The sequence below is a fragment of the Mercurialis annua genome, linkage group LG3 (genome assembly GCF_937616625.2).
Source record: "Mercurialis annua linkage group LG3, ddMerAnnu1.2, whole genome shotgun sequence".
Lineage (NCBI taxonomy): Eukaryota > Viridiplantae > Streptophyta > Magnoliopsida > Malpighiales > Euphorbiaceae > Mercurialis > Mercurialis annua.
In genome coordinates, this window is record NC_065572.1 from 58,201,707 (window position 1) to 58,345,885 (window position 144,179).

General features: G+C 34.2%; 8 protein-coding genes and 4 long non-coding RNA genes across 12 annotated transcripts; 5 read left to right on the top strand and 7 right to left on the bottom strand.

Annotated features, from left to right (window-relative positions):
* The first annotated feature begins 23,903 nt into the window (after window positions 1-23,903).
* Window positions 23,904-26,457, top strand: LOC130015208 (uncharacterized). Its single transcript, XR_008790270.1, has 3 exons — window positions 23,904-24,086; window positions 25,157-25,241; window positions 26,106-26,457. It is a non-coding gene; the product is annotated as an uncharacterized LOC130015208 (long non-coding RNA).
* Window positions 26,458-31,491: 5,034 nt separating this feature from the next.
* Window positions 31,492-34,044, top strand: LOC130014736 (uncharacterized). The gene is made up of 3 exons (XR_008790262.1): window positions 31,492-31,673; window positions 32,744-32,828; window positions 33,693-34,044. It is a non-coding gene; the product is annotated as an uncharacterized LOC130014736 (long non-coding RNA).
* A 5,034-nt stretch (window positions 34,045-39,078) lies between these two features.
* Window positions 39,079-41,631, top strand: LOC126673959 (uncharacterized). Its single transcript, XR_007639406.2, has 3 exons — window positions 39,079-39,260; window positions 40,331-40,415; window positions 41,280-41,631. It is a non-coding gene; the product is annotated as an uncharacterized LOC126673959 (long non-coding RNA).
* A 6,182-nt stretch (window positions 41,632-47,813) lies between these two features.
* On the top strand, window positions 47,814-49,218 carry LOC130015336 (uncharacterized). The gene is made up of 2 exons (XR_008790419.1): window positions 47,814-48,002; window positions 48,867-49,218. It is a non-coding gene; the product is annotated as an uncharacterized LOC130015336 (long non-coding RNA).
* Window positions 49,219-62,626: 13,408 nt separating this feature from the next.
* LOC126672737 (uncharacterized) lies at window positions 62,627-63,640 on the bottom strand. Its single transcript, XM_050366692.1, has one exon. The coding sequence runs from the start codon at window positions 63,638-63,640 to the stop codon at window positions 62,627-62,629; it is 1,014 nt and encodes a 337-aa protein (XP_050222649.1).
* A 5,943-nt stretch (window positions 63,641-69,583) lies between these two features.
* LOC126672739 (uncharacterized) lies at window positions 69,584-71,002 on the bottom strand. The gene has a single exon (XM_050366693.1). It carries the CDS (start codon window positions 71,000-71,002, stop codon window positions 69,584-69,586), a length of 1,419 nt encoding a protein of 472 aa, XP_050222650.1.
* A 1,660-nt stretch (window positions 71,003-72,662) lies between these two features.
* LOC126675543 (phenylacetaldehyde reductase) lies at window positions 72,663-75,771 on the bottom strand. The gene is made up of 6 exons (XM_050370199.2): window positions 75,606-75,771; window positions 75,329-75,504; window positions 75,064-75,249; window positions 74,222-74,384; window positions 73,369-73,555; window positions 72,663-72,959 (listed from the first exon to the last, which is right to left on the bottom strand). The coding sequence occupies exons 1-6, from the start codon at window positions 75,721-75,723 to the stop codon at window positions 72,815-72,817; spliced, it is 975 nt and encodes a 324-aa protein (XP_050226156.1). The 5' UTR covers window positions 75,724-75,771; the 3' UTR covers window positions 72,663-72,814.
* A 5,311-nt stretch (window positions 75,772-81,082) lies between these two features.
* Window positions 81,083-83,289, top strand: LOC126673976 (gamma-interferon-responsive lysosomal thiol protein). Its single transcript, XM_050368313.2, has 4 exons — window positions 81,083-81,443; window positions 81,522-81,662; window positions 82,572-82,664; window positions 82,820-83,289. The coding sequence occupies exons 1-4, from the start codon at window positions 81,099-81,101 to the stop codon at window positions 83,042-83,044; spliced, it is 804 nt and encodes a 267-aa protein (XP_050224270.1). The 5' UTR covers window positions 81,083-81,098; the 3' UTR covers window positions 83,045-83,289.
* A 1,276-nt stretch (window positions 83,290-84,565) lies between these two features.
* On the bottom strand, window positions 84,566-86,141 carry LOC126673975 (cytochrome P450 CYP94D108-like). Its single transcript, XM_050368312.2, has one exon. The coding sequence runs from the start codon at window positions 86,093-86,095 to the stop codon at window positions 84,575-84,577; it is 1,521 nt and encodes a 506-aa protein (XP_050224269.1). The 5' UTR covers window positions 86,096-86,141; the 3' UTR covers window positions 84,566-84,574.
* A 7,358-nt stretch (window positions 86,142-93,499) lies between these two features.
* Window positions 93,500-95,967, bottom strand: LOC126672740 (protein FAR1-RELATED SEQUENCE 5-like). Its single transcript, XM_050366694.2, has 4 exons — window positions 95,790-95,967; window positions 94,415-95,265; window positions 93,831-94,331; window positions 93,500-93,746 (listed from the first exon to the last, which is right to left on the bottom strand). The coding sequence occupies exons 1-4, from the start codon at window positions 95,862-95,864 to the stop codon at window positions 93,500-93,502; spliced, it is 1,674 nt and encodes a 557-aa protein (XP_050222651.1). The 5' UTR covers window positions 95,865-95,967.
* A 558-nt stretch (window positions 95,968-96,525) lies between these two features.
* On the bottom strand, window positions 96,526-98,241 carry LOC126673974 (cytochrome P450 CYP94D108-like). Its single transcript, XM_050368311.1, has one exon. It carries the CDS (start codon window positions 98,156-98,158, stop codon window positions 96,632-96,634), a length of 1,527 nt encoding a protein of 508 aa, XP_050224268.1. The 5' UTR covers window positions 98,159-98,241; the 3' UTR covers window positions 96,526-96,631.
* A 36,259-nt stretch (window positions 98,242-134,500) lies between these two features.
* LOC126671175 (protein LIGHT-DEPENDENT SHORT HYPOCOTYLS 6-like) lies at window positions 134,501-135,540 on the bottom strand. The gene has a single exon (XM_050364902.2). It carries the CDS (start codon window positions 135,294-135,296, stop codon window positions 134,658-134,660), a length of 639 nt encoding a protein of 212 aa, XP_050220859.1. The 5' UTR covers window positions 135,297-135,540; the 3' UTR covers window positions 134,501-134,657.
* Window positions 135,541-144,179: the final 8,639 nt, after the last annotated feature.

The following is a 144,179-nucleotide window of genomic DNA, read 5'->3' on the forward strand; positions in this document are numbered from 1 at the left end:
AAACCCAACCCAAAATAATCAGACCATGACACCGATTTTACTTCAAAACGATCGGAAAAGTTGCCGGGAAAACGCTAAAAATTTACTAAGATCTTAACAAAATTATTATCTTGTGTCAATATAATGCAGCCCTCATAAACAACCATGAACACTAATAATCCTTGGTCTATAGATTAGTTTCAAACTCATTTTACATTAACACCGATTCTAGCTTCGTAGTGTTACGTTTAAACTCAAATCAAATACGTTCTAACTTCGGGGGAAGGAAAGTTCAGCCTCTTATTCTTTCCACCATACCCTAAAACATACACAACTCTCATAACTCTTACAACTCACAATCAATCCATCACAACTCATAAATTTATCTCATAAATACCAATTTTAGCATTTGAATCAAGTATCATCATTAAAAATCAACAAAACAGCCCCTATGTTCTGTAAACCGTAACTGAGAGTTGAGTTTTTTACCTTCAGATGTTAGTCTAGATCAGTAGGAATTTCTTCCCTCGTTCCAACGCCGCAAAAATCGCCCAATTCCGATATCAAACGAAGAATCTACAAGCTTTCAAAGATTTTTGAATCAAAACTCCATTCTTAAAATTCTAAATCGTAAACAGCCCTATAACCGAAAACCCTAACCAAAAATTGAGCTTTTTACCTAAAATTGATGAGTTAGATCAGTAGAGAATCTCTCTCTCGTTCCGTTGCCGCAAGAATCACGCGAATCGGACGAGAAACGAAGCTTGTAGGTGGATTTGAATTTTTGACATGAAGTAGGAGGAAGGAGATGAAGATGAAGCCTATCTCTACTCAATTCTGGAAATATGAAGTTGTGGTGATGATATTCATATGTAATAGCTATATATAGCATGTCAAAAATATCTCCTTAGGTCCTTTAAGTTGCCACCTCCATTCGTTTCGCTTTATAACTTTTCTTTCGCTCAATTAAGTCCATTAATCCGTTAATCATTCGATCTCGAGAAATTTTTGTATTATTTATGTCCAAATAAATAATATCACCTTAGTATCTCATAATTCTATTTCTGTAAGTTTATTTTAGCAATTTCCGGCTAAAAACGCTCAAAATTCAATTTTGAGCTAAAACGCACTTTTTCCAACTTTTTTGTCCAAATCTCATTTTAGTACTTATCGATAATCAATTTATCGATATTATTTTTATAAATACTAATTCCCCTCAATTATTTATTTAATTTCTATTTTCCGGGAACTAAACGCTTATTTTCCAATTTTGAGCTAAAGTGGACTTTTAGCCACTTTTCTCACATTTATCCTTTTAACCCAGTTCCATTTTCCTTGTGGAATATTATTATTAAAATTCCAATGTCGACCTACTCGGGTCTTCTTTTATTTAATTATTTCTCAATAATTCCCTTTTTGGCCGCTTTAACTGTTTAAATTTGGACACGTTGCCTGCCTTAGCAACGTCAAACATACGGGGTATTACATTAAAAAAGGTGGGAACTAACAGGAATGCTCTATTTGGTGAGATTGAATGAGAGGGCTCTGTTGGTCCTCTCAATTATATAATATATAGATAGATTGTAATTATCACTTGATTTCTATTTGAATTTGTGTATGATTAATATACCTATTAATTAGTAGATAGCTATTAAAATAATTAAATTAAAATAAGTAGCTTGAAAAAGGTGGGAACTAACAGAAATGCTCTATTTGGTGAGATTGAATGAGAGGGTTCCGTTGGTCCTCTCAATTATATAATACTAGTCGTAAACCCGCGCATTTGCGCGAAATCTGTTTGTATATAATTTTAGAAAGAATAAAGGGTCAATTCACCCCCTCAACTTGGCATGAAATATCAAAAAAGTCATTTTGGACGTTTTTGGATCAAACAGACCCGCAACTTGCGTTTTTCGGTCAAAAAGCCCCTCCCCCACTCTCAGCTAAGCAAGTGTGTTACACTCTCCGGAAAAAAATGAAAAAAGTTTTAAAAAACCCTCATATTTTATTTATCTCTTAAATTAATACTTAATAATTTTTTATTTTCAATTATATTTTTATAATTTTAAAAATCTAATAATTTATTTATTTTTTAATAAAAGATAAAGGACCTTTTTTTTCTTTTTTACTTTCTTCCTCACCTTTCCTTCTTCTTCCTCCCTTTCCTGTTTTCTTCTTAAAATTCCCGACCACCATCCACCGCCACTCACCACCGTCCATCTCCACCCGCCACCCACCACGGAACCCCATCCACCGTCCACCTCCTCAGGCGAGGAGTTGCTGCTCCTCGCCTGAGGAGAAGCAGATCTGCTCTAAGCAGATCTGCTTTTTCAGGCGAGGAGCGGTGACGAGGCGAGGAGCACCGCTCCTCGCCTGAAGAGCATCCACGGGGAGCAGCTGCTGCTCCCAACAAGGAGCAGCTGCTGCTCCCAACGGAGGATCAGAATCTGCTCCTCAGGAGCAGATCTGTTCCTCCACAGATCTGCTCCTGAGGAGCAGATCTGTTCCTACTCAAGAGCAGATCTGTGGAGGAACAGATCTGCTCCTGAGGAGCAGATTGCTGCTCTTCAGGCGAGGAGCAGCTCCTCGCCTGAGGAGCGGTTTCCGACCATAAATTTCGTACCCGTGGCGGTTTCCGGCAGTTTAGATTTAGGTGTTTAAATAAAAAATTAGACTAATTAGGTTTAATTAGGATTCTAATTGTATTTAATTAAAGTTATAATTATGATTAATTAAAATTAATTAGTCTAATTAGCAGTTTCACTCTCTTTTTGAGGTGTTTTTGTGTCAGAGGGGCTGATTTGAACGAAAAACGCAAGTTGCGGGTCTGTTTGATCCAAAAACGTTCAAAATGACTCATTTGATATTTCGTTCCAAGTTGAGGGGGTGAATTGACCCTTTGTTCATTTTAGAAAAGCCATACAACTAATGTTAACAAATTAATATTTTATAATATGTAAACAAATAAAATAAATAATAATCTTTCTAATAATTCTAGTAATTTATTGTTTTAAAATATTAAATATTTATAGTATATTTTTTGTATTTTATATTTGTTAAGTTTTTTTGTTGGAACTGTATCTTTATCTCTCCAATGTCTTTTTTCCGTATCCCCACAAATTTTTCTGCAGTATTTCTTGTAATGAAATATGGATCGGGTACTATAATTTGCAATACTTCACAATATTCATCAACCGATAATATAATTGATGTTATTTTTCTATTATAAAATATGAGTTTGATAGGTGTAGAATTTTCATAATATACCAAACACAACTACTATATTTAATGCATACGTTTTTATTTTAATTTGTTTATTACTTAAAAATTGAAATAAGGTTAAGAAAGATAAGAAACAAACAAATTTTGTAGTTCTTGTTCTACTATATTATAGCAGGAAGTGGGAATTGGTTCATACTATTTTGCTCTGACTAAAGAGCAACAAAACTTTATATGATAATTTAAGAGATAATAAGACAATTACCAGCTGGTAAAAGCATATTCAAAAGATACATACAATATACTTAAGAATTTACGTTCAAAAAAAGAATTTAAAAATAAATTATAAGATGAAACAACATGCGTGTAATGTTCTTAATCCAAAAAAAAGGATTAGTAAAAGATTAAGAAACTTATCATAGGTGTACATGATATGATCAAATAGTTGATGAAGCACATGAATGAAATGATAAAAAATCAAAAAACTCAAGATCAGCAGCTACATAATCTCTCAATGACAATCATAAGTAAAATCTAACACACTTAAAAACATGCCTTGAACCACCTTCTCTGCGTGATACGTTTTCATACCACATCTCATGCATGTCTGTTGCATCTATAGCAAGAACAAATCAAATTATTAAAAATGAAATTTTTGTAAATGAATTAAAACAAAGAAGAAGAATCAATTAAATTGCATTTCAATAGTTTGGTTATATTTTATGGTATAAATGAATATTGCTAGTGATGAAATAATAATATCTCATACACTCAGTTCCCAAAGAGAAAACTACCACTGTCGATTGTAAATGAAAATAGAATATCAGATCATAAAAATAATTCATATGAAAAATTACAAAGATAATGCATTTACTCAACTGCTCAGATTGTATTAACACACAATAAATAGACGTTTGTGTCCTATATAAACTATGGTTAAGTAGTTGATTGAAAAACAAATACTTCCAACATAGTAATCTTAAACTAAAAAGGATAAAATTTAAATAAATATTAACTTTCAAGATTAGCTTTAATTAAGATAATTTAAAAAAATTGGAGACTTTATTTAGATTAAAAACTAATTAAATCAAGTAAAATAAAATAAGTAGTTTAAAAAATTTGGAGACTACCAGAATACTCTATTTGGTGAGAATCAATGAGAGGCCTCCGTTGGTCCTCTCAATTATATAATATAGGGCTTTTTATATAAAATACAGGATTTGGGCTAGACTTTACTTTTATACAGCCCAATGCATATCTTTACTTTTCACACCATCAATTTTATGAAACCTAATCTTTTTTTTGGATTTCTTTCTTTTTTACTGTTTTTTTATTTTCCTTCTCAATTGACGGTTTCTTCATTCTTCTCCGCCATTTTTGCTTCTCTTCTCCACGATTTTGTTGTGCGTTATCTCCATTACTGCACGACTCCTCTTGCTTCTCTCATTTTCATTTCTATTTCATCATTATCTCAATCGTTCTTGCTTATATAACAGTAAATTCTTTTGAGTTATGAAAAAAAATTCACGATTTCTACTCCTTCACTTCCGCCGTTCCGCCTCCGCTGTTGCGCCTCCGCCGTTTCGCCTCCATCGTTCTGCCTTTGTCTCGCCGCGCCATCTTTCTTTTATCTTTTTAATTTTAGATCTGAAATTTTTTGTTCATTTTTTTATTTTCAGATCTGTAATTTGTTTATCTTTTACTGTTGATTCACCATTAAACATGTATAAAGAGTATCTTTAAAGAATCTAATACTTATTTCATGTTATATATAATAATTTTGTGATTTTATATAATGCAATTCTGTTATTTCTGTTTTTTTTTGTGTTTTGTTGTATTTCTGCGTTTTTTTTATTCTGCAGAACGATTTGTTATTGATGATTGATTGTTGAATTATTGTAATGTTACAGTGTTGTTGATTTTATGTTGACTTTATGTTGATATTATGTTGATATCTACTGATTCTTTTTATTTTAACATTGACAAATAAGATAATATTGTTTGTGAAATAAACTTTCGTTGGATGAAATGAAACTGCATCATAGCCGTCTTTGTCGAAATTTAGTTAGGTATGAGAGGTGGAACGCAAAACAATTATACAAGTGATTTTGAAGAAACTGTGCAGCTGCAAAGAGAATTGAGGAAAAAAATATATTTTGAAATAGATTTCTTTAATTTGTGAACTGTTGTGTTGGTGTATATTAAATATATTTTTATTTTTATATGTAAGAATAATTTTATTTTTTCATTTGAATTATTGTTGTTGTTTTTTCATATTGTTTTGATTACTTACTCTGCTAACATCTTTATCTGATTCATTTATTTTAAACATTTTGTACCTTTATTGTTCTTTAGTAGAATTACTACTATCATATGAACAAGTTATCAACATAATATCAACATGATATCAACAATTAATGCTAATTTAGTCAAGATGTTTGTAAAATGAGAGCATCGATTGATTTAAGCTAAAAACAATCACCATATTATCAAAAACATGTCAACAGCTCATCAATACAGCAATTTAAGACTAACTTTACTTTTCTTTTAATGATTGACAAATCAACATGTTATCAACAGTATATCAACAACATGTCAACATAAAATTGAAAATCAAAAAAAGTTAAAATACTTATCAACATAATGTCAACAATAAATCAACAACGAATCAACAATTAATGTTAATTTAGTCAAGATGTTTGTAAAATGAGAACATTGATTGATTTAAATCAAAAACAATCAACATATTATCAAAAACATATCAATAGTTCATTAATACATCAATTTAAGACTAACTTTATTTTCTTTCAATGATTGAAAAATCAACATGTTATCAACAATATATCAACAACATGTCAACATAAAATTGAAAATCAAAAAAAGTTGAAATACATATCAACATAATGTCAACAATAAATCAACAACGAATCAACATAAGGAATAAAATAAAACATATTTTTTTGAAAAATTGTGACAATCGATAAAATATCAACAAGAAATCAACAACTTGTCAACATGATAATGCTAACATATTCTTATCTAATCTCATTTAAATTTTTTTTTTTTTCAGTTTATTTCACGCACAAAATTATCTAATTTGCTAATGTATTTTTTAGAATAAATTTTTTCAATGTTAAAATTAAGGAAATACCAACTGATTATCAACACAAAATCAACATAAAATCAACATCACTGTAATATTATAATATTTCAGCAATCAATCATCATCAACAAATCGAGCTGCAGAATAAAAAAACACAGAAATACAACCAAACACAAAAAAATGCAGTAATAACAATTTTTTTTTCCATATAACCATTAATTGATATTACATAACATGAAATTAGCATTATATTCTTGAAATATAATCTCTATACATGTTTAATGGTGAAAAACAGTAAAAAAGTATAGATATGAAAATAAAAAAGAAGAAGAAGAATGAATAAATTGTAGATCTGAAATCAAATAAATGACGACGACGAGTAGAGGAGATGATGGCGTTGGCGAAGATGACAACGAAGATGATGATGAGAACGATGACAGAGGAGCGAAGGACGGCGAAGCGGAAGACGACGGAACAGAAAAATAAAGAACGGTAGAGAAAAGAGAGGAACATGAGGTGAGAGGAAGAGAGAGAAATATGAGATGAGAAGAAGAGAGAATGAATGATGAGTAGAGAGAAAATAAATGAAATTGTAATATTATGGCTGAATATATAAGATCCGTATAAAAGTTATAATTAGCTCCGTTTGTGGTAGTTTAGTAAGTGGAAAGTATGTCATGTATAAAAGTAAATAATTAGCAAATGTAGGTTGTTTGTGTAAAAAGCCCTATAATATATAGATATATAGATAATACGATATTGATCAATTACAATGATAAGGTTTGGTACCATTTTAAAAATGGACCCATTTCAAACATAAGATTTGGACCCCTTTCAAATACTCGACCTTTCTTGAAAAACGTGAGTAGTTGGTTAAAATTTAAAAGAACTTTTAAAAAAATAATCATGGTGATATAATATATTTAGTTAATTTAGTGAGAGAAAATAGACATAAATAAATAAAACAACATTAAATATTTGATCATGACAAAAAAACATCATTATCTTGATTTTATGTATATAAAACAAAAACACAACAATCAATAATATTTTCTAATAAAAAATTCAAACAATATTTTCAAAGAAATTGATAGGCCATTCATCTAATAAATAAAATATAGAAGTGCACTGCTAAAAAATTAAATAATAAATAGGATATAATTAGCATAGTGCTTGAATAATCCGCAAATTAATAGTTGAAGGGAAATTTATTTATTTTAAGCACATTTTTAAGGGGAAATTCTTTACAACACAGTATTAAATATATAATTTTTATATATAATTTTTAAATATATTTACAGGTCATGCCTTTTTTTTTTTACCAATTCAAATTCTTTTTTTTACTTTTTACTGATTTATGCTCCTTTTTTGTATGTTTTTTCTAGTGTTTTTTATCGTTTTTTTAATGTAACTATGATGTTTTTATAATGTTGCTATTGTGTGTTTTTATTATAACTATTGTGTTTTTATAGTGTATCTATAGTTTATTTTTAGTATTTTTATAGTGTATACCATTAAAACACTGCAAATACACTATAAACTCTGCAAATACATCAAACGGACATAGATACACCAGAAAAACATTGGAAGTATACTAAAGATACACCGGAAATACACTATAACGTAAATACACCATTCAAGCGCTGCAAATACACAATAAATTAATTATTATTTTTTACTAAATCAGTAGCATCAAAATAAAAGGACAAATCTATGAACAAAAGAAAGAAAAAATAATTATATAAACAATATAATAATCGAATTTTATAAACAAAAAATAAAATAAAAGCTATACAATAATTTGTTTACAAAAATAAAAAAAATTACAAAAAATCTAAAAATGTGTCGAGAAATCTATTAGAAGAAACGCGGTGATGAAAAAATTAGATAGAAGTTTTGCGGCAATAAAAAATCCATCGGAAAAACGTGAAAGACGCGCGACAGTATGATAGAAGAAAGCGATGTGCGATGAAAGTAGACGAACGAAAGAGAAAATTGAAAAGAAAAAGAAGGAAGAGAAGAAGGATAGAAGAAAATTAGTGGAGAGAGAGAGAGAGACAGAGAGAAGTGCGGCACAAATAACCTATAATGAGTGTAAGCTTTCTATATATAATGGGGTATTTTTGTAAATAGGCTTATTAAAAAGATAGCAAGGGTAATATTGAAAAGATGGATTAAAGAAGTATAAATAAGTTTCAAAATCAGGTAGTTGAAAATAATCTCTAATTTTAAAGATATTACTATAATTTTGATATTAAATTATAATTAAATCTAGCACTTCTGTAAATAAATTATCGAAGGTGGTATTTTCTAACAATTTATAATATTTATTCATTATTAAAATAATTGAACCCAACATAAAGTTCTTAATGGGTTTATTCTCATAATATAAACTGCCAAAAATTAAAAACATCTGTAACATAGATTTTTAGAATATTAAACACTCTAAATCACTGAATTTATATATTATTACTGAAAGGGTACTAAATTTTATTTTGTTACAAAAAGATCACTGAGTTATACCTTTATTACAACGGGAGGTCACTACGGTGGATTCAGTCAAATTTTGTTACAAAAAGGTCACTAAACTTATCGTGAATTACAAAAAGGCCACTGAGTTATATTCCTATTTGTAATTCCGGCTTGCCACATAAGCAAAAATGGTTCGTTTTAGTGTAAAAACGGTGCGTTTTATATGAGTGACATCTCGTTGCAACAAAATGTATAGTTTAGTGACTTTTTTGTAACAAAATGAAGTTTAATACCTTTTCTATAATAACAAATAAGTTCAGTGACTTGAAGTGTTTAATATCCTAGATTTTTATATTAAACAAGATAGTAGTCAATAAATACAAATGTTCGTTCCATAAAAATTACCAATAAATGAATTTGTATTGAAGTTGTATTTAATTAATATATAAAAAATGATAATTTAATTTTTTAACAATATTGTTAATTTTTGGTAGTACATATAAACGAAAAGTAGAATATAAGTTATGGTCCAGTTAGAAAACTAAATAAGATTATTATTATGTGATCACTAATATTTTGTACTGTCTTTATCAATAGTGTTTTTCACTTTCTTTATGATTTTTATCTCAAAACTCTTATATATTTTTACTAAATAACAAATCTTTTTTTTATCAAAGATAGACGTATTTTAGGGTTAGTTGTTAGCGGGGTTAGCGGGAGTTAGTATACATTTTTTGGAGTGAAAACAGGCAAACCACTGCCAGAGCGAAAAGTCGGGGTTCGAACCTCCGACCACGCAGTGCACTTATAAGGACCTGATTTTGCTTAAATTCTTATTCATAATTCAGAAATAAATTAGTTTTTATTAATAGTAAAAAATAAATAAAAATAGTGGCTACATTAAATATAGATATAATCTTTTTTCGTAGAATTTTATAATATTAAATTTGTTTTTTAACCGTGTAATAATAATAAAATAGACAATTATATTAGGAAAGAGAGTTTTTTTTTTCATGTTTGGTATTTAATAGTGTTAGGTATTTATTTTAAGCTTAAATGCACCAAAAATCACCAACTTTCGCGTGTTTTTGGTATTTAACATAATCTTTTAATTTTGACATATTTAACATGAACTTTTTCATTTTTTGCAATTAAGACCACGTGTGTTTTCTTTTGAAAAATAGTGTTATTTTATCCAGTACGACGTCGTTTTAATATAAAACGGTGCAGTTTTACATCCAAAACGATGTTGGTGTTTGAATTGCAAAATTTTGAAAGTTCGTGTTTTTTTGCCAAAATTAAAAGATTATATTTAATACTAAAACACGCGAAAGTTGGTGATTTTTGGTGTATTTAAGTCTTTATTTTATTAAAAAATTCTATTATTATTATTTATTTTGAATCTAATGAATTGGTCACCGGTGGACAAATGTAATCTGCCAAACCATATTAATGTCATTAAATTCTCGTGTTTTTCCTGTTTAACATATATCTAGAGGTCTTTATTGAAGTGCTTTTCTAGTTATTTATTTAATATCTACGATTTGGACCCATTCCATATATAATACAATTTTGATCAATTCTATTAAAAATGTTTGGTACCATTTCAAAAGTTGGACCCATTTTAAACATAAGGTTTGGACCCCTTTCAAATACTCGTCCTAGTGAGTAGTTTGTTAAAATTAAATTATTTATTTAATTTAGTGAGAAAAAGTAGATATAAATAAATAAAACAACATTAAATATTTGATCATGACAAAAACATCATTATCTTTATTTTATGTATATAAAACAGAAACACAACAATCAATAATATTTTCTAATAAAAAATATAAATAATATTTTCAAAGACATTGGTAGGCCATTCATCTAATATAATATCCCGTGTTTTCAAACTTTTTTTCACTACTAAAAATCAGGCATTTTGCAACAAATTTTTCCATCACTAAATGCCTAAAATCCGCCGCTAATATCAATTAACGACGGATTAGTCCGTCGGTGGAGTTCTGGTTGCAAAAAATTTTACCGACAGAAAAAAAAATTAGCTACGGATTTAAAAAAAAATTAGTGACGGATTTAAATCTGTCGCTAATTTGTAAAATGAAAAAAAATACTTTTTAATTAAAATCGTAAAATAAAATATTATTTAATCGTAGCCCACCATAACCCACTCACCCGCGATAGAGCACACACTGTCACCCACCCGCAATTCTCGCAAACTTCCCAACTTCCCAGTAGGTCACCCATCATTGAATTGCTCTCATCCAAGCGCGCAGCTCCATCTTAACCAACTCAAACTCTTATTATATATGTATGTATATTATATTTAAATATAACTAAAAGGAACAAATATTTACTCTCGTAATTTACTCCCGCATTATAAAATAATTATTTTTTCATGCTAATTGTTGGTTTGGCTACGATAATTATGCTTTGTACCATAGAGGTAGATTCCCGTGATGTAACTTTGACACTAGTTGTATATGTCGGGTTAGTACGTACAAGGTACGGAAACGATAGGCCCGAGCAAGTTGTAATATGTTACTAGTGTATATAAGTGTATGTTTGTATAAATGCTTCCGTTTGTAAGGTCATTATGTGATTGATGTTTGCGAAATATTTATAATGATTTTAGGCTTGCTACGAATTTCAGAACTACAATTCCCATTTCCTAGAGCCGGTCTCGGCCCGCAATTTTGGGTCGTGACAAAGGTGGTATCAGAGCAGTTGGTACAGTTACCACTGCCAGTCTATGAAAAGTGTCTATTTGACCCTAAGTACCTATGAACTACTGCAGCGTATAGAGTCGAGCCTTATTAATTGTATGTGTTTGATTGAATTTGTTTGATGTGATGACCTGTCTATTGCCGAGTAGAACGTGTGTGTGAGATTGCTTAAGTGTTTAAGTGACTGTGATATGCTTAGATAGTTAGTCAAGCTTTAAGTTAGATAGTGCATATCATATATTAAATTATTGGATATTGTGGAAGAGTGGTTTAAATAGTATCACATTATTAAGAATTGTTCTTGTTCAGCATATCTGGACAAAAAGGGAGCTCAGCTACATTCTGTGTCAGAAGAGGAGGAAGCGCCTCCTATTTATCAAAATGGATTTCATGTAGATACTGACAAATTGTCAGAGATACGTCAGCACGAGTGCATATCGGACGTTGAAGGATCTTCTGTAGCTCGGGGTAGGACCATTTTCCCTGAGATGGAAGTTAGTGAGGAAGACCCATCTAAAAGAGAAGCATCAGAAGGGGTTAACCGTCGGTACATCAGGAGTTTAGGACCCGACTTTGTTGAACTATACAGCGATGCACCAAAGCATTTTGGACCATTAGCTGCTAGAGCTCATTAGATAACCAATGATCATGACTGGAATGACGATTCAATTCCACCTTCCTTCTTTCGACGTGAGAGACCGACATTCCCTTTTTGTAGGAGTATTGCTCCTAGTAATTGGCACAACCCCACAATTTTACACAGAGGTAGAGGCAGTGCTAGACACTCCAAAGGACGTGAATGTGGCATTGTGACCCAAGAAAGGGGCGAGTCCATTCAGACGCCCTCCCAAGTACAAAATAATTTCTATGTTTATGTGCCAAATGTGTTTATGTGATTGAAATGTTTGTATTGTTTTGTTTATTATGTGATTGATTGATATGGCATGCATTAATAAAATTGTGTATTGTTAGGATAATACCTATAGAGATAGATTGAGAAACCCGCACATATATGCTTTATCGTACACATAGTTGCTAGTATAGAAATTAAACAAAGAACACATAAAATACATAATGTATATATGACGTTTGACGTAATCTCCTATATTACGTTTTAATTACTATGAAAATGGTAAACGATATTAAAGAAGGGATACAATGAAAAATCGATCTGCGAGCCTAAGGGCTACGTGATGTAAGAATATGATTGAGATGGTGAAATATAAAGATAGATGAATATTGAAGACGGAGAAGCGAGATATAATGTAGCAATGCTAGAAGAGGATAGCATTGACTAGAAAACACTTAGATGAGTGTTAAAGGATAACGAAAATTCCAATAATAAAAAATCATAATAAACCCCAATAAATAATAATTAAAAGCCAATAATGTCACAGAGTTTGTAATCTGAAGGGGCTTACAATTGTTTTCCAGAAAAGAAAATCTTGTGATTTTAAATAGTGCAATTGTGCTCAGACCTTGCATATGATACATTATGATCACGTTAGCAATGCATACAAAAATGATTTTCAAAAATACAAATCATGCACCATATTTGTATAAACATCAAAGAAAATGTGATTTCATTGAGCAAGTCTTTAGTGATGAGAGATGTCATCACTCTGAGCTACAATTGTATTAATGTTTTCAAACAATTTAAAGCAAAAGTATTTGAATCAAAAGAAAAGATTGAAAGACTGACCAGTCAAAGATGTTTGAAAGGTGTTTTGTTTGTAAGAAACTCGGATGTAAAGCCCTGCGACAATAACAATAAAAAGATTTTTTATAAACAAGAATGAATGTCTGTGATAAAATACACCCCAATATAAGAATGAAGCCCTAACGATAAAAAAAATATTATTGAGATTTACCGATGTAAGAAATGTAAGATATCGATAAGGTACCTAAGAGTGGTGCTTACCCAAATATGATACGGGGTGAAAGTACAACGTATAAAGCAAAAATAGAAAGGATATATATCGAGAAAAATGCGGACCATGGAAAAGACCATGTAAGGGTAAGAACGATTAAATAATACGCGTACAATGCTTAAATACTCGATAAGAATAAACGAAAAAAGGAGTACATCGTAATAAGGTAGGCTAACAGAAACATGCATAATGTAAAGATTTAAGAGGTGGACTAAAAAATGGATTCGATATAACCGCAGGCAAGAAAAAGCCAAGTGGATGGCTTTGACATGAGTATGAGATCGACCTTACTGATAGATTAGATGTCAGTAACAGTCTGATATAAAGATATACGCACAATCAAGGGTCTAATACATCAACAGATTCGGGAGGGGAGTAGTTTTACCACCTATCGATGGTCGATATTGGAAATATCAAAACGAGAAGTGCAAAATGGTCGGGAAATACAAAAAGACTAAAATAAGAACTTCAACGGACGATGAAAGAAGGATCAACAATCCTATGTTCATAGGAACCAAGAAGTATCATGTACAACATGTACATCGGAATGAGATGGATAAAGTGATCGAGAAACATTTGAATAAGATCGATATAACATTTAAGAAATATAATCAGGAAAGGGAAAGGATTGTATCGGATGATGATAAAGATGTTACCAATCCAATATGGACGACTGAAGTTAAAGGATCGGGATATAAGAGTTACGCCATGAAAGATGGACGCGGCACTTGTTAAGGAATGTATAGAGGGCATTCAACTTCATGAGATTCAACACCAGAGGACCATGAAGTATGATGTTGGTATAAAAGGGAAGATTTCCAATATACCATCAGGCTTTGATTAGGATATTAAACGAACAATCGTCTAATTCTAACTATTGACTAAGTTAGTAAATAGTTAATCAGAGTATCGCAGCGAGAGCGTAAAAGAAAAAGATAAGTATATAGACATGATCAGATACAAGATAAATGAGAAATGTTAAGAAAAATGATCAGATTTGGATAAACTTAAAATTTTATATGATGCGAGATAGAGGTAGAGAAAATCAAGGATAGTACAACCTAACGAGAAAATGTTAGGATTAAGATTAACATTTCAGAAACGATTGAAAGGGAACCGATAGAATTATTATGGAATAATATTTCATCGTGAATCTCGAAGAACGTAAATGACTATCAGACAAGGAAAACGTTGTTTGGGAATAAGAAATATATGTTAATAATAACATATCGAGAATTGGACCGAGATTAAGAAGGAGAACCAAAAGAACGACGTTAGTTGCATATAAGATAAAAAAGTTACGCATTGTTTGGTCCAGACAAGCACGATAACCCGAATATCAAGGAATAAGGTGCGAGATAAGATAAAGGATCAACCTTATACTTAATATGAAAAGTATAAATGCACGTTAAGTAGAGATGTTAATAAGAATTTCCAAGGCAAGGTAAATTGAAATTAGCGACAATAGAACGGAGTTCCAAATTATCCCACGAGGCTATGTTTCGGGCAAAGTTCGGACCCAAAACCCGATGATATTTAATCAGAATCAATGGATATAAATAAAAGATATTTGCTATATTAAATTTGGATAATTTAATCATGGCATTATTCAATTGGATTAGTTATTTTTCAAGTTCAAAGACGAGCCAACTTCGAGGACGATTTTGAAGATCAAGGGGATGTCGAAACAAGTTCGACTCTTAACGAAAGTTGTAGATTGGATATCAAAATATAAAATACTAAATTTAATTCAGAATTAAGACGCTCTAGACACTTGGTTTATAGGCTTTAACAGAAGCCTATAAGAGCTATTAAGTGTAGCCCTAAAAATAAATCAGGAAGCAACTTCAGCGATAGTTTCAGGTATCATCGAGAACTATTTTGAATCCAATGTTCAAATAAAAGTTGGAGATGGAGTTGTGCAATACAAGAGTGTCAACTTTATTTGATAAACGAGCTACTCGACCTAAGCGATTTTAAGGACCGAAGTTGACAAGAATGGCAATTTTGGACAAGTTCAAAACAACTTAAAATATTAAGTTATTCAATTAAATTATTTTGAATTAATCAAATAAGATTTTGATTAATAACTAAATGTATATAAAAGGACGTCTTAAGGTTGTATCAAGTATGATACAATACAAATACGACTTGTATAGTATTAAGAAAAGAATGCGAATAAACGTTAAAGAATATTAACGCCAAAGAATAAGAAGCTACAAGAAGTTAACCGATGGTGGAAATAAATTCTCAAGTATAACAAGTAGGATCTGGCTATAACGGAAAATGTGTATAAAACAGATACGTAAGGAGGCAGAAGATGTGCCATAGTTGAAGCGACAATTCTACACTCCACCGAGCATAGTAAAACTGACAAAATATAGCATCATAAGAAAATGGTAAAATCTTTAATAGAATAAGATAATTAAGTAATAGGAAAATTTGAGAACGAATTTTTATAAGGGGGAAGAATGTAATACCTCGTATATCTGGCGTTGCCAAAGTAGGCAACATGTCTGAATTAAAATAGGTGAAGCGGAGGTAAGAAGCAATTATCGAAGAATTAAATAAAGAAGGACGGAAATAGGTTGATTTTTAAATTTAAATAAGAAATTTCAACATTTATAATGCCTAAAATAATTAGACGGGATTAAAGAAAATTGTTAAAGAAGTTAGAATTTAAAATAAGTTAAAGTCCCTAAGAAATTGGAAAATAGAATTTTATTGCCCGAAAAATATAATTTAAATAAATTATTGACGGCAGTTGGTAATTAAGATAATAATATCGATTACTTGGATATCGATATTTATAAAAGAAAAATAAGGACGAAAAAGTGACAGAAATAATCATTTTCGTTCAAATTAAAAATTGAGAGTTTTTAGTCGAAATTTATTGAAATAAATTATCGGAATATAAACTAATAAGATAGCGGAAGAGTATTATTTATTTAGATAGAAATAATACAAAATTTATCGAGTTCGAACGATTAAGCGATCGACGGACTAAATTGGACGAAAGAAAAGTTACGAATCAAAGTTTAAGGAGGTGGAAATATTAGGGACCAAATGTAACTTTCTCCATAAATATATTTGGCCATTTAATTGAGTTTAAACTCAGAATTTCACATTTAGCTCAGATCATCATCTTCACCATTTTTGGGGTTTACATGCAGAAAACTTCAAATTGTTATATCTCACTCGTTTCTTAACGGAATTAGACGATTCTTGCGGCCACGGAACGAGGAGGAGGAGCTCTACTGATCTATACATGTTAATCAAGGTAAAATTCACGAATTGTGGTTAGGGTTTACTGGCTGTAATTTCGGGGTTGTTAGATAAAGATGATGATGATGATGGTTTTGAAGCTAAAAATGATGATTTTGGCATGTAATGAATTGATATAGCTGAGTTTAATTGATTTTTGTGGTAAGATGTGAGAGTTGTGATTGATTTTTGGGTTGTGTGAGGTTTGATCAAAGGTGGCCGAAGGAGGCCCTAAGTGGCTGACCGCTGGACATGGCGGTGCAGCGGTTGAACCACCATGCTGACTGCACGGTGGAATTGAACCGCCACGGTTCTGATGCGAAGCATCAGAACCAAGCAGCCCTTCCCCTATCAAATTAGGAGAGGGTATAGAAATAGGGAAAGGGACGAAAGCCAACATTTTCCCATTGTCCAAACGATGATAAGTTTTAACACAAACGCTATGCTACGCAATAGTTGTAGTTTGAACTTGAAAACGGTTTTAAAATCGTTAAGTATGTTAAGAAAATAATTGAATAAAAATGAATGTGTTTGTGGTGAGGTATAAACATTGGTATTAAGGTATGCTAGCAATAGGTTTTCAATCTCAACGAGTCATACGTTATGAGTCAAGTCTGCGCGAAATAATTTGACGATATTGCAAAATATGTGCTGCAGAACAGACATATTGCGAGAAGCATTTCTCGAGTTATATAGCTCTGAATTAAGTTCTGTTTGTTGGTACAGAAACTTAGGAATGTTGTATATAAATGGATAGGTTTAAATTTTTGCTAGTTCGGCCTCAAAGTGGCTCAAATAAATAAGAACATTACATTGCGCATAACAGTTTTCTAAAATTAGAACAGCCCCAAGTTATTAATTTACGGGCCACATTCTGACACCTTCGAGTGCTAATCTCAGTCCGAGACCTAAAAGGCGACATTCTTAACTTTAATAATGTCAATTGTTTTTAGGAGTCTGACTGTTTTAGATGAACGGTTTTGATAGCCGAAGTTGGCTAGAAACCTAGTTTTGAATTAATTAATTATAGTTAGATTGTTATTGATTCGAGCTATTATCGAATTTGTGTAGACTTGACGAGACGACTACCAATGGAACTCGGAACGTATAGAACGCGACATCGCTTTGCTAGTATCGAAGTTTATGGTAGTATATTTTACTTACTCTTATTAACGTATTAAAAACTATTTTATAAATACTATATATATTATTATTAAATGCATCGCATAAATTATATAGTTTGATATTATTGAATTGCTCTTATTGGTTTGAATTTACCGGTGTTTCTGAGAGTCTAGATATTCGTACATATAAACGTTTCATATGAGCTTATTAAATGTTGATCATGTTTGTGATTATGAAATGGAATGAGGATTATGTTTGGCAGATACGAGGTTAACTCGGTGTAACTATCTCGGGACCCGTATCTGGTGAGTTAACTCAGTTGAACTATCTCTCTAATATCCCGTAAAATTTTAAATTATTTTTTTGTAATTTCCGACGTGGTTCCGGGTGTGTTTTTAGGAGTATTTTAAGTTTCGTGGATAGTTTGTGGTTCGATTCATTTTAGGTTCGGTTTTTTTTTTAAAAAAAAAAAGAAAAGATCCTTGATTTGTGGTTCAACCAAAAGGTTGAACCACAAGCGCGCAAATCAGGTCTCAATCGAGACCTGAACGGTTTCGAACGAGACCTCATGTCTCAAACGAGACCTCAGCCTCTTGGCTGAGTCTCGTTCGAGACATTAGCAACTCATGGTGAGCTTGGTGACTGCAACCCTTCCACCCCGTTTTTGACCTAGATCCATGTGGTATTTAAAAACATTTTCTTGATAGAAAATCTCCTCCACACTTCACTTAAACCCTAGCCGCCATCCTCTTGCTCGTTCGCTGAGAAACGAAACAGTTATCGTCCTCCAAAGGTTGCTGTTCCGGTAAGCCTTCTTATTCCTCTAATCTCAGTTTTGGCTTATGAGCGGCGTTCCGTATTTTTGACCGTTCTCTCTCGTTTCTAGATCGAAATTGATTCTGTTTGATCTCAGGCGTTCTAGACTCAATTCTCTACGTTTCTACTCTTTGATTTCGCAAGACGGTGCGCCGCCGATCTCGTTTCAATCGCTGCCGTTTCATCGCATTGGTACGCTTGAATTCTGTTTCTTGTTTGAGATTGGTTTCTGCGTTGCTGTTTCTTGGCTAGGGTCATTTCGTGTATGTGTTTACATGAGTCTCTCGGCATGCTTAGTGATTAATAGTTTAAAATTTTGGATTGATTTCGTTCCAGTCGTCGTATGGTTTCCGTTTTAGAAATGCTTTATCTGTTCTTGAGTTATATGTTACTGCCAATCATTTCTTCGTCTTGATTTTCATGATTTCGATTATTAAGGTATTAATAGTTAATCCTTGCTTTAACTTGGCACCATTTTGAACCACCGATTAATCAAATTCTGTTGTCTTCATGATAAACCGTAGTTCCAGTAATGTATTGATAGTTCTTGTTTTTAACAAATGGATTAATACGGTTTGAGGGTTGTGTGTGAATGATAGGAATCTTGATATGTGTTTAATGTTTAGCTTGATAATAAGGAATTGAATGAGATTTTAACTTTGATCTTGATTCATTCAAATTGAAATGGGCGGCAGTAGTATGAATCTGTTCTAATTTTGGAGAAGATGGTATAAAGACCACTTTGATCACCAATTGTTTTTGTTTAAAACAAATAAGTCTCTCAAGTTACTTTTGTTTGATAATAACTTGAATTTAGATTTGATTTGTAATTACTAAGTTGAAAACAATAGCTATTTATAAATTTAGCTAATATAATTACTCGGGTAAATTTATTTAAGTAAGAATATCAATTTGGCATAAAATTGGCTAAATTACAAATTAGCCCTTGAATACATTTTTAACTAAATTAAGTGGATTTTTGGTTGGTAACTTTATATGTTGTTTTAATTGGAACAAAAGTAATTAATTTGATTTCAAATATCAAATTGGCTAAAGTACAGTTTAGTCCCTAATTGGCTAAATTACAGTTTAGTCCCTAAACTTTTATAAACTTAAAATGGTTAGATTTTTGGGATGTAACTTGGGTTACTTGGAATTGAAGTTATTGAGTTCCGCTTTTAAAATGGATTATTATTTTATTGAATTATTTTATAAATATAAACTCGGGTTTATATTGATAAACGTTTTGAGTCGGGTTAGACTTGGGTCACCTGACAAGTGAGGTTAGCTTGGTAGTTAATGATAACTCGGCTAATCCACTATTTGGAATCAATTATTATTTAAAGATTATTAAATAATATTTATAAATTGGATTTTAAAGCGAGAACTCAATAGACTTATATTAATTGGACTTTATTACCTATTGGGTATTTTTGTGTGTTGCTTTGGGTTGTTTATTTCCGACGTGTTATTTGTACTAGTCCTATGTGGTGTCTAGTACTCTCCAGAGTTAGGGTCTGTTTTTAATAATTATTTTATTTGTCTAGACCCGTCTATTGTTCGTGCTCCAGAGGCGAACCAGGATTAGTTGCTTGCCGGTTTTCACGTGGATTAGCAAGCAGTGAGTTTGTACTTACTATTTACCGCTTTATTAAGTAAATTGTTATTTTAATATTAAATATATATACCGTACGTATATTTCGAACTGTTTTTATACTATGGCTCTTAGTTGGAACATGCTACCTAATGGGCATCATTAGGACTGCGTGCGCACCGGTAATGATCTGGGTAAGGTATACATGGAAATGAGGTAACTCGGTGTGAGCATAGCTCTCGGGACCAAATAGAGTAACTCGGTGTAGCACAGCTCTCGGGACTCTAGATATGGTAAAGGTGTGGTCAGTGGTAACTCGGTGTAGCTCAGCTCTCGAGACCAGGCCTAATGGATTAGGTTTATTATTTAGAATTGTGGATTAGAGTTCCAACTATTATTCGTAATATCCTTAATCGGTTTTAAAGGTTTTCCACTTAATAAATGTAGACAGTGGTATAAACTCATCTCAGTATATCTGGCCCCGTTGTTTTCCCAATTTTTCCCAGGGTTATGATCTGAGAGAGTCTGGTGATCTCCGCATTTACTTTTCTTCGGAGGTTCCATTTATTTTTGATAAACTGTAAAACTGTTTTATTCTTAGACCGCAGTAGTAACTAGACGTCTTTATTATTATTATAGTTTTTGTCGGATTGGTTCGACTAGTTATATTGCTTTGGCATATTACAATTATTTACATTGGTTTATGTTAAATCTATTTTAGACTCGGAATTGGATAAGCATGTTATATTAACTGTTGAATATTATAACTGCTAGATTTAGGCTGAAGTCTCGGTTGCCCCCGAGCATTGGTTTTATGCAGGTTTATGTATTTGTATGTTATTGAAAGGCTAGCTACGGGTTTTGGTACTACATTACCCATACCCTAGCGCCGGTCGCGATTCATGAAAATGGGTCGTGACAATCTCGGGACCCGCAACTTTGGATTAAGCGGTGGCATGAGTTAACTTGATTGAACTATCTCTGGACTATCCCACGTTGTCGCGGTTAACTCGGTCGAAATATCTCGGGACCGTACCACTTGGATTAAAATGATTTGATACGAATACAACACGGATTAGGAAATGTTAGGAGTTTAAGATTAAGGTTTCGATCAGAACAAATACTTGTCTTAAGTGAATTGTTTACAATCACTGTGATTTTATATGTTGGAATTGTTTGAAAATGCTATTGTATATATGTTTTAATTTTTTTTTAAATGCGATGCTTATTTTGATAATATGGTAAGTAAAATATAACTTACGCAACTTAATAGTTGACCCCCCAATAGTGTGTTTTCAGGTACCTCGATCTGGACTTGACTAGACGTCCACCTTTTGACCGGAAGTCAATTTTCCAATGTACAATCCCGACTTCCATGACTGCTTTTGTAGTATAATGTCTGACCAGTGTCATGGCCTGGTACAACAGTAAAAGTTTATGATGTTTATAGTTGTTGTTAGTGTGTAAATGTTGGTTTGGCTGCGATAATTATGCTTTGTACCACGGAGGTAGATTCCCGTGATGTAACTTTAACAGTAGTAGTATATGCCGGGTTAGTACGTACAAGGTACAGAAATAATAAGCCCGAGAAAGTTGTAATATTTTACTAGTGTACATAAGTGTATGTTTGTATAAATGCTTCCTTTTGTAAGGTCATTATGTGATTGATGTTTCCGAAAATTTATTGTGATTTTACGCTTGCTGCGGGTTATGGAACTACAATTCCCATTCCCTAGCGCCGGTCTTGCCCGGAAATTTGGGTCGTGACAGCAATGCCGGAGTAGGAAAACTGGAAAGTAACTGGGAAGGACCATACTGAGTAACCAAGACCACCAGAAGAGGAGCATACCGCTTAGAGGCAATAGAGGGACATGAAGTACCTAGATTCTGAAATATAGAACACCTGAAATTGTATCATGAATAGAATGAAAGAAAATGTTGATGGGAAGCTACAAAAGTGCCAAAAAAAAATGCAACAACAACAAAAGGGGAAACAATTACCTAAAGGCAACGACCACCACACTGCGAAACATTTCTCAGAGAAAATAATAATACCAAACAATAAAATAAAGAATATGGGAGACATCTCCTACAATAAACTCGAGGAACATTCCTCAGAGGCAAAAGTACAACAGCAACAGTAAAACAACATGAGAAGCGGTCACCAACAAAGTCATTCAACCAATATAAATCAACTGGTGAAAAAAACTTAAACTTAAGATAGATACAAGAAGCAAAATAGAAGTCCAATATTGCCATAAACTACTTCCTACCAAAAGAAAGCTACAAGGCCATTACAAGAAAAATTAACCACCGTTAGGCGTATTCAGAAACACAAAACTCTCAGAAAGGCTTACATGCTGGGATCTGGCAAAGCTAAAGAGTGAAATGCAAAAGGAAAGGGGAAACCCAACGACAACGGAGGAAGGCATGGATGATTAACAGGAGCAGAGGGAACAAAAATAGAGGTCGAAACAAGAGCAACAGCCTCAGGCACAACGTTAGCCCGCTTGTGGTCCGTCCGCAAGCGTTGAGCCTCTTCCTTTAGCAAACGAGCATCAACAACAAGAAAGGAAGTGTCACCACCCGGATGCAAAGCAAGAAAATTCCCACGAATAGCCTTCCGATGTAATCTTAGCAACCGAGAGACAAGAAAGGCAGAGTCTTCCAAACTTTCCTCCGCAGCAGCATGATCGGCTTTGAGACGAGCAAGCTTACCTCGCATATCAACGTTCTCACGCCTTAAGTGGTCTTTCTCAATCAACGCCTATTTCGCCCGGAGATTAGAAAATGAGCGACCTGCCTTCTCCGTTGCCAATTCATATTCCTTCGCAATAAAATGCTGCTGGGAAGTATGAACACCATCAACAGCGGTTAGCAGCGTCTGACAAACAAAATCAAAAAGATCTTCACCCTCCAACAGTTGATAAAAGGACGGAGGCTCCATCATCCCAATAAAATGACGGATCTGGAAAAAGACGCTCAGATCATGGCAGTTACACACAAAGGGAAGAATCAGATGAGATCCCCCATGAGGAATAAGAGGGGGAATAACGGCTTCCTTGTAATACCCCGTACGTCTGGCGTTGCCAAAGTAGGCCACGTGTCCGATTTGAAATAATAAAGCGACTAGAAAAGAAATTATCGGAAGGATTTAATAAGGAAATATTTAAAGAAGAAATTTTAATAATTATAATGCCTAAAATAGTTTGACGGGACTAAAGAAAATCGTAAGAAAAGTTGGAATTTAAAATAAGTTAAAGTCCCTAAGAAATTGGAAAATAGAATTTTATTGCCCAAAAAAATATAATTTAAATAAATTATTGACGGGAATTGGTATTTAAGATAATAATATCGATTATTTGGATATCGATATTTATCAAATGAAAATAAAGACGAAAAAGTGATGGAAATAGTCATTTTCGCTCAAATTGGAAATTGAGCGTTTTTGGCCAAAATTGCCAAAATAAAATATCGGAAAAACGGTATTATGAGATATGGACTAATATTATTTATTTGGATATAAATAATACATATATTATTGATTCTAAATAATTAAGTGATCGATTGGCAAAAATGAGCAAAAGAAAAGTTAGAAATTGATGCGGTTTGAATCAATAACTTAAAGGACCTAAAGAGAACCTTTGCCAATCTATATATATTCATTTCATAGGAAATACCATCAGCAAAACATGAATTCCCAGCAAAGGAATAGCAGAAAATTCGTCATCTTCATCACCTCTTTTAAAGAAAACTTCAAATGGCCATGGGTGATTCGTTTTTCATCCGAATTTCGTGATTCTTGCGGCAACGGAACGAGGAGGACGATATCTACTGATCTATGGCATCAAATCAAGGTGAGGGAATTCATTTTAAATTAGGGTTTTCAGAACATTAAAGGTTGTTTTGGTTGATTTTGGTGTTAATGGTTAGAGGTTGATTGTTTGAGTTAAAATTGATGTTTTATGCCATGAATTATTGAGTTATAAGCTAAGTTTGGTATGGTGAGTTGTGAGAGTTGATGCCTAGCTGGTTGTGTATGTTGATACATGTTGTAGGGGCTGTTTGGAAGGTGGAAGAGCCACCCTATCGCTGGTTTCACGACCAGCGAAGCTTGCGCCGTGCTAGGCGTAGCACGGCAGCGAGCAAGGCCTGAACAGGCCTGGTGTGACGCACCAGGGCTGTTCATGGCAGCCCCTCCCCTTGCTGAACAGGGGAGGGCACGGTGGTAAGTATAGTGGGCTGATTCCACCCTTCGTTGGTGTTCAAATAAGTTAAGTTTTACGTCATGCACGAAGTTATGGAATTAGTAAACGAGTGTGACGTGAAAACAGATTTTGGTATGAAAATAGAATGAAAATGTTAGTGATTTAGGTTGATGAAAATTTCATGATTAGAGGCTGAATTATATGGTGTAGGATTGAGTTTTAAGGTTGTTTTAATCGACCAAAACGTTAAAGAGATAACTTAATAAATTGGACGTTTTGCAAGAATTTGCGCTGCGAAACAGCCATGTTGCGAGGGCAATATCTTGAGCTATATAGCCCCAAATTAAGTTCCGTTTATTGGTACGGAAACTTAAGGATGTCGTCTATAAATGTCTAAGTTTAAGTTTTTGCTAGTTTGGCCTCGAAATGGCTCAAATAATTCAGAACATTATGTTGCGTATAGCAGCTCTGAAATTTGGACAGCCCCAAGTTATTAACTTTAGAGCCAAATTCCGAAACCTTCGGGTACTTATCTCAGTCCGAGACCTAAGTGAAAGTTGTAGACGACGTTCTGAATATTAAGAATGTCAATTTTATTTAGTGGTCAGACTGTTTTAAGTAAACGGTTTCAATAGCCGAAGTTGGCTAGAAATCTAGTTTTGGATTAATTAATTATAGTTAGATTGTAATTAATTCGAGTTATTATCGAAATTGTGTAGACTTGACGAGACGACTACCAATGGAACCCGAAACTTACGGAACGCGAGATCGCTAGGTATTATCGAAGATTATGGATAGCAAGCGGTGAGTATATTTTACTCACTCTTATTATCGTATTAAAAACTATTTTATATATACTATATATTATTATTATTAAATGCATCGCCTTAGTTATTTGAGTTGAATTGTTTGATTTGGATTGTTGGTATATGATTGAATTATATTCAATTTGTTTGTTTATGGAGTGAACTACATTGTATTGGATTGACTTGTTTGATATATGAATTGTATTACTTTGCTTATGACTTGTCAATTATTTGCCAATGTGAGTTTGTATATGATCCGAAGAAACGAGCTACCTATTGGGCGTCAATAGGCCGTGTGATCACCGGTGTTTATGAAAGTCTAGATATTCGTACATAGATACGTTGATATGAGCTCATTAAATGTTGATCATATTTATAATTATGAAATGGAATATGTTTGGGTATTGGAAAGGAGGATTATAATTGTGGCAGATACGAGGTAACTCGGTCGAACTATCTCGGGACCCGTATCTGTTGGGTAACTCGGTCGAACTATCTCGGGACCCACAACTTGGGATTAAGCAGTGGCATGAGTAACTCGGTCGAACTATCTCGGGACTATGCCACATGGTAGCGGTAACTCGGTCGAACTATCTCGGGACCGTACCACTTGGATTAAGATGATTTGATTCGAATATGTTACGGATTAGGAGAGGTTAAGGAGTTTAAGATTAAGGTTTCGTTCGGATCAAATACTTGTATTTAGTGAATTGTTTGCAATTGCTGTGATTGTATATGTTGGAATTGTTTAAAAATATGATTGTATAAATATTTTAAAAATGTTTTTAAAATGCGATGCTTATTTTGATAATATGGTAAGTAAAGTATAACTCACTCAGCTTAATAGCTGACCCCCCAATAGTGTGTTTTTCAGGTACCTAGATTCTATACGTGGCTAGAAGTCCTTCTTTGATCAGAGGTTCCTTTGGGCTATGTACAGTCCCGACTTTCGTAGTTGCTGCAGTAGTGTGAGTATGACCGGTGTCGTGGCCTAGCATATTAACATGTTTTTATGATGTCTATAGTTGTTGTCATTAAATATACGCTTTGTTGGCTACGATTATTGTATTTGTTCCACGGAGGTAGATACCCGTGAAGTGACTTTGACACTAGTAGTTTATGCCGGGCTAGTACGTACCTGATACGGAAACGATAAGCCCGAGCAAGTTGTAAGACTTTACTAGTGTATATAAATGTATCTTTGTTTTGTTAAATGCTTCCGTTTGTAAGGTCAAGGTTTATATGATGATTGCGAAAAAGTTTTAGTGAATTTCAGGCTTGCTACGGGTTTTGGAACTACAATTCCCATTCCCTAGCGCCGGTCGCGGCCTTCGATTTTGGGTCGTGACAAAGGTGGTATCAGAGCAGTTGGTCCAGTTACCACTGCCAGTCTTTGAAAAGTGTCTGTTTGACCCTAAGTACCTAGGTACTAATGCAGCGTATAGAGTCGAGCCTTATTAATTATATGTGTCTGATTGAATTTGCTTGATGTTATAGGCTGTCTATTACCGAGTGGAACGCGTGTGTGAGAGATTGCTTAAGTGTTTAAGTGAATATGGTATGCTTAGATAGTTAGTCAAGCTTTAAGTTAGATAGTGCATATCATATATTAAATTATTGGATATTGTCGAAAAGTGGTTTGGACAGTATCACATGATTAAGTATTGTTCTTGTTCAGCATATCTGAGCAAAATGGAGCTCAGCTACATGTTGTATCAGAAGAGGAGGAAGCGCCTCCTAGTTATCAAATGGATTTCATGTAGATACTGACAGACTATCGGAGATACGTCAGAATGAGTGCATATCAGATGTTCAAACTCGAGGTGGGACCATTGTCCCGGAGATGGAAATTAGTGAGGAAAGTTAGGAAGACCTATCCGAAGAGGAAGCATCAGAAGAGGTGAACCATCAGTACATTAGGGGTTTAGGACCCGACTTTGTTGAGTAATACAATAATGCACCTAAGCATTTTGGAATGTTATTCGCTAAAGCTCGTCAAATAGCCAGCGATCATGAGTGGAATGACGATTCCATTCCACCTTTCTTCTTTTGATGTGAGAGACCAACATTCCCTCTTCATAAGGGTACTGTTCCTAGTATTTGGCATAACCCCGCAATTTTGCACAGAGGTAGAGGTAGTGCTAGACGTGTTAGAGGACGCGGATGTGGCATTGTGACCCGAAAAAGGGGTGAGTCCAGTCAGACGCTTCAAGTACGAAATGCATTCTATGCTTATGTGCCAAACATGTTTATGTGATTGAAATGTTTGTATTGTTTTGTTTATTCTGTGATCGATTGATATGACATACATTGATAGAATTGTGTATTATTAGGATAATGCCTATTGAGATAGATTGAGAAACCTGCACATATAGGCTTTATCGTAAACATAGTTGCTTTACAATAATTGAAACTAAGAATGCATAAAATACATAACATACATAATATATATGGCGTGAAACGTAATTTCCTATATTACGTTTCCATTACCACAAGGATCGTAAATGATATCAAAGAAAGTATGCTGTGAAAGATTGACACGTGAGCCTAAGGGCTACGTGAGATAAGAGTACGATCGAGATGATGAACTATAGAGACGCATGAGTATTAAAAGACAAGGAACGGGATATTCATTTAGCAATGCTAGTAGAGGATAGCATTGCCTATAAAACACTTCGATAAGTGTTAATGGATAACAAAATTCCAATATCAAAATTATAATAAACCCCAATAAATTATAATGAAAAGCCATTAATGTCGCAAGGTGTGTAATCTGAAGGGACTTACGATTATTTTCAAGGAAAGAAAATTTTGTGATTTAATGGTACAATTGTGCTCAGTCATCATATGTGGCATGTCATAATCACGGTAGTAATGCATACGAGTATACATATATATATTTTCTGTATAAAATACATATTTTCAAAATGTAAATCATGCATCATACTCGTGTCAAAATTTTTAAAACGTGATTTTATCGAGCAACTCTTTAGTGATGAGAGGTGTCATCACTCTGAGCTACAATTGTACCAATGTTTTTAAATGATTTAAATGAAAAGAGTTTGAATCGAAAGAATAATTTGAAAGACTGGTGCACCAGCAATGTTTGAGATATATTTGTTTTGTAAGAAACTCAGATGTAAAGCCCTGCGACAACGATAATAAAAGATTCTTGATAAACAAGAATGAACGTGTGTGATAAAATACATCCCAATATAAGAATGAAGCCCTGATGATAATAAATATTATTGCAATTTATCGATGCGAGACGTTTAAGATATCGGTAAGGTACCTAAGATTGGTGCTTACCCAAGTGTGATACGGGGTGAAAGTACGCCATCTAAAGCGAGAAAAGAAAGGGTATAGATCCAAGGAAGATACGGACCATGGAAAAGACCATATAAGGGTAAGAACGATTAAAAATATACGCGTACAATACTTAAATACTGGATGAGAATGAATGAGAAGAGGAGTAGACCGTAATAAGGTAGGCTAACTGAAAGATGCAATACGTTGACAAATGCGAGCAGGTAGCAGGTTTACCTCTTATCGATAAACGGTATTGGAGATGTCAAAACAAGAAGTACAAGAAGATCGAAAAATACGATAAGACGAAGACAATAACTTCAACGGACGATGATAAAGAAATCAGTAGTCATATGTTTGTAAGAACCAAAACGTATCATGTACAACATGTACATTGGAATGAGACGGATAAAGTGATCGAAAAGTATTATAATAGGAATGATGAAATAACCGAGAAATATAATAGGGAAAGGAAAGGATTACATCGAACAATGGTAAAGGTATTACAAGTCAGATTTGGACGATTGAAGTGAAAAGGTCGAGAGATAAGAGTTGCGCCATGAAAGATGGACGCGGCATATGTTAAGGAATGTATAGCAAGCATTCAACTTCATGAGGTTCAACACTAGAGGACCATGAAGTATGATATTTGTATAAAAGGAAAGATTTCCTATATACCATCAGGTCTTGATAAGGATATCAGATATAAGATCGTACAAATTTAACTCTAAAGTCAATAGTTAATAAATGGTTAAGTCGGAGTATCACAGCGAAAGTGTAAAAGGAAAAAGATAAGTATATACACAATCAGATATGGGAAAGATACGAGGAACCTTAAGAAAAAAAAAATGACATCAGACTCCGATAAACTCAGAAGTCTATGTGATGTGAAACAAAGGTAGAGACTATTAAGAATAGTACAACCTAACGATCGAAAGGAAACCGATAGAATTATTATGGAATAATAATTCATCGTGAATATCAAAGAACGCAAACAACTAAAGGACAAGGAAAGACGTTATTTTGGAATAACAAGTGCATGGTAGTCATAACATATTGAGAAATAAATCGAGATTAAGAAGGAAAAGTAAAGGAACGGCGTTAATCGAGTATAACATAATAAATTACGCATTGTTTGGTTCAGACAAACATGGTAACCCGAATATCAAGGGATAAGGTTCGAAATAAGGTAAAGGATCAACCTTATACTTAATAAAAAAAAGTATAAGTACATGTTAAGTATAAACGTTAAAGGAATCTTTGAAATGAGATAAAGTTGGAATTTGTGATAACAAGGCGCAGTTCCATAATCAGCCTATGAGGCTATGATTCGGGCTAAGTTTGGACCCCGAGATCCGATTATTTTTAATCGGAGTGAAAGAATATAAATAGATGGTGTTGCATGGAGTAAATTTGGAGAGCTTAATCATGGAATCATTTGATTGGATTGATTGTTTTTCAAGCACAAAAGTGAGCGAAAAACATAAGTTAATCGAAGGGTAAAAATGTGGCTAGAAGCCAACTTCGAGGATGATTTCGAAGGTCAAAGAGATGTCGGAATGAATTCGACTCTTCACAAAAGTTGTAAAGGAGGTATTAAAATATAAGAATACTGAATTTAATTCAGAGTTAAACGTTTTTAAACGCTTGATTCATCGACTTGAGCAACGGCCTATAAGACCTGCAAGTGTAGTCTCAAAACTACCTTAAGGAGGCGATTTCAGCGCAAGTTTTCGACATCATCGAGAATTATTTTTGACTCGATGTTCAAATAAAAGTTGGAGATAACGTTGCGTACTATAAGTTTATTAATTTTGTTTGACAAACGAGCTACTCGATATAAGTGATTTTAAAGGTCAAAGTTGACCAGAAGAGCAATTTTGGATAAGTTTAAAATAACTTAAAATATTAAGTTATTCAATTAAATTATTCTAAATTAATCAAATTAAGATTTTGATTAATAATAAAAGGTATTTAAAGGACGTTTTAAGATAGTATCAAATATGATACGCTACAAATACGACTCGCAAGGAATTGCGAAGAAAACGACAAATAAATGTTGAAGAATATCAACGCTAAGAAATGAGAAGATGCGAAGAATTGCCCAACGAGAAAATGGAGATTCAAAGTACATTAAAAAGGATCCGATTATGGTGAAAAGACGTATAAAAAACAGCTACAAAAGGACGCGAAAGATGTGCGATAATTGAAGTGACAAGTTCACACGCCATCGTGATGATGAAATACACGATGTAAGGAAATGGTAAGTTCTTTACCAGAAAAAAAAATATAGGAAAATTCGAGGACGAATTTTTATAAGGGGGGAAGAATGTAATACCCCGTATGTCTGGCGTTGCCAAAGTAGGCCACGTGTCCGATTTGAAATAATAAAGCGACTAGAAAAGAAATTATCGGAAGGATTTAATAAGGAAATATTTAAAGAAGAAATTTTAATAATTATAATGCCTAAAATAGTTTGACGGGACTAAAGAAAATCGTAAGAAAAGTTGGAATTTAAAATAAGTTAAAGTCCCTAAGAAATTGGAAAATAGAATTTTATTGCCCAAAAAAATATAATTTAAATAAATTATTGACGGGAATTGGTATTTAAGATAATAATATCGATTATTTGGATATCGATATTTATCAAATGAAAATAAAGACGAAAAAGTGATGGAAATAGTCATTTTCGCTCAAATTGGAAATTGAGCGTTTTTGGCCAAAATTGCCAAAATAAAATATCGGAAAAACGGTATTATGAGATATGGACTAATATTATTTATTTGGATATAAATAATACATATATTATTGATTCTAAATAATTAAGTGATCGATTGGCAAAAATGAGCAAAAGAAAAGTTAGAAATTGATGCGGTTTGAATCAATAACTTAAAGGACCTAAAGAGAACCTTTGCCAATCTATATATATTCATTTCATAGGAAATACCATCAGCAAAACATGAATTCCCAGCAAAGGAATAGCAGAAAATTCGTCATCTTCATCACCTCTTTTAAAGAAAACTTCAAATGGCCATGGGTGATTCGTTTTTCATCCGAATTTCGTGATTCTTGCGGCAACGGAACGAGGAGGACGATATCTACTGATCTATGGCATCAAATCAAGGTGAGGGAATTCATTTTAAATTAGGGTTTTCAGAACATTAAAGGTTGTTTTGGTTGATTTTGGTGTTAATGGTTAGAGGTTGCTTGTTTGAGTTAAAATTGATGTTTTATGCCATGAATTATTGAGTTATAAGCTAAGTTTGGTATGGTGAGTTGTGAGAGTTGATGCCTAGCTGGTTGTGTATGTTGATACATGTTGTAGGGGCTGTTTGGAAGGTGGAAGAGCCACCCTATCGCTGGTTTCACGACCAGCGAAGCTTGCGCCGTGCTAGGCGTAGCACGGCAGCGAGCAAGGCCTGAACAGGCCTGGTGTGACGCACCAGGGCTGTTCATGGCAGCCCCTCCCCTTGATGAACAGGGGAGGGCACGGTGGTAAGTATAGTGGGCTGATTCCACCCTTCGTTGGTGTTCAAATAAGTTAAGTTTTACGTCATGCACGAAGTTATGGAATTAGTAAACGAGTGTGACGTGAAAACAGATTTTGGTATGAAAATAGAATGAAAATGTTAGTGATTTAGGTTGATGAAAATTTCATGATTAGAGGCTGAATTATATGGTGTAGGATTGAGTTTTAAGGTTGTTTTAATCGACCAAAACGTTAAAGAGATAACTTAATAAATTGGACGTTTTGCAAGAATTTGCGCTGCGAAACAGCCATGTTGCGAGGGCAATATCTTGAGCTATATAGCCCCAAATTAAGTTCCGTTTATTGGTACGGAAACTTAAGGATGTCGTCTATAAATGTCTAAGTTTAAGTTTCTACTAGTTTGGCCTCGAAATGGCTCAAATAATTCAGAACATTATGTTGCGTATAGCAGCTCTGAAATTTGGACAGCCCCAAGTTATTAACTTTAGAGCCAAATTCCGAAACCTTCGGGTACTTATCTCAGTCCGAGACCTAAATGAAAGTTGTAGACGACGTTCTGAATATTAAGAATGTCAATTTTATTTAGTGGTCAGACTGTTTTAAGTAAACGGTTTCAATAGCCGAAGTTGGCTAGAAATCTAGTTTTGGATTAATTAATTATAGTTAGATTGTAATTAATTCGAGTTATTATCGAAATTGTGTAGACTTGACGAGACGACTACCAATGGAACCCGAAACTTACGGAACGCGAGATCGCTAGGTATTATCGAAGATTATGGATAGCAAGCGGTGAGTATATTTTACTCACTCTTATTATCGTATTAAAAACTATTTTATATATACTATATATTATTATTATTAAATGCATCGCCTTAGTTATTTGAGTTGAATTGTTTGATTTGGATTGTTGGTATATGATTGAATTATATTCAATTTGTTTGTTTATGGAGTGAACTACATTGTATTGGATTGACTTGTTTGATATATGAATTGTATTACTTTGCTTATGACTTGTCAATTATTTGCCAATGTGAGTTTGTATATGATCCGAAGAAACGAGCTACCTATTGGGCGTCAATAGGCCGTGTGATCACCGGTGTTTATGAAAGTCTAGATATTCGTACATAGATACGTTGATATGAGCTCATTAAATGTTGATCATATTTATAATTATGAAATGGAATATGTTTGGGTATTGGAAAGGAGGATTATAATTGTGGCAGATACGAGGTAACTCGGTCGAACTATCTCGGGACCCGTATCTGTTGGGTAACTCGGTCGAACTATCTCGGGACCCACAACTTGGGATTAAGCAGTGGCATGAGCAACTCGGTCGAACTATCTCGGGACTATGCCACATGGTAGCGGTAACTCGGTCGAACTATCTCGGGACCGTACCACTTGGATTAAGATGATTTGATTCGAATATGTTACGGATTAGGAGAGGTTAAGGAGTTTAAGATTAAGGTTTCGTTCGGATCAAATACTTGTATTTAGTGAATTGTTTGCAATTGCTGTGATTGTATATGTTGGAATTGTTTAAAAATATGATTGTATAAATATTTTAAAAATGTTTTTAAAATGCGATGCTTATTTTGATAATATGGTAAGTAAAGTATAACTCACTCAGCTTAATAGCTGATCCCCCAATAGTGTGTTTTTCAGGTACCTAGATTCTATACGTGGCTAGAAGTCCTTCTTTGATCAGAGGTTCCTTTGGGCTATGTACAGTCCCGACTTTCGTAGTTGCTGCAGTAGTGTGAGTCTGACCGGTGTCGTGGCCTAGCATATTAACATGTTTTTATGATGTCTATAGTTGTTGTCATTAAATATACGCTTTGTTGGCTACGATTATTGTATTTGTTCCACGGAGGTAGATACCCGTGAAGTGACTTTGACACTAGTAGTTTATGCCGGGCTAGTACGTACCTGATACGGAAACGATAAGCCCGAGCAAGTTGTAAGACTTTACTAGTGTATATAAATGTATCTTTGTTTTGTTAAATGCTTCCGTTTGTAAGGTCAAGGTTTATATGATGATTGCGAAAAAGTTTTAGTGAATTTCAGGCTTGCTACGGGTTTTGGAACTACAATTCCCATTCCCTAGCGCCGGTCGCGGCCTTCGATTTTGGGTCGTGACAAAGGTGGTATCAGAGCAGTTGGTCCAGTTACCACTGCCAGTCTTTGAAAAGTGTCTGTTTGACCCTAAGTACCTAGGTACTAATGCAGCGTATAGAGTCGAGCCTTATTAATTATATGTGTCTGATTGAATTTGCTTGATGTTATAGGCTGTCTATTACCGAGTGGAACGCGTGTGTGAGAGATTGCTTAAGTGTTTAAGTGAATATGGTATGCTTAGATAGTTAGTCAAGCTTTAAGTTAGATAGTGCATATCATATATTAAATTATTGGATATTGTCGAAAAGTGGTTTGGACAGTATCACATGATTAAGTATTGTTCTTGTTCAGCATATCTGAGCAAAATGGAGCTCAGCTACATGTTGTATCAGAAGAGGAGGAAGCGCCTCCTAGTTATCAAATGGATTTCATGTAGATACTGACAGACTATCGGAGATACGTCAGAATGAGTGCATATCAGATGTTCAAACTCGAGGTGGGACCATTGTCCCGGAGATGGAAATTAGTGAGGAAAGTTAGGAAGACCTATCCGAAGAGGAAGCATCAGAAGAGGTGAACCATCAGTACATTAGGGGTTTAGGACCCGACTTTGTTGAGTAATACAATAATGCACCTAAGCATTTTGGAATGTTATTCGCTAAAGCTCGTCAAATAGCCAGCGATCATGAGTGGAATGACGATTCCATTCCACCTTTCTTCTTTTGACGTGAGAGACCAACATTCCCTCTTCATAAGGGTACTGTTCCTAGTATTTGGCATAACCCCGCAATTTTGCACAGAGGTAGAGGTAGTGCTAGACGTGTTAGAGGACGCGGATGTGGCATTGTGACCCGAAAAAGGGGTGAGTCCAGTCAGACGCTTCAAGTACGAAATGCATTCTATGCTTATGTGCCAAACATGTTTATGTGATTGAAATGTTTGTATTGTTTTGTTTATTCTGTGATCGATTGATATGACATACATTGATAGAATTGTGTATTATTAGGATAATGCCTATTGAGATAGATTGAGAAACCTGCACATATAGGCTTTATCGTAAACATAGTTGCTTTACAATAATTGAAACTAAGAATGCATAAAATACATAACATACATAATATATATGGCGTGAAACGTAATTTCCTATATTACGTTTCCATTACCACAAGGATCGTAAATGATATCAAAGAAAGTATGCTGTGAAAGATTGACACGTGAGCCTAAGGGCTACGTGAGATAAGAGTACGATCGAGATGATGAACTATAGAGACGCATGAGTATTAAAAGACAAGGAACGGGATATTCATTTAGCAATGCTAGTAGAGGATAGCATTGGCTATAAAACACTTCGATAAGTGTTAATGGATAACAAAATTCCAATATCAAAATTATAATAAACCCCAATAAATTATAATGAAAAGCCATTAATGTCGCAAGGTGTGTAATCTGAAGGGACTTACGATTATTTTCAAGGAAAGAAAATTTTGTGATTTAATGGTACAATTGTGCTCAGTCATCATATGTGGCATGTCATAATCACGGTAGTAATGCATACGAGTATACATATATATATTTTCTGTATAAAATACATATTTTCAAAATGTAAATCATGCATCATACTCGTGTCAAAATTTTTAAAACGTGATTTTATCGAGCAACTCTTTAGTGATGAGAGGTGTCATCACTCTGAGCTACAATTGTACCAATGTTTTTAAATGATTTAAATGAAAAGAGTTTGAATCGAAAGAATAATTTGAAAGACTGGTGCACCAGCAATGTTTGAGATATATTTGTTTTGTAAGAAACTCAGATGTAAAGCCCTGCGACAACGATAATAAAAGATTCTTGATAAACAAGAATGAACGTGTGTGATAAAATACATCCCAATATAAGAATGAAGCCCTGATGATAATAAATATTATTGCAATTTATCGATGCGAGACGTTTAAGATATCGGTAAGGTACCTAAGATTGGTGCTTACCCAAGTGTGATACGGGGTGAAAGTACGCCATCTAAAGCGAGAAAAGAAAGGGTATAGATCCAAGGAAGATACGGACCATGGAAAAGACCATATAAGGGTAAGAACGATTAAAAATATACGCGTACAATACTTAAATACTGGATGAGAATGAATGAGAAGAGGAGTAGACCGTAATAAGGTAGGCTAACTGAAAGATGCAATACGTTGACAAATGCGAGCAGGTAGCAGGTTTACCTCTTATCGATAAACGGTATTGGAGATGTCAAAACAAGAAGTACAAGAAGATCGAAAAATACGATAAGACGAAGACAATAACTTCAACGGACGATGATAAAGAAATCAGTAGTCATATGTTTGTAAGAACCAAAACGTATCATGTACAACATGTACATTGGAATGAGACGGATAAAGTGATCGAAAAGTATTATAATAGGAATGATGAAATAACCGAGAAATATAATAGGGAAAGGAAAGGATTACATCGAACAATGGTAAAGGTATTACAAGTCAGATTTGGACGATTGAAGTGAAAAGGTCGAGAGATAAGAGTTGCGCCATGAAAGATGGACGCGGCATATGTTAAGGAATGTATAGCAAGCATTCAACTTCATGAGGTTCAACACTAGAGGACCATGAAGTATGATATTTGTATAAAAGGAAAGATTTCCTATATACCATCAGGTCTTGATAAGGATATCAGATATAAGATCGTACAAATTTAACTCTAAAGTCAATAGTTAATAAATGGTTAAGTCGGAGTATCACAGCGAAAGTGTAAAAGGAAAAAGATAAGTATATACACAATCAGATATGGGAAAGATACGAGGAACCTTAAGAAAAAAAAAATGACATCAGACTCCGATAAACTCAGAAGTCTATGTGATGTGAAACAAAGGTAGAGACTATTAAGAATAGTACAACCTAACGATCGAAAGGAAACCGATAGAATTATTATGGAATAATAATTCATCGTGAATATCAAAGAACGCAAACAACTAAAGGACAAGGAAAGACGTTATTTTGGAATAACAAGTGCATGGTAGTCATAACATATTGAGAAATAAATCGAGATTAAGAAGGAAAAGTAAAGGAACGGCGTTAATCGAGTATAACATAATAAATTACGCATTGTTTGGTTCAGACAAACATGGTAACCCGAATATCAAGGGATAAGGTTCGAAATAAGGTAAAGGATCAACCTTATACTTAATAAAAAAAAGTATAAGTACATGTTAAGTATAAACGTTAAAGGAATCTTTGAAATGAGATAAAGTTGGAATTTGTGATAACAAGGCGCAGTTCCATAATCAGCCTATGAGGCTATGATTCGGGCTAAGTTTGGACCCCGAGATCCGATTATTTTTAATCGGAGTGAAAGAATATAAATAGATGGTGTTGCATGGAGTAAATTTGGAGAGCTTAATCATGGAATCATTTGATTGGATTGATTGTTTTTCAAGCACAAAAGTGAGCGAAAAACATAAGTTAATCGAAGGGTAAAAATGTGGCTAGAAGCCAACTTCGAGGATGATTTCGAAGGTCAAAGAGATGTCGGAATGAATTCGACTCTTCACAAAAGTTGTAAAGGAGGTATTAAAATATAAGAATACTGAATTTAATTCAGAGTTAAACGTTTTTAAACGCTTGATTCATCGACTTGAGCAACGGCCTATAAGACCTGCAAGTGTAGTCTCAAAACTACCTTAAGGAGGCGATTTCAGCGCAAGTTTTCGACATCATCGAGAATTATTTTTGACTCGATGTTCAAATAAAAGTTGGAGATAACGTTGCGTACTATAAGTTTATTAATTTTGTTTGACAAACGAGCTACTCGATATAAGTGATTTTAAAGGTCAAAGTTGACCAGAAGAGCAATTTTGGATAAGTTTAAAATAACTTAAAATATTAAGTTATTCAATTAAATTATTCTAAATTAATCAAATTAAGATTTTGATTAATAATAAAAGGTATTTAAAGGACGTTTTAAGATAGTATCAAATATGATACGCTACAAATACGACTCGCAAGGAATTGCGAAGAAAACGACAAATAAATGTTGAAGAATATCAACGCTAAGAAATGAGAAGATGCGAAGAATTGCCCAACGAGAAAATGGAGATTCAAAGTACATTAAAAAGGATCCGATTATGGTGAAAAGACGTATAAAAAACAGCTACAAAAGGACGCGAAAGATGTGCGATAATTGAAGTGACAAGTTCACACGCCATCGTGATGATGAAATACACGATGTAAGGAAATGGTAAGTTCTTTACCAGAAAAAAAAATATAGGAAAATTCGAGGACGAATTTTTATAAGGGGGGAAGAATGTAATACCCCGTATGTCTGGCGTTGCCAAAGTAGGCCACGTGTCCGATTTGAAATAATAAAGCGACTAGAAAAGAAATTATCGGAAGGATTTAATAAGGAAATATTTAAAGAAGAAATTTTAATAATTATAATGCCTAAAATAGTTTGACGGGACTAAAGAAAATCGTAAGAAAAGTTGGAATTTAAAATAAGTTAAAGTCCCTAAGAAATTGGAAAATAGAATTTTATTGCCCAAAAAAATATAATTTAAATAAATTATTGACGGGAATTGGTATTTAAGATAATAATATCGATTATTTGGATATCGATATTTATCAAATGAAAATAAAGACGAAAAAGTGATGGAAATAGTCATTTTCGCTCAAATTGGAAATTGAGCGTTTTTGGCCAAAATTGCCAAAATAAAATATCGGAAAAACGGTATTATGAGATATGGACTAATATTATTTATTTGGATATAAATAATACATATATTATTGATTCTAAATAATTAAGTGATCGATTGGCAAAAATGAGCAAAAGAAAAGTTAGAAATTGATGCGGTTTGAATCAATAACTTAAAGGACCTAAAGAGAACCTTTGCCAATCTATATATATTCATTTCATAGGAAATACCATCAGCAAAACATGAATTCCCAGCAAAGGAATAGCAGAAAATTCGTCATCTTCATCACCTCTTTTAAAGAAAACTTCAAATGGCCATGGGTGATTCGTTTTTCATCCGAATTTCGTGATTCTTGCGGCAACGGAACGAGGAGGACGATATCTACTGATCTATGGCATCAAATCAAGGTGAGGGAATTCATTTTAAATTAGGGTTTTCAGAACATTAAAGGTTGTTTTGGTTGATTTTGGTGTTAATGGTTAGAGGTTGCTTGTTTGAGTTAAAATTGATGTTTTATGCCATGAATTATTGAGTTATAAGCTAAGTTTGGTATGGTGAGTTGTGAGAGTTGATGCCTAGCTGGTTGTGTATGTTGATACATGTTGTAGGGGCTGTTTGGAAGGTGGAAGAGCCACCCTATCGCTGGTTTCACGACCAGCGAAGCTTGCGCCGTGCTAGGCGTAGCACGGCAGCGAGCAAGGCCTGAACAGGCCTGGTGTGACGCACCAGGGCTGTTCATGGCAGCCCCTCCCCTTGATGAACAGGGGAGGGCACGGTGGTAAGTATAGTGGGCTGATTCCACCCTTCGTTGGTGTTCAAATAAGTTAAGTTTTACGTCATGCACGAAGTTATGGAATTAGTAAACGAGTGTGACGTGAAAACAGATTTTGGTATGAAAATAGAATGAAAATGTTAGTGATTTAGGTTGATGAAAATTTCATGATTAGAGGCTGAATTATATGGTGTAGGATTGAGTTTTAAGGTTGTTTTAATCGACCAAAACGTTAAAGAGATAACTTAATAAATTGGACGTTTTGCAAGAATTTGCGCTGCGAAACGGCCATGTTGCGAGGGCAATATCTTGAGCTATATAGCCCCAAATTAAGTTCCGTTTATTGGTACGGAAACTTAAGGATGTCGTCTATAAATGTCTAAGTTTAAGTTTCTACTAGTTTGGCCTCGAAATGGCTCAAATAATTCAGAACATTATGTTGCGTATAGCAGCTCTGAAATTTGGACAGCCCCAAGTTATTAACTTTAGAGCCAAATTCCGAAACCTTCGGGTACTTATCTCAGTCCGAGACCTAAATGAAAGTTGTAGACGACGTTCTGAATATTAAGAATGTCAATTTTATTTAGTGGTCAGACTGTTTTAAGTAAACGGTTTCAATAGCCGAAGTTGGCTAGAAATCTAGTTTTGGATTAATTAATTATAGTTAGATTGTAATTAATTCGAGTTATTATCGAAATTGTGTAGACTTGACGAGACGACTACCAATGGAACCCGAAACTTACGGAACGCGAGATCGCTAGGTATTATCGAAGATTATGGATAGCAAGCGGTGAGTATATTTTACTCACTCTTATTATCGTATTAAAAACTATTTTATATATACTATATATTATTATTATTAAATGCATCGCCTTAGTTATTTGAGTTGAATTGTTTGATTTGGATTGTTGGTATATGATTGAATTATATTCAATTTGTTTGTTTATGGAGTGAACTACATTGTATTGGATTGACTTGTTTGATATATGAATTGTATTACTTTGCTTATGACTTGTCAATTATTTGCCAATGTGAGTTTGTATATGATCCGAAGAAACGAGCTACCTATTGGGCGTCAATAGGCCGTGTGATCACCGGTGTTTATGAAAGTCTAGATATTCGTACATAGATACGTTGATATGAGCTCATTAAATGTTGATCATATTTATAATTATGAAATGGAATATGTTTGGGTATTGGAAAGGAGGATTATAATTGTGGCAGATACGAGGTAACTCGGTCGAACTATCTCGGGACCCGTATCTGTTGGGTAACTCGGTCGAACTATCTCGGGACCCACAACTTGGGATTAAGCAGTGGCATGAGCAACTCGGTCGAACTATCTCGGGACTATGCCACATGGTAGCGGTAACTCGGTCGAACTATCTCGGGACCGTACCACTTGGATTAAGATGATTTGATTCGAATATGTTACGGATTAGGAGAGGTTAAGGAGTTTAAGATTAAGGTTTCGTTCGGATCAAATACTTGTATTTAGTGAATTGTTTGCAATTGCTGTGATTGTATATGTTGGAATTGTTTAAAAATATGATTGTATAAATATTTTAAAAATGTTTTTAAAATGCGATGCTTATTTTGATAATATGGTAAGTAAAGTATAACTCACTCAGCTTAATAGCTGATCCCCCAATAGTGTGTTTTTCAGGTACCTAGATTCTATACGTGGCTAGAAGTCCTTCTTTGATCAGAGGTTCCTTTGGGCTATGTACAGTCCCGACTTTCGTAGTTGCTGCAGTAGTGTGAGTCTGACCGGTGTCGTGGCCTAGCATATTAACATGTTTTTATGATGTCTATAGTTGTTGTCATTAAATATACGCTTTGTTGGCTACGATTATTGTATTTGTTCCACGGAGGTAGATACCCGTGAAGTGACTTTGACACTAGTAGTTTATGCCGGGCTAGTACGTACCTGATACGGAAACGATAAGCCCGAGCAAGTTGTAAGACTTTACTAGTGTATATAAATGTATCTTTGTTTTGTTAAATGCTTCCGTTTGTAAGGTCAAGGTTTATATGATGATTGCGAAAAAGTTTTAGTGAATTTCAGGCTTGCTACGGGTTTTGGAACTACAATTCCCATTCCCTAGCGCCGGTCGCGGCCTTCGATTTTGGGTCGTGACAAAGGTGGTATCAGAGCAGTTGGTCCAGTTACCACTGCCAGTCTTTGAAAAGTGTCTGTTTGACCCTAAGTACCTAGGTACTAATGCAGCGTATAGAGTCGAGCCTTATTAATTATATGTGTCTGATTGAATTTGCTTGATGTTATAGGCTGTCTATTACCGAGTGGAACGCGTGTGTGAGAGATTGCTTAAGTGTTTAAGTGAATATGGTATGCTTAGATAGTTAGTCAAGCTTTAAGTTAGATAGTGCATATCATATATTAAATTATTGGATATTGTCGAAAAGTGGTTTGGACAGTATCACATGATTAAGTATTGTTCTTGTTCAGCATATCTGAGCAAAATGGAGCTCAGCTACATGTTGTATCAGAAGAGGAGGAAGCGCCTCCTAGTTATCAAATGGATTTCATGTAGATACTGACAGACTATCGGAGATACGTCAGAATGAGTGCATATCAGATGTTCAAACTCGAGGTGGGACCATTGTCCCGGAGATGGAAATTAGTGAGGAAAGTTAGGAAGACCTATCCGAAGAGGAAGCATCAGAAGAGGTGAACCATCAGTACATTAGGGGTTTAGGACCCGACTTTGTTGAGTAATACAATAATGCACCTAAGCATTTTGGAATGTTATTCGCTAAAGCTCGTCAAATAGCCAGCGATCATGAGTGGAATGACGATTCCATTCCACCTTTCTTCTTTTGACGTGAGAGACCAACATTCCCTCTTCATAAGGGTACTGTTCCTAGTATTTGGCATAACCCCGCAATTTTGCACAGAGGTAGAGGTAGTGCTAGACGTGTTAGAGGACGCGGATGTGGCATTGTGACCCGAAAAAGGGGTGAGTCCAGTCAGACGCTTCAAGTACGAAATGCATTCTATGCTTATGTGCCAAACATGTTTATGTGATTGAAATGTTTGTATTGTTTTGTTTATTCTGTGATCGATTGATATGACATACATTGATAGAATTGTGTATTATTAGGATAATGCCTATTGAGATAGATTGAGAAACCTGCACATATAGGCTTTATCGTAAACATAGTTGCTTTACAATAATTGAAACTAAGAATGCATAAAATACATAACATACATAATATATATGGCGTGAAACGTAATTTCCTATATTACGTTTCCATTACCACAAGGATCGTAAATGATATCAAAGAAAGTATGCTGTGAAAGATTGACACGTGAGCCTAAGGGCTACGTGAGATAAGAGTACGATCGAGATGATGAACTATAGAGACGCATGAGTATTAAAAGACAAGGAACGGGATATTCATTTAGCAATGCTAGTAGAGGATAGCATTGGCTATAAAACACTTCGATAAGTGTTAATGGATAACAAAATTCCAATATCAAAATTATAATAAACCCCAATAAATTATAATGAAAAGCCATTAATGTCGCAAGGTGTGTAATCTGAAGGGACTTACGATTATTTTCAAGGAAAGAAAATTTTGTGATTTAATGGTACAATTGTGCTCAGTCATCATATGTGGCATGTCATAATCACGGTAGTAATGCATACGAGTATACATATATATATTTTCTGTATAAAATACATATTTTCAAAATGTAAATCATGCATCATACTCGTGTCAAAATTTTTAAAACGTGATTTTATCGAGCAACTCTTTAGTGATGAGAGGTGTCATCACTCTGAGCTACAATTGTACCAATGTTTTTAAATGATTTAAATGAAAAGAGTTTGAATCGAAAGAATAATTTGAAAGACTGGTGCACCAGCAATGTTTGAGATATATTTGTTTTGTAAGAAACTCAGATGTAAAGCCCTGCGACAACGATAATAAAAGATTCTTGATAAACAAGAATGAACGTGTGTGATAAAATACATCCCAATATAAGAATGAAGCCCTGATGATAATAAATATTATTGCAATTTATCGATGCGAGACGTTTAAGATATCGGTAAGGTACCTAAGATTGGTGCTTACCCAAGTGTGATACGGGGTGAAAGTACGCCATCTAAAGCGAGAAAAGAAAGGGTATAGATCCAAGGAAGATACGGACCATGGAAAAGACCATATAAGGGTAAGAACGATTAAAAATATACGCGTACAATACTTAAATACTGGATGAGAATGAATGAGAAGAGGAGTAGACCGTAATAAGGTAGGCTAACTGAAAGATGCAATACGTTGACAAATGCGAGCAGGTAGCAGGTTTACCTCTTATCGATAAACGGTATTGGAGATGTCAAAACAAGAAGTACAAGAAGATCGAAAAATACGATAAGACGAAGACAATAACTTCAACGGACGATGATAAAGAAATCAGTAGTCATATGTTTGTAAGAACCAAAACGTATCATGTACAACATGTACATTGGAATGAGACGGATAAAGTGATCGAAAAGTATTATAATAGGAATGATGAAATAACCGAGAAATATAATAGGGAAAGGAAAGGATTACATCGAACAATGGTAAAGGTATTACAAGTCAGATTTGGACGATTGAAGTGAAAAGGTCGAGAGATAAGAGTTGCGCCATGAAAGATGGACGCGGCATATGTTAAGGAATGTATAGCAAGCATTCAACTTCATGAGGTTCAACACTAGAGGACCATGAAGTATGATATTTGTATAAAAGGAAAGATTTCCTATATACCATCAGGTCTTGATAAGGATATCAGATATAAGATCGTACAAATTTAACTCTAAAGTCAATAGTTAATAAATGGTTAAGTCGGAGTATCACAGCGAAAGTGTAAAAGGAAAAAGATAAGTATATACACAATCAGATATGGGAAAGATACGAGGAACCTTAAGAAAAAAAAAATGACATCAGACTCCGATAAACTCAGAAGTCTATGTGATGTGAAACAAAGGTAGAGACTATTAAGAATAGTACAACCTAACGATCGAAAGGAAACCGATAGAATTATTATGGAATAATAATTCATCGTGAATATCAAAGAACGCAAACAACTAAAGGACAAGGAAAGACGTTATTTTGGAATAACAAGTGCATGGTAGTCATAACATATTGAGAAATAAATCGAGATTAAGAAGGAAAAGTAAAGGAACGGCGTTAATCGAGTATAACATAATAAATTACGCATTGTTTGGTTCAGACAAACATGGTAACCCGAATATCAAGGGATAAGGTTCGAAATAAGGTAAAGGATCAACCTTATACTTAATAAAAAAAAGTATAAGTACATGTTAAGTATAAACGTTAAAGGAATCTTTGAAATGAGATAAAGTTGGAATTTGTGATAACAAGGCGCAGTTCCATAATCAGCCTATGAGGCTATGATTCGGGCTAAGTTTGGACCCCGAGATCCGATTATTTTTAATCGGAGTGAAAGAATATAAATAGATGGTGTTGCATGGAGTAAATTTGGAGAGCTTAATCATGGAATCATTTGATTGGATTGATTGTTTTTCAAGCACAAAAGTGAGCGAAAAACATAAGTTAATCGAAGGGTAAAAATGTGGCTAGAAGCCAACTTCGAGGATGATTTCGAAGGTCAAAGAGATGTCGGAATGAATTCGACTCTTCACAAAAGTTGTAAAGGAGGTATTAAAATATAAGAATACTGAATTTAATTCAGAGTTAAACGTTTTTAAACGCTTGATTCATCGACTTGAGCAACGGCCTATAAGACCTGCAAGTGTAGTCTCAAAACTACCTTAAGGAGGCGATTTCAGCGCAAGTTTTCGACATCATCGAGAATTATTTTTGACTCGATGTTCAAATAAAAGTTGGAGATAACGTTGCGTACTATAAGTTTATTAATTTTGTTTGACAAACGAGCTACTCGATATAAGTGATTTTAAAGGTCAAAGTTGACCAGAAGAGCAATTTTGGATAAGTTTAAAATAACTTAAAATATTAAGTTATTCAATTAAATTATTCTAAATTAATCAAATTAAGATTTTGATTAATAATAAAAGGTATTTAAAGGACGTTTTAAGATAGTATCAAATATGATACGCTACAAATACGACTCGCAAGGAATTGCGAAGAAAACGACAAATAAATGTTGAAGAATATCAACGCTAAGAAATGAGAAGATGCGAAGAATTGCCCAACGAGAAAATGGAGATTCAAAGTACATTAAAAAGGATCCGATTATGGTGAAAAGACGTATAAGAAACAGCTACAAAAGGACGCGAAAGATGTGCGATAATTGAAGTGACAAGTTCACACGCCATCGTGATGATGAAATACACGATGTAAGGAAATGGTAAGTTCTTTACCAGAAAAAAAAATATAGGAAAATTCGAGGACGAATTTTTATAAGGGGGGAAGAATGTAATACCCCGTATGTCTGGCGTTGCCAAAGTAGGCCACGTGTCCGATTTGAAATAATAAAGCGACTAGAAAAGAAATTATCGGAAGGATTTAATAAGGAAATATTTAAAGAAGAAATTTTAATAATTATAATGCCTAAAATAGTTTGACGGGACTAAAGAAAATCGTAAGAAAAGTTGGAATTTAAAATAAGTTAAAGTCCCTAAGAAATTGGAAAATAGAATTTTATTGCCCAAAAAAATATAATTTAAATAAATTATTGACGGGAATTGGTATTTAAGATAATAATATCGATTATTTGGATATCGATATTTATCAAATGAAAATAAAGACGAAAAAGTGATGGAAATAGTCATTTTCGCTCAAATTGGAAATTGAGCGTTTTTGGCCAAAATTGCCAAAATAAAATATTGGAAAAACGGTATTATGAGATATGGACTAATATTATTTATTTGGATATAAATAATACATATATTATTGATTCTAAATAATTAAGTGATCGATTGGCAAAAATGAGCAAAAGAAAAGTTAGAAATTGATGCGGTTTGAATCAATAACTTAAAGGACCTAAAGAGAACCTTTGCCAATCTATATATATTCATTTCATAGGAAATACCATCAGCAAAACATGAATTCCCAGCAAAGGAATAGCAGAAAATTCGTCATCTTCATCACCTCTTCTAAAGAAAACTTCAAATGGCCATGGGTGATTCGTTTTTCATCCGAATTTCGTGATTCTTGCGGCAACGGAACGAGGAGGACGATATATACTGATCTATGGCATCAAATCAAGATGAGGGAATTCATTTTAAATTAGGGTTTTCAGAACATTAAAGGTTGTTTTGGTTGATTTTGGTGTTAATGGTTAGAGGTTGATTGTTTGAGTTAAAATTGATGTTTTATGCCATGAATTATTGAGTTATAAGCTAAGTTTGGTATGGTGAGTTGTGAGAGTTGATGCCTAGCTGGTTGTGTATGTTGATACATGTTGTAGGGGCTGTTTGGAAGGTGGAAGAGCCACCCTATCGCTGGTTTCACAACCAGCGAAGCTTGTGCCGTGCTAGGCGTAGCACGGCAGCGAGCAAGGCCTGAACAGGCCTGGTGTGACGCACCAGGGCTGTTCATGGCAGCCCCTCCCCTTGATGAACAGGGGAGGGCACGGTGGTAAGTATAGTGGGCTGATTCCACCCTTCGTTGGTGTTCAAATAAGTTAAGTTTTACGTCATGCACGAAGTTATGGAATTAGTAAACGAGTGTGACGTGAAAACAGATTTTGGTATGAAAATAGAATGAAAATGTTAGTGATTTAGGTTGATGAAAATTTCATGATTAGAGGCTGAATTATATGGTGTAGGATTGAGTTTTAAGGTTGTTTTAATCGACCAAAACGTTAAAGAGATAACTTAATAAATTGGACGTTTTGCAAGAATTTGCGCTGCGAAACAGCCATGTTGCGAGGGCAATATCTTGAGCTATATAGCCCCAAATTAAGTTCCGTTTATTGGTACGGAAACTTAAGGATGTCGTCTATAAATGTCTAAGTTTAAGTTTCTGCTAGTTTGGCCTCGACATGGCTCAAATAATTCAGAACATTATGTTGCGTATAGCAGCTCTGAAATTTGGACAGCCCCAAGTTATTAACTTTAGAGCCAAATTCCGAAACCTTCGGGTACTTATCTCAGTCCGAGACCTAAATGAAAGTTGTAGACGACGTTCTGAATATTAAGATTTTCAATTTTATTTAGTGGTCAGACTGTTTTAAGTAAACGGTTTCAATAGCCGAAGTTGGCTAGAAATCTAGTTTTGGATTAATTAATTATAGTTAGATTGTAATTAATTCGAGTTATTATCGAAATTGTGTAGACTTGACGAGACGACTACCAATGGAACCCGAAACTTACGGAACGCGAGATCGCTAGGTATTATCGAAGATTATGGATAGCAAGCGGTGAGTATATTTTACTCACTCTTATTATCGTATTAAAAACTATTTTATATATACTATATATTATTATTATTAAATGCATCGCCTTAGTTATTTGAGTTGAATTGTTTGATTTGGATTGTTGGTATATGATTGAATTATATTCAATTTGTTTGTTTATGGAGTGAACTACATTGTATTGGATTGACTTGTTTGATATATGAATTGTATTACTTTGCTTATGACTTGTCAATTATTTGCCAATGTGAGTTTGTATATGATCCGAAGAAACGAGCTACCTATTGGGCGTCAATAGGCCGTGTGATCACCGGTGTTTATGAAAGTCTAGATATTCGTACATAGATACGTTGATATGAGCTCATTAAATGTTGATCATATTTATAATTATGAAATGGAATATGTTTGGGTATTGGAAAGGAGGATTATAATTGTGGCAGATACGAGGTAACTCGGTCGAACTATCTCGGGACCCGTATCTGTTGGGTAACTCGGTCGAACTATCTCGGGACCCACAACTTGGGATTAAGCAGTGGCATGAGTAACTCGGTCGAACTATCTCGGGACTATGCCACATGGTAGCGGTAACTCGGTCGAACTATCTCGGGACCGTACCACTTGGATTAAGATGATTTGATTCGAATATGTTACGGATTAGGAGAGGTTAAGGAGTTTAAGATTAAGGTTTCATTCGGATCAAATACTTGTATTTAGTGAATTGTTTGCAATTGCTGTGATTGTATATGTTGGAATTGTTTAAAAATATGATTGTATAAATATTTTAAAAATGTTTTTAAAATGCGATGCTTATTTTGATAATATGGTAAGTAAAGTATAACTCACTCAGCTTAATAGCTGACCCCCCAATAGTGTGTTTTTCAGGTACCTAGATTCTATACGTGGCTAGAAGTCCTTCTTTGACCAGAGGTTCCTTTGGGCTATGTACAGTCCCGACTTTCGTAGTTGCTGCAGTAGTGTGAGTCTGACCGGTGTCGTGGCCTAGCATATTAACATGTTTTTATGATGTCTATAGTTGTTGTCATTAAATATACGCTTTGTTGGCTATGATTATTGTATTTGTTCCACGGAGGTAGATACCCGTGAAGTGACTTTGACACTAGTAGTTTATGCCGGGCTAGTACGTACCTGATACGGAAACGATAAGCCCGAGCAAGTTGTAAGACTTTACTAGTGTATATAAATGTATCTTTGTTTTGTTAAATGCTTTCGTTTGTAAGGTCAAGGTTTATATGATAATTGCGAAAAAGTTTTAGTGAATTTCAGGCTTGCTACGGGTTTTGGAACTACAATTCCCATTCCCTAGCGTCGGTCGCGGCCTTCGATTTTGGGTCGTGACATTCCTCTTCTTCATTTTCATCACCCCCCTGAAACGATGAAGAAGCAGCAGACGGATCCATGGGAGATGTGTGCAACTCAGACGAAACTGGAGGAACGGCGGGCGGAATAGTTGAAACGACGCCGAAACCAGAAGAGGGCGTAATCATTGACCGGCTACCAGGAGAAGGAGGAACCCTTGGCGGCGGCAGAGGAAAGGACTGAGCGACATACACAGAAGGACAAATGTCTGGTTTCTTCTTGGGAGGAAGATCATTTTCACTACTCCACAAACACTTCTGAGAAACTGTGACAGGATTGGTAGTCACAAACAAACTCCCATCACGCCATATCAAAGCGAAAGTGAGAAACAACACAAACTGGCACATAGAAAAATAATGGCAAAAGCAAATAAGAACGCACCAACAACGGGAGAAGCGCCCGGCAAAGAAGCAAGAATAGCGGGCACAACAGGAAGAGGAGCAGGGGGAACACATCCTCACCAAAGTAGGCCAGAGATATAACTCTGCCAATAACCAAAGTAGGCCAGATAATAATCCGCCAAATATATATTACCGGTGCACACAATCTCGATATTGTCCATCGAGTAGCTCGTTCCAATCCAGATTTCATAATGAGTTAAAAAAATCTTTCAAAGTTGCATTTAGGATATTCAAAATAATATACTTTACTTAATAAAGCGGTAAACGATTACATAAACTCACTGCTTGTTAAACCACACAAAACTCCTTGCAAGCACCTAACCCTGATTTTACTCGGAAACACGAGCATCTGACGAGTCTAAGAAAAATATAAATTAGAGCTAAAATTAATCCTAACTCTAAGGAGTACTAGACACCACATTGGACTAGCACGGTACTTTCCAAAGCGCAATTCACAGTAAGAATAACCACAACACGATCATGCACTAGAGTAAAACAATCGAGTCAAGCATTATTGAGTTTCTGCTTAGAAAATTTAATCCGGAAATCATTTCAATAATTTAAATAAAAACGTAAACTAAGTTCACAATCCCAAAGTAGCGAGTTAGGCAAGTTACCACGATACAAGGCATCTTCTCACAAATTGGGCAATCCAAGTCTAACCGAACCAAAAACCAACCAAAGTAAAATCGAAATTTAATATTTGAAACATTCTTTGATAAACCATAAAAACCATTTTAAAAATAAGGAAACTCATATCTAATTCATCACAGAACATCGAACCCCTAAATAAAGTGTTTTAGCATAAAACTATATAATTCTCTAACTAAGCCGACACGTACCAACACAAACATATATCAAGTTTCAAATTCACATTGCTACTATATGATTATTGAAATTGATTTGGACTAAATAGTTAAATTGTAAACTTTAGAAATTAAATCATAATTTTATCACTTTATAAGAATAAAAAAATGAAAAATAAAATTATTAAACCTGCTGCATAAGAAAAATGATGTGCACACTTTTCACAATTTGGGTACAGGTTATATATATGCACAATTAAAAAGAAAAGAAAAGCTAACTCAATTAATTAACTAAAATTCAAACCAAATAGTAAGTAAATAAAAGAATCATAGCAGGTTGTACCATATAAAAATATCAACATATAAATGATTACCCATAAAATCAAAAATGTGATGACACTCAATTACAAATCTGACAAACGTTAATTACCCAACAAAATATAGCTCTCAAAATAATTAGTGAAAATGATCATACCTCTTGAGAAAGAATCGATTTGATTAACATGGCCAAACTCTTGTGTTTCTATTTTTTTTCGGTGTTTGTAATAACCCGGAAATTTAAGGAATAAAATATAGCCACGTGTCTAATATTTTATTAGACGGGAGTAGGTAAATTAAATTTAAAGATAAATTTAATTTACAAGTGTCCCTAAATTTATAATATGGCTATAGGATTGCAAATTTAAATTTTTAGAATTTAAATTTGATTAACCATATAGTTAACGGTGATAATATGGATTTATGAATTGGGTGCAGAATAATTCATAAGTCCCTAGCGAATATTTTTGGTGCCAATATTCGCGAAATATTTTAAAAAGGTTATCGTGAAAATTTGATAAAGTTTGGAAGCAGAAATTTTATCAAGCGCAGTCAATGCGGGCTTAATAAATCAAAAATGATTTATTAAGAATAAAATATATGTCGGATGGGAATAAAAATTATATTTTTATTCTTGTTATATTTTATTAGATTTTTGGTAAAATTTTCACGAAATTTGAAAATCGTTTCCGTTTGAACTACGGACGACTAATTAAGAAGCTAGTATTAAAGTGGACATTTAGCCAATTGAGTATATATTTGCATCATTTGATGCAAATGAAGGCCAAACCTTCATTTTCTTTCATCTGAAAGAAATAAAGAGCTGCTTGCTCTCTCTGTGCGAAGCCGAACCTAGGGTTTCCGGCCGTTCGATCCGTTTCTCGTTTCTAACTCCATTTCTTCAACGATTACTCAAGTAATCGAGGTAGTATACCCGTATTAAATGTTTATTTTGATATATATCGAATATATATTCGTTTATAAACGGTTACCGTATCGAATCGAACGTAAACGTATTAGTTTTACGTTTCGAACGTGAATATGGATAGATTGGAATGTGTATACGTGTTAGGGGCGGAAAAATGGAGTTAAAGCACGTCGGAAAGCCCGAGAAATCAACTTTCTCGGGGCTGTGCACTCGGGTGCACGAACGTGCACCATTTGGTGCACGAACGTGCACCATGAGAGGGTGCACGAACGTGCACCATGAGAGGGTGCACGAACGTGCACCCAAGGTGCACGAACGTGCACCATCTGGGGTGCACGAACGTGCACCATGCCGAGATGTCGATAAGGGGGGACTTTTCGGGGCTTTTTGCCCTAAGAACTTGACATAGTTTTGTTGATCCGAAAACGTTTAAAACAATAACTTCTTTTGGAAGAAAGTGAAATGAGTTCCAAAACTAAACCTAAAGACTTTTAAAAGGAAATTTTAAAAGTAAAGTTAAACGTTTATAATGGACTTTAAAAGAGTTAAACGTTTAAACGGTTTTAAAGATTTAGCAATCGGTTTTGCTAAATACTTAGTATATGACCGAGAATTGTTTTGACAATTAGGTCGATACTATAAATGGTTTTCTTAGGGTATTGTGATACCTAAAATAACTTCTAAAGTGAAGTTAGAACGTTTTCTCAAAACGAGAATTTATAATATGGTTTTAAAAACAGACCATAAGTGTTACGTGTTAAATGATTATATGTTTGACCTAGATCTGGGTTTAAGGACCTAAAAATTTTATAGGAAACATATATTGATGTGTTTTATCCTGTTTGCTTTGTGTGTTTAGTCCGACCAGCTAGTGAGCAGTCTGACCACAACCACAGGATTAAGTTCCAGACCTAGCGGTGTTTGTGAGTTCATTTGTTTACTTTTGAATATTAGTATTCAATTGTTTTAACTCCATAAATCGCACTAAGTATGAAACTTAGCCAAGGAAGATCCACTGAAACGAGCTATCTATTGGGCAACAATAGGACTGTGTGATCACCGGTGAATGAACTAGATGAGAGGTAAATATTATAAGCATACATATTGAGATTAGGTTTTAAGCCAGTTGCTTGTAAAGCGGCTTAAACCTATCGGGTAGTCCTGAGGTGGCAGTGATTTAGTTCCGGCCCAGCAACCCTATACAGAGTTAAGAGGGCTGTGATACATAAGTATACAGCTCATCCTGTATTAAACAAGAGTTGTGCATATGCATTATATATATGATAGCATTATAACGTAATTAGGATTAGGGTTTCATATGGATCGAGGACTGGTAATATTTTTATATACCGATATTTTGTCTATACGCGATTTTGGTATTTAACTGTAAACCTATCTACTCACTCAGAAATATTTATATTTCTGACTCCGTTGTTGTTTATCATTTTCAGGTACCTAGCTACCGGGTCTGGTCGAGCTTCCACCCTTTTCTATCAGGAAAGCTTATTCTGTTGTTATGTAAATAACACTTTAAACTCTTAGATGCTGCAATAGTGTATATAGGTTTGATATGCCTGTGGCCACGTCATGGTTCCTTTGTCTATATACTCTGATAGGAACCTGACTTTGTCTAGCTCTAATAAGTGGCTACTTAATAGGCATATGGTGTTTTATGGTGTCCCCTACGGGTGGGTCTAGCTTCGTGTCTTTGGTCTGCAAAGACACTGTGTGTAGTTTAGCTGGCCTTACGTTTGTGTGCCTGCTGTGCATGTTTTTAAATATGTTTGATATAACGCTTTGAAAAGGAAAGTGTTTGATATATTTTATTAAACATATTGTTCGGGTGCACGGTTTGAAACAGGGCTGCCTGCGAGGCAAGGCACGTGAGCTAAGTCCCTGTACCACCGCACCGGTTTTCAGAAATGCGCGTGGGTCAGAATAACTAGGGTTATTCAACCAGCATTTCTGAAAACGCGATTTCGCTTATATGAATATTTTCAGAATGTGTTTTCCACGTTAAACGGAAAAATATTTTAACGGTGTTTTCTGAAAACGGGTCGTACGCGAGATACAATCTAGATTTGTATTTAGGAGGCGAAAAATTTATAGAGGTTTTAGGCTTGCTACGGGTTTCGGAACAACTATTCCCATTCCCTAGCGCCGGTCTCGGCTCGAGTTTCGAGGCGAAAATCGGGTCGTGACAGTGTTGATATTTGTATCTACATAAAGATTTGTTAAAAGTCCTTTTTATACACCTAGCTAGATTATGGTTTTATTTTTAAAGTTAATTTTTTTTTATACCCTTTTATTTTATTTTATTATTATATTTATTTTTATAGTTAACTACTAGTCAGACCCTTTTAGTTTATTAAATTATTATAATTATTTTTAAAGTTAATTTATAGCCATACCCTTTTATTTTATTTTATTATTATAAATATTATTAGTATGGACGTTGCATGCCCGCGACAGAAGCAACAATTCACACGTTGAAAAAAAAATCCCAAGACTTTAAAAGTGCAAAACTAGCCACACGACAACTGAAATTCACCGGAACTAACCCGAAAGGTACGGGGATTACAGTGCGGCACAAATAACCTTAAAATGAGTGTACGCCTTCCATATATAATGAGGTATTTCTGTAAATATGCTTGTTAAAAGGATAGCGAGTAATATTGAAAAGATTGATGAAAACAAATATTAATAACTTTCAAAATCAAGTATTTTGAAAATAATCTCTAGTTTTAAGGATATTATTTTAATTATGATATTAAATTACAATTAAATTTAGTACTCGGGAGGGCTCGCAGGTCTGAAGAGTCTTCCTGATTGCCTTTGCCAGAGAGCAGCGGGGCGAGTAATTTTAATGGCTGCATCCACAAGGGGTTAGTATGTGGCATTTCTATAATGCTGGATGCATGAGGTGCAGATGCATGAAATGTAGGGTTAGAACAATTTGATATCACAGAGACACGTTATTCCTTCCAACCTTATTTCTCCCACACACGTGTTCCAAGCGAGATTTATTCCTAGGTATTTTGGTCTGGACCCTCGCATCGCAATATAAGAGTTGGCGTTCCTGCAAAGCTCTCTTCTAGCAGTTCTAAGGCAAATAGACGACACTTGTCGATGTAATGACTGTAAATCCCTTTCTGGAAGAAGTTGAAAACATGTACAGTGGACGTGAAAGTCCGTTTTTGAAATCTGGAATTTGATTTAGCCTTGCGGCTGTATCTAGCGAAAAGTGTTTCTACTAGACTGGTTATTGGAGGTGTGATCAAGCAAAGGAATTTCACTTGATCAGATTTTTACTTTTAGGTCTGGCCCAACAAGAAGTTTTGGCAAGACCTAAGACTAAGATTGAAATAGTATTTTTTGAAACATTGGATTTAGAATCATTACATTGACAGAATGCCTCAAATACAAACATTATATTGGGTATTTACCTAGAGGGTAGTGTCTAAGCTGAAAAGCATGTGGGCTGAGTCATTGGATTTTGGTAGTAATCGGTTTAAGACTCCCATATACAGATATACCTTTGATAGGTCTTTTCAATCACAAGTACAAGCGACCAAGGTACTGGGCTGTGAGTGATACTATTCCGCATAAGACGTTTTGGTCGCTGGATTGCAACGCCAGAGCGTGATATCGGCTATGAGTATCAGGGCTGAATAGGGACTCCTAGAGAATAGGTGAGAAGAGACATTTCTAATACAATTCAACAGGTGCGAATATGTCTGGAAAATAAAGCTAGTGATTGATAAGGCGCAAGCCGTGCGGTTTAGGTCCATGGTAACCGTTTTTGAAAACAATTCTGAAAATGTTTTTAAGATTTATGTTTTAAAAACAGTTGTTTTAATACCCAGTGGATTCGCCACTGTGAGCGGAGCGGGGTTCAGGGGTCGCTCCCCTAAGGCTTATGGCTGACTTCTCGATTCGAAAATGGTTCAAAAAATGGAGTCGCCACCTAGTTTAACTAGGAAATGCCTTTAAACCGACTAGATAGCCTTACTCGCCTCTGATAAGACTGTCGTGCATCAGACCAAAGACTAGTGTCCGTTGACCTCCCCGAGACTCTTGTGCTTGGCTTATCTATTACCGACTTTATTTACTAGACATATTCATTTTATATCCGATCTAAACAGTATATACAATTCACAGGATATGAAAGCTGTAAATAAACATGTATGAAAGCAGTAAACACGTTTGACGCGCATGTGACCTAATCTGGACTGGCATTTGAGGCAACTAGCAGGTACTCCTAAACATTCATCTAACCTTAGAGGTTTCTAGCAAATACCATAAGTGTGGCTAGTTTGGATTGATTACATGCACAAAGCCTAAAACCGGATGTACAAGTGTGATTGATTGATTTTATTAGGTGAGTCTTGAAAAACCTATACAACAGTTACTACATTTTCGTATTAGTCATACGATTATTAAGTGGGCTGGAATTGCATTAATGGGCCAATTTTAGGCGATTAGTCCTTTAACCGATTTATTATTGGATTTGGAATGCTTTTGGAAAGCTGTGAACATTGTAGGCATGCTTAGGGGCAGTTGGATATGCATACAAGGCTAGAGATACTTTTCAACCCCGTTGACTTTGAGTGCATGGCACTCGCGGGGTTTTGACCATCGGTCTGGTCGGAATAGCTTTTGGGCAGACTACGAGATTTGTGCATCTCATCGATCCGGTTCTACTGGTTTGTTACGGAGTCGATTCTAAGTTTGGGTTAGCCCGGAATCGGCTCTGGAAGTTTCTGGTTTGCTGGGCCTCGGGCTCGTGGGCCCGGTTTATACACTACGTTACATATTTGGACTTATGAATCCGTTTTACATCAGGTCTGCCCCGTTACAATATAAAATATGATTCTACACTATATTATCTACGTTTGGGTTCAAACTGGGCCTGATTTGGAGTCCAGATGAGCCAAGAAACATGTTTGGAAGTCTTGATCGAAGTTTGGAAGATTTAGGAGCGAATCTGGGAGACTGAGAAGCAAATAACACGGCGCCAGCTTAAACTGTTGGCACAGGTAGGATATAGTGGCGGCGCCGCCGGTTACAGCGGTGGCGGCGAGGCTTTTTGACAACAGGTTCCAGGATTTCGTTATGCTTCGTTCTCACTCATTTCAAGTCCATTTCTCATGCTAAAGTAGTCAAAACCGCATAAAATCAAACAAGGAATCCAAATATTGCATAATCAGAGTGTTTAAAGCTCATTTAAACCAAAATATATTATGAGCAGCCAGTACGAAAATTAAGTTTTGGTAGCAAAAGAGCTAAAATCTCCTAGAAACATGCATTCTAAGAGCTCTAGATTAACTAGATTTATGCATTTGAGTTTAAGCATGATTAATTATAGCAATTTAACAGACTACCATCAAATTTTATGGTAATTTATTGAAAGCATCGATTTAATTAACATGGCAATTTTAATGGAAAAAAGCAATTATAGGCTAAACATGCATCCTAAGCACACAATCACAGCAATTGTGGCAATTATACATGTATTCATGGCAAATCAAAAGAACAATATTGAGGGTCCTCAGAATTACCGGTCTGAGTTCTTGGCTCGTTTGCTGGCGAAGTGGATGCAGGATCCAGCTTCGAATTCGTGCGAATGTAGAGTTCTTGGAGAACTAACACGTATCCGTGTTTTTAGGATTGGACTGAATAGAATCTTTGTGTGTGTGTGTAGTGCAAAATTCGAATTTGCTATTCTAGGGCGGTGACTGAATTTTCTGTCTATTTTTCTATGGTTTGTGTTCCACCTTCAGCCATGCTGGCTTAAGGCTTTATTTATAGAGTCTCATTAGGTCTAGGGTTAGCTTATGTGTATTTACAGGTTCGTCCTAGTTAGAGTTTGGTTAGGGGTTGAAGAAGTGTTAAGTGATAAGTCTAGATGTATTTAGGATTAGGTTTTATTAATTAATTAGGATTTTAATTCTAATTTTCGGATTTTCACTTGCTAACTAAGTAAAAAGTCTATTTTGGTAAATAAAAGTGACAAAAAGGCTACTAAAGTCCTATGGGTTTGGTCATGGTCAATTCTAGTCCGTAAAACTTGCAAATTGGCCTATAAACTTCTAAGATATTGCAATTAGTCCAATTTATGGACTCACATTACGATCTTTTTGGATTTTTATGGGCTATTTACGCTAATTGCGTTTTAATCCTCCAAGATTGCAACTGTCCACAAATTGTACATTCTTCAATTCCAGCAAGCAAATCAAAAGCTCGTCATCCGGACGGATTTCTCTGAAAATCATCATCGGACGCTTCAGTTACTTATCCCTTTTTATCTGTCCAAAAAATAGGTGTCTACAACCACCGAAAAAACGTAGCAGCGAGAGACACGACGAGAAATTCAACGGAAGACGCTCGACAGTAAGATGGAAAAAAGTGATGTGCAATGAAAGTAGACGAACGGAAGAGAAAATTGAGAAAAGAAGAAGTAAGGAAAAAAAGCATAAAAGAAGAGAAGTGGAGAAAGAGAGAGAAGAAGTGCAACACAAATAACCTAAAATGAGTGCAAGCTTTCTATATATAATGAGGTAGTTTTGTAAATATGCTTGTTAAAAGGATAGCCAGGGTAATAGGGAAAAGATTGATGAAAAGAGTATAAATAAATGTCGAAATCAGGTATTTTGAAAATAATCTCTAGTTTAAGGATATTATTTTAATTTTGATATTAATTATAATTACATCTGGTACTTTTGTAAATAAATTATCGAAGGCAGTATTTTCTAACAATTTAGTATATTTATTTGCTATTAAAATAATTTTACCCAACAAAACTTTCTTAATGGGTTCATTCTCACATTATAAACTACCAAAAATTAAAAACATTTGTAACATGAATTTTTAAATTAAACAAGGTATTAGTCAATAAATGAAAATGTTTGTTCCATAAAAATTACGAATAAATTTGTATTGAAGTTACATTTAATTAATATGTAAAAAAAATGACAATTTAATTTTTAATAGGCCTAATGCACAAAAAATCACCAATCTTCGCGTGTTTTTAGTATTTAACATAATCTTTTAAATTTGGCAAAAAAGTACATGAACTTTCAAAATTTTGCAATTAAAGACACCGGCACCGTTTTGGATGTAAAATGATAATGTTTTATATTAAATCGCCGTCGTTTTGGATGTAAAATAACACTATTTTTCAAAGGAAAAGTCACTTGGTCTTAATTGCAAAAAATTGGAAAGTTCATGTTAAATATGTCAAAATTAAAAGATTATGTTAAATACTAAAAACACGCGAAAGTTGGTGATTTTTGATGCATTTAAGCCTTTTTAATAATATCGAAAATTTTAGTAGTACAAAACTTACTATAAATGAAAAGTAGAATATGAGTTATTGTGCAGTTAGAAAACTAAATAAGATTATTACTTTTACTATCTGTATTAATAGAGTTTTTCACTTTTTTATAATTTTTATCTCAAAACTCTTATCTATTTTTACTAAATAACAAATCTTATTTATTTTTAAATTCTTATCCATAATCTACGAATAAACTAGTATTTATTAATATTTAAAAATAAATAAAAATAGTGGCTACACTAAATATAGATATAATTTTTTTTATAATAATAATTTTTTTTGATGAATAATATGTATATAAAAGCCACCAAAAGGGCAAACCAAAACTCAAAACTTTCGCACAAGAAGTGACCTGCACAAGGCGGGCACACTAGAGGCTACGGCTTCAAGAGAAGGCAAACATCACGGACCAGAGAAAAAGATACAAGCGGGATTTCTAAAAAGATCTAATCCCGTATAAGCAAAATCCTTATTACAAATTTTAAAAATAAAAACAGAATGAGAGAAGCTCTTGAAGATGACAGACTCGGCAGTCTTCTCTATATTCTGAAAAACCCTTCCATTCCTGCACTTCCAAATTTCCCAAATCATAATAAACCAAAGAAGTCTCCAAAGTTTCGAATAGGGGCCCGAATGAATTATTTGAAACCATTGAATCATAAAATCCCTGAACGACGACGGATAACACCACGAAACTCCAAGTCTCTGGCAAACAATAGACCAAATATTTCTAGCAAAAATGCAGTGGATAAATATGTGGTCCTGCGTTTCTAACTCATCACATAATGAACAAAGCGAATTATCCACAGCAATAATCGAATGGAAAGCTAGAAAAGATAACGAAGACACTCTATTATGAACTACTAACCATGAGAAAAACTTAACTCGAGGGGGAGCTAGAGAATTCCACACTTGAAGGAAAATGCAATTGGGATTATCGGATCTACTAGAATCGGTCTCCAGCAACACATTCATTGAAGAACAATTTCTTGTACCATTTGTGTCCAAAATAGAATTATGAACAGTACCATGCATAATAGCAGCTAACCCATCAGCGGTAGTTTCAGACCCGTCTATCGCATCATTTCGTCTCCATTGCAGGTCTGAGGAACCGTTTCTGCTTCTAACATCTGCTGTAGTCGGACCTCTCCTAACACCGAAGGAACCAGCACTAGTAGCAGCTTCCACGTCCTCCATAACTGAGGTCTGAACATGCTGCTGACCACCCGAAGTCGACGCTTGCCGAGGCTGAACTCCAGAAGTTGAATCTCTCCAAGGCTGCACTTCAAAATCTAAATCATTAGCTGCACTCACAGCTAAAAGCTGCTGACCAGAAATAAAGGTAGAAGAATAAATCCTTCCAGAAGCCGAACCCGCTGCTATCAATTTACAAAAGGAAGCGGGGGAATAAACACCAGATTTATCCTTACAAATAACAACATCTTGTCTATCCAAAATAGGAATTATAACATTAAAAGCCGCTTGTAATTCTGTCAGCAACAACAATTCGTCCCCTCTCAGTCTCCGTCTCCATCGCCATCCCACATTCCAAACATCACTAATTGAACCCCGTTTCTGATTAGATAAATTAAAAAGACTTGGGAATAGATCCGCTGCCATACCGCCCCCTATCCAATTATCACACCAAACAGAGATAGAAGCACCCGTGCCCACAGAGTATTTCATGTTTCCCACAAAAGTATTCCAAACAGATTTGTCTTGACAACACGACCGTTTAATACCCTTCCAAACAAAGGACATTTTACTAACCTCGCCATTTAACAGAGAATCCCAATCGACCACCTTAGAACAGTTCGAGACCACTTTAACCCACAGAGAAGTATCAGATGATGTTTTAAGTTTCCAAATCCACTTAAATAACAAACTTTGATTTCTAACCTGCAACTTACTGATACCCAAACCGCCATTTCTAAACTCTTGGCAGATCACCGTCCAAGAAACTTTACTGAGGACACGCGAGGTAACATCTCCTTTCCATAGAAAACGAGTCATATAAGACTCAAGAAGAGTCTGAACAGATCTCGACATACTGAAAATTGACATGTAGTAGACTGGAACGCTGAACAGGACAGATTTAATCAGGATTAATCGACCTGCAGGAGATAGAAGCGATCCTTTCCATAATGCCAATTTCGATTTAAAACGTTCCACCATGTAATCCCAAGAACTTGCAGAGAGCCGTCTATTCGAAAGAGGGAGACCCAAGTATTTTAGAGGAAAAGATTCAATTTTACAGCCCACAACTTGTGCAGCTGACAAAAGATCAATTTCACTTACATTAATTCCCATAATGGAGCTCTTATGGAAATTAATTGTAAGACCCGAGATCAACTCGAAGCAACGAAGAATACGAATCGTATTTTGAAGCTGGACTACGTCATAAGGGATGTATAAAATGGTGTCGTCAGCAAACTGAAGTAAAGAGATTGGAGCATGATTCTCAGAGAAGGAGAATCCTCTAGTAAAACCCATCTCCATAGAACGATCAAGCAGACCCTTAAGCCCCTCCACTGCAATCACGAAGAGGTAAGGAGAAATAGGATCTCCTTGCCTCACTCCTCTCTGCAGGCTAATAGGATCCACAGGGCTACCATTGACTAAATTTGACGAAGAAGCCGAGGAAAAGCAACAAGACATCCAATCCAACCATTTCTTAGGGAAATTCATGCATCTCATAACCGTAAGCAAATAGTCCCACTCTATACTATCAAATGCTTTTTGAAAGTCAAGTTTAAGAACGAGAAGTTTCTCCTTATTCCTTGACGCTAAGTGGACAAATTCATTAGCGATCATAGAACACTCCTGGATGCTTCTACCCTTCAAGAAAGCATGTTGATTTTCAGAAATAAGACTAGGAAGAAGCGGTGCTAATCTTCGAGAAAGCGTTTTCGAGAGCAGCTTAAAGAACCCATTAACAAGAATAATAGGCCGATAATCTTTAATATTAGAAGACCCTGCAACTTTGGGGACCAGCACCATAAATGAAGTGTTAATACCCTTTGGACGGATATTAAAGTTGTAAAAGTTTGCAAAAAATTCCACAAATGCCTCCTTCATAAACGGCCACGCTTTCTTATAGAAGAAGAAGTTAAAACCGTCAGGACCCGGAGCCTTTTTCTCTCCACAAGAACAAATGGATGCGAAAATTTCACTCTCAAGAAAATGCCGCACCAACCGATCCGCTTCGTCTGATGTCAAACGCCTGAAACTCAATGCTGAAATATCATAACGGCAACTATCTCTTTTGTTGTATAACTTTCTATAGAAATCTCTGACATGAAATCTGATGTCGTCTGGTTCAAAGAAGGTTGAATCATCCACCTGAATAGAAGAGATATGGTTATTTCTGTAGTGGATGGAAGCCATACTGTGGAAAAACTTAGTGTTTTTATCTCCTGCAACACTCCATTTAAGTCTAGATTTCTGAACCCAAATAGAATCTAATCTCTTCTCCGCTGTCCACAGTTCCTCTTTGAGTTTACACAACTCTTGTTCCTCAGCAAACGAGGTCGAGCCTGACTCCCCAGCAATCTCCTTGACCGAAATCTCTTCTGTAAGGGCTTAATTTTTTGAGATTGCTCACCAAACACGTCAGAGTTCCAACCTTTAATACGACGCCTAAACTCTTTTAATCTTTGGATGAGATTAGAAGAATTCAAACAGATCTCACCCCAGCTTGCTTTCACAAATTCCTCAAAATCATTATGATCCCACCACGCATCTATTGATCGGAAAGGTTTCGGCCCCCAATCTATTTTGTTTGCAGAACGGAAACAGATCGGGACATGATCAGATTGACCTCTAGGGAGCGCCAGTAAAGACATGTTCGGCCATGCAGAGCTAGCCGCAGCAGATATCAAACATCTATCTATCCGGGATCTAGAATGGGAGTTTTGCCAAGTGAAACTCCTCCCCTGCAGCGGTAAATCAAACAGCTTCGCATTGTTCACAAAGTCTCGAAAAGCAACCATCGAAGGAGTAAATCCCGCACCATGCAATCTGTCTTCTGGCGAAAGAGTCTCATTGAAGTCTCCGCTTATGAGAATAGTACCAGGAAAACATAAAAACGCCTGAATATCTCTCCAAAACACCATTCTCTCCGAAGCCACGTTACTAGCATAAATCAGAATGTGCCTACAAGGAACCGCGTCAAACAAAAAATCCAGAACTATACATCTATGACCTTTCGAAGTCGATACATTATTCATCATAGAATTCCAAATAAGCAAGATACCACCCGAAGCGCCAACGGAAGGAATGAAATCAAACTTGTAATCCAAATTAGGCCAAAGTTTACTAACAAGAAATTCGCCAACAACCTCCTTTTTAGACTCCAATAACCCAATAAACGAAAGATTATTAGTAGAAACCATGTTTCTAATAAAATGCTCCTTCCTATTAAAAGAAAGCCCACCTCGACAATTCCACGAAACAAAGGATAATGGCAATGACATAGTAACTGAAAAAAAACCTTGAAAAGGAAAAAAAGTTACTGTCGATCAGCTGTTTGAGCCAATTTATGCGCCAATTTCGACACCGTTGCTGATTTGGAATTTTTATCAAAAATTCCTAATTCATGTCCCATATTCCACGTCATAGTAGCTTCGTCATCTGGCAAAACTGTGCAGTCCTGAGCTAGTGACATTTTGTTCAATCGACACATATTACCAATGTCTGTATCTGAGAGTTCCCTTTCTTCTTCAAAATTTGAGTCTGAACCGTTCTCAATAGCTCCTAAAATATTGATTTTCTTCAACGGTCTGCAGGCAGATTTGGTACGAGGAGCTATTGGTGTCGTTTTTTCTGCATTAAGAAACAGATTATTCTCCCTCAAGCTGTCACAAACTTCTGTCTGGTTATCATCATACTGATCAGAATTCAAACTTCTAGTCACAACCAACTGGTCTTCAATGGTCTGGATATTACTCTGTTGTGTATTGTCAACTGCTATCTCGTCATTTACTGATGAGAAATCAGCTGAATTCTGAAGCATGCCGTTCCGGATAGCTGCCTCCCCTTGAACTTGCAGACCTGTTTCCACATCCCTCCTGTCCGGCGTAATTTCAGCTAAGAAAAGGAACGGGTCATTTCGCAGCGAACAAGTCTTGTCACACAGAAAACCTTCTTTCATCGACCCTCCAAGGAGTTGTTCATCTAATGGATCGTTGATTGCAGGATCAACAACAGAATCTGGAACCTCCGTATTGAACGAACTCAGTAAATTAATACCCCCAAAAGAGGAATGCAACCTCTCCTCTGAAATTTCCTTGGATTTCAAAGACTCCACTTCAGCTACAGAATCTTTAGAAAACAGGGAAATCACAGGTTCCTCAAACTCCACCGGTGCGCAGGTTTCAGTTGCCGAAACTGAGAAAAACTCCTCCCCGATTTTCATATTAATAGAGTGATTAATAAACTTGCAAGAAGTAGAGATTAGAACAAGGCCACAGTCCGACCTTTTCCTCTCCTCTATTAACTGATGGACGGCAACTGTTTCCCCCAACGCATCTCCCACCTCTTCGAATGTTGCTGAACTCCATAAGGAAATTGGGATTCCAGCAATAGAAATCCATACCAGACGTAGAAACGGATTATTGTGATCTTCCGCCCAGGCGAACGACTGAAAGAAGTCTGAGAGGGATGTCCTTATATTAATCATAAAATCCTCCGCTTCAAGAATGGTTGTAGACGTTAGGAGAACAAAATTCCCCCCCCATTAGAGAAACGTTTTGAACTCCAATATTCTTGTTAACCAGAAAGGATTTTGTTTTCAAAATAACTTGAATATCATTGACTCGTACTACAATAGATCGCAGCATCCATTCCATCGTTTCTGAGCCAATTAAAGTATCTGTCAAATCTAAGGTTTGAATCTGTTCCTTCCTCGTCTCCTTTAATTGTGTTTTTTTAAACCGTGAAATAATAATAAAATACACAATTATATTAGAAAAGAGAGAGTATTTTTTTCATTTTTGGTAATTAATAGTGCTAGGTATTTTGGATTTATTTTATTAAAATATTCTACTACTATTATTTTTTATTTTGAAAGTATTGAATTAGTCACGGGTCGGTGGACAGATGAAATCTGCCAAACCATATTAATTTCTTTAATTTTTGTCTTTTTTCTGTTTAATTTACATGAAGAGATCTTTATTAAAGTGCCTGTCTAGTTATTTATTTCAGTATCCATGATAAGATTTCGATCCATTTCATATATAATACAATTTTGATCAATTCCAATAAAAAGGTTTGGTACCATTTTAAAAATTGGACCCATTTCAAACATAAGGTTTGGACCCCTTTCAAATACTCGATCTATTGGTGAGTAGTTGGTTAAAATTAAAAGGATCTTTTTAAAAAATAATCATGTTGATTTAAAATATTTATTTAATTTAGTGTGAGAAAGTAGATATAAATAAATAAAACAATATTAAATATTTGATGATGACAAAAACATCATTATCTTGATTTTATGTATATAAAACAAAAACACAGCAATTAATTATATTTCCTAATAAACAAATTCAAATAATTTTTCAAAGACATTGATAGGCCACTCATCTAATAAATAAAAATATAGAAATGTATTGCTAAAAGATTAAATAATAAATAGTATATAATTAGCACAGTGCTTGAATAATCCGCAAATTAGTAATTGACGAAAAATTAATTTATTTTAAGCACAATTTTAAGGGGAATGTTTTGACAGTACATTATTTAATATCTAATTTAATATTATTTTTAAATATATTTACAGGTCGTGGCTTTTTTCTTTTTACCTAAAATACTTTTTTTTTAATTTTTAAAAGGCTTAAATGCACAAAAAATCACCAACTTTCGCGTGTTTTTAGAATTTGACACGAACTTTTAACTTTGGCATATAAATACAAGAACTTTCAATTTTTTGCATATATGACCAAGTTTTCATTTTAGGTGAAAAACGGTATCGTTTTAGGTATAAAATATTGCCGTTTTAGGTCAAAAACGGTGTCGTTTTATGTCAAAAATGATGCCCGTGTTATATATGCAAAAAATTGATAGTTCATTTATTTATATGCCAAAATCAAAAGTTCATGTCAAATACCAAAAAAACACGCGAAAGTTGGTGATTTTTGGAGCAATTAAGCCTTTTTAAAATACCTTTCTTTTACTTTTTACTGATTTATGCTCCTTTTTTTAAATTTTGTGTGGTGTTTTTTTTATCGTTTTTTAGTGTAACTGGTGTTTTTATAATGTATATATTCTGTTTTTTTAGTGTAACTATTGTGTTTTTATAGTGTATCTATAGTTTATTTTTAGTGTATACCATAAAAACACTGCAAATACACCAAAAAAACATAGATACACCAGAAAAACAATAGAAATGCACTAAAGATACACCAGAAATACACTATAACGTAAATATACCATTAAACTCCGCAAATACATAATATATCATTTTATTTTTTTTTAATAAGTCAGTAGTATCAAAATAAAAGAATAAATCTATGAAAAAAGAAAGACAAAACAATTATATGAACAATAGCATAATTTATTAATCTGTTTATAACAAATCTAATTTATCACAAAAATGGAAGAAAACAAAGTGCGATGAAAGTAGACGAACGGAAGAGAAAATTGACAAAAAGAAGACGCAAAGAAGAGAAGCAGAATAAAAGAAGAGAAGTGGAGAAAGGGAGAGAGAGAAGAAGTGCGGCAGAAATAACCTAAAATGAGTGTAAGCCTTCTATATATAATGAGGTATTTTTATAAATATTTGCTAAAAGGATAGCGAGGGTAATATTGAAAAGATTGGTGAAAAAAGTATAAATAAATTTCAAAATCAAGTATTTTGAAAATAACCTCTAATTTAAGGGTATTATTTTAATTTGATATTAATTTTAATTAAATCTAGTATTTTTTGTAAATAAATTATCGAATGTGGTATTTTCTAACAATTTAGTATATTTATTTGCTATTATAATAATTGTACCCAACAAAATTTTCTTAGTGGGTTTTTCTTAATGGGTTCATTCTCATAATATAAACTACCAAAAATTAAAAACATTTGTAACAGAAATTTTTAAATTAAACAAGGTATTAGTCAATAATTGAAAATGTTCGTTCCATAAAAATTACCAATAAATGAATTTGTATTGAAGTTACATTTAATTAATATATAGAAAAATGATAATTTAATTTTTCAACAATATCTTAAATTTATTTGTACAAAAGTTACTAAAAATGAAAAGTAGAATATGAGTTATTGTGCAATTAGGGATATTAAACTCTCTGGGTCACTCAAGTCTCATGAAATTTCAAAAAGGTCACTAAAGTCAATTTTTTTATAAAGTGGTTACTGAACTATACCTTTTATTACAAAAATATTTCTATTGTTACGAAAAGAACACAAAACGTTTTGTGAACTACAAAACAATCATTGGGGTATTCCTTTTATTACAAAAAGGTCACTGAACTATATTCCTTTTTGTAATTTTGGCTTGCCATATAAGCAAAAATGTTAGGTTTTTACGTTGTTTTATATGGGTGAATCCTTTTATAATAAAAGGTATAGTTCAGTGACCATTTTGTAAGAAAATTGATTTTAGTGACCTTTTTAAGATTTCCTGAGACTAGAATGACTCAGGGAGTTTAATATCCTACAATTAGAAAACTAAATAAGATCATTACTATATGGTCACTAATATAGTTTTACAGTTTATATTAATAGAGTTTTTCAAAAATTATCCTATTCGTTCCTTTTTAGATATGGTAAATAGCAGTTATGAAAGCCATTCTTCTTGTTGGAGATGGACAGCAAGCTTGCGGTGGATTGTATCAACAGCAAGCATAGTCGGGTTAATGCCAATGCCAACATCCTTCGTGCAATCAGAGATATGCTCTCCAAGGACTGGTTTGTTACTGTCAGTCATGTGAGAGGGCAACAGATGTGCCGATCGTATGGCCAGCTATGGTTTTGCTCACAACAGTGGTTTTATTTACTATGACACTATGCCGGTTGGTGTTTCAAGTTATGTAGCTGAAGATCTTGCCAGTGTTAGCATTCCTTGTATGTGTAGAATGACTTGGTTCCTTCCTGGCTTTGGCTAGTCCTCTTTAAATAAAAAAAAAAGTCATTCTCCTCGTTCTAGCAAGAATGCTCTTCCCACTAGTCTTCTTGTTGAATCACGACCATTCATCTCTTTCAATACTAACACTGAACTTTTCCTTTATCATTATCCAAACCCTTTTAGTTGTCTCATTGGCAGGATCAAGGAGATTCCATCTGCCTCTCCTCCACAATCCTTCACCTTTGCATCTCTAGGTACTATAACATCAATGAAAAAAAATGCTAGGATATAAATCAACAATAGCCTGCCCATCTACCCAAGGATCATACCAGAAAAAAAGGTCCCCTTTACTAAGCTTGTATGAAAAACAGTCTTTGATAACCTGCCTAAGCTTGCAAAGGTTCCTCCAGCTCCAACTTGCAGTCAAAGGCTTAATTAGTAATCCCTCATAAATTAAGAAGCTTAAGTTTATTTTTAATGACCCACTAAGCCCAAAAAGTATATCTCACAACAGTCAGCTCCCAGATATACTTCATAACACTATTCACCATTTACGTCATTTCAGGAAGAAAATGGATATAATCATACATTAAAAAACAGAGTGTTTATCCCACACAACGGATGTGCCACATCATTTTTACAACAAGCCAATAAGTATTTGCGATAGAGAATCTTTATTTATTGCTTATTTTTTTTATCATTAAACATTTGCACATGGCTAACGCCTCATTGGTTTGTTGCACGAATGACGTGTCGCAATAGTTGCGTTGTATAATTATTTTAAAAAACATTATTAAATATGAACGAATGTCTGAGATTAAGATTTTAAAATAATTAAAGGCTATAATTTAACTATAACATTTAGTTTATGTGCTATATAAATTTATTTTGTTAGAGATGATAAGTTACTTCACTAGCAAATATAATATTTAAGTTTAAACGTGTAGTTAGACGATTTTAACCAGTAGATTTTTTTTCCATGTTATAAACATGTTGAACCCATAGATAATCCGAAATCATATAAATCCAACCAGAATCCGCTTAATTTTGTGTCACATAAACATTGCGGTGGAGTAATTGTTTTATTGAAGTAAAACAAAAGTTTAATCACCAAAATGAAACAAATTAAAATATGAGAAGGAAAGTCAAATTGCAGACACAATTATTACTCTCACATACAATACAATACAATACAATACAATATAATACAATACGATATAATACAATACGATACCAAATAGTATTGGTAAGCATGGGCCTTTATTGAATGCAAGCTGCAGCGAACGGAAAACTAGAGCAGTGATTTATTGAGGAGAAAAGGAAATGACAAGAAACTGGAAAAATGGATCAGCCGGAAGTTGGCTCCTCCTTGACCACAAAGTTGAATCCAAAGTAATTGCTTCCTGTATAAACACCGTCATCTTTAATATAAGTAAACTGTTGGCCACTGGTAAGAGTGTCTCGTTGGGCATAAGAAAATGGAACATCGCAGAATCCCTTGGTGGCGACCAGATCTACAGTCACTTTTGTCTTGGGAGGCACTACAACTTTGATGTCTGCAGATAAGTTGTTGGTCTTTGTCTTCTCCTCCCCCCATGAGTATGTACTCCCGAACTCTACGGAGAAGCTAGAAGATATTCCAAGCGATAATGCACCTTCAAGGAGTGGAATGTTCGCTTCGAATCCCATTGCGACACTCGTTTTTACCGATTGGCTATTCGAATAACTGCTACTCTTTGTGTCCTTGTACTCCAGATTCAGTTCAGAATCGTTTATAACGGTATCTGTTGTGTTGCTGGTTTCGTCGGTTGACAGGACTAGAATTTGTTCGTTGTATACCCTCAGGTCATCCAGGCGGAAATTAACATCATATACTTCCCTACTCAGCAATGGCTCTTCCACCTGCAGATTCGCCTCTTTGTCTATAGTGGTCGCCCAGGATGCAGCTGCCAGACAATTTACAGTCCCCCCGTAATCGGTTCGACGGCAAAATCTGTCATTGCTTAAACATTTGAGAGCGATAATATTGTCTTTGCCTTCAACTGGCGCAAGCTTCACCGGCCAAAATGACGTGTCTGGGTTTGGTGCGACCGGATATACCCAATTTCTACTTGCCTCCCAGAAATTGTTAGTATAATCGAGCCTAAAACAGACGCTGCCGTCAGAGTTTGTAACAGTTTGGTTGGAAACTTTAATAGCACCAATATCATCACACCTAAATTCCATATGATAATCGCTACCATCACCGCGGTATTGTAAATACTTGCCGTTGTCTCCCTTGAAAACTATATATTTGGGCAGTATGACCAGCGATTCCCAGTCGGTGATTTGGAAGAAATCCCATCCATTTTTGTCGGGGTCAGACCATTGGACAACTAAGCAGTGATCATTAGCAGCGCCCCCCGTTCGCAAATGGCAGAGATTGTTTCCGGTCTGAACGTGCTGGAAACGATATGTTACGCCATCTTTGAGCACCGGTTTAAACAGCGTGCACGACCATTTGGATTGGTCTTCCTCCGCCGCATCAATTGCTGCTCCCACATAAAGCGACCCTGCCTCAATGCGAGCAACGTATTTGTTGTTGTAACAGCATCTTATGTGCACTAAATCTGGGTTGCTCGTTGATTTCTCCACTCTAAACTTGGATAGGGGATCAAGAATATCATTTCCGTCGCATTTAACGTATCTCATATACTCCCCTTCTTTAGTATAACGCAAATACTTGTCACCGTTTGATCTCAGCACAACAAACCGAGGAATCGCCATTCACTTCTGCAATTTAACTATTTAGAATTTCAGATATAGAAATAGCTGATTTTACTTTGCTGCATGTCTTCAACCCACTTTGGCACCGCTATTTATAGGAAAACTAAAACATTTTTGACTCAATTGACTATCTTATCCTTCCATTATTTATGTATCCCATATTACTATCTTATCCTTCAATTATTTCTATATTCCATTTCAATGCATCTCCCAAAAATAATCCCTTTTTTCTCAAATCACTATCTTACCCTTCAATTATTTTTGTACCGTATTTTTCGTTTTTAAATCCAACTTCAAAAAGGAAACCAATGACAACTAAAATGGAATTATCTTCTTCGACTAACCTATTTAAGAAAGTCTATTACACAATTACCCACCATTATTGCTAATACCACTTGATGCCATGTTTCCTAAATTATTTACTAAAAAAACCTTACAAACCGGACATCTTTTTTGGATCTGGTGACGAGGTGTCCTGAACGGATTCCAACTATAAAACGGCATCTTTAAATCTTTCACATTCAGACTAATTCCCACTCGAACCGGGTAGGTCCCTTGCGGGAGGCAAAGCTCTGGCCCCAAGTTTTAAACATTTACCATAGGAAGGGATAAAATAGGAATGACAAATATAAATAGGTAGGCATGAAAAGAATGTTTTAAAATTGAGAGATTTTTGTAAAAAATAAAATTCCGAGTCACTAACATAAACATTTAAAATTTTGGGAGATTCCATGTAATTTTCTCGTTTTTGAGGCATAGGCCTTAAATTTATGTTTTTCTAGAATTTATTGGGTAGGTCTTAGTAGCTAAAAACGTCCTTGTAAGGTTGTTGCGATGTCTAATCCGAATATTGTGACTAGAACCGAGACTCTTTGTAATCGGTTTATTTCATCTAATGAAATTTTATCTTTCGGAAAAATAAAATAAAAAAGTAGCCTACTGGGCTACACCTCACATGAGATTCCATTCAGTTCGATTACATACTCCCTCCGTCCCATAAAGATAGAAAAAGTACAATCTTTTTTTGTCCCATAAAAATAAAAAAAGTAGAGTTAGTTAAGTCAAAAATTATCAAAATACCCCTACATGCTTATCATAAAACATTAAATGCATATTTTGAAAAGATAAATAAATGAGTTGTAAGTGCTATAATTAGTAGAGTGACTTTGGGAAATGTACATAACTAATTGATTATAAAGGGTAATTTGGACAAATTATTACAAGTTACATATAAATAACTACTTTCTTAATTCTTGTAAAATGGGTACTTTTTCTATCTTTACGGGATGGAGGGAGTATTAAATTTATGCAGTCTATTTGATTAGAATAATTCGAATCGAGTCTGAGTAGTTCAATTTGGACACTACTCGGCCACTGAAGCAGACTAAATGGAAGTTAGACGTAGCCACTATGGAGGCTGCTTACCATCAGAAAGAATAACAATTTTAATACAAAAGAAACTACTGAAAAAATCAAACTTAACTAAACTAAAAACAATCAAAATAGTTAATTCAGTTCTATTATTCTATACAATTTTAAAAAATAACAATCAGAATTACAATTTTATTCAGTTTGATTTGAACCGAATGACCATCCTATCCTCATAAGCCAACATTGATAAGTGATAACTTTTAGTAGAATTTAGAAAGGAGACTGAATATAAGAAAATTAGCACTTGCACTTTCCTCGAAACTAATAATTCTAGCTTACTCAAAACTCACATATGCATACATAAACGGCAACACACACTACAGACTATTTAGTCACAGATTCTTCACTACTAATTACTAGCTAAATACATTACAGTTTCAGCTACGGAACGAACCCCTTGCTCTTCAAGCACTCGACAGCATCCTTGATAATTTGGTCCATCAGAATAAATTCTAAACCCATGTCGATCAACTTCTTAGCTCCATCTTTTGCTCTTAATAAGCCTGGTTGGGTATCCTTTGGCAACCTGCATCAAGAGACAGCACCATGCTCAAAGAGGCTCTCTATCACAATCAAACATTAATGATCCTCACACAAGGATAATACATTTCAAGTACAACCAAAACTTTAATTTATTTCAATGGCTCACTCAGTATACGAAGTGCTTCCTATTAATCGTGATGAGCGTATTTGACTGATCAACTATGTTTTTTAGATAGAAAGTTATAGGAAAAAAATGGTATTATTCCTCGTTTAGCTATCACCACAGATCATATTGAAATGGACTATATTTCAAGCGTAGAATTAGATGGAATTCTTAGATGTTATAACAGATGCAGTATTGAGAAGATAAAATTGTCGGATATAACAGATGCAGTATTGAGAAGATAAAATTGTCGGATATAATAGATGCACATGAGTTGTTGGATTTTTACCTAGGCACTTGATATTCGGGATATAGTTCTGCAACCTTGGCCACAAAGTCACCATAATGGGATATTGCCTCAACACACAAGTGCCTACCGGATGCCGATGGGTTTTCGTACACTAAGACATGTGCCATGGCTACATCTTTAAAATGGACAGATCCCATAAAGAAGTCATGGTACGTCTCTGTGCAACCTGCAATGGAGATAAGGTGTCATTAACAGAGCATTTCCTAACGATCAGAAACACGGAACATTAAATGCATATCAGATGTTATTGAAGGACGTGTTAAATACTGAAGACTTTATTACAGGTCTATTATTAGGAACCACAGTTAGAATAAAATGCTTAATACTGTTCTTGACAATGACATAAACAAAATCAATTTTGAAAACAAACGTCTTCCAAGGTAGAATCATACATAATCTATTCTTACGTAAACAAGGTGTTTGAACCGATAAGAGCTCCAACCATGTGGTTTTATAATACTTCTGCAGAGGGTAAATTAACTTAAAAAATATAAATAGCATAACAGGAGTCATCAGCACAAGTTGGCAATTCTTATAACGTTTCATACCCTTTTCATGATTCAGAAGAATTTTTAATTTTGACTTGGAAAACAATTCATCGACCAATTTCCCCTATACTCACAAACATAGAAAAATGTTTCAATACTGATGTTTTGCGTAGAGCATAAATTAACTTTGAAGAAAATTTTTGATAAGAAAAATACATGAGGTAGTCACAATGCCAAAATTTCATGACAGTGTAATGTTATATTAAAGGCATATAGAATCACTATACAAACTGAACAATTAATACCGACTAAATTAAGTTACCGGAAAAAAAGAAAATTATTACCTTGAAGAAGACGAACAAGCATCAACATGCTGGCATTGAGAGTTGGTGATATAACAGGACCCATAACAGTACCTGGGTTCACCACCACTACATCCAACCCCTTCTCCTTTGCAAATTCCCATGCAGCTTTTTCAGCTAGTGTCTTGGATAATGGATACCATAACTATATAAAATAACAACCCACAATAATCAATAAAACAGTAATCCATTTCAAATTAATTGCAGAAATTAAACAGTGACTAGTAACATATCTCATGCACGGAGATGAAAACGCAAATGCAAACAGCAAAACAACATTTTTTTCGTTATAAATTTAAAGTTTTGAAATTTCAGAAGTTTCCAAAAACAAAAATAAAAAGCCAAGAACTAGACAAGTTTCTTGCAATGTAGAGTAGCTTAATAAGATTAATAGTTAAGTAACAATACTCACTCCAATTTCAAATTCAAATCAATTGCAAAGTAAGAAGTATTAGCAACATCCCAGGTATCACGGACACTTCATTCAATGAACTTACCGTTTTGGACATGTAACGGAAACTTGGTGTTTCGGAAACAAAACTTTATTTTTAACATAAGAAACCTTAAAATACACCGTTTTTCCGTGTCTGTGTCCAAGTATTATCTGTATCAGTGTTACCTAGGTAACATCTACGTACATGAAAACAAAAACGCTGAAACGGGTACCTACAAAACCAGTTTTTTCTTAACATAAACAGGTAATACAATTAAAATTTTAGGACTTTTAAAAGCTTTCCGGAACAAAAATCCGAAAAATAGGAAGTCGAGAAGTTTACGTACAATAAGGAAAAACAAAATCAACACTAGAAGCTAACAGTACTCACTTCATTTTGCTTACAGTATTCAACATCAGTCCAGCAATCCTCATTCTTAACAATGTCAGCAGGCCAGTTAGGACTAGGAGTAATAGCAGAGATAGAAGAAGTGACAACCACGCGCCTCACTCCCTTTTCTTTCGCCGCCGTCAACACATTCACCGTCCCTTTGATCGCCGGGTCAAGTAACTGCCCCTGTAAGTATCCAAATTACAAATATAACCCCCAAATTTACACATTTTCTTTATTTCAACAAAATCAAGAAAAGAATTACTTGAGGATCTTGAACTTGATCGACGATACAAGGAGAAGCTAAATGGAAAACGCCAGTACAGCCGGTGATTGCGGAGAGTATGGAGCCGTAGTCAAGAAGGTCAATTTGGTAAAGATGAAGATTTGATTCTGTTGCTCCTTCCAAAGATTTTAGATGCTCTGTTTCTTTTTCGTCGTCTTTATTGAAAGTTATATGAAAAAAACAAGAATTATTAGAAGAAATGAATTACAGGAACTGAAGGTAAAATTGAAATGGAGTTGAAGGAGAAGATGGTAACTGAGATTTTTGACGGTGGCGTGAACGGTGTAGCCGCGTTGGAGAAGGAAAAGGACGAGCCATGAGCCTATGCAGCCGCTGCCGCCGGTAACGCAGACGGTCTCTCCTTCTTTTGACATTGTTGTGTCTGCTTCGGCTACTTGACTCACTGTGTGTGCTGTCCGAAAGCTAATTTATCAAATATAATTTTTTAAAAAGGTTAATGTTAAAAAAAATAACAAACATTTTTTTTCATTTAATAATAGAATTTAAATTTTCTTATTTTTATTTATAAGCTATTATTTTTTTTTTTCAAATTTATGCACAGTGCAGAAGGAACGTATATTTATTAGTGTAAAATGACCTTCATTTCAACATGACATCTCAGTACCGTGTATAAATTTTAAAATAATAATAATTTGTATATAAAAATAAAAAAAATTAAACTGCGTAATTAAAATAAAAAAAAAATATAAAAAAAAACTAATTATCGATGTAGCACGTGGGTGTGGTGGCGGGATCTGGCAGCATACACCTGTAAATCATGCATGTTAACGAAGGATCATTTTACCCCCCGAACTTGGCGCAAAGTATCAAAAACGTCCAAATTAGCAAAACCGGATCACTTTTACCCCGAACTTGGCAAAACCGGTTCAAAAACCCCCCCAATGCTGATGTGGCACTAAATTGGAGAGTGAGATTCCAAAATACCAATTAATCATAATTAACTCCTAATTAATCCAGGGGCCTTTTTGAACTTTTTTTCAGAAAAAAAAAATCAAATTTTTTTTAAATTTCCGGCGAGAAAGAGCTCCTCGCCGGAGAAGAAGAGCTGCTGCTCCTGAGGAGCAGCAGCTCCGGCGTCTGTTCTTTGAAGAACAGACCGCCGGAGTCTGTTCTTCAAAGAACAGACGGTCTGTTCTTTGAAGAACAGACCCACGTCTGTTCTTTGAAGAACAGACCGCCGCGTCTGCTCTTAAGAACAGACGCGGTCTGTTCTTCGAAGAACAGACCGCCGCGTCTGCTCTTAAGAACAGACGCGGTCTGTTCTTCGAAGAACAGACCCAGGGTCTGTTCTTGGAAGAACAGACCCAGGTCTGTTCTTCCAAGAACAGACCTGGATCTGTTCTTCCTCAAGAACAGATCCATGGGGTCTGTTCTTGAGGAAGAAGAACAGACCCCGGGACTGTTTTTCTTAAAAAAAAAATTAAAAAAATTAATTTATTTTTGTTAAAAAAATTAATTTGAGGGTTAATTTGTTGTATGTAATGAAATTTGTGGGTTAATTTGTGATATAAAGTTTTAAATTAAAGGGATTAATTTTTATTTTTTTTAATTATTAGGTATTAATTTAAAATATTTAAAAACAATAAGGACCATTTTAAACTTTTTTTTATCAAAAACCACCTTATAAAACCGAAACCACCATCAAAACCGGAGAGTGTATCTCACTCTCTTTGGTGAGAGTGGGGAGGGGGGGTTTTGTACCATTTTTTACAAGTTCAGGGTAAAAGTGATCCCGTTTTGCTAATTTGGACGTTTTTGATACTTTGTGCCAAGTTCAGGGGGTAAAGTGATCCTTTGTTCATTTTGTTACCAACAGTCGGATCAAAATCAAAAAAGATGATAGGGAAACGATTTTTACACTCCATGACTTTATAATTGCACTCCAAAACTTTGTGAGTTGACTAATATGTCCCTAATGTCTTCCTCTTTATATATTCTAAGTTTATGCATTTATATTAATTTTCAAAAAGAAAAAGTATTTTCACAATTCTTCTTGAAAAGTAAATAAAAATAGAATTTAATTTTATGTGTACTATAAAGAACAGATCTGGGTCTGTTCTTTGAAGAACAGACCCACGTCTGTTCTTTGAAGAACAGACCGCCGCGTCTGCTCTTAAGAACAGACGCGGTCTGTTCTTCGAAGAACAGACGCCGGCGTCTGTTCTTCAGAACAGACCCAGGGTCTGTTCTTGGAAGAACAGACCCAGGTCTGTTCTTCCAAGAACAGACCTGGATCTGTTCTTCCTCAAGAACAGATCCATGGGGTCTGTTCTTGAGGAAGAAGAACAGACCCCGGGACTGTTTTTCTTAAAAAAAAAATTAAAAAAAATTAATTTATTTTTGTTAAAAAAATTAATTTGAGGGTTAATTTGTTGTATGTAATGAAATTTGTGGGTTAATTTGTGATATAAAGTTTTAAATTAAAGGGATTAATTTTTATTTTTTTTAATTATTAGGTATTAATTTAAAATGTTTAAAAACAATAAGGACCATTTTAAACTTTTTTTTATCAAAAACCACCTTATAAAACCGAAACCACCATCAAAACCGGAGAGTGTATCTCACTCTCTTTGGTGAGAGTGGGGAGGGGGGGTTTTGTACCATTTTTTACAAGTTCAGGGTAAAAGTGATCCCGTTTTGCTAATTTGGACGTTTTTGATACTTTGTGCCAAGTTCAGGGGGTAAAGTGATCCTTTGTTCATTTTGTTACCAACAGTCGGATCAAAATCAAAAAAGATGATAGGGAAACGATTTTTACACTCCATGACTTTATAATTGCACTCCAAAACTTTGTGAGTTGACTAATATGTCCCTAATGTCTTCCTCTTTATATATTCCAAGTTTATGCATTTATATTAATTTTCAAAAAGAAAAAGTATTTTCACAATTCTTCTTGAAAAGTAAATAAAAATAGAATTTAATTTTATGTGTACTATAATTTTAAATTTTAATTTAGTACATTCACCCTCGCTTTGCTTCGGGAGTATTGTAGTTAGACAATATTGATTGGACAATAAAATCCTAAATGAAAAGATTGATATATACATTTATGTGAATGAGTTTTAGAAAGGTAAAAATAATTCAAGATAAAAAAATTCAATTACAGACGAAAAAAATTGAAGTATAATAAAATAATCTTTTTTAACGCCCTTATCAGAAATAAATAAAACATGCTTGGACATAATTGTATTTAAAATTAATTTTAAGATTATTTATCTGTTCATGTATGTAAAAAATATTAATTCTAATACTGTAAATCCGTCTAATATCAAATACGTGTTTTTAATTTTATTAAAAACACATTGTTGAAACTTAAAAACACTATATTAATTATTTACCATGTAAAACCATTACCGTGACTCATACGAAGCAACTAATACCCGCTAATAACTATTAAAATTAAATATAACGGGTTCTTTTATTCACATCTTTTTAAGAATATTTTTAAATACTACAAAACTCAAAAAATGATAAGCGACTAAAATGTATGTCTATTTATTAATAGCAATAATAAAAAGTATTTTTTTCTCTATTTAAATATCATTTAGTTAAATTGAAAAAAAAAATTACATGCTAAATTTATTCTAAAACAATTGTACTGTGCAAAATTAAACTTAGAAAAATGGTGTTTTTTTTATAGACTCCAGTTATTTCCATGATTATAGCCCTCTACCAACTCTTAAGAAATTAAATTAATGGGCCAATTAATGGTTGGAGTGTTTTGTCCAATACTAATTTTTAATTATACTTGATGATTAATAATTTTAAAATTAGGCCACCTCCTCTCCGATATTTGGAATCCAGTCAATTAAGGGCAGAATGGATTCAAGGTCATCAGCTCAACGTGCTGTCAAAGGCTGCGTTTACGGGTTAAACGTAGCATTATTTAGTTAATTAGCACCACTTAAATTGTAGCGTTCATTTTATCGGCTATTCACATTCGTTTGATTTGACAGCCGTGTCTCTAACCCTAAACGAACATCACATTAAACAACGTTCATTTTCATCATCTTCAGCCGTCTAATGTTGTCTCAAATTCAAAAAGAAACTTTAAAAGTCATTGCAATAGCCACTATCAAGAGAAAACGGTGAGAGTCATCTGGATACACACGGAACAGAGAAAAGAAGCAGACTTCCGATAAGGAAAAAGATCAATCGCATAGAGTAACATTGAAACTGCATACACTGCTTTTACGTGTTCAATTCAAAATTATATTTCTCTTTGAATATTCTAAATTTATGTATATGCGAGGTGAAACGCAACAATCAAGGACACATGCAAGACCGATAGAAAGACCAACAGTGAATTACTGATAAGTTGAATTGAATAACCTGGATCTCCTGCTTTCTGTCTCTAATACCAAGAGATGAACAGAGTTAGTAGTAAAATCGACAGTAAAGAGCTCACTTGTAGGTAATATAAGCAATACAAATTATCTAATTCATTATTTGTACATGAATAGCTTGTGTAACTGGACTTGTAATTCTGAAACAAATTAAAGAAGCTCAATTAGCAAACAATTAATCGGTACTGCAACTAATTGCTAACCTAATGAAGAAGATGGAAAATGAAAGTTGGTAGTCTTCTTCAAACACTGAGTTATATATTGGTTTAATGTTGAGGTAAAGATTGAAGGATATAAACAGAAAGTGTGGACAGGAAGCTGCCACATGAGACAACTTAACAGCTGTAACCATTTGGATAAGCTCACAAAGAAATATAACTTCTCCAAGAAGGTGCTTCTTCAAGAAGTTGCGCACTATTTACCGTAAAGGACATCCATTTTCAATTTAATAACAGCATGTGGCTTATTGTAATAAGTAAAAGGCGTAAATACCCTGTTATTAATGTGTGATTGTGTTCTATTCCAAGGACTGAATAGTAAAAAAGGAATGAAATTACATAATTAGACAGCTAATAAGGCACTATTTCAACAAAACCAGTTTTCATATCTATTGAAGTAAAGGCGGTGCGAAGGTTAAAAAAGAGAGAAGCAGAACACTGTTCAATGAACAGTGATTTTTGCTTCTCTTTTATAAGTTAGTATATTGATTTTTCTAAGTCTTATAAATATTTTGTCCTATAAAATTCATTACATTATTTAAGTATAATTTTTTTCCAAATATAAATTATTTACACTTATCATAATTTATTAAAAAAATAATTTACATTCAGCGATTACTAAATTATTTAATTTTAATAAAATATTATCATTTACTATTTAAGGTCGAATCTTATATTAAATTCATATTGTCTTAGATCAGAACTATCCGTTTTTATATTAAAATTTAAATTAATTATAAAATTTAAATTTCATATAAAAAACATGTTTACCATATGTTTAAATTGAAATTGATGTGACAAAATAAATGTGTAAATACGATTCAAGCGGGTATATCCAATGATTAGTTCTATTTATAATATATTAATATTAATTAATTAAATAGTATTAAAAAATAATTTTAAGAAATTTTGTGATTAAGATATATTTTGTGAATTATATATTTTTAATGTATATAGGATTAACTATTATGCCACTAAAAACAAAAAGTAAAAATAATTGTTAATTCTAGAGGATTCGCACTTTTGCTTTGAACATTATGTATGACCTAGGGTATATTAGTCTATACATAAATACTTTGGAGCGTAGTTATAATGGTTGGAGCGCGAAAATCCCTTCCCAAGATGATAACCTTGTGTTGCAATAATTCATAAATTATCCAAATAATGGCTTCTTCTTCTTCATCATCATCTCAAAAATTTCTTCTATGCCTCTGCTTAATTATCATCTCCTTCTCTTTGGCCTCTTCATCTGATACAAATTCAGCCAAGAAAGTAAAAGTAGATTTCTACTATGAATCGCTATGTCCGTACTGCTCAAGATTCATGGTGAATTACGTAGCCAAGAAGTTGATAGAAGACAAAGATCTTTTCTCCATTGTGGATCTCCATCTTTCGCCTTGGGGCAACACCAAATTCAAATCCAACGACACCTTCGTTTGCCAGCACGGTCCCTCTGAATGTTTGTTGGATACAGTGGAGGCTTGTGCTATTCATCTTTGGCCTCGTTTTGTGAGTAATTCAGCTCATTTTTTTCTTGTTAATTGGTTAATCCATTGGAATTTGGGTTATGATTTGTTTTTGATGTAGGAAGAGCATTTTGGTTTCATCCATTGTGTGGAGTCTCTGGTGGTTGAGCACAAATACACTGAATGGGAGTCTTGCTTTGCGAAATTGGGCTTGGCTGCAGAACCTATTCTGGATTGCTACGCTAGCGGACTTGGCAAAGAGGTGATGATATGTTAATGTTATATAGTGATTGATTATTGGTTTGCTTGAGTCTATATTAGCCGCTGTTAGAATTTGTATCTGTTTTCTTACTCGATCGAGAAGCTGTGATCTTTGTATTGATTATATGATGAAAACTTAGCCTTAAATCTTGGACATGACAAATTGAGGAAGCTGGGGTTAAGAGGTTAAATGAAAACTATTCATGGTTGGTTTTATAGATGAGGTTCATTGGGAGGCAATTAGGCTTATATGGAAAGGGTACGTTTTTTCCGTCACTCATATTCATACAAAGTTTATATACGGGCAATGAGCCTCGTGGTAAATGAAATTTAAGTGAAAACACAACTTATGCTTACCCTGTCTTGGATGACCACTTAATTTAGATATTATCCTTATAGGTTTTTATTTGCTTCACAAACTTTTGTTTTTGAGGAAATGGAGACCAAAAGAATAGGTGAACCACAAAACATTATTGGGGCATGTTCTGCTGATGATTTTAACTTCTTTTACCTCCAGAACCATCTCTCTTGGATAACCACTTTCATCACATCGGAATAATGTGAAGTTGGTGCAACAGGACACTATTTTTTTCTAGTTACTAAATGAAAGCAAGAAATAATTCCTCAAATCAAGTGGTTTGGAGTAAAAAAATTGTGCGACTAGTACAAATTAATGTATCTAACATATTCTCAATTATCTTTTCTGTCTGTTTCTCTTTTTGAATGTTATCATGCTCCTTTTGTTGTTGATCCGGTTCTGGCTAAGTTGTAACCTTATGTTTGCCAACTTATGCAACAGGAGTCATTTGCTTTTCTGTCAGAAAAAATAATGTGTTTCCTTTTATTTTACGTTAATCAACTTCCAAAAATTGTAAAATTGGCCTGATTTTGATTTTCCAACTTTATGCAGCTTGAACTACAATATGCAGCTGAAACAAATGCTCTGCAGCCGCCTCATCAGTATGTGCCTTGGGTTGTGGTGGATGGGAAGCCACTTTATGAGGTTCGTTCCTTTCACTATCTCCCAGTGATAAGTCCGTCATTCATCAGCTCTCACTTTTCTGTCAACGCTATGGTCAACTTGTGTAACATGGTTTGAGCAAGATATTAATAAGGTTTTATTGACTGGATCCATTGTTGTCAATGCTTTTTCTACAGGACTATGAAAATTTTGTAAGTTACATCTGCAAGGCCTACAAGAGCACTTCTAATTCTGCTCCTAAAGCTTGTAGTGAAGTAACCCTTTATACCAGCCAAAGGGGTAAAGCAATGTCAATTGCTCCAGTTTCATACAAGGACAAGAAGATGTCTACATTATCAGGACGAATTATTTCAGCCTTATCATTGTGGATGCAGCGAATGAACGGGGCAGCTTCCGCATAGATAGATGCTTTCACAATTCCAATATCTTTGGAATTTCGCTTCCTGGTACTGTATTAATGATTGCATATTTGCTTATTTAGTTCAGTATCTATTTTAGGGTGGCTGCAGGATGCCATTGGCTATTAAGTCAAAATTATAGAAATCATAATGAATTGCTCTTTTATAATACACCACATGTATGTGCTGTGAAATATTCCAGTATCCTTTGTTGTGCTTTAGTTGTACATGAAGTGCATTTTGAGGTATTTTCGCTATTTAATTTGTTGTCCTTTAGGTATTCCTGATGCAATGATGTACTGAGTTGCACCAAACTAGGAGAAACCTTTATAAAGATTTATCCGCACATTAGTGGGTTAAATACTTAGGTTGTACCTAAATTGCACTATTTATTGAGGTATATTCTGACATCGTATGCTGCAACATCGTATATTCTTTGATTATGCTGCAACATCAGCTGTCATTTATCATTTCTTGAAGTGACTTCTGGTATGGCAGTTGATGTGGCAACTCATGTAGCAGTATATTTTAGGCTTAATCCAAAAAAACCACATCTTTTAGCCCCTTTTCAGTTGCAACCCGACGTTGCAATTTGTCGAATTCACCCAAATGCGCACCTTTGGGTTTCAATTCCACCCTCAAGTACTAAATTGATCTCTTTTTCATTTGCAAAAACTTGAAATAAGTCATTCATTTTTAATTTTTTAAGTGAAAAAAAGTTCAAATAAGTACTTTGTAAAGGTTTTTATGAATTTATTTTGAGTGAAAAAGAGTCCAATTTAATTATGAGGGTGGAATTGGAAACTTAAGGTGTGAATTTGGGTGAATAGGCAAAATTACAACGTCGAAGTACAACTGAAAAGAGGCTGAAAAGGTGCAGGTTTTTTTGGTGATTAAGCCTATATTCTAGAATATGTTTTAGTTGGTTTTTCATGTCACGTTATTGGTTGGAAAATATTGAGGTATTTTCGCTTAGAGTAAAAATTAAAGATCGACTATTAAAAAGATACAAAATGAAAGTTAGGTATTAATTTAAAAATATATTGGCAAAATTTTATGTGTCATTCGGGGATTTAATCTGCACAGTAGATGTTTAAAGAGTAATTGCAATAGCTTATCTTGTGTAGTTGAACAAAACTACCATCATTTGCATTTCTTAGAATTGTCAAGCTTACAATGAATTACAAGAAGCTATAATTTTTATGGTTATAGCCGTATAGGGAGACAAATAAGCATTTTTATCACACACACTAGTTAGTAGGATAACACTGAACTAAATAGATTTTACAAAAAGAACGTTTTCACTTTACATTAGCCAATGCGGGCCTAGCCTGAATGGTTAAGGCGTCTCTAAGTGCATCGAGAGGTTGTGGGTTTGAACCACGCCTCGGTAACTAACAACTAACATGAGACTCTAAAAAATCGATTTCCACCTTTGATAACAAAAAAAAAATTACATTAATTTTGTCCACTAATCTATTTGGAATGTTTATAAGTTATATATACTGCCATTTTTTAAAGCAAAAACACTGGCTAGTAGTTGCATCTTTTCTTCACCTTGGCATGCAAGCCATCTTTCATTTTAAGAGTCAAAGACAACAAATGCTGAGGACATTTCTCTTTGTTCTGTACATCAATATGGAACCTCTCTATCACCGAAGCAGCTACTGATTTCATTTGAATATAAGCCATTTCTTTACCTAAACACATCCTCGGACCAGCATGAAACACCGGAAACTTAAACGGGCTTTCTTGCCTACAAATCCCATCCTCATCGAGCCATCTTTCCGGCTTAAATTTAGTGCAATCCTTTCCCCATATGCTCTCCATTCTGCCCATTGCATATGTATGGTATGTTACAAACCAATGTTTTTCTACAAACGTACCATCCGGCAGATAATCATCATTACGGCAAGCTTTTGTATCCACCGGTACCGGAGGATACAATCTCATTGTCTCTGAAATAGCTGCTTGCAAATAATGCATTTCTCGAAGTTCTTCAAAGCTGTAAGTATGATCATCCAAGTGTTTACCGTTCCTTGCTCTAATCTGTTCAAGCTCTTTGATTATGTTTGTTTCCACATGCGGATTTATTGATATTTGCCAAAAGAACCAGCTCAGAGCTGAAGATGTAGTGTCTCTACCTGCTAGAATAAAGCTTATAACAATATCTCGAAGAAATTCTGGTGAGTTATCACCGTTTCCGATGAAACGCGATAGTAAATCTTGATCTTTGTTATCTATTCTCTGCGCCATTCTTGACCATATAATCTCATCAGCGAATTCATGAACAATCTTGATCGATGTTTTGATTGTCTTTTCTGATCCCAACAAGAAAAACTTGTTGAATTTCCATAAGAATGGAAGAGTATACATAAACCTTTGCGAACTAATTGTAGTAGCTTCGTCGAATGCACGCATAAACTTCAAGCAAGCATTGCCACTACTGCCTAAGCAATCAAAATCGACGTCGAAAGCAAGTTTGCATATATTATCAAAAGCAAATCTTTCAACTATATCTTGCAAATCCAACACTTGATTCGTTTCCGAAGCTCTGTAGAGAATCGGGTCAAGTTTTGTCGAGATCTCAACCCGAACATTTTCCATCACAAAACTTCTAAGCGACTTAGTGTTGAATTCGTAGCTAGCAGTCTTTCTTTGAACTTTCCATAATTCTCCATCAGAGTTGAAGATTCCTTGGCCGAGAAAGTCTTCGAGGCGAGAGATGAATCTCTCCCCTTTTGGATAGTTGTCAAAGTTTGTCTTGAGAATATGTTCAACATTTAAAGGGTTTGCTGTGATGATCCCGTGGACATTACCGGGACCGGGCCGGCGAAAGACAGATGTGTTATTCGGACAACGGCTAAGCACTTCGGTTGTCCAGTCGAGGAAACGGTGGCGGTTTTTCAAGAATTCAGGCAAAACTCCTAGTATAGGGTAGGCTTTGAAACCTCTATTGGTGGATTTAGTTTGTGAAGAGTAGAGAAAATATAGGTAGATACACGAAGAGGAAATGAAAAATAAGAGAAGAAATTGAAGAGATAAGGGTTCCATTGTTAGAGAGCAGATTGAATAGGAAGATATATTAATAATATTATGATGTTTTATTACTCCTCAACTAAGTTATATGCGAAGCATATAAATTTTGAAAAGGCCCGAGACTCATGCAAAATATTTAGAGGTATTTCAGAAAATCAGCCAAAAAATTTGGTTGGCCGCTTTTTGGACATGTGTGACTAAAGCTATATAACTAGTGGTTTTAATTTGAAATTCTGGGTTCATAGTTCTAAAAAAGGTGAAACGGATTTGAACCGGACGTATTCCAAATTGATCAATTTTATTTTACAGTTATAGTTTTGATCGGTTTAAAATTAAAAAATATATCTATTTTGTGTTTGATTTTTCTTAAATTTTTTTGTTATTGATGTAGGCAGTTATATATTTTGGACAAAAAAGATGCAAAAGTAATAATGTCATAAAGAAATAGAGAGATATGTGGAGGGGTTAGTATGGAGAGAAACTTTGGGTTGGTGAATAATAGAAAAAAAAAGAGAGAAATATGAAAAATTATACAAATATAATGTTGTCTCATGTTATTCGTGCAACAAATTAATAGTGCGTTCACTATATAGAAAATTGAATGATAAAAAAAAATAATTAAAAAATTTACTATCGTAAATGTTTTTTTGTTGAAAAAATTATATGGGATAACGGAAAAAATATTAGAGAAGGGAATGTGACAGTAAAAAAACGATTTTTTTTGGTAGTGTTTATAGGACGAGCTGAACCGTTTTTAACACAATATTGTCCAACGTTTAAATGATCTGAACTATAATTTATTAATAGTAAGTGTTATTCTTTTATACGTTGAAAACAAACTTTTTACGTTTGTACATTTTTTCTACATTTTGATTTAAAAATTATGTTGTCCTTATTTGTTCTTTGATCAACGGAGGACTTGCGTTTCTTTATGTATTTTAAAAGTTTCATCAGCAAAAACTACAAAAGTTATTTATGAAAAATATTTTTTCATAGTATTCTATGATGGATAAAAGTAATAGTTTAAGCTACTTAATAATATAATAAAGTTTTACCATTGTAATTAGTAATCAAATGGTAATGTTAAAAAATGTGGTGCATTAAATTTAATTTTAAAATAAATTTATCCTTCCAATTATACATTTGATAATGCATTCTATTGAAAAACTTTACATAATCAAATAAGTATTATTTTATAAATTTATGTATTCTATATCTTCAATTATTTCATATTTAACAGATTGTTGTTTTTAAATTTTGCACAATTATTTTTTTACTGGACAATAATTATTTATATTTTAAATAGTTGATACTTCTTTTTTGGAGAGCGGAAAAAATGATAAATAGCGTCAAATGATGATTTTTAGAAAAATTCATCTTCGTGATGAGCTATTGGTCTGTTTAAATATTCAAAAAACTAAATTGAGACGTAGCGACAAATCTGAAGAATTGGATTGTAATCGTCACAAATAACCCATAAAGCTCAGAAACATTGTCATATAAGTTTAGAAAATTGAATTAATCCCTTAGGTTCGATTTTATGGATCACTTTAATAAAATTATATGCTTTTGCAGATTGATCATGTACAAAAATTAGAAATTTTGAATGCCTTTTTAACACTTTCAATGATCAAATCAGTAGTTTTTTCATTCTTTTAGCACCATACATAATAAACTAGACACATCTAGGCTAAATCCAAGTCTATATAAAGTCCTCTTTATATAAGACCTATAAAAAAAACTAAAATATCCTTAAAAATACAACGTCAAAGTTTATTTTTTAAAATTACAATTTGTTTCCAAAGGTTAGAAGTTTGACAAAGATGAAATATGAAAGGGGTGGCACGTTTTTTTTATTGTGAAAAGTATTAGCAAACCTGATTCTATTGATGAGTCAAAGGAGTAATAAGGAATATCTCATCAATTATGGAGTGATAAGGGTGGTAAATCTCATTCAATATTATTTAGTCAAAGGATAAATTTGATGTACAGGCTTCTCAAGAATAGCAAGTCTCTACATATGGTAGTCTAATGAAATTGGAAATCTTCTAATCTACTCCTTGATACATGGCATTATCTCTTGATTTATGGAGATTCATATGAACACAAATCTGCACTAGGCAGATTTGTTTCACACAGCAGTAGCATGTGTGATCTCTATATATAGACTTGTTTCTTTCATTGTTAGATATCAAGAAATTATTGAATAAAAAGGCTACTCATTAAACTCTTCCAATTGTGTTTCTAATTCTCAATTCTAAATTTCTTCTTGGTATCAAAGCAGGGAACGTTCTGTCTCTCCTTTTTCAGCATGACTTCACTTTCTTTGAATGTCGGAAACTTTGTCACTTTAAAACTCAACCCATCAAACTACCCATTATGGAGAGAACAGGTACTAGGCCTAGCCGAAAGTCAAGATCTTATTCACCATATAAACAAAGAAAACCCAATTCCAATCAAATTCAACACACAAAATACAGAAATCACAAACACAGAAACAACCCCAACAAAAGAATTTCTTACTTGGCAAAAATCAGATCGATTCCTCAGAGGGTGGATAATCGGAACTCTCTCCGAAGAAACACTTGGTCTTGTTATCGGGTTAGACACAGCATCGGCAGTATGGGAAGCACTCAAAGAAGCATATGCACAAGATTCTCAAGAACGAGAATTCACTCTCCGACAACAGCTCACTTATCTGCGCAAGGATGACAGTAAAACCATTACTGATCACATAAGAATTTTCAAAGGTCTTTGCGATAACCTTGCAGCGATTGGAAAACCTGTACCTGATAAAGAAAAAATCTTTTGCCTTCTCACAAGTCTTGGTTCACAATATAAAACTTTCACCACCACAATGTTAAAACCTCCAAGACCAACCTATTCAGAACTGATCTCACAACTGCAGAACTTAGACCATCGCCGAAATTGGTTTTCAAATCAGTCAGATATCTCCACAACACATCTGGCTTTCTATGGACAACATCAAAAACAAGCTAGAAATCTCACACCTAACAATCAGTATAACACTTTTAATTCTGCAGGTCGTGGTTTTCAGGCACAACATTCACGTGGACAATCACAAAATACTTCTGGCTCCTTCAACTCACAACAACGACGTCCACCACCACATGGAGAACGAAGGATGACTGCGGCTGAAAGAGATATGTACCGAGACTCGACTTGTCAATTTTGTGATAAAGGCGGGCACATTGCAAAAATTTGCTGGTGGTTACCAAAGAAATCTAGCCAAGAGCATCCACAAGCACTTGCTGCACTTACATTGGATAACACTGTTGTTGAAACGGAATGGACATCAGACACAGGAGCTTCAAATCACATGACCGGGCAACAAGGTATGCTAACAAATATTAATAATTATCATGGAACTGATTCTATTATTATTGGAGATGGATCTTCATTACCAATAACAGGTATTGGTAATTCAATTATCAAACAAAAAAATAATGTGTTACCTCTTCATGATGTTCTTTTAGTACCACATTTAAAGAAAAATTTACTCTCTGTAAGTCAACTTACCTCTCAATTCCCTGTTACATGTGAATTTTCTAATGTTAATTTTTATGTGAAGGACAAGAACACAGGTCAACCACTTCTAACAGGGAAACGGAAGGGTAATTTATATGTTCTGACAGATGAACCAGAAGCAAATTTTTCTTGTCGATTTCGATCCGGCACTACAAACATCTGGCATCAACGTTTAGGACATTCACAGTTTTCAACAGTTCAGCTTTTAAAAAATAAAGGACTGATCAAAGTTTTAGGCCCTAAAGAAGATCATTTTTGCGATAGTTGTCAATTAGGCAAATTAAGTAAATTTCCTTTTAGTTTATCTGAACACTCAAGTTCTGGCATTTTTGATAAGATACATTGTGATCTTTGGGGTCCTGCCCCAGTTTTATCTATTGGCAAATTTCGTTTTTATGCTTGTTTAGTAGATGATTTTTCGAAATATACATGGATAATTCCTTTACGTAATAAGTCCGATTTCTTTGATGCTTTCTTAGCATTTGAAAAATATGTTGAACGTCAATTCAATAAAAAAATAAAGACTTTCCATTCTGATGGAGGAGGAGAATTCATTAATTCTCGACTTTCTTCCCATTTTATTGCTACAGGAATTCTTCATCAGATTTCATGTCCTTATACACCAGAACAAACAGGTATGGTTGAACGTCGACATCGTATAATAAGAGAACTAGGTATGACAATGTTATTTCATAGTCATGCACCTTTATACTTATGGTTAGAAGCTTTTTCAACTGCTGTTTTTCTTATTAATCGGTTACCTTCTTCTGCTATAACTTTTAATACACCATACTTCATGATACATGGAAGACATCCTGATTATACATCTCTTCGTGTATTTGGTTCTAAATGCTTTCCCTACACTTGGGACACTAGAAATAACAAATTTGATCCAAAGAGTGTTTCATGTGTGTTTGTCGGATATAGTGAAAAACATAAAGGATACAAATGTTATCATCCATCCAGTCGTAAATTTATTATTTCACGGCATGTTGCATTTGATGAAACACCATTTCCCTTTAAAGCATCAAACACCCCTCTCTCACTTCCTCACGTGAATCGCATTTTTGATTCTTGGTTGTTAACTTATGGTTCTGCTGATACAGGTACCTCAAAACTGGAAACACCTCTGCTGTCTTCATCTCATATACCACTCCCTCAAGTTGTTGTTTCAACTAACAACATATCTGATAGTCTTATGCATACTGATTCACCCACCAGCCCCGCTACTTCTACTCCTACGCAGGCTGCCTCAACGACCAATTCTGCACCCACCAGTCCCACGGTCTCTACTTCTACGCAGGCTGTCTCAACAACCAGCCTTGATACTTCAGATCCAATGCGAACAGCCACATCAATCAGATATGTTGCATCTGATGATAATTTATCTGCTCCCACTTTGCAACCCGTACTTCTTCCACAAACCATGGTCACTAGATCTCAACATGGCATAATTAAACCAAATCCCAAATATGCATTAACAGTTACTTCATCTTCTACTATGCCACCTGAACCTAAGTCTATCAAAACAGCTTTGTCCCATCCAGGTTGGAAATTTGCTATGCTTGATGAGCTAGATGCTCTTCGTCAAAATCAGACTTGGCAACTCGTCCCTCGGACCTCTGATATGCATGTAATTGGCTCAAAATGGGTTTTTAAGGCAAAACTAAAACCTGATGGAACTTTGGATCGTCTTAAAGCACGTCTCGTCGCTAAAGGTTATCATCAAATAAATGGACTTGATTACACTGAAACCTATTCTCCTGTCGTTCGTCCAGGTACGATTCGGTTAATTTTATCTGTTGCTCTAGTTAAACATTGGTGTATTCGTCAATTGGATGTGAAAAATGCGTTCTTACATGGTCATATTATTGAAGACATATACATGCATCAACCCCCAGGTATGGCTAACACCCAGTTTCCAAATTATGTTTGTAAGCTACAACGCGCATTGTATGGTCTTAAGCAGGCACCACGTGCTTGGTTTGATCGACTCAGTAAATTTCTACTTTCATGTGGATTTTTCTGTAGTCTTGCTGACCCATCTTTATTTATTTGTCACTCTGATCGTGGAATTCTTGTTTTACTTTTGTACGTAGATGACATGCTTCTTACTGGATCCTCGGAGGCACTTGTTACTTCTTTTGTTCAAACATTAAGCCATGAATTCTCCATGAAGGATCTCGGCCCAGTTCACCATTTTCTTGGCATTGTCATTACACCAACGACTCGAGGTCTGCAGTTGTCCCAGACACACTATGCTCTTTCTATACTCGACCGTTCCAAAATGATGGACTGCAAGCCTATGGCTACTCCACTAGACATCAAACTCAAACCTCCTGGTTCTACAACTGTTCTTACCGATCCTTCTCATTATCGTGGGATTGTTGGCGCTTTACAATATCTCACACTTACACGGCCCGATCTTGCTTACAGTGTCAACTATGTATCTCAGTTCATGCACGCTCCTACTGTAGCTAATCTCAAGATGGTACATCGCATTCTACGATATATTAAAGGCACATTATTTATGAGCCTACATCTTACCTCTGATACTTCGCTCAATTTATCTGCGTTCTCCGATGCTGATTGGGCGGGTTGTCCTATGACTCGTCGTTCTACTACTGGTTACTGCACATATCTTGGTTCTAATATTATTTCTTGGTGTGCAAAAAAACAGCATACTATCTCCCGTTCTAGCACTGAAGCTGAATATCGTGCTATGGCTCATACAACAGCTGAACTTACATGGCTCACATATCTCCTTCAAGATCTTCGTATTTTGCCCGTCTCTTCACCAATTCTTTATTGTGACAACATGAGTGCTCTATACATGACCATTAATCCAGTTTTCCATGCCAGAAGTAAACATATTGAGTTGGACTACCATTTTGTACGTGAACGTGTTGCTCTTGGGTTACTTGTCACCAAATATATTCCTTCGGCTAATCAGGTTGCTGATCTGTTTACCAAATCAGTCCCCAAAAACATCATTGCTCACTTTCGCACCAAACTGTGCCTTCAGCCTCAGCTCAGTTTGCGGGAGGATATTAGCAAACCTGATTCTATTGATGAGTCAAAGGAGTAATAAGGAATATCTCATCAATTATGGAGTGATAAGGGTGGTAAATCTCATTCAATATTATTTAGTCAAAGGATAAATTTGATGTACAGGCTTCTCAAGAATAGCAAGTCTCTACATATGGTAGTCTAATGAAATTGGAAATCTTCTAATCTACTCCTTGATACATGGCATTATCTCTTGATTTATGGAGATTCATATGAACACAAATCTGCACTAGGCAGATTTGTTTCACACAGCAGTAGCATGTGTGATCTCTATATATAGACTTGTTTCTTTCATTGTTAGATATCAAGAAATTATTGAATAAAAAGGCTACTCATTAAACTCTTCCAATTGTGTTGCTAATTCTCAATTCTAAATTTCTTCTAAAAGTTACAGGTTGGAGAAGATGAAATATCAAAAGGTTTTAGTGGTTAATGTTAAGAAGGTAGAAGTTATAGAGTAGAACTTAAAAAATACACGCGGCTAGATTAAAGAGATACACTTGTCAGCACTAAATTAAAAAACTGGATTGCTAAACACCGCCCCTTTTTACTTAGTACCGCACAGCCACATTACATATTTGCCCTTTTCACTTTTTCAATAGAAAACCAATTCATAAAAAAAAACCTAAATCCTCTCAACTCATTCAACTTTTCACAAATTCATATTTTACGAAAATGTCGGATTTGGAACGAGATAGAAATCGACAACCTCCGGTAAGTTTTTTTTTTATTAATTTCGGTTTTTTTTTTAAAAAAACAATTAAAAAAAAGAGAAAACGTTTATGTTAATAATATTAGTATTCAATGAAAGTGGTGCGTGATACCTGAATCGACCACCGCTCGCAGCTCACATGCACAGGGGATCTGATGTGTTGATCTAACCACACAACCACATCGATCGTAGACATCGGTACTCAATTCTCGCATACGCCTTAGTTCTTTCGATATTAAATCCAGACAGTAATGTGACACTCTGCATGAGAGCTTGTCAAATGGAAAACCGCGTCGATGTACGCCAATAGTCCGTCTGGAGTCCTCAAGTGTTTTGCTGCAGTAATTTTAAAACATTTATGTTAATAATAATGACAACATAGTTTGTATAAGTACTAATATTACTCGAGAAGAATGTTACCGGATATCTATCAGCTGCGACTGTATAACTTTGTCGACATTCGTCCAGACTGTGTCCAGAGCACCGGTGCTAGAGTTGAGCCACTGCTTAAGCTGAGCATGTGCGCTCTCGACTCTACATGTGGTGGTGTTTCCAAAATGTAGGACTAAGTCCGTCCAGCAAGATACGAACTTCTCTCTGTGTCCCAGCCAAGTCCCCTCAATGTACTGTATCAACCCTGGAAAACCTTTAAACCGATCTCTGAAGTGCTCCACAGCTATGTTATATTGATCAAAACTTGGCGCTCTGATAATTTTCTTCCATGTACTATTCTTGAAAATTTCAGCAAACTCTTGGTTTTTCCCACTAATTCTGTACACTCTATCTTCTACGTCCTTATTTATGTGCCACGTACATAGTAGATGAGAAGAACGTGGGAAAACCTCTGACACTGGTCTCATAAGCCCCAATTCTCGATCAGTAAGAATAGCGCTCGGATGAATATGTTCCCCAATCAAGCACCTTTATTATTGCCCGATGATTTAATAAGTAATTTGAATTTGAATATCATTAAAATATCAAATAACATAATTATAATTAAATACCTCAGTCTCTCCAATACCCATCTGTAACTCCCTTCAGTCTCATCCTTCATAATTGCATATGCAATTATGAAGTTCTTGTTGCAAGGAGTCATTCCAATAATCTCAAAAAAAGGCAGCTTGTACTTGTTCGTCTTGTACGTGGAGTCCATGCCGATGATCCAGTAGTACGTACGAAGTAGTCTCACTGAATCAGGATGAGCCATGAAAATATGGGTCAACACACCTGTATCCTCCTCAGCAAGAGTCCAGTGTACATAATCATTTTGTTGAGCCATGTGATAAAATTGCTCAACCACATCTCTACCCTCAAAGCTAGACTTTCTCAAAGTCTCTCTATAGTTGTACACTTGCTTTATTGTAGGGTTGTCAGATGGTACTTTTTCTTTTAAAGCTGCCATGATAGAACACGGCTTCGCTTGTGCCGCACTCATATCTCGCACAATTTCTTTCGCCTCGCCACTCAGCCCACTCATCTGACGGTATCCTTCAGGATACACAGCTAGAGCATGGTTGTGTGTACTCGAAATACCAGGATCTGTAAGTATAAACCATGCAGTCTTTCCTAATTTGACAATAATTTTAAATTTGCACTTACACGCTTTTGTCTTCGTATTTTTCCGTACGAAGGAATCAGAATCTGTGAATGAACCTCTGTAACGCTCACCCCGAGCACATCGTAGAAGCTTCTTTTTCCCCTCGTTCTTATGTGACGAAATGACTAATTCAAATCCAATCTTTATAGCAGTACTCTTAGCCCAAGTAATTGCTTCAACATCACTATCAAACCCATGATCTAGCTTAAACCAATCGCTGTAATCAATTCCATCACCGCCATAATCTTCTAAATCAACCTGCAAAACATAAATACTTACGTTTAACAAATCGAAATAATATGTAATAAAAAGTCGTAATAATATGGAATAAAAAATTACTGTAATTATTAAAAAAAATCATTTCAACGTTTTTTTTTAGCATTAGTTAATTTCCGGCCACGACGTTTCGGTCGCGGCCGGAAAAGGGGACGCCGGCGTCCTCTCCAGAGGAGAGGACGCCGGCGTTGGGCGTCCCCTCTAGAGGAGGGGACGCCCAACTCCACGTCCCCTCTAGAAGAGGGGACGTGGAGTTGGGCGTCCCCTCCTCTAGAGGGGACGCCAATTTTGGGCGTCCCCTCTTCTGGAGGGGACGCCGAGCGTCCTCTCTAGAAGAGGGGACGCCCAAAATTGGCGTCCCCTCTAGAGGAGAGGACGTTGCATTTCACGTCCTCTCCTCTGGAGAGGACGGCAAACTCTGGCGTCCCCTCCTCTGGAGAGGACGTGAAATTCAATTGTCCCCCTTCACAAATTTTAAATAAAAATTTAAAATAACTAATTTTTACCTCGGAAAAGCCGGGAAAACTTGTTTCCGACTGTCGGTACTCGTTTCCCGACGAATTATACTCGTTATCCGTCATTTTACTCGACTTTTTACGTAGTTGTTCGAGTGTGTTCGAATGAGTTGAGAGAACTTTTTTTTTTTGAAATTTTGCTAAAGGGTAAAAATGTCTTTCGCCTGTGCGGTGCTAAGTAAAAAGGGGCGGCGAATAGCAATACCCTTAAAAAATAAATTAGAGATCAACTTTATATAATAGTATGATGATATGATTAACGGATTAGGATATAAAAGAGTGTTATAATTTGTAGCGTTTATTTCTCTCTCTATATTGTAAATGAACGAACGGAATGACGAGCATGAGCATCCATTTGAGGACTATTACTGCTCAAATTTCATGCTAAATTATGTAGTGAAGCAGTTGAATGAAAGATGAGGAGCTTTTATCCTTGGGGCAATACCAAATTGAAATCGAACCACACCTTCGTTTGCTAATACTCTTCTTTTAATTTATTGTTTCAAAAGATCGCAACAACTAAATTTTGCTTATGATGTGTTGAAATTATAACTTTGTTTAAGTTGATTTAAAATTATATGTTAATGTTAATTACTGATTGGTTTGGAAACTTACAGGTTTTGATTGGCATTTCAGAGTTTTTTGTTTGGTTTAAATACAGTTCTGTTGATAATTTTACTTCTTTTTAGTACCTATACTTAAATAACACTTTAAATACACAAGATAATGTTGAACGTAAAATATTTTACGAAAGCAATTATACTTTACATCAAGTTTGTCCACTAATATATTTGGTTTTTTAATAACTTGTATATATTTCAGTTTTTTGAAGCTCAAATACTAGCTAGTTTTTTGCATCTTTTCTTGACCTTGACATGCATGCCCCCTTTCATTTTAAGAGTCAAAGACAACAAATGCTCAGGACATTTCTCTTTGTTCTGTACATTAATATGTAACCTCTCGATCACCGAAGCAGCTATCGATTTCATTTGAATATAAGCCATATCCTTACCTAAACACATCCTCGGACCGGCGTGAAATACCGGAAACTTAAACGGGCTTTCTTGCCTACATATCCTATCCTCGTCGAGCCATCTTTCCGGCTTAAATTGACCGCAGTCCTTTCCCCATATGCTCTCCATTCTGCCCATTGCATATGTATGGTACGATATGAACCAATGTTTTCCTACAAATGTACCATCAGGCAGATAATCATCATTCCGACAAGCTTTTGTATCCACCGGTACTGGAGGATACAATCTCATCGTCTCGGAAATAGCTGCTTGTAAATAATGCATTTCACGAAGCTCTTCAAAGGTGTAAGTATGATCATCTATGTGTTTACCGTTCTTTGCTCTAATGTGTTCGAGCTCTTCGATTATGTTCGTTTCCACTTGCGGGTTTAATGATATTTGCCAAAAGAACCAGCTCAGAGCTGAGGATGTAGTGTCTCGGCCTGCTAGGATGAAGCTTATAACAATATCTCGAAGAAATTCTAGCGAGTTATCACGGTCTCCAGCGAATCGAGATAGTAAATCTTGGTCTTCATTATCTATTTTTTTCGCCATTCTTGACCTTATAATCTCGTCTGCAAATTCATGAACAATCCCGATCGATGTTTTGACTACTTTTTCGGATCCTAACAAGAAAAACTTGTTGAATTTCCATAAGAATGGAAGAGCATACATAAATCTTTGCGAACTAATTATAGCAGCTTCGTCAAATGCACGCATAAACTTCAAGCAAGCATTTCCATTACCTCCTAAGCAATCAAAATCGACATTGAAAGCAAGTTTGCATATATTATCAAAAGCAAACCTTTCTAATATATCCTGCAAATCCAACACTTGATTCGTTTCCGATGCTCCGGAAAGAATCGGGTAGAGTCTTGTCGAAATCTCAATCCGAACATTTTCCATCACAAAATTCCTGAGTGACTTGGTGTTGAATTCGTAGCTCGCAGTCTTTCTCTGAACTTTCCATAACTCTCCATCAGAGTTAAAGATTCCTTGGCCAAGAAAGTCTTCAAGAAGAGAAATAAATCTCTCTCCTTTAGGATAGTTGTCAAAGTTTGTCTTGAGAATATACTCAACATTCAAAGGGTTTGCTGTGATGATTCCGTGGACTCTACCCGGCCGGCGAAAAACAGCCGTGTTAGTCGGACAATGACCGAGCACTTCGGTAGTCCAATCGAGGAAACGGTGGCGGTTTTTCAAGAATTCAGGCAAAGCTCCTAGTATAGGGTAGGTTTTGAAACCTTTCTTGGTGGTTTTGGCTTGTGAAGAGTAGAGAAAGTATAGGTAGAGACAGAAAGAAAAAAGGGAAAGTAATAGAAGAAATTGAAGAGATAAGGGTTCCATTGTTAGAGAGTACTAGATTGAATAGAAAGATTGGTATATGTTGTTTTATGACTCCTTAAAAATAGTTAAATGTGAGGCACATAATTAATTCTGAGCAAGCTGAATTTTTAAAATTTATGAAAATGTGATTTATATTTTTCAAAGTTTAGGGGCCACTCAAAAAATGCTAGTAAGATATGGCAAGGATGATCTTATCGACCGAACACGTACAAATATTTGCAGCCAAATGATTTAACATTATACTCTTGAGGTGGTCCAAATGAAAATTGGCAGCTTTGTTGGTGACCAAGTGTTCTGTGCATGTGTGACTAAACTTATTCTGTTGAGTTGTGATTGCTATTATGTAGTGCTGCTACCAATATCTAAGCTATAATGATTGATTGTAATTTACAGTTTTGGTTTCGATCGGTTTACAGATTAATAAATATATATACTGTCTCAAGAAATCATCCCTCCCAAAGGAGGACCCGTTGATAAAATATACAGTCAAACGGGATATTAAAGTCTCGTTTGGTCGGGAGTAAGTGGATAAAAGAAGCTTTATTTCTGTGAAGTAGCAAGAAACTCCGCTCTTAATCAGCTATGTCACTCCAACTTAAATCCTCTATCACTAAACCCTCTGAATTTTAAAATCGGCCGCTAAACTCCCTAAACTTTACCTATTGATCAACTAAACCCATTTTGTCCCCAAACCGCCCAAAAAAACCGGCCAAAACCCTTTATTTTCTCAAAAATATCCTAAATATTCCTAAACTCAATAGCAAAAATCAAATCTAAGCAAATCTAAATTCACCCACTCACCCAACCAAATCAAACACAATCCAGTGAGATCTCGAATCAACTTATTGGTCTTATGGTATATCTTAGTATAGAGAGCGAGACAAAAGATTTGTACCTAAATAACCAATCAACTCAATTAAAAGAATTTCCCGGAATATTTAGCATTTTGACTTCCCTTTAACTAGAAAAATAACTTCCCTAGCCAAAAATAGGTAAATAGAATTTTCTTAGTTAATTTGATGGAAAATACTAGGGGTGGGCATGGACCGGTTAACCGGTCCATGAGGGTGATTTGTAAACCGGTCCATTGTAATACGGTTTTTAAAATTAAAAACCTAAACCTAAAATTTTAAACGGTTAACCGGTAAATCGGTTAACCATCAAAAACGGTTCGGTTTTTCGGTTTTGCGGTTTTTAACCATATAACCATTAGAAAAATTAAAGACAAAAAAAGATAAAATTTTAATTCTATTTAATTTTTTAGCAAACAAAAAAAACCATAGAAATTCAAATTATATTAAAAATATAAATCTAAACTATCTTATGAATAGTTAAGTCAATGCAAATATTTAAAACTATTATTATTTACAAATAATTTATAAGTAACATTAAAGATAGGTTTGTATTTTTTGAATTGTTTGTGGTGTTGTTCACATCCACTTTCTGCTATCTATATACTTAAATATTTCTATTTCTGTTAAGTAAATATTTTAATAAGAAAAACAAATTTCTTTCAAAATATTTTTACATATAAATTCTCCTAAAATATAGAAATATTCCTAAATAAAATATCTATCAATATATTTTTATATTTAGATTTTATTGTGTATATTATAAAATCCATATTATTTTATAGATCATAAAATATACCTTATTAATTATTAAAAATATATGAATATATATATATATATATATATATATATATATATATATATATAAACCGGTTAACCGATTAACCACGGTTTTTAGAAATCCAAAACCAAAACCTAAACCATTAACCATGAAAATTAAAAATCAAAAACCTAAACCTAAACCGTTGGACCGGTTAACCACATTTTCCGGTTCGGTTTTCCGGTTTCGGTTCGGTTAATCGGTTTGATCGGTTTTTTTGCCCACCCCTAGAAAATACAATTATCTCTCTATATTTAATTAATCTATTTAGTTATTGAAAATAATATGGCTTTAAATTTTAATTAACTAAAATTGAAATACAACTTTCCGAAAGTTAGCAACTAAACCAAACCAGAAAAATATCCATTTCATTCACATTTACTTCCTCAGCAATTAACTTTTCGAAAAATATACTTTCCGAAAAGTATACATTCATGGATAAAGTGAAGCCTTAGACAACATTAACTAAAAAGATAGTACATCTACTTTTCTCTTTGTAAATATGAGTGAAGCTGATTGCCTAGGTCCAAGGTACATATTATGAATGGTAACATATTACGAATTAAGATAACCTAATTTTTTTTGAGTAAAGAGTTATCCAGCCCCTGAACTTGTAACTCATAGTTAAATAACGGCAAAATCTATATCCTAATATTTTTGTATTTTCTATTTTTATACTTTGTCCATAGGTGTGTTTGTTTCTTTACTAAGTCAATGTATTTTCGAAAACAATTTTATAATGTACTTTTGTTAATAAAAGAGCGGAAATGTGAGAGATCAAGTAAAATTGTTTTTCAAAGTACATGGGCTAAGTAAAGAGAAAAAAAACTTTATAAAATTATTTCGAAAACACATGGACCAAGTAAAGAAACAAAAGCTCTCAGAAACAAAGTAAAAATAAAAATAAAAAGTACAGAAGGTTAAGCCTTTAATAACTCACTTTTAACTATTTTAATCAAATAAGAACAATACTCTCTATAATAGAGTCAATTAAGGACTATACTCTTTATTTTTATGTCAGTAAGGGACAAAACTGGATCACCTTTGTCCCTGAACTTGTTCATATTGCCCTTAATTGACGTAAAAATATAGACCCGTGACCGTAACTGTATTACTGCCGTCTCAGGATTTACCCGTCAAGTTAGGGCCTCAACAATGACTTAACACATACAGACTTATCTCTATACCAACGATAGAAATAATTCTAGTATTATTACCGATGATCACGCAGCCCTATTACTTCCCAATAGGTAGCTCGTTCCAATGGATATCTATTGACTAAGTTTCATACTTAGTGCGATTTTTATATTTAAAACACTCAAATACTTATATTCAAAAGTAAACACGTAAACTCACAACACTGCTATATCTCCTACTGTGTGATAGACTCCCTGTAGTCCCGGTCTGACTACCTGACAGCTGGTCGGATCAAACACACAAACATCAATTCACATTTCAAGTATAAACTTCCAGGTTGGGGAACCTAGTTCCAAACAACGCATACAATCACTTAAACATATAGCACTTATAGTCTTTTTCTTTTTAAAACCCTATGAACAATTCTTATCTCGAGAACACGTTCAAACTTCTCTTTCGAAGTCACTTTTTTAGGTATAGCAATACCTAAATAAAATCACTGGATAGCATAGACTTAATTGTTAAAACAATTCCCAATCATATATTAATCATTTTGCAAAACAGATTGCTAAATCTTTTAAACCGTATAAACATTCACTTTAACTCTTTTAAAGTCTATTTAAAATATTTAGTTTTACTTTTAAAACCTCTTTTTAAAACCTCTAGGTTTAGGTTTAAACCTTTTTTTTACTTTAAAAACATCCCTTTAAAACATTTTTGGGTCAACAAAAATACATCAAACCAATAGGGTAAAAACCCTCGAACGTTCCCCCTCCTTTTTGGTGTCTGACCTGCTGTGCATGCACAGCAGCACAGCTGCACGTTCGTGCAGCCATAGTTTAGCCCGGGAAATCTCAATTCCTGGGCCTTCCAATATGCTCGTGACGTCCGGAATGCTGCAAAACATGAAATTAAACGTCCTTAAACACATGTACACTATCCAATCACAATTGCAACGTACAAATCGACCGTTCAATTCAATAACCTTTTCTTAACATATATTCAAAATACATCGAAATAAACATAGAATATTGGATTAATATCTTGATTAATCGAGTATTAGGAGGAAAAACAAAGTTAGAATCGAGACACTGTCTGTTTTGGATTAAAACCCTAACTTTGCGCTAACACAGAGAGCAAGTAGCTCTTTTAGGTTTTGAAAATGAAGTAAATGAGTTCGTCTGTTCATTAAAATGAAATGGGTGCATCATTTATTTGTGCATCATTTTCAAAATGACCTAATTGAGGGCTTTACTCTGTCGGCTATTTTCCATAGAGTCCTCTATTCATAGGTAACTTTTTGATCTCTGTGTTTTTTCTTGTCTCCATTATGGGTTATTATAGCCACAAAGACCTGATCTCTTTCTCTACAACACCTCCACCAAAGCCATCTTACTCGGTTACAGTCTCTAAAAGTATTCAATTAGTTCCAGCTTGTGATGATTCTATTCCTGTGAATAAAGGAGGCTTTATTGCTATTAAAATTGATCAAAAAGTTTATGATCAACAGATTGCAATGTGTCAGAATGCTCTCATTGCTCGTATAATTCTCTCTAAAGGAGAATTCCCTTGGAAACTTGTAGAGCTCAACAAAAAATCAACAACTATCTGGAGAATTACTTCTAATTGGAAATTGATTTCTCTGGGAAGGGGTTATTACCATGTGATCTTAAATTCTATCTCGGAAAAGAATTCAGTTTGGAGTAATGGTGCTATTATGCTGAATACAGGAATTCTTCGTCTTCAGCATTGGAGTCCGGATTTTGATCCTTCAGCTTAAAAATCTACAAACACTCAGGCTGTAATACCCCAAAATATTTAAGTATTTAACTGGAACATGTGTCCAGTTCTGATTCGCCAGGTTGGCGATATCGGAAATAATTTCCAAGAAATTAAAGTAATTATGCGGAAATTAATGTTATATTTCAATTCTAAAGTTGGAATTGGAATTAAAAGGAAAAATGTCAAGAAAAGCCCCAAACTAGAGTTCAAGGACTAAAGTGGTAATTTAACCAGTCAAGTCCCAAAAAGGGTAATTATTTCGCCAAGGTCTGCGAAATGTTTCATAGTAATAGTGGTAAAAATTTCGGGTCAATCGGAGACCTTTTAAAATTTGGACGCGGATGCGTTTGGGCTAAATTGCAATTTTTGCAAAGTTTAAGGACTAAAGTGTAAATTGGCCAATTTAGTCTCGAGAATAGCAATTAGAAGATTATTGTCGGAAAATAATAATTTTGGATTAGTATTACTTATTTGGATATAAATAATACGTATACGTTATGACTAAAGTGTTAATTGATTAAGCGATGGACTAAATTGAACAAAAGAAAAGTTCAAAGGATAAAATTGTAACAAATAAAGAAAACAAGGATTTAAGTGGAACTTTAGCCATATTATATAAAGAATGAGATATGAATGATATGAAATCAGATGAAAGGAGAAGATTCCAGAGGCTACGTTCATCTCATCGTTTCTCACCGTCGTTCCTTCACGATTTCTCCGTTCGGCGTCCGTTTCGGACGATTTTTGCGGCGATATCTCCGGAATTGAATGCTCTACTGATCTTAAGCATCATATCAAGGTAAAACTTCAGTAATTGGTGGTGCAATGATGTTTTTATAGGCTGTTTTGTGTAAGAAGTTAGGTTTGAATCGATACGTCGGAAATCAAGTCGTTTTCATCGTTTTTGTTAGGATTCTTGATGGATTTTGTGTATAAATGAAGTGGGTATGAATTGGTACAAGTTTTAGGAGTTTTGGAGCTCTGGAAATGATCCAGGAATGCTGGAAAACGTCGCACACGTCGGTGCACGACGTGCTGCACTTCAGCACGTCGTGCTGGTGCGCGACGTGCGCCATAAGGGTGCACGACGTGCACCACTAGGGGGTGCACGACGTGCACAAGGAAGGGCACGACGTGCCCTTCATGAAAAATGAGGGGCACGACGTGCCAAGCTAGCACGACGTGCCCTACTTCGATCGTGACCTCCGGGGGACTTCCGGGAGCGAAAATTGGCTTCCGATGACATGATACGGGTGTAGAACTATGACTAATGTCTTAAAATGAATATTAATAAGACATTATAGCAATGAACATTAGCATGATGAGTAATCAAGATATGAATAGAAATCTATAGAGAAAGATACGTTTAGAGCACGACGTTCGTGCTTTTGTCGTGTTAGGTATCTAGTGCAGTTTTTAAGAATAGGATTCTCTAAGTATATGTTTTGATGATATAATCCTATAATAGATGTGCCGGACTATTGAGCTACGAGTATGACGAACCAAGAAGCTCGACGAGGATTGACGGACCAGTCTCCTAGAGCTTACGTTCGGATATAAGGAATAGCGGTCACTGTGAGTTGCATCTTACTTTCGCGTATTATTTATAAAAGCTAATTTCATATATGATAAGTACTTCTGTCAAATACATCGCATTTATATGATTTGTTTTGTATGGGATGTTGTTATGTTTGATTGCTTTGATATATCAACTTGGAGGTAATGTCTATGGTCTGTATGAGATATGAGAGATTAGTTCGTGCGATTCGAATTAAATACATCGGTTGGCTTCGCTATCGATGTCAGGCATATCAGTTACATCGGTTGGCTTCGCTATCGATGTCAGGCATCTATGATACATCGGTTGGCTTCGCTATCGATGTCAGACATGTAGGATACATCGGTTGGCTTCACTATCGATGTCATACGGATGATGTTAAGTATGATCGTTATGAAATGAATACTCATGAATTATATTTTGAGTATGCGATGTTATAATTTTAATAATACCGTTAATAATTTGCAAACTCACTCAGTATTTTCCAAAATACTGACCCCCTCACTCTGATGTTCTTCAGGTAGACAGAGTTGGATCAGACAAACCATCTTCGCTGTGCCAGAAGTCGATTGGCTTGCACAGAGTATGAGTTCCTAGAGCTGCAGTAGTCAGTAGGTGTCAGTACAAAATTTGTGATTTGATTTCAAACAGTTTATTTTGAATGTAAACTCTAATATAATATTTTAATGTCTATAATTATATTATTTAAAAGAGTTTTCTGAAATTATTTTGTATATGATATTATATTTTTATTTGCGAAAACTTTATAGTTATTTTAGGCTTGCTACGGGTTTTGGAGCTAACACTCCCATTCCCTAGCGCCGGTCTCGGCTCAATAATTTGGGTCGTGACACAGGCATGGGTTAGATTATATAAACTACCTTGGGAATATTGGCATCCAAAGATTTTATCATCAATTGCTAAAGGTATTGGTGTCCTCTTGAAGGTTGATAGCGCGATGAATGCCGCAGAATTTGGTCATTATGCCAGAGTCTTAATTGACGTCGATCTTTCTTCAACTCTTCCAAATAGTCTTCTTATAGAAAGGGTAGGCAATAGTTTTATTATTGAAGCGATTTATAAAAATCTCTCATCTTTTTGTACAAGATGTTCTAATATTGGCCATCATCCCCGAGATTGTCGATTGAATAAAAAGCTAGATCAACATGTTTCTGTTGACAAAGTTGCAGTTCAAGCAAAGATCTGGAAACAGAAACATAAAAAAATGAGGATATTCCTATTGATAATGTCTTCAAACATTAACGGAATGATCTTGCTTCTGATAATATAGGTGTTGCCCAAGTTAATTATGTTTTAGAGCCACACAAGGAGACACCAATAGAGAATGCAGAAACTGTCTATGTAATTGAACATCAGAATAAGGTAGGAAAGCCCTCGACTGATGATACTAGCATTGAAATATCAAAGAAAATTTATGCTCATGTAGGTACTATAGTTCCTCAGAGATGGGAAGATTTGGTTGGCTCGGATTCTTCAAAAGACACTTCAAATAATATAAATGCAAATAGTGAGAAATGTTTTGAAATAGTTGGTTTTCAGAACTGGTCGAATAACATATAAGAAGAACAAGAATATTGGACTACAGTTCAAAGAAAAAACAAGACGCATCAGAAACAAATTCAGGTAAATCTTTCTAAAAGAATTTCTAAAAACCGGTAAAGCTGAATTCATGAAGAGCGAGAAGATTCGAGAAAAATGAGCGGATGATGAGATATTCTTTAGTTTTAGTTCTTTCCATTGTTGGATTGTTTACTTTTGATTTTGTACTCGAATATTTTCATTTTTATTTTTAATAATATTTGGCAGCGAGAAATCTGATTTCTCGACTCCACCTTTTTACTAAAAAAAGTTCATTAAAATGAAATGAGTATATATAGGTTTGGTTAAAAAACAGTTTAATACTAGCTCAATCATGCACTTTAAACCAACTTCTTAATTCGTCATTTGTTGCTAAAACGAAAACGACTTTTAAATTTCGTGAAACTTTACCCAAATATCCAATAAAATATAAAACGAATGAAAATATAATTTTTATTTGCATCAAAATTATATTTTATCCTTATATAAATAATTTAAAATTTATGAGGTCTAAATTAACCTCGCTTGATAAAATTTATACATTCAAATTTTATCAAACTTTAACGATAACCTTTATAAATTATATAGGAAATATTGAAACCACAAATATTCGCTCGGGACTTGTAAATTATTTTATTTTTAATTTATAAACTTTTCTTAGCCCCGCTAATTATATAAATACTCAAATTTGAATTTCCAAAATTTAAATTTGAAATCCTATAGTCACAATATATTTTTAAGGATACTTATAAATTAAATTTATCTTTCAATTTAATTTACGTACTCCCGTCTAATAAAATATTAGACACAAGGCATTATTTAATCTCTTAAAATTACGAGATGTTATACTTATCTTAATTGACAAGATTAACGTTAAAGCTTCAAAGACTTGTGTCTTTAGAAGGAAAAAGAGCAGCAAGGCATAACTATCCAAATATGTGATTTCTCAACTATCGATGTTGTTTTCTACATTTATACGAATGTTTTTTCTATGTAAGAAGCTTGAATTATGAACAAAGGATCACTTTACCCCCTCAACTTGGTATAAAATATCAAAAACGTCCAAATTGGGAAAACCGGATCACTTATACTTGAACTTGACAAAACCGGCTCAAAAACACCCATATGTTGACGTGCCACCTTAATTGAAGAGTGGATTTCTAATTAATTATAATTTACTATAATTAATCATATTTAAATACTAATTAAACATAATTAAACTCCAATTAATTTAAGGACCATTTTGATCATTTTTTAAATTTTTTTCATTTTTTTAAATTTCGGCGAGGAGCCTCCTCGCCGGAAAAGAGAAGAGGAGAGACGACATCGTCATCGGGCTGTAGCTGCACGTTATCGTGAGTGGCTAAATGACTTGGGGGTCAAAATATATGATTCTAAACGCTACGCCCCTCCACTCTTGAGTTTGCGAAAAAATTTCGTGGGAGCAACAGCTTCTCGAATCTTTGCTCCTCGCCTGAAAAGATGAGTCTGTTCATCTTCTTTAACGAAAGAGAAAACTCTTCCATTAAGGAAGAGATGAAAAAACCCACGTGGGTCTGTTCATCTCTTCCTTAATGGAAGAGAAATCTCTTCCTTAATGGAAGAGTTTACCCACGTAGGTCTCTTCCTCTCTTCCTTAATGGAAGAAATCTCTTACATTAAGGAACAGAATGATGAACAGACCCTGGGTCTGTTCATCATTTTGAGATGAAAAATGATGAACAGACCCTGGGTCTGTTCATCATTTTGAGATGAAAAATGATGAACAGACCTGGGTCTGTTCATCATTCTGTGATTAAAAATGATGAACAGGTCCGGGTCTGTTCATCATTTTTGATTTTACAAAAATGGTGAACAGATCTACCGGGTCAGTTTCGAAGGTCAATTTAATTTTGAGTATATAATTTTTTTACGGTTTTTGATTTTATAAAACTATTGATATATTAAAATTGAAAAAACAATTGTAAAAATTTTAAAACTGAAGGGTTCATTTGTTATTTTAAATTTTGAAATAAAGGAATAAAATTGTTTTTTTTAGATTATTAGGTATTAATTTGAAATGATTAAGAATAATTGGGACTATTTTTAATATTTTTCTATCAAAAACCACCTTAGTAAAACAAAACCACCATCAAAACCGAAGAGTGTGTCTCACTCTCTTAAGTGAGATTGGGGAGGGGGGTTTTGTACTAAATTTGATAAGTTCAGGGTAAAAGCGATCATATTTTGCTAATTTGGACGTTTTTGATACTTTGTGTCAAATTGAGGGGGTAAAGTGATCCTTCGTTCCCTGAATTATATTATTAGGAATGCCATGTAACTTGTTAATTTTTTTCAATTTAAATGGATACTCTAGTCTTTCTTAGCTTTTTTTTTGTTTTAGTCTTGTGTAAATATTTTTTTACTTGAACTTCTTTTTTTATGAATAAACTATATTAAAAGGCCACAAGGAGAGACAAAACCAAAACACTAATCTTTCGCACAAGAAGTGGCAACACAAGGAAGCACGCTAGAGACTACGGATTAGAGGATTGGCAAAATTATAAGTCCGGATACAAGATACAATAAGGATTCCTAAAAAAATCCAACCCTAAATAGGAAAAATTCTTATTACAAGTTTTGTAATACAAAACTGCGTGAGAAAAGCAGTTAAAAATTATCGTTTCCTTGTTCGCCATTGTATTTGAATAAACGTGCCCATTCCTATTCTTCCGAATTTCCCACACCACTAAGAACCATAATGATTGCCATAAAATCTTGTATGCACCTCTGTCAATGATGTCATTCCACTGAATCCAAAAATCAGAAAAATGTGAAATAGAACAAGGAAACGATAACCCCAAAGTGGATAAGAATGTGATCTTGGGTCTCGACAAACCCACAAAGATAGCAAAGAGAATTATCCACATGTAAAATAGAACGTCTCGCCAAGAAATCAAGACATAGAATATTATTGTGGAGAGAAAGCCATATAAAGAATTTAATTCTAGGCGGTGCCAACGATTTCCAGATTTGATTAAACGGTAAACTCGCTATACGTGAATCATTCACGGTATGAGACTCCACATCAGCTGATCGAGAGGAACCAGTGACAGCATATCCATCATTCACAACATACTGTAGATAATCAGCAGCAGCAGGTCTCTCTTCCGCAACATTCAGAATTTCAGTTGTACCTGCTACACCCACTCGATGACGTTCCGTAGCAGCTGAAGGAAGGATTACAAAAGTATTTCCAGCAAAAACTGATCCAGTCTCCCTGCCCAGCTCTAACAATAAAGAAGAACTATGAGCTGCTACATTATGCCCGTCTAAAATAGAAGCTCTTTGAGCATAAATTAATGCAGGAAGAGTAACTCTTAAGTTAGCAGCTGAATGCATGTCCACATTAACTCTCCCATCCCAAATATTAGAGAAGGCCTTACAAAAAGAACCTGAAAAATGTTAAGATAATTAGACTATGCCACATGTCCTAAATAATGAAATTCAGGTCAAGTAAGTCAGAAATGTGAATCGAGTTAAGAAACATAGTAGAAATAAGTTTGTTAAGCGGATAACGAAATAAATTTTTTTAGGATATTAAACTTCCTAGATTACTATAGTTATCGATAATTACAGAAAAGTCATTAAACTCAATTTTCTTACAAAAGTGTCACTAAACTTTTGTTACAACGGGATGTCACCCGCATGAAACCCGCAATTTTTAATGACATGTCTTACCAGATTTATCCACATCATCTAGGTCCTCATTTGACACATCAATATAATAGTCTCAAATTAAATATTAGTTTAATAAAAATTTAGGGATCATTTTTTAATTTGCTCTTTTGTTTAATTGCAATTCAGCTTCACAAATGAACTAAACTTAGTTTCGATGGTTAATTATGTTTTAGAACCTAGAAAAAGATGAAGTTAGTCCCTCTATTTGTATTAATGAATTAATATGATTTTTGAGCTTTTATTAACTAAATCTCGTCTGACGTGGCAAATGAGTACATATGATGTGGATAAATCCGGCAAGACATGTCATCAAAAGCTGTGAGTTTTGTGCGGTGATATCCCGTTGTAACAAAATGGTAAGTTTAAAGATATTTTTGAAAGAAAATTGAGTTTAGTGACATGTCTGTAATTATTAATAACAATAGTGATCTAAGAAGTTTAATATCCTAATTTTTAATTGGAAATTATTATTCATTAGATCGGTTATTAGAGGGATTATAGAAAATAAAGATAATTAAGATAAAATATAACCTTCGAGCTAATAATTTTCACGTCAACATTCATTAAACATAATTAAGAATTGATCGGAAAAGGTTTTTCGAGATTGTTTTTCTTGAACCTAACCACGACGATTAATTAAATGAGTTAAAGTGTAATTAACCGAGTCTAAGTGGACTTTTAGTCACTTGATATTGACATCACAAACTTCTTAATTAATGCATACCATCATCTTTATTTTCCTAAGCTAGCAAAAGAAACTCCAAACCCTCATTTCTCTCCATCATTGCCGAACTCACTCCCCGTCACCTGGCTTCATCAATTCTTCACCAAATTCACTAGTTTTTGTTGCAATCAATCACAAATCCAAAGGTAATCAAGGTAAGCTTAATAATTTGTGAATTGCTTAGTTAATTTTGGTGAATTGTGGATAAGAAAAAGCTAGGGTTTATAAGTGTAATGTTGTTTTTGTGTATTTAATGGTTGTATCGAGTTTGTGAGGTGAGTTTGAGAGTTGTAATGGTGAAATGATTTGTGCATGATCCATAGGTGCCGGAAGGGACTCCAGCAGATCATGCCCTGCTCCGATGAGCAAAGAAATTATGCTCGCCAATAGCAGAATTCTGCTCGGCAAAGCAAAATTCTGTCGGTCAGGCAGAATTCTGCAGTGAGCAGAGATGGGCAGTCCCAAGGGGGCTGCATGATCAGTCCCCGACCGATGATGGGTGAGCGTTTTATCGATGGTTTTAGCCCCACCGCATGATGATTCGAGTTTGAGTTTAGACGTTATAGTTTGACAATTTTGCGATGAATCGTTAAAAGATTTTAAGTAAAGTATAAATCATTTTAAAAGATGGTTTTGAAATATGGAATTCATGAAAAGAATAATGTTATGTTGATACGATGTTAACTTATTTGATACGGAAATCAAATAACAACAGGAATTGAATACGAGATCGGTTATTTGACGAAATAAAATGCGTTTAAAGTTAAGTTTGAAATCAAATATATACTTAGTTATTTGATAAGTAATTGAAATAACGTTTGAAGTTAATGTTTCTATGATAAACCTAAAAACTTAAGAGAAATAGAAATTGTTATATTGATAAGCTTAAATAGAAATGTATCGGGATTAGACCCAAAGTTATGACGAGTTATGTATCCGTTTATTTCTCGAGTCTAATGTGTCTATTGAATTAGATTTTCAATCGAGTATTATTGGTTTGTCTTAGATCCGAAAAGGCAACCTACTACCGGGTAAGAATCTTAGAGAGCTTGAAGGGTATCGTTGACCGAATTTTTTTTTTTTTTGGATAGCAAGCAGTGAGTTTATATCTATGTTTACATTTGACGTATTAAAAAGTGCATTTCTTAAACCCAAAATATTTATACGAATTGCATATCATTATTTATGAATGAAATTATTTATCTGAAATGCATACATCATTGCTTTGAAACCAGTATAGTTGCGATGAAACAAGGTTTCCTATTAGGCGACAATAAGAACCGTGTGATCAATAGTTAAGTTCAGAGAATCTACAGTATCAGAAAGTTGAAGATATCTTCTCGATTTATGACAGATGCGAGGTTGAACTCGGTGGAATTATTTATGGACCTGTGTCTATGGAGTTAAACTCGGTGGAACTATCCCAAGACTCACCTCGATAAGTTTGGACATAAGAAATGGTACGATTTAAACTCGGTTGAACTATCTCAGGACCAAACCATCAGGAATAAGTTATAAGAAACTTGTTCATAAGTTTAGTTCGATTTGGATCTACGATGAGATAAGTTCAGGATTAGGGTTTCAAGAAGAAGTTATATATGGGCGCATATTGAATGAATGTTTTGTAGCATTGTTTTTATGTTTTATATAATACTCACTTGTAAACTTATGAACTCACTCAGTTTTAACTACCCCGTCGATATAACGTTTTTTCAGGAAAATAGCTTATTAAGGTGACAGACTTCTATTTTTATTTTAGAAGTCTGTATTTTGAAGTATGTATAAAGAAAGTTTCAATTAGTAGTGTTGCAGTATTCAAGTCCTAGTGTGTATATATAGATTTTGTCAAACGATTTTAAATGTTCCGTCTATACTCTGATGTTTGATAGACTTATATGGTTTTGAAAAACTGCGCTTTAAAACACTTGGTATGTGAAAGAGGGCTATTCTTGATAAGCGGCATTGCGTTGTAAGACCCTAATTTCTATTTATCGTTTTCAGATGGTGAACGAATATTTATAAGCATAACGCTTTAAATAACTTTCCTGAAAACGTTTTTATGTGTAATTGTACGATTGATGGTTTGGATAGATCGCGAAAAGTTTTTATGTTTGCTACGGGTTTCGAAACTACCACTCCCATTCTCTAGCGCCGGTCTCAACTCGAGATTTCGGGTCGTGACAGTGTGACACTTAATTTAACACATGTATTAAGGAGAGCACGAGCTCTTGCCTATATAAAGAAGATGCATTTTCTTTCATCAGCATAATTTGATTCTAAAGTGTAAACCTACAGGTTTGTTTGACCCAGCTCGAAAATGACTTTTTTGATATTTTATGCCAAGTACAAGTGGTGAATTTATCCTTTGTTCATCGTGTATTGCTTTAAATGTATGCCGAAACAGGACTAATTAGATAATCTCTTTAATTAAATTTAAAACTAACCAAATCACTAGAAATTTTAGAGCTTCCATGAAAATGGTAATTAATGGTTGTTTAGGTGTTCAAGACGATAAATTTAAAATCAACCGCACATTTATATCCAGTTTAGACTTTATACATGCAATAAGAATAAAATCCACTTGTTATGTGCTAGACACCCTAAGAATGGATGTTTATTTAGGAGTACTTGCTTCTTTTTCACCACATCAGTTCAGATCGAGTCATATGCGAGTTTTAAATGTAATGCATGTTTAAGTTTCTGTATTTACTTTCTAGTCTTTTATTTTCCAGTATGATGCATTTTGGTCTTCCTGCTTTAACAAGATGCTTTTCTATCTAGGATATGTGTTTTAAAATAATAAAATTAATAAGTAAAATTAAAAGTTAGGTTATGTCCACGAACCCAGTCTTTTAGTCCACTTTACGATTATCTCATCCATACATGCGTGAGGTTATCCAGCCTGTATTAAAAGTATTTCCTATCTAAAGTACGTGACGATTTCATTTTCCAAAACTAAATCATATCGGGGCCACTTTTAAAATTGGGTGAGCGCGACCCCGCTTCGCTCACAGTATGACTATAACAATCTCCAAAATCTACTAAAATCATGTCAGATCCACCATTAATTTTTAAAACCGTTCACCATAATATGGAGGCCGATGGTAGAGACCTTGGTTGGCAGAATATTTGGTGTTGGCAGTCTGACAGTGATTAATGATGGAACTCTTAAATTAAAATAATTAATGCTTTTAAAAATATTTTTAAATTTTTTTAAACTAATTTTTTAGTCTTTTTGTAATTTCTTTTAATATTATGGTGTATTTTTTTATTATTAACAAAATATATATGATAACTAATTATAGAAACAATAATTTAGTTTTTACAAATTTAAGATAAGATTATAATAATGTGTAGTAATATCAGACAAATGCACTAGGTCTACAACAAAGCAAAAGACAAGCAAAAAAATCAAAATATGGAAAATGATTGTTTGATTTGGTTTTTACGAATTTCTTTTTTTTTTAAAGAGAAAAAATAGAGTAAAATTAAAATGAGAGAGATAGGACAGAAGAAGAGCATTTAGCACCGTCTGTCAAGAAATCTACGATCCAGATATTTTGTCGGCGACCAAAACAACAGTTTGTCAAACTTTATTAGGACCCTCTTGCCCTTTTTCATGTTTTTGGGGCCACCGGGCTAGCCAATGTATATTCTTTTATGTTTTTCTTATATTTAAATTTCTTATTGAATTTTAGAACAATTTAATTTTTTTTGTCCATAGATTAAATTTAATTACGTCAGTTGTTAGTAGTTAGAAATTAGTTGGTAGTCGTAAAAGTTAGATGTTAAATTAATATTAAATCACTTGGCCATAGTGAAATTGGACGTCGAGGCTTTAAGAATGTATTTGGAGGACGAAGCCACTTGAACTAGACCTTATTGACGAAACACTATAATTTTTTATTCAATTAATAACACTATATTTAAAAAAAAATTAAGATAGGTTTTAATTATTTATAAAATGCTTATTCTTTTCACTAATTTGCTTTTATTTTATGTTAAACTGCATCATTAGTATAAATTAAATCATATTCGGTTAGTATTATTTTACTACCAAACTTATTTTATATTTCATTCGGTCTATAATTTTTACTTTTTAACTATCTCATATAGAATTAAAAAAAAATATGTTTTGATTTATTTATATTTTTATCAAATTGTTAGGTTGTGTGTTTAATTCCACTCACAAACACTCCCCCACTTCATTTATCAGACAAGAATATTTATTGATAGAAATAAATTCTAAAAATAACAATAAATACTCATTCAATATTTTAAAATAACAAGTATTATAAATTAAAAAATATTTCTCCAAAGAGACAAAAATTATAAAACAAAGGAAGCATTTTTAATATAATGTGAACAACTTTATTAAAATTAACAATAATTATAATACAAATTAAAATAGGTATCATTTTATATTTTAGAAATTGAGAAGAAAGGTGGACATGTGAAAAATTTGAAATAAAGGATTAATTCACCTACAAAATTTCAAAAATGCTCAAATTCGTAAAATCGGTTCACTTTTATCATGAATATGTTTCACGCTTCTACCAAAAAAGAGAATGAGATAATTAATTTAACCTAATTAATTTTAATTAATCAAATGATCAATACTCATTAACTCCTAATTATAATCATAACTGAAATTCTAATTAGCCTAATTAATCTAACTGATTATCCTAATTAACCTAACTAAAAATAATTAAACCTAAATATAATGTAAACTAATTAATTACTCCTTCTTACATAACCTAAATCTAAACCTCATCTTTCGATATCGCCATCACACCATTAGCATTGTTCCCGATGGATCCGGAGATACAGTGAGGTTCGGTTCTAGATATCCTATTTCAGAGGGTTGTGACTATGTCAGATCTCCTGTATAAGACAAATAAGAGAAACGGAGACAGTTGAATTTTGGGCTTTGTGCTTCGAATTCACGTTAATGCTTAAGCTAGTATGGTATTAATTTAAGGTTGTAAGAGTATGTCAAAATTCAAACGAATGAGACTGTTACCCTGTTATAGATTTTTCCGCGTGTTCTTCTTTTAAGCGATGTGGGATTAATGGGTTTTGTGGTACTCCATCAATAATCTTTCCCTTAGGTTGCATTGCTTAGGAATTTATGCATAGTTCTTCTTGATGCAACTTTAGCAAGTGTAGCACCCTTGCCTCTAGGTTTCAACGTTTGTCTTAATTGAAGCCGTGTTTGCAGGTTTGATCATGCATCATGATCCAAGGCTCACATATGAGGCTAGGGGGCTTCGCATAGTATTTAATTTTCGCATGTTGTCTGTTGCGCCTTTTGTTTGCTCCCTGCTGCTCACGTTGTTGCTTTTGTCCTTGCTCCTAAGACATAAAAAAAAATAAGGTTAATTTCCATGTTCTTAGAGATAATTTACTTTTCAGGCGTTATTCTTATCTTGTAGTTAGCTCTGAGAAGAGTGAAAGTAAATTTGGTTTCTTTAGCTTTGGGGAAAATCTTCCGCTTGTGATTTTTCCTTCTTTTCTCCTTCTCTATTCTTTAGTGTCCTCCTCTTACTTATGGTGGTATTTATGTTTTGCTTCCATTATTGTACAATTGGTTTCCATGTTTCTCGGGGGTCATGCGTTATTACTGTCTTGTTCTCGACGGTTACTTGCTCATGTCACCCCGTCTTTCAGAATTCTCTTCATGTTGTTTTAAAAGTTGTCTTTTAATTTCACTTCCTCATTTATTTTTTTCTTTATTTTGTCTACTTTTCTCTCTTCATTTTATTATTATTATGAAATCTTGATTTTTGAACCGTTGTCTTTTGATTTGCCCTTCACTTTTCTTTCTTTTTATAAATGGTCCTCGCTGCGTATTTTTTCATTTTCTTTTCACTTGTTATTTTTCTTAGCTTTCACTTTTTCAGCACCCTTTTATCACAATAATGGCGAAGAATATCTTTGATGCTATGAATCGCGGTTTTCTTAATGATAACGATGTTTTCATCATGTCTCTTCCGATGCAGGAGCACCCTTCGACTCCATTTACTACCTTACATATTTGTACTTCCTCTTCTACCTATGCTGCCTCCCTCACTTCTCTTTCTGCTATCATTAATCCTATTGCTTTCACCATTTCTCTTTCTTCGGTAGTTACTGATTTGAATGTATGTCCTCTAATATGGAGTATGACTTATTATATACGATTACAGACGCTATATGTTGATGTAGCTAACACTCTATAACATTATGCATATATCCAATATGATGGGGCTTTGAAATAAAATAAAAAATAAACAGTCTGAAGTGTCTTGAAGCGATATCAAAGTGAATCACACCATTTTGATTTGGCGTGATGATAAATAGTAATAGGAGCATCATGTCATATACAAAGTGGCGTGATAGATTTATGGCCAAACCCATATAGAGGTCCCTGTACTTTACACTTTTTTTTCGGTAGGTCCTTATACTTCATTTTTGTATTATCTGATCCCTCTACTTACCTATTTTTGATTTTCAGGTCATTTGTGAGTTTTTTCAAGCCCCTCTACTTACAATTTTTGTTTCCTCCAGTCCCTCTACTTATAATTTTTGTTTCCTCCAGCCACACAAAAGGACCGGAAAAAACTCATAAAGGACTTGAAAATTAAAAATAGGTAAGTAGAGGGATCAAATAATACAAAAATGAAATATAAGGACCTACGGAAAAAAATGTGTAAAGTACATGGACCTCTATATGGATTAAGCCTAGATTTATTTCTAGATAGTTTCGTGATTTTTAGATTCAATTAAATTTGCATGCAAGAACATACATCCATTGCAATTAAAATAAGTCTAAAAATACATATAAATTCTATACTACGATAAAAAAATTAAAAAATTTAAGTGTAAAATGGATCAAACGTGTAATTTTAGGTGTTTTCATGGAAAAGCTCGAAAAATTGAAAAACAAATGCAAAAATCATTAAAATAACAAATAAATTAAAAACAATGAAAGAGAACCCTAATGATATGATGTGATCTAATTTCGACATTTAGAAGTACCCTATTGAGTCATTTTCTCGTTTTTCCATAGATCTTGCTGAAAAATCCAATATTGTGATTGTCTTATAGGATTAATTTGGAAAATTGAACCGGAATTAATTTTTAGCTTAACTGAGGCTAAGATTGTGACATTTTAGATCTGAAAATTCATTATGTTAACTAAACAATTATCATACCCTTCTCTTAATTATTTTAATTAAATTCATTGATATGCTCACCTTTTTTTTACTGGTAGAAAATTGAATAAGGATTGAAGCGTACAATGATGATTTTTAGAGATACATGTCCAGATGACAAATTAAGGATTCACTTGTTAGAATTTAAGTGGACTAGATCGAAGTATGGTGGAAAATGTGAAGGATTGAATCATATTTGTCGTAAATAACCTGCAATAATCCAAAGGGATTTCATGTAAGGGGTAATGTCATTGGTTTATTGTGGCAATCAATCTGCTATTACACCTGCTAACAATCCAGTATTTTATAAGAGAACCAAATATATTAAGATTAATTGCTATATTCTTAGAGAAAAATTGAAGATTGGATTAATTCTGCTTATGCCTGTCTCTTCTACAAATCAAGCTGCAGATAGTCTAACAAAGACTTGGTCACCTCATTCATTTCAACAGGCCATTCTCAAATTAAGAATGCATAGCATATACATTCCGACTTCCCGGGTTTGGTGGGGTTTAGGGTTTAGGGTTGTGATTAGCTGCTATATAATGCAGCTTGTATTTTTCATTCTAATTAATGAGAAATACAGAGCGGTTACTAAATTTGTTAACAATCAAAGAAATTTTTTTAATCTTTCACTTCTTTACAATTTCTATACTTTCTTTATCCGTTTTTTTTTAATTATTTTTAACTTAAAATTTTCTTTTGTGTTTCAACCACCAACAGTTAGAGAATTTAGAATTAGATTTTAATGTTATTTTATTAGAAGTTAAATTTTAAAATCTCAAAAAATGGATTTTTCTAATTACGAACTTAGTACGTAAATTCAATTGAAAATTACAATAATTAAATTAATTATGAAAAAGTGGATAGAATTATAGCAAAATGATGAAAAGATAATATTCTAAAAAATAAAAAGGTTTAGCTCGCGAACCTAAAAATTGAACATAGAATACTATAATATAATAAATTTTTATTCCTTATTGAACTTGAGCAACGCTTGAATAATTTGGATATTGTTTGAGTTTGAACCGGAGAATTTAAGCTCATTCGAGCTCGAACTCGAGCTTAAATTTATATAACATATTCGAGATCGAGCTCGAACTTATACTCATCATAACTCGGTTTTCGGCTCTGGTTGTTTACAGCCTTACAAGTTACACAAAAATCTTAATAAATTTTAGTTTTTAACCTGAAGACATTCATATGGTAAAAAAACATGCAATGGCATTGCACCATTTATAGAGTCAGACAATATAGTACTCCCTCCGTCTCATTCTAATTGAACATTATTTCCTTTTTGGGTGTCCCATTCTAATTGACACTTTCTATTTATATAGTACTTTTTACTCTATTTTTCTCTTTATACCCTCTTCAATTAATGCATTTAGAAAACATATTTTTAAAAAGTTGTGATGTATTTAATGTAATGTAAGGATATAAAAGTAATGTTACTAAAATTTCTTAAATAATGTGCAATTGAAATTTTTCAATTAGAATGGGACAGAGGGAGTAGTTTTTAACCGGAAGACAGCAAAAAAATATGACATAAATGCTTGTCTTAGACCACATGTTTCCTGCACTATTTACGTCTGGTAACTGCAACACAGGAATTGCAAAAACAGCAAATCCAACAGTCACCTGATGATATTTCTGTACTCACCATTGCAGTTTTTTAATTTTATCAAACAATGTATTAATTGGACCAATGACGCAATTAAAAAATTTAAAAAAATAAGAAAGAAAACATTTGGTGCAATTAAATTTTAAAATATAAGAGAATAACAAAATATATAATCACTGATTCATACTCAGAAAAAAGATAATTTATTTCTTCTGGCTTGGATTATTTATGTAAATTTTAAAATAAAAATAAGCGAAATTATGTCAGAATACACAAATTAGAATTTGTAGTTTTTAATAATTTTATGTTCATAAAATGAAATGAAGAAAGAAACATGACGCATTGTCGTGAAACAATAAAAAAGATACAGCATTTGCTCCATGTGTACTGCAATTTCTGATCAATTTTGGGTATGTAGTTTTAAATAAATTAAAATTAGACGGGGCGGGGATTGGGTTGTTTCGGTTAAACCGAACAAAAAACTCTAAAATTAAACTATTGATGAATCGAATGTTCAAAACTAGCCCAAACAAATTAATAAAAACCGAACCGATAAAAAATCCAAAACCGAACTGAATTTATCGGAAATTAATGGTTAAAATCCATAAAAATTACAGGTGATAATTATATGTATATAAAATTGGTTTATTTGGTAGATTTGATTCATTTAAATAATTCAAATACCGGACTGAAAATCAAAAATCAATAATTTAAAATATTGAATCAAAACTAACCAAATTAAACTTTATCATCGATCTTAGTGAGAATTGAACTGAATAAATGGCAATTCAATTGGTTGGATTAAATAACAAAAATACAAGTAATAATTATAAAAAAATAAGCAAAATTGGTTTTTACAACCAGTCTGATCAATCTAAATAATTTATATCTCAAGTTGAACTAAAAATTAAAGAGAAAATAACAAAATTACCCAAAAAAACAAAAAAAAAACTCCTATTTTCACACAATGTCATGTCATTATAAATAATTTCATCTCTGCCATTTTTTAAAAAAAAAATTTCACCTCTGCCATTTTTTGGAAAACAATTACAACAATGCCATTTTTTTGACGTCAGTGTGCGTCAGTTTGACGCACACTGACATCAGCGCGCGCCAGCTAGTGCACTAGATTAAATAACACTGACCTGCTCATGACACGCGGATTAGTGTATGAATGGGTTACAATTCATTTTGTACCCAAATCAGCAAGCTGAATTAGGTACTCATTTTATATATATTTTTTATTTTTTTAATAAAATAAATAACTTATTTATATATTTATTTAAAATTTTAAATATTAATCCTAAAAATATAAAAATACACAAATGAAATAATTTTAAAAAATAAGTGTAATTTTATAATTTTTACATCGGATACATTGTTGATACAAATCAAATACAGATCTAATGTATAAATAATATATATATCTACCATGTATATTATGTATATTATGTATCAGAGATGTATTTATTAAATATATTTAATATATATATATATATATATATATTATGTATAAATTATTAATCAATGATATATCCATCTAATTTTAAAAATTGTACGTATCATGTATAAATTATATGGTAAAAAATATTACTATCGTGTATAAATTATGTACCAACCATGTATCTTTTATGTATAAATTATGTATCAGAAATGTATTGGATATGTATCAAAGATTTATCTATCAAATATTTATAAATAAACATACACGTAATATATGTAATAAATTTTTTGATATGTCTCAAAGATGTATCAAATATGTATAAACAATGTATGTAATAAAAATAAAAAAAATATGTATAAAAAAAGAATCGAACGATCAAATATGTATCGGAGATTTATCAAATATCTATCGAAAATGAAACAAATATATATCGGAAATGTATCAAATGTATATCTAAAAATACGTAATAAAATAAAAAATATATAAAAATAAGAAAAAATGATGTTTCTATCATGTTCAATTTTTTTGATAGAAAATCACGTATAAATTATGTATCGGAGATGTATCAAATATGTATAAAAAATATGTAATAGAACTAAAACAAAGATGTTGTAAAAAAATTATGTATATGTTATGTACAAATTATGTATCAACGATATATCTATTAACTACAATTAAGAAAAAGTTTCTATCATGTTGAATTTTTTTTTTTGATAAAAAATTATGTATAAATTATGTATTGAAAATGTATCATATATGTATTAAAAATATATCCATAATATAAAATTTTGACAATCATCTATTTATAATATAAATTACAAACTGATAAAAAATGATTGAACCGGTGTATCTGGGATTTGCGATTGATATTTGATTTTGACGACTCCTCCTCCCCATCAACGATGACAACGTCTTCGTAGCAGAAATAGCGAGGCTTCATCAACAACAATAACAATGTTCTCGTCGGCAGCGGCTTTGCTAACAACAGCAAGGCAATGGTCTTCTCGCGGCGACAACTTCTTCAACGGCAGCAGCTCTTCGCCACCAGCAACAAAAAACTCGTAGGTGGTGGCTTCATAGGAAGAAACTGCTGCAAAAGAGAAGTAAAAGACTTGAACAGGTGTCAGTATCTCAGGTGTCAGTATCTAGAAGATGTTACTAGCTTAAAATTAAATGGGTTTTGTAAATATAATAACGGTAACAAAGAAACAACTCTAGTTAAGATGGTAATTGGTGAAAAATAATTGTGATTTATGCCTTTTCTTGTAATTTTCTCAAAATTAAAAATAAAAATTTAAAAATACCTAAACTAAACTGACTGAATTTTAATTTTCTGCCTAATTCAGTGAAATCCAGCCGGTCTGGTCGAATAATATGCTCATCTCTACTAATTTGTACACCTCTCAACGACTCTACCATTCTTTTTTAAAATTTATCCATAACTTCTAATCTTCTAATTTTACCTTTCTAACATTCAAATTTCTAATTTTACCTTTTTAATCTATGAAATTATTCTTTTTATAATATTTTGACTTTTTCTTATCCAGTTGGAACAAATATCTGGTTACAAAACAAAATGAGCGCGTGAACGGATTTTTTAAGCTCAAGTACTATAAATTTTTTGCATATTTAACTCTTAATATTATATCCTTTTATCTATATTATAGATCTTCAATTTTCAGTTTAACCTCACTGACATGCCAACTTTTTAAAATTTTATATTATATATTTTTAACTATGAAAATTAAATTAAATGACTCTTCTACTTTATACCTAATTAGTGAATTTTCAAGTTTTTAAATAAACTATTTTGAAATTATATGAATTGTTTTTTATTTTTATTTTTCAAAAAAAAGAGAAGAAAAAAATTGGAATAAAAAAATGAAAAAATAATTGATTTATCACAATAAAATTAAAAATCTATTAAACTTAAATTTTACTTATATTTTTATATATGAAAAAATAAATCAATTCTATAAATAATATCAACTCTAAAATAAAAAAACACATAATTTAAAAAAAAAACTAAATATTGAAATATGCTTTCACTTTTTTAAAAAATAATTGGATTTGATTTTAATTTTTTTAATTGTAGACTTTAAAAAAAAGAATTAAAAAGCTTTCACTCAAATGATCTATTATTTTCTAGTTTAACCATCTGATCTCTCATCTTTGAATTTTGATGATGTGTAGGATCTGATGGCAGCCCGATTGTCAAGTTTTTGCCTGGCCAGCGAGTTTGTGTCTCATTTTTATTTCAAAATAAAATAATAAAATTTAAAAGTTGGGATGTCATAAAGGCACTGAATTATTGAAATTCAAATGAGAAAAAAGGTACAAAGTTCAAATATCAAATTATACATCAAGCCATTTTTATTCTTTAGTTGGGTTCTTAGTCAATTTCATCGGATATTACATCTTTTTTTAATTCATAAAATCTCATTATATTAAATATGAAACATTTATATTTTTAAACAATTTGAATAATTCAAAAATTAAATCCGATAACTTGACATGAAATATACAACATGCTGCCTGATTTACATATCTTGCTTACCGAAATAAAAATAAATTATTAATTGTTTCACTAGCTAAGTGCAATTTTCAATCAGTGTTCGATCAAACTTCCAATTACCCGCAAACTTACAGCATCTGATTTAATCAACACTTGATAACTCCTTCATAAAAAAAAAAGACAACAAACAGAGAAAGGATAACAAATATTTCACAAAAAAAGACAAAATATAATATTTACAAACCAAACAATGAAAAATAAATAAATCTAATATAACTTATAAACAATTCCATTTTATTGTTGAAAGATCTTCAACCTATCTTCAGTTCCTAGTAATTGAATTGCGCTCACTTGATAAATTTTAATCCTTAAAAAAATGGAAAAAAAAATTCTATACTTTTAATATTAATACACAAAAGTAAACTATAAACTCAGACAGACTGCTATTCAAAAATATAGCTTCTGATACGTTTGTCAAATATTCAGATGTCTTGACCCGTCAGCTTGATGAATAGTCGAATCTAATAATAGGATTCAAACATCATAACATATTTAAAATAAAGAACATTAATTCTAGAATTGATTCTAAAACCAAAACGCATTTAGTTTTAGAATACAAACTATCCCGGCAATAAACCTTTCTTTAGTTATGATGGTTTTGATGATCGTCTTTGTGGCTCAAATTCAACCTGTCAAGATCAAATGGGTTAGAAGATTCAAGCCGGTGTTTGACTCGAACATCCTCCGATGCCTAAGTCAGTTCTTGGATGGAGTCTTGATAAGAATAGTAAAAAATGAATATGAAGTCTTACCTGACTTAGGTCTTCTCTCTCTCTCTCTCTCTCTATACATATATATATATATATATATATATATATATATATATATATATATATATATATATATATATATATATATATATACATATATATATATACACATATATATATATACATATATATATATACATATATATATATATATACATATATATATATATATACATATATATATATATATATATATATATATTCATTGTGTTGTAGTATGAGTGTTATTCTTGATTTGGGATCATCTTTTCGTTAAGATGAGTTAAGATTCACATTTATCCCTGATTTCATGGGATAATGGCACGGATCTTCTAGATGCTTGTGCGGTTATCATTGTGTACTGGGCCAGGGACCTAACGGGTCTGGTTTCTGGGTCTGTGACCTGCGTCCATCGTGTAGTTCATACGTGCTTACTTCTGGTGCTGTATCCATCATTAGTCCCTCCCAACAAATTATTTCTACCAAGCATTTACGTTTGTTTCACTATTTCTGGAAAATACGTTTGTTGTCTTTCTTTGGCGAGCTTTCCTTTGGGTTTTTGGCCCGTTTACCTCTTTAACTTTTCCCGTTGGTGCTTGCTGCCCTTCCGCCTTCTTTTATTTTCAAAATTCAAAATTCATTAAACGCCTCGCCCCTCATCGTGTGCCACGTTCTCAGTAGGTAACCACTTAGCGGTTTTCTAGAGTTTTTTAAGTGTACACTTCCTCTCTTTCTCCTTTCATTTCTTTCGCTTTTGTTCTTGATCAAACAAATTGCCTCTCGATTTCCTTCGACTACTTTGTTTTCCTTTTGGCCTTCTTCTTCTTCGTGTTTTCCAGATAACTCCTCCTTCTTTCTTTAAATTAATTTGTTGTTTTTTACTATGACTCGTACTAGATCCACCGTGTCCCTTCCTTCTTCTGCTGCCGCTGTAGAATACCGTAATTCTTTAAACTCTTTGATTACCAATGTTCACAAAGATATGTTGCATGAATTTCGTGAGACATATGGTATTCATGTTGCTCGCTGTCTATTTGTGGGTCTCGCGTAGCGCATAATACTAATGTGGATGTTGGTATGATAGTTGTGTATAGGGAACAATTTGTTGCGGTCTTCGTTTCCCCTTACATCCCTTGATCGAGTCTTTTGTTGTGGAAAATGGTGTGCACTTGGGTCAGATACACCCAAATTCCATTCGGGCCCTTTGTTGTTTCATTGAGTTAGCCTGTGATAGGGGACTAGTACCCTCTCTTAGTCCTCTTAATGAACTCTATTTCGTTTCTCGTAGAAACAATGAATATTATCACCGTTTGACTGCTCATAGCGGTAGGCGACTGGTAGATGGCCTTCCTAAAAGTACAAAACATTAGCAACGATCCTTCTTTGTTATGAGTCATGAGAGTGCGTTCAATGACTTCCCTCTTGAATGGGTTGATGAGTCTGCCTCCTTGGTTTTTTTTCCTCCTTGTGCTACTGACTTAGAGGTGTTAGATTCATTGGTGGATGATGCTGAGAGTCAGATGGACAACTATTGTGACTTAGTAGATAAATATATATTTCATAAATTTCTTGAGATTGACTTACCTCTTTGCACTATGACTAAGGGGCCTCTTGAAAGTGAGGGCACATTGTCACGGTCATGCCATACATCTACTCCCTCTTCTTTTGTAGTTTTGACTGCTACTTCTCAGGGTATGATCTTTTCTATTTTAATTTGAATGTGGAACTTGTGCATCTTTTATTTATTGTTATGTTCTTCTCTTTTGCATAAATGGGTGATGACTTTCTTGATAGCCTGTCGCTTACTTTTGACGATGATACTCTTATGATCACTGGGTCCAACCCTGCGTCTCCTTCCTTACCTCCAAGGCCTGTTGTCAAAATAGAGAAATCCTTTGAGATGCTCCCTCCTCCTTCTTCTAGGAAGAAGGCTCGGGACCTTCGCGAGCGGACTAGGCAGGGGTCTGCAAAACGGCTGAAGAAGAACTTAGACTCCTGTCCTAATCCCAGAGATTGGCTGGAACAAAATGTGGAAAGGTTGACTGTGGCATCTCCTGAAGTGTCATCCCTATTCTTCCAGTTTGTTCAGTTCCCGAAAGATATAAAAATCTGGGAAAAATCTTTGGATGGCGATGTCTGCAACAAGATTGACTCCTCTTTATTACAGGTTTGTGATTGTGCTTCTTTTCTTTTGCAATTCATATTTTGATTGTGTCAACTTAAAATATTTTTTGCATGTTTTTATCAGCTAATGCAGGGGGGAACTCCCTAATTCGTCGTCAAAGGGTTGACATGTCGTATTGGGCTCAATGGCATGAGAGAGAAGTAACTACTCTCCGATAGACTGCGTTTGTAGAGAGGGTCCGACTTTCTAAATTGAACCAGACTGCAATGGATCGAATTAAGATCTTGGAGAAAAAGGTTGCTGGTCGTGAAGGTATCATATTGTAACTCAAAGCTTCGTGCGAGAAATTGTCTGAAGAGCAAAAGAACAACAAAAAGGATGCCAATGTTTATGTGAGTGGTTGCCTGACTTATTTCTGCTCCACCGTGATCAAGATCTTTCGTGAGGATTACCCCGACTATGATATCAACAAATTGTTGTCCATTGATCTTCGTGCTTTGGGTCAGAGGGTTGCGGCCAAGGTTGCAGCTAAAAAAGCTGGGTTGCCTGTTTCTCCCACTCTTCCTTCAGATGATGTTAGTGATGGTGTGGAGAATGCCTTAGATGCTGAAGAAAACAAAGAGCTGACTGAAACTTCGTCTAAGGAGGACGCAGTGCGTTTGACTCTTTCAGGACTATCGACTGTGTCAGATACCATCTCAACCGTGATTAAAGATGTCGAAGGCTTTGTGATGGAGACTTCTGAAGTTCCTGAGCGTGATCCTCTTGTACCCGACTCGGTTAAGGGACTTGGTGAAGAAAAAGATTCAAGTGGTCCAAAGGAGGAAGCAACCCGTACAGAGGAAAAAACTTAGGCCATATGTGGGGCCCGTATCTAGCTTTCTTTGTATTCTATTTTAATGCTACTTTGTGAAGTGGCCTTTTGTTTGAATGTACTTTTCTTTTGGGGGGGGGGGGGTATGTGTGGTAGACTCCCCTTTTTTTAGCTTTGTGAATAATTTCTTGCTTTGTGAATGCATGTTTCTATATTCGCAACATTTTTCTACTGTTGACTACGTCACATGACTGCGTCATAAGTTTGTGACTACCTTCTAGGTATAATTTTCCTTCTTTAAACAATAAACAATAATAACAAGAATGGGGAAAAAGGTGCAACTTTATTCATGAATTATGGTTACATCCTTTACTGAAGATATTTCTTCAATTTGTCAACATTCCACGTTCTGGGCAGTGGAGTCCCATCTAGATAGGCTATTTTGTAAGCCCCTTTCCCTACTACTTCTGCCACTTGGTATGGCCCGTCCCAGTTGGCTTCAAGCCTTCCAACTCCGGCGGCTCCTCTACCAATTTCTGATTTTTTTCAAGACCAAGTCTCCTTCTTCAAAACTTCTTTCTTTGACTCGGGCGTTGTAGTACTTAGTTATCTGCCTGCGATAGGCTTCAGCTCGGACCGATAATTGGTGTCTTCTTTCTTCAAGAAGGTTCAGGCATAGCCTCAATAACTCTTTATTACGGTCTTCGTCAATGACTTGGACTCGCAGAGTGGGCATTTCCACTTCTAATGGGAGGACTGCCTATGTTCCATTTGTGAGGCGAAACGGTGTCTCCCCCGTTGCTTTCCTGAGGGGTGGTTCGATAAGCCCAGATAACATGGTAGAGTTCATCGACCCGTCTCCTTTTCAAGTCACCTAGCCTCATCTTATTTCCAGATAGGATGGTGTGATTGGTGACTTCTGTTAGGCCATTAGTCTGCGGATGGGCTACAGAAGAGAACTTTAGGATGATTCTCAATCTAGTGCAATACTCTCTAAAGCTGACGCATTCGAACTGTTTTCCGTTGTCTGTGACTAGGGCATGTGGAGTGCCAAACCTGCTCATGACTTCATTAGTTAATCAATTCTAAATTTTCTGGGTTGTTATTGTGCTCATTGGTTGAACCTCTATCCACTTGGTGAAGTGGTCCACTGCGACTACGATGAATTTGACTTGCCCTCTGGCTGGTGTAAAGGGCCCCAGGATGTCTACTCCCCATATCATGAAAGGCCAAGGGCTCCCTATAGTGGACTGATGAGCTGCAGGGGTTCTGATGAGTGACCCTTACTTCTAACACTTGTCACACTTTTTAACCATATCCTCCGCGTCTTTCTTCATCGTTGGCCAATAAAAGCCCTTTAGCATTGCCTTTCTATATAAGGTGACTACGCCTTCATGTGCCCCGCACTCTCCTTCGTGAAGTTTTTTGAGAACGTAACTTCCTTCTTTTAACAATATGCACTTGGACCAGGGGTGTATGACCGAGGTCCGGTGCAGCGCTCCTTCTATTAAGGAATAAATTGAGGAGATTCAGACCATCTTGGCTTCCTCTTCACGTCCTTCCGATAGTATGTCATCTGCCAAGTATGCCACAATAGGTTGCATCTATGGATCTAGCACTGCGACTGGTAACATCTCCTGCTCTTCCACTGTGAGCGTTGTTCTATCTTCCTTCATCTGAAGTGACACAAATAACGGGCCTTTTACTGCTGAGGCCTTGTCTGCTCTAGTATTCTCTTCCCTAGGGATGGGAACTATTTCCCACTGTCCCCCATTCTTCTTTGTGTTTTTGAGTCTTTCTTTCGCTTTTCCCATGTATTTTGTCATGTTGGCAATCTTCGTCTGGAATTGACCCAGAACTTGGTTGGTGACTAATTGAGAGTCGCTATAAATTCTCAACTTTTCTGCTGTCACTTCGATTGCTATTTCGAGTCCTGTTAAGAGAGCCTCATATTCTGCTACATTGTTAAGGGGAAATGTTGATTTTTGATATTGGAAATAACGAAAGAAAATATTTATATACCTGCTACATTGTTGGTAGCCTTGAAATTCAGGTGCACCGCATACTCTATGACAATTTTGTTTGGTCCCAGTAAGACTTCGTCTGCCCCTGCTCACTGGACGCTCCGTCTACAAAAAGGTTCCAGGTCAGCTCCTCGGTGACTAAGTCACACGGCTTCTCCTTCATCTCAGCAACAAAATCCGCAAGTGCTTGGGCTTTCAACGTCTTTCTTGGCTCGTATCGGATATCATGCTCTCCCAACTGTACTGACCAACTGACTAGCCTTCCAAAGGTCGCTAGATGGTGAAGTTCTTTCCTGAGAGGTTAGTTTGTGCGTACTATGACTGTGCGCCCTTGGAAGTACAGCTTAAGCTTCTTGGTTGTTACTACCACCGCTAGTGCTAGCTTGTCGATGGTTGGGTAACTGAGCTCTGCCCCCCTTTAGTGTTTTGCTTATATAATAGATCGACCTCTGTTCTTCCCCTTCCTCTCGTACTAGTACTGAGGCTATGGTCTCTCTCCTGACTGATAAGTATAGGTATAGCGTCTCTCCAGCTAGCGGTCAGCTTAGTCGGGGGGTTTGGTCAAAAATTACTTCAACTCTTCAAATGCCATTTGACAATCCTCGTCCCACTTAAATTTTTTCATGTTCCTGAGCTGTTTGAAGAAAGGTAAACATTTCTTTGCAAAGCAAGAAATGAAACGTCCCAGTACTGTGACTCTGCCATTCAATTTATGTACGTCCCTCACACTTTGGGGGGCCTTCATCTCTATAATCGCCTGGATCTTCTCCGGATTTGCTTCTATCACTCGTTGGCTGATTAAGTATCCCAGAAACTTCCCTGCCTTCACTCCGAAGGCACACTTCGTCAAGTTGAGCTTCATCCCGAACTTGTTCAAGACTTTGAACGTCTCCTCTAAGTCTCGTGCATGTTCCTTTGCTATCACACTCTTTATAATTATGTCATCGACATAGGCCTCGATATTTCTCCCCAACTGGTCTTGGAACATGAAGTTGACTAGGCGCTGGTAGGTTGCCCCTACATTTTTAAGTCCGAATGGCATGACATTGTAGCAATACGTGCATCGGTTTGTGACAAACAAAGTCTTCACTTGGTCTTCTTTATCCATCGGTATTTGGTGATACCCTTGTGCTGCGTCTATGAAGCTGTATATGAGGTAACATGTTGTGGAGTCCACTAATTGGTCTATGTTGGGAAGTGGGTAACTTTCCTTTGGACAAGCCTTGTTCAGATCCGTTAAACCGACACACATTCTATACTTCTTGTTTGCCTTCTTCACTAGGACCACATTCGCTACCCATTATGGGTAATGGACCTTCCGGATGAACCTTGCTACTTCTAGTATATTTACTTCCTCCGCAATTATTTTCTGTCTTTCCTCTGTGAATCGCCTCTTCTTCTGGGTTATGGGTTTGCTAACTGGGTTGACGTTTAGTTTGTGTGCGGCTATCTTATGGTCAATTCCCATAATCTCTGCTGAATTTCTGGCAAAGGATTCCATATTTTTCTTCAGTATCTCAGTTATCTCCTTGACTACCCCTTCTGGTACGTTCACTCTTATCTTGATTGTCTTGGGTCTTCGATAAATGGAGCTCCTGAAAAACTATTGGGATTAAACCCTTTGTACGAATAAGCACCATAATCATCATATGTGTGTTCAAAGTGATCCCAAACAAGAGACCTACTAACCATTGACTTTCTCTTTCTCGATTGGGAATTTATCCTAGTTGCCTCGGGCACAGGAAGTGGTCCAGTTGAACCCTCAACTAGCAACGATACAGCAACAAGAGCATTAGGACTGGGAGTAATATTGCTCCTAGTCCCAATTACTTCAACCGTTAATAAAAAATAGAAAGTCCATTAGTTATATACAAAAGAACATAAAGATAAATAAAAAATCATATAATAAATTAACATTAAATTAAAAAACTAGGGTTTAAAGTTTTTACCATTGAATTTGTTGCATCAGATTTTATACAAGAGGCCTATTCGTAATACAATCTTAGGCTTCAACCCCTTGATTTCTCAAACAACAAATTGAAAATATATGTATATCAGTAATATAGATTTTTAATCTCAAAACTAACAAGTAAGTAACAACTCAAATAAGAAAAATTACCTTTCCTTTTATCTGAAGTTATCAAAAGGAAATAAAACATCGTCACTCAAACTCAAATGTCCATGAGATTAAGCACGAAAATGCAAGAACTGAAATCCATAAGTCAGATGCAAGATCCAAACACAGATGACATATTTATTAGTCAAATGCATCATACAAGAATCAAACATAGATCCATTAGTTAGATGCATCATGGAAGAATCAAACACAGAACTAAAGTAAAACTGAAAATATAAACTAAAAACAACCACTAATCACCAATGTAATGTGTATTTTCTACTAATTAATAATAGATTGTTAATAATAAGTCGAGAGAAGGCATGCATCTTTTCTTTTCCAAAGCAAAAATAAAGCTTTCGAGATGAAAAAAAAGGAGCTTAAATGATTAATCTATATTATAACTTAAAGAGATCGAGAGTACAAAAGGAGCCGCCATCGATTTAGTAGAGATTAGGTTACATGTGTATAATAATTGTGGGTAAGTGAAGAAGAGAAAGAGAAGCGAAGAAGAAAAATACAGTTTCAAAAATAATTTAGAGAGGAAAAAAGAGAAGACAAAAAAGCCGATAGATGAGAGGAGAGTAGAATAGAATTGGAATTTTTTAAAGGAAGTCTTTATACCCTACACAAAACAGTGTGTTTTTGTATATGGTTTCTCATACGCGACAAGACTCTAGAAGCTTCCCTCGCATGTGAGTCCTTCATATAAAACGATGTCATTTTGTGCATTGGTTTTTCGGTTAAATCGGTGGTCAGCAGACCAAAACTTTATCATTTATCAAACATCAAAAATTTCCCTAACCGCAGTGTCGTTTTAACCGCCAATGCCGAATCAAATATCATATTTTGGTTTAGTTCTGTTCGGTCGATTCAGTCAATCTAATTTTTGCACACCTCTAACTGTACTACTATATGCACACCTCTATTTCCTGCATATTTTCTAAATATTTTTTTATTAGTAGTTAATAATGCAAAATGAACTTAATCACCCATGATTTTAACGTTTTTGCCAAATATACAATGATTTTTAAAATTTGTCAGTTTGATCCATCATCTTTTAAATCTTGCCAAATACAGCCACGAATCTTTTGGGGCTGATATTGCGCAAGATTGTATACGACTGTAGGATAAATTTTGTACATGTTGATGAACAACATTGCACCATATCAGTTCAAACTAGTTATGAATATATTTGATAAAATTCAAAAAATTAATGGATCAAACCGGCAATACTTAAAAATCGTACATTTAGCATAAACACAAAAATTGTGGATATATAGTTCATTGTATCTTAAAAAATTAGCCACAGATTTTTAAAAATTCTCTCAAGTCTCAAGACAAAGATAATATCTATCTTATACATCTTTTCTTTTTATTTTATTTTTCCTTTTTGACTTTTATGGAGCAGATATGTTAAAGTTAGAGACACACAGAGATGAACATTTAGGATAAAAGAAAAAATCATAAGAATAAAGTTTAAATATTCTAATTAACATGATGTGATTCTATAAAAAGCTATAGAAAGTTGCTGCTGCTATATGCTGATTTATATGCTAAATGATTAATTCTCTTATAACCAAAAGCAAAAGAACAAAAATAAATAACAATGATGATAATAATAATAAAGTCAGTAAAGGATGAAACATATAGCATAATATATAATTATTGAAGAAATTATTTATTTATGATCAATAGGGCAATAAATGCTGTATGATTTCATTGGACAAAAAATAGAATATATGAATCTGAATTAAATACTTTATATAGTATTAATAATATAAAGGAAATTATTGGATCAAATTAGGCAAATAAATACTGTTAAAAAATATGTATTTATAAACAAAAATTATGGGTAGACTGTAATTCATTGTTAATTTTCTTAGCATTTACTTACGGAATTCAGGAGAATCCAGTCAAATTTTTATCGGCTAAGGTATTGACCACGCATTGAACTATCGGTATTCCGTCGGAATTTCCATTTTCCGATAAAAAGGGGATATTCCGACGGAAAAATCTTCTTTTTTTTAGGAGTGAGTGAATGATTAAATAAAAATATTGTTGAAATAGGTTTTGCTAGGGGGTGACTGGTGGGTCTATATTGACATAATTAAAAACAATGTTTATGGAATTATGATTTGCTATAGATATATTAAGATATTACATTGAAATGGAAATTAAGGGTTGGCTACTGGTCCCTTTCATACTGAGGTGGTGATTACTAAATTAAAATAAGAACAGCAATCACAACAAGCATTATTTTTTAATCTTTTTTCTTTTCATTGATGATTGTAGCTGTTATCATTATTCATACAATGATATGTTGTTTTCATTGGAGTGTAAAAGATAAAAAAAAAGTCCAATAATGTACAAATCAGTCATCCAAATACAAAATACATTTTAATCTATAAATACAAAATCCAACATCAAAAGATTTCATTGTGGAACCATTTCATTATACCTCAATTGACACTGAAATTATTTTAAAATTATAAAATTTAATATTAGAGTGTAAAATTTAAAATATAAGTCCTAAAGATGAAGAAAAAAATATGATCGAAACGGAAAATAGTGTATATCGATATAAATTTAACCCACTTAAAAATAGGGGTAAAAAGTCGATATAGCCCACTTAAAAATAAGATAAATTTATAGTAAATTCAGGATCAAATCGAAGTTATGGTTGGACTGGCGGAAAATTACAGGTGAATTAGAAATTAAATCTCGACTAAAAAAATTGGTTCCGCCAACGAGTAACCCGCTTATAAATGGTAGAATTGACTCTTATGCATCAATAATGAATCCGATTTAGGCAAGAAATCCCCAGGAAAATGAAGCACAGCACCTGAAACTAGTAGGAGAGTGCAATGGTGCATAAATGTTCAGAAAGATGCACGTGTTTGGTTCAAATGTGCATGAAAATAGCAGAAAGATTTGGCCATGGGGCTGGCCAGGGGAGCCCAGGTGATCATCAAAAGCTAGCCGGGGACCAACAAAATACTACTCATTAACATAGTTTTCTTATGCAAGAAATTAATTATTGTTGCTGCCTTTCTTGCCAACAGTCCTCTACTCATCCTCCACACTTAGTATAAGCTTTGATGCTACAAATTAACAAAATATTTTCTTTAGTAATATCACTGGAAAAAAATGAGAATTAATGGAGAAAAAATAAAGAGAGAAAAGGTACCGGTGAACAGGGAGCGGGGGCGGCCATCTCGCCTTTCCCTTCACCTTTTTTCACTATTGATGTTATGTTGCACGAAAACTTATTTAATTTTATGTTTGAAATTTTTATTTACATTTTTATAAACTCTAGAACTTTATTCCTATAAAAAAAAATCGTGATTTGCTGTTTTTTGTTCGAACATTTTTGTTTTCCGTTTCTGTTTTTGTGCACATTAGTTCTTAAGTTTTGAAAAATAAATGCATACTCATATATACATAATGAAATGCATAAGAAGAAGAAAAGTATAGAAATTGTGAGTGAGATTAATAAATATTTGCAGCTATAATATGGTTGGATTAATTGTCATGTAAGTAACAGAATGAGTAGATTATAGTATATAAAATGTGTGAAACTCATGATAATCACAATTAAAACAGACATGAGATTATATAAATTAATGTTCAAGTAAAAAAGACTATACGGCTGTAGCAGCAGCGGCACCGACATTTGTTTCATCCCCATCACCATCTTTTCCAGCTTCATCGCCTCCGCCGCCACAGGCGGAAACTGCCTCAACAGCGGCGGTGGAAACGTTACTAGCACTAGAAGAAGGCCTTTTTCGCTTCTTCTTTTCGTAGGGTATCCCTCTAGCTTTAGCCTGACCTTCTCTAACTTCTCTCAAATAAATCCTGACCGCTCTCGCTCCAAAAGGATTAGACTCCGGCCGCCCTCCGTTCTCCTCATAAGCAGCTCTCAGCCGTCCGATTAACGCGTCGAGGCTCCCCCACGCTTGCTTAAGAGGACAAGCACAAGGCGCAGGCGGGTTGGTAAGGCCGAAATAAGGACAACCCGTAATATGAACTTTAGTCTTACCAAACTGATCCAAATACTTCAAGAACTCGATCACATGTGCACCACTGCAACGAGCCAGCGTCAATGGCGGCTTGTGATTCTTTAAGTACTGCAAAAACGTGTTCCAGTCTCGTCTTTTCTGTGACTCGTACCGACTCAGTGGCGCTGTTGCTTGTTGTGACGACGATGATGAACCTGGTGGTGGGGATGGACTCGGTTCTCCAGTGTTATTTGGGTCTGGAGGTGAAGCTGTTGAGTCCATGATGACGATGATGATCGGATGCTGAACCTATTTTCTTGGTAATTTTCTAGTACGGAGCTGCTTGATTCTTGAATTTCTTGGTGGGTTTGATATTTTGACGGGCAAGAAAAGATTTTTGTTTAGTTTATTCATGAGACTGAGAGGGTTTCATGGAGAAGATGAAAGGGAAAGAGAGAGGAGTGATGGGACGTTAAAAGAGATAAGTGAATGAATGACTAATATTTTTATTTTTTAAAGTGGAAATCAAAATTTTTATAGTTATTATGGTGGTGGTGGTTGTGGTGGTGGAGTGGAGGAGGAGTGGTGGTGGTGTGGCGGTGCTTTTTTGAGAGTGAAAATGGAAAAACAAAATCACGTGGTGGCCCCCTTTATAAGAGACATACTATTAACCACCGCCGGCTGACCTTCACACTAGCAGACGTATGAGAATTTTCTTTTAATTTAAATCCTTATACAACGTTCAATTCTTATATCAAATTTACTATTGACCTATTTAGCTGAAAATTTACTGTCATTGAATATATATAATGAAAAGCATTGAATATACGAACTTAATTACAAAAAGGCCTAATTACTTAAAAAAACTTCATCTTATAATATTTATTCGTTATACCCTAACCTAGAAAAAGTTCATTTGTACTATTTTTTTGATTTTTTATTTTCGTCTCTATTCTAAAAAGCTAATTTGACCTCTTTTTATTTGGAAAAATATTCAAAATAATTCTTTATATTTAGCTTATATTCTAATTAGACATTAATATTATTAATTATTTATAATGTTTTTATTTTTTAATTATTTTAATTGTCAAAAATTTAAATTTTAGGGTAGAGATGAAAATGAAAAATCAAAAAAAGAGTACAAATGAACTCTTTCCTACGTGAGGGTATAAACGAAAAAATATTACAAGATGGATTTTTTTTTTAAATAATTAAGCCTTACTAAAATGATATTCAACATATATACATTAGGTAAAAAATAATTTGTAGTTTTTTAAAAGGTACAAAATAGCTCTTTAATTTAGTTTTAGTACAAATCGACCCTCAAACTTTTCAAATTGAACAAAAAAGCCCTTCCATCCAAATTCTCACTTAACGGATGACGTGGCACATAAAGAAAAAGTTCAAAAAAAGTCTTAATGTTTAAAATATTTATCAATTTTATATTAATGAATTTTTTTAACCATTTTCACCCTCTTATTCATTTAAATATCTATAAGTAAATAAAATTATAAATTAAAACCAATTAAAATTAAATTAAAATAATTGAAACCTGATTAAATCGATCGAAACTTAATTAAACACTTCAAAATACAATTAAAAAAATTGAATTTTTATTAGTTTAATTGGAATTCGATATATTTAAAATAATTAAACATATCGAAATCCAATTAAACAAATCAAAATCTAATTAAATACATCAAAAACCAATCAAAATTTATTTTATTTTAATTTAATTTTTTTTAAATCCACACCCGGAGGAGAAATCTCTTTTGGCGGTCATGGTCTGTTCCTCAATAGCAGACCGCCAGAGGAGATTTTTCTGGCCGACGACCGAAGATTTCTCCTCCGGATGAGATTTTAAAAAAAATTAAAAAAATGATTGGATTTCGATGTGTTTCGATTAGTTTAATTTTATTTCGAAGTGTTTAATTAAGTTTCAGTTGATTTAATCGGGTTTTGTAGTGTTTAATTAGGTTTCGATTTGTTAAATTGTGTTTTGATTTATTTTAATAAATATTATTTTTAAATATTATTTAATTATTGATATTTAAATAAAAAAGAGGGTGAAATGTGCTAAAATTAATTATAAGTATGAAATTGATAAATATTTTAAAAAAAACGTCACCAATTAATGGAAATTTTGAATGGAAGAATTTTTTTGTTCAAAAAAAATTAAAGGGTCGATTTGTACTTAAAAAAGTTAAAATATTGTCTTGTACTTTTTGAAAAACTATGAAGGTTTTTTTTACATTCGGCCATATTTATATTATTTGAATTATAATTTTTTGATGGACACGTTACATTAGAATGTGGATAAAATATTTTTATATGTCCACAGCCAATTCGCTAAATATATTCTGACAGTTTAGTTTATCATTAGTTCGATATGCTAAACACACCTACAACATTTTTAAAATATGATTTATATCTTCCATAATCATTTAAAAGCGATGATATTTTAGTACTCCAAAAGAGTTATGAGTATATTTGACACATATTAAATAAATAAAGGATCAAACTGGTATAATTTTAAATTCGTAGTATTCAAAGCGAGGAGGGCTGCGAGTAGGGGTGAGCATCGGTCAGTTCGTTCGATGGGAAAATTTTTGGTTTTTTCAGTTTTCGGTTTGAAAATTTCCCAAATCGAACCGAATCGAATTTTTAGTTTGGAAGTAAAAAAGCAAACCGAACCAAACCGAAAATTTCGGTTCGGTTCGGTTAAAACCGAATTTAATTACTTTTTCTTTTAATTTTTTTATTAAAATTAATTCAAATATTAAATAATTAGAATCTAATAAACTTTCATATATGTTTAAATAACAATTATTAATTCATTTATCAACAATAATTAAGATATAAAGATAAAAGACATATAAATATGAGTATATATGTATATTATTTTTAAAAAAATTCTATATTTTATATTAAATTTCGGTTCATTCGGTTTTTTTGGTTTTAAAACACCCAAATCGAATCGAACACCGAACACCGAACTTTACCTAAAGTAAGAACCGAACCAAACCGTTTTCACCAAAAAACCGAACCAAACAATGAAGTTTGGTTCGGTTCGGTTCGGTTTTTCGGTCTGGTTCGGTTCGGGCTCAACCCTAGCTTCGAGGGTGCCCAATTCGCTCATACTTATGGCAACTTGGTCATTTTACTAGAAATGGAGTCCTCACTGAGCAGGACTAGAAATGTCTTTTCTATCGATTAAACATCGTACTCGCTTATGGATCTGTATAATGTCGTGCATCAAACCAAAAGACTCAGGTTTATGAACACAATTAACCCTTTTACTTGTAGAGGTTTATCAATTTTATTGATATTTTGGTAATACTCCAAATAGGCAAAAATCATATTATACAGACAATAACAATTTCATCATTATATAACAACTAGAAAATCAATACTGAAAAATAAAGAGCAAAAATAATATAGACATGTATTACATATAATTAGTGTATGACTCGATGTGAACTGTCATGGTAAGCAGAAAACTAGTAATCTTAAACACATATTTAACCTTGAGGTTTCTAATAAATAATAGATAAATTTTAATTTTATGGGTTTTACCATTCGCCGCCCCTTTTTACTTAACACCGCCCATGCAAAAGACATTTCTGCCTTTGTAACAAAAATTTAAAAAAAAAGTTCTCTCAACTCATTCGAACACATTCGAACAAATACGTAAAAAGTCGATAAAATGACGGATAACGAGTACAATTCGTCGAGTAACGAGTATCGACGTTCGGAAACAAGTTTTTCCGGCTTTTCCGAGGTAAAAAATAATTTTTTAAATTGTTTTCTATTTTTTTAAGGGGGGACGATTCCAATTCACGTCCCCTCCGGAGGAGGGGAAGCCGGCGTCCTCTCCTCCGGAGGGGACGTGGCGTTTCACGTCCCTCCCTCCGGAGAGGACGCTAGACGTCCCCTTGAAGGGGGACTGTCCCCCTTCAAAGGGATGTTTCCGGCTGCGACCGAAACGTCGCAGCCGGAAATTAATTTTTTTTAAAAAAAGGTTAAAATAATATTTTTTTATTTTTAATAATTTAAGTGATTTTTTTATTGAATATTATTAGGATTTGCTAAACGTAATTATTTATGTGAGCGTTACTGAGGTTCGTTCACAGATTCTGATTCATTCGTATGAAAATATACGAAGACAAAAGCGTGTCAGTGCAAATTCAAAATTCAAACTCACGACCATCGAAGGAGATAGTGATACTGTATATTAATGGACGCGCTCACTTTGTTAGGTTGAATTTACAGGATAATTTCCATGTCGCACCAATTCCCACCTTGTGGTTCGAGCACAGAGACCATATTGTTCAGTCTTGGCATACTTTATATGGTAGTAGGAGAGATAAATGGGATAGATTGATATGTATGGCAGATTGAGTTGATTGTAAAATTTTGATTCAAAACCTTATTTCATTATGTGTGTTTTATTATTATACGTGTAATATTTTTGAAACCCACAACATATCTAACAAATTAAAATGTTCATAAAATTTCATAATAACAAAAACGTACATAATATTCAATAAAATGTATGGAAACTCACATCTAATAAAAAAAAGTACATAATCAGAAAAAAAAAGTACCAATAAAATAAACATACAACATATACTAACAGCACTCAGTCAGCACTACGCCAAGTGACAATGACTCTCTCCAAAGTAGCGCTAGCCTCCTCCGTTTCCTGCTCCAACTCCGGAATGCCCTCAAAGTCGCAGTGCTGTCTATGCTGGGCGGTAATCGAGCTGACTGATCCGATAAAATGCTCGAACTCGGTAGTCAGTAGCTTCATCCACTGTAATACCATAAATAGACAAGTTATTTCAATATGTTAAATATATGTAATATTCACTGAATTAGAAAATAAAAACTTACATAATCGTTGTTGGAGCGAGGAGGATGTGATCGTGGAAGATCTACGGTAGGAAGGACACGGGGATGTGAATGTCGCTCGTACCAGTCCAAGTACGCTTGATTACATCCTCCAGCAATAACATGGGCTTCCTCAAATCCCATGAACGGCAGCTTGTACATGGTCGTAAAAGCGTTCCACATGTCAACCGCAATTGTCACACTCATGTCCACAGAGTATTTAATTGACTTCCAGGACCTAACAGCCCCTATTGGCCAAAAAATTGGCACAGGTACAGTCTGCACATAACCCAGCTGTCACAGCACCCTAGAAGGCATGTATGGCTCGACAATGTCCCGGTACGCTATCCACCCATAATATGCAGTGTGTTCAACGCTGGCAGCAGACTTCCCTCTACGCTTTCCGCCCTGCGATTATAAAAATTTAAATATAAGTTACAGAAATAATATATAATATATATTAAATCGAATAGATTCCTAAAATCATTTAACTTATTTAAAATAATTATTTATTTTATAACTTTTTTTTAAAAAATAAAATAATTTCCGGCTGCGACTTTTCAATCGCAGCCGGAAAAACGGACGTCCGGCGTCCCCTCCAGAGGAGAGGACGCGGGACGGGTTCGTCCCCTCCTCAGGAGGGGACGTGGATCTCCCACGTCCGCTCCTCCGGAGGCGACGAACCACGTCCCCTCCGGAGGACGGGACGCCGTTTTTCGGCGTCCTCTCCTCCGGAGGGGACGTGAAATGGGGACGTCCCCTCTAAAACCGAATAAAAAAAATATTTGTTTCGAAATTTAAAAAAAAAAAATTTACCGGGGGTTGTCGATCTTCATCTTGTTCGGAATCCGAAATTGCCATAGAATATGAGGTTGAATATGGTTGAATGAGTTGAGAGGATTTAGGATTTTTTTTTTATGATTTGGTTTTATATTCAAAAAATAAAAAGGGTAAAAAGGTAATGTGTATGGGCGGTGTTAAGTAAAAACGGGCGGTGTTTAGCAATCCAGAATTTTATTCATATCACATGCACAAATTTTAAAAGATATTAATTTTAAAAGTTATTTCTATACAACTACTAATTAGACATTTCATAGCAATTTTAGGACTTTTATGTGTTCAATTAACTTTGAACTAGCATGGTTATTTTATTAACATGTAAATATTTGATCTAGACATATATTCAAAGTTTTAAACAACATCAACATACACATGCATGTGTAATTCATGTTTTTTTTAAATAAGATGATAGAGTGTGATTAAGAAACTGAAGACCATTATCATTCTTTATGTTTTAACTCGAGTTGGATACTGATTGTAGACCATTTTTAAGCAGGTTGTCAAAGTTTGGGTAAAAAGAAGTTTTTGAGACAAAAGAAAGGTCCAGATTACTCTAGTATAACCATATATAATGGTCAAGAAATAATGTGATCCCTGATTAAAAGTTACTTTATAGTTTAAAATTTTAATTTTAAATTTGAAAGATTGGAAAAGATTGTTTATGTTGCTTAGCTTCTGAGCATATCTCACAGATAGAAAATTGAGAAGGATTATGGGGAAAAGAAAGAACATGAGTTAGTGTAGAGATATTAGCATGGCTCAATCTATCATGCTAAATAGAGAAATCTAAATCATGATTCAGGTTAACAAGAATCGTTTTATTTTTAAATAAGAGGTACCAAAATGTGAATTATGACAATTTTGAGGTTAACAAACATTCTTGTTATTTATATTCAATTTGAAAACAGAGGAAAAACTATTGATACAAGAAAACGAGGAATGTGAAGTAAATTTCTTGTAAATTTTTCCTAAAGAAGTTGTACTTTCTATTGTGGACTTTTCTTTGATAAATATCAATATGCTTGCAAGTAGATTTCCCAATTGCTCATAGTTGGTGAAGTTGTTTGGTAAGTCCTCTGCTTTTATTATCGAGTGAATTATCATAACAAATGTTGTTGTTATTGTCATGAACACTCTAAGTTTAAGCCGTCATCCTGAAATTTGATTGTTGCCCATTTTTTGATTATTTTCCTCTACCTTTGGTTTCTTTAAACCATTCAGGATATCTGATTAGTTTGAAATAGCATTGCCTTCACATAACTAGGGGTGAGCAAAAACCGAACCAGACCGATGAACCGAACCGATCCAGACCGAATTTAAATGGAGTGGTTAATATGGAGTATATGGATTGGTTTGGTTTAGATTTTTTGAAAATTTCGGTTTTCGGTTCTGGTTTAGTTTTAGGGCTCAGTTAACCGAACCAAACCGAAAACCGAGGAACAATGCGACGCCGTTTTATGATATAAGGGGGAGGGGTGATTTTGGAAATTTCCTGACCTAAAAACGAAACCCTAAACACCTAACCCCCCATTCACTCGCTGTAGCAGCCTCATTTCACTCTCAACTTTTCTCTCTCAAACTCACCCTCTCTCTCAACTCTCTCTGGTTTCTCTCATGTACAAACCCTAAGCTGCTTCTATTATCACCTCGATAATGAATTAAAACACTACTCTCACTCTCTCAGTCTTCTTTTTGTTACAAATTCATCTACTGGTAATGGATTCAACACATCTTCGATCATTCTAACGAAGAACCAGCAGTTTCTCTTACACGTTCTGACGAAGCACTCTTTTCTTTTACATGTTATATTTTTGGTTCTAAGATTTTGAATCGATAAGTTTTGTGAAGAAATACTTGAACCCTAAGGTAATTTGGCTCGATTTAAAGTTATTTTATTTATATTTTGTTAAACTTTTCTTTAATATACTGGATCTAACTTTTTATTTCTGTTTTGGTGTTTTTGGTTGCAGATATGGTATTTCTTAACAAAAAGACTCGATTAATTTGAGGTATAACCGAGTCTAATATGCTTTGGATATTTAAATAGATTTTCTCTGTTTGCTAATGAAACGTATTGTGTTTGTTTTTTTTTCTTTCATGAACAATAAATCGAAGGTTTTTGGAAGAAACTTCGGTGGAAGCTTTGTTTGATCATTGAAAAAGGTAATATGTCTCTTGTTGAGTTGTTGAGGCTATTTTTGTTTCATTGTTTTTCTGGTTCTGCAAATGTTGTAACTTGTGTTTGATATTGAAACTGTTTGGTAATTGTTGCACTTTGGATGATCCTTTATGGATTTCATTTTACAGATGGAGCAGTTAATTGAAATAGCTAGCCAACTTGAGCCTGAAATTGGCCAAGAAGCAGCTGGTGTGGAAGCTATATCGACCCCTGTTCCTGATGGGCAAAATGCTCAAGTGGTGGATGATGCACCTGACCCTTCTGTTGCTGGACAAATTGAAAATGTGGAAGCAAATCCCAAAAAAAGAAAGGAATATGTGCAGAGATCAGTAGTGTGGGGTCACTTTGAATCCATCAAAGATGCCAAAGGGGTCATAATGCAAGCAAAATGTGCCTACTGTGCCCGTATATACAACTGCAATGCCAAAAAAATGGCACATCCACCTTGAGGAGTCATTTGGTCAAATGCACTAAACACCCTCACTCTATTGAAACCAGGCAAGCTCTTCTCTCTTCTCAACCTGTTTCAAATGTTGGTGGTGGTAATGATATGTTTAATGTTGCTGCATGGACATTTGATCGAGATGTAGTTAGGCATGCTCTTGCTTATATAATAGTTGTTGATGAATTACCTTTTAAATTTGTTGAGAAACAGGGGTTTAGGAAGTTAATGAGTTCTGCTTGTCCAATGTTTAAATCCCTTCTAGATTCACTGTGAATAGAGACTGTTATGCTATGTTTGTTGAGGAGAAACTGAAGTTGAAAAAGATTTTCAAAACTAGTATACAAAGAGTCAGTCTAACTAGTGATTCATGGACTTCGAATCAAAGATTGAATTACATGTGCATCACTGCCCATTACATTGATAATGACTGGAAGCTTAACAAAAAGATAATAAATTTTGTCCCTTGTTCTAAGCATAAGGGTGAGTATATGTCTAAGGCAATAGAAACATGTTTGCAAGAGTGGGGGCTTAAAAGTATATTTTCTGTGACCCTAGATAATGCTGAGAATAACACTGCTGCCATGACATTTTTTATGAAAACAATGCTTATTTGGGGTACTACACCTGCAAGATGCAAGTATGCACACATGAGGTGTATTGCTCGCATTCTTAATCTTGTTGTTTCTGATGGACTAAAGGAGTCTGGTGTTTCCTTTGAAAAGGTTAGGGGGCAGTTAGATACATTAAAAACTCACCTCTTAGGTTGAGTAAATTTAAGGAATGCAAAGTGTCCATAGAAATTGATTGC

What these genes read in the sequence shown, in the direction of transcription:
- LOC126672737 (XM_050366692.1), bottom strand. Translation starts at nt 63,640, where the DNA reads ATGTCATTGCCATTATCCTTTGTTTCGTGGAATTGTCGAGGTGGGCTT.
- LOC126672739 (XM_050366693.1), bottom strand. Translation starts at nt 71,002, where the DNA reads ATGGCGATTCCTCGGTTTGTTGTGCTGAGATCAAACGGTGACAAGTAT.
- LOC126675543 (XM_050370199.2), bottom strand. Translation starts at nt 75,723, where the DNA reads ATGTCAAAAGAAGGAGAGACCGTCTGCGTTACCGGCGGCAGCGGCTGC. An exon ending in ATCAAGTTCAAGATCCTCAA is followed by an intron (nt 75,250 to 75,328) that starts GTAATTCTTTTC and finishes GGATACTTACAG; the next exon opens with GGGCAGTTACTTGACCCGGC. An exon ending in CCCGAATATCAAGTGCCTAG is followed by an intron (nt 72,960 to 73,368) that starts GTAAAAATCCAA and finishes CTCTTGATGCAG; the next exon opens with GTTGCCAAAGGATACCCAAC.
- LOC126673976 (XM_050368313.2), top strand. Translation starts at nt 81,099, where the DNA reads ATGGCTTCTTCTTCTTCATCATCATCTCAAAAATTTCTTCTATGCCTC. An exon ending in CTAGCGGACTTGGCAAAGAG is followed by an intron (nt 81,663 to 82,571) that starts GTGATGATATGT and finishes AACTTTATGCAG; the next exon opens with CTTGAACTACAATATGCAGC. An exon ending in ATGGGAAGCCACTTTATGAG is followed by an intron (nt 82,665 to 82,819) that starts GTTCGTTCCTTT and finishes CTTTTTCTACAG; the next exon opens with GACTATGAAAATTTTGTAAG.
- LOC126673975 (XM_050368312.2), bottom strand. Translation starts at nt 86,095, where the DNA reads ATGGAACCCTTATCTCTTCAATTTCTTCTCTTATTTTTCATTTCCTCT.
- LOC126672740 (XM_050366694.2), bottom strand. Translation starts at nt 95,864, where the DNA reads ATGACGGATAACGAGTATAATTCGTCGGGAAACGAGTACCGACAGTCG. An exon ending in GTTTTCCCGGCTTTTCCGAG is followed by an intron (nt 95,266 to 95,789) that starts GTAAAAATTAGT and finishes TATGTTTTGCAG; the next exon opens with GTTGATTTAGAAGATTATGG. An exon ending in TCGCAGCTGATAGATATCCG is followed by an intron (nt 93,747 to 93,830) that starts GTAACATTCTTC and finishes AAATTACTGCAG; the next exon opens with CAAAACACTTGAGGACTCCA.
- LOC126673974 (XM_050368311.1), bottom strand. Translation starts at nt 98,158, where the DNA reads ATGGAACCCTTATCTCTTCAATTTCTTCTATTACTTTCCCTTTTTTCT.
- LOC126671175 (XM_050364902.2), bottom strand. Translation starts at nt 135,296, where the DNA reads ATGGACTCAACAGCTTCACCTCCAGACCCAAATAACACTGGAGAACCG.